Source organism: Phyllobates terribilis, unplaced genomic scaffold (genome assembly GCF_046119375.1).
Source record: "Phyllobates terribilis strain yellow unplaced genomic scaffold, ASM4611937v1 Scaffold_2__4_contigs__length_985480577, whole genome shotgun sequence".
NCBI lineage: Eukaryota > Metazoa > Chordata > Amphibia > Anura > Dendrobatidae > Phyllobates > Phyllobates terribilis.
Window position 1 is genome coordinate 146423771 of NW_027362762.1, and position 144179 is coordinate 146567949.

Genomic DNA, 144179 nt, shown 5'->3' on the forward strand with positions numbered 1-144179 from the left:
ACACTTCCACCCTACCACCTCAGACCAGCAGAGGGAGCCCGTTAGGGATATATAAAGGGAGGGTGGAGCCAGGCAGCTCAGTCAGAAGTTAGTTAGTCTCTCAGACACAGAGAGGGACAGAGCTCAGAGTTGAGCAGAGAGCGTGCTGACGCTCAGAGAGCAGCGAAGAGGCAGCAAGCTGGCTGCTGTGCTTAGGCAAGCCAAGGCCTACAGCACGTGTGAAGGCCTAGTGAGGGCCCTGAGTGTGGCCGAAGGCGAGAGGAGAAGGAAGAAGTAGCGAGGGGGTAGAGGAGCATACCAGACTCACCCTGATATATATACCGGACACCGGGTCCGCGCCTACGGGGACCCTTTATACCAGTAGGGACCACCGGAACCCCTGGAGGACTACAGGTCCCAGGTTCACCAAATGCTGATTGCAGTACTAGGGCTAGGAGTCACGGAGGCCCCAGCGACCAGGGAGAGTGATCTCCAAGAAAAGTCCCTACCACCAAGTCAGCAGGTGCAAAGAGAGACAGTAACCAAGCTAGGCCTAGCTCCAGGCAGGTCAGAAGCTTAGCGAGTAAAGCCACGGATCAGGAGGCCCTATACCCGCTCACTGGGGAGAGTCCAAAAGTGCGCCCTTCGTCCGGAGTACCCTGAACCGTGCCTGAACCATCACCAATAAAGGTACTGAAGCTTAGCCCCGTGTGAGTGTGCGTCTTTCCTCCGGGACCGTCCTGCCGTCTATCCCCTGCATCCACCATCTATCCCTACACTGCCCTGGGGCTAGCTCTACCTGTGGAGAGCCATACTATCCCTGCTGCCGTAACACCAGCTCCAGAGGACTGCTCCGCAGCGGCGGCACCCTTTTGCCGCATTCCACAGGTGGCGTCACGAACTTTCCAAATCCCCTATATATAATTTCCCCTTTATACTGACCGCCCTGGGTCACGGACCGGGCCAGCCACCGTGATATCCCCCACCGGCATACGCAGAGGACCGGCTGCCGAGTACCCCACGGCCCAGGGGGCGCGTTAGCCTTGGCGTCACGAACAGAATTCTGTGCCCGTTGCCACCGGGTGCTGTGCACCTTAAAAGACTGTAATACTCACTGTGGTGAAGGTTTCCCGCCATTCCCGAGATTTCTCGCCATTGTCCGCCATCTTCCTGTCGCCGTGCGGGAAGAAGAGGGGCGTAACCGCAGGAATCGGAGAAGCGTAAACGCTGGAAGTGCGCAAAGCCCAGGACACGCCCCGCCCCTGACGTCGAATCAGAAAGTGTCAGGTCCTGGAAGGAGCCCAGAGGACGCTCTGACGTCAGACGCGAGCAACGCAAGGTCCTGGAAGAAGACCGTCGCCCTCGGAGCTGCGGCCTACCTGATAAGCAGTGAAGAAGGTAGGCTCCAGTTCACTAGGGGGGCGCAACCATGGCCGACGACCAGCGAGCCACCGGAGCACCGGTTAACGCTCCTGATGCCCAACCCGCGCCCGGCGCTGCACAGGCCGGAGCGGTCGCTCCACCAGCAGGGGTCGTGACCCCATTGATACCCATGGCCCTGCCGTATATCCCTGGAGCGAAGTGGCTTCCCCAGTATAATGGCAAACCAGACACCCTGTCTGGATTCAAGAGAAAAATATGTGGTGTGCTAGACATGTATTCTATGACCGGTAAACAGAGAGCTGCTGTTGTGCTGGGACAATTGACTGGTGCTGCAGAGTGGGAAGTTGAAACCTGGCCAGCCGCAGACCAGGAATCAGTATCCATCATCTTTAAGAGACTGCAAACTGTGTTTGAAAACTGCACTGAGACGGATCTCCGGATGAGGTTCTACCACTGTGTCCAGAAACCTGAGGACAGTATCCGGGACTACGCCTGGCGCGTACAGGAAGCCCTGCGGGCCCTGAAACAGGTTAGTCCAGCCAGCATGCAAAATGAAAATAAAATGCTGACGGATCAAGGCCCTGCCTTTGAAGCCGAGCTGTTCAAAGAGTTTTGCCATTTGTACGGGTGTAAGAAGATCCGGACTACACCGTACCACCCCCAAACCAATGGGTTATGTGAAAAGATGAATAATATGGTCATCGACCTGTTGAAGACCTTACCTCTCGAAGAAAGAAACCAATGGCCGGATAAACTACCTGACCTGGTAGACCTGTACAATCACATACCTGTGAGTTCCACCAATTGTACTCCAGCGTACCTCATGAGAGCAAGACCTGGAAAGTTGCCCATGGACCTGGAGCTTGGAGTGGTCGAGCCAGAAGCAGATATGTCAACTGAAGACTGGGATGCGACTTGACAGGAACAGTACAAGAGAGTACAAGCCTGTGTCGAAGACAGTGTAAGTAGGGTGAGAGATAAGCAGGAAGCACAGAACAACAAGAGTGCACCAGCTGAACCCTTGACACCTGGAGAAGTTGTGCTGAAACGAAAGAGAAGAAGCCACAAGCTTGACGACCAGTGGGAAAGGGAACCTTACACTGTGTTGAATTCCAGATTCGACGATAGGAAAATCTGCCTAATTAGCAAAGACGGAGGAAGAACAACTGCAACAGTATCAAGAGACCATCTGAAGTTGTGCCCAAGTCCGCTAAAGCCCCAGGAGGAAGTGCCTCTCACCATACCGGAGGAGCCTAAAGAAGAAGTACTCCATACTGACTTAGGAGATTTCCTGGCAGATTGGCCTCAACTGGATGGAGCGGTAATAATACCTGTGCTACACTTCTACCAACAGCCAGAAGACTCTCCACTGCAAGTAAGACCTGTAAGTGCCCCGGAAGAGCCTGCTCAGGAAGAATCCCCGGAAGAAGGATCACCGGTAGAAGCAGAGCCAGTAGGCCCAGTAACCAGTGTACTTGCCTGTCCCGTAGAGAGGTTAAGGCAGTCTTGCAGTCCATCAACACATAGAGCGGAAAATAGCGCAAGCATCCACACTACATGCATTCCAGTACTAGGTAGGTCATCGCGTAGCACAAAAGGCCAGACCCCTGTCAGGTATAAGGAGTAAGTTAAAAATACCTGCAGTATAAATAGTTACCCAGTAGGGTATTGCATAATGTTTATTGTATAAACTGAAATATATGTGTTTATTTAGTTACCCGTAAGGGTATATACAGTTATATGAAAAAGTTTGGGCACCCCTATTAATCTTAAGCTTAATGTTTTATAAAAATTGGTGTTTTTGCAACAGCTATTTCAGTTTGATATATGTAATAACTGTTGGACACAGTAATGTTTCTGCCTTGAAATGAGGTTTATTGTACTAACAGAAAATGTGCAATCTGCATACAAACAAAATTTGACAGGTGCATAAGTATGGGCACCTCACCAGAAAAGTGACATTAATATTTAGTAGATCCTCCTTTTGCAAAAATAACAGCCTTTAGTCGCTTCCTGTAGCTTTTAATGAGTTCCTGGATCCTGGATGAAGGTATTTTTTTTTTCAAATTCAAGTTTTTTTTATTTTTTGTGTTGAAAAAGTACAAGATAATACAATATACATAGTAAAAGGGGTAGCGTAACTATAAATCTATGCATAACTACAGTACATTGGGGGGATACAGGGAGGGTTTTCCATCAATATCCAGATCAAGCATGTATTTTTCCATATGAAAGATAGAGAGAGGGAGCGGACCATGGCAGACCACCAATCAATAGAGTGTGATTCTGATCATTGTTGTGACGACATCCCGGATAACTTTAGTTGGGGGCTAGATGGTAGGCGTCAGAGTTTTGGAAATCCATCCAATCCCTCCAAATCACACAGTATCTATCAACATCAGCCGGTGAGATGGCAATCAGATGCTCCATCCTATTAAGGAGACAAATCTCCGCAAACCATTCCTCCACAGTGGGTGGGTCTCTGCTTTTCCAGTGTCGTGGAATGACATTCTTAGCCGCCTGTATTAGGTAGCCTATTGATGACCTTTTATAACTACATTTACTTATTGGTAACATTGATAAAAGGAGGGCTTCTGGCGTATTAGGGATAGTCAAACCAGTTATTTTCTCAATCATGGGAACCACCTTTGCCCAAAATGCATTTATTATAGGGCACCCCCACCATATGTGTGACATTGTCCCTTCCCCCTCCCCACATCTCCAACATCTGTCTGAGACCACTGGGTACCATCTATGAAGGACTGCTGGTACCCGGTACCATCTAGAGATAATTTTGAAGGAGGTTTCCTGAGCTTTGGACCCTATTGAGGTTTTATGTGTTAGGAAGAAGGATGAAGGTATTTTTGACCATTCCTCTTTAAAAAACAATTCCAGTTCAGTTAAGTTTGATGGTCGCCGAGCATGGACAGCCCTCTTCAAATGATCCCACAGATGTTCAATGATATTCAGGTCTGGGGACTGGGATGGCCATTCCAGAACATTGTAATTGTTCCTCTGCATGAATGCCTGAGTAGATTTGGAGCGGTGTTTTGGATCATTGTCTTGCTGAAAGATCCATCCCCTGCGTAACTTCAACTTTATCACTGATTTTTGAACATTATTGTCAAGAATCTGCTGATACTGAGTGGAATCCATGAGTCCCTCAACTTTAACAAGATTCCCGATGCCGGCATTGGCCACACAGCCCCAAAGCATGATGGAACCTCCACCAAATTTTACTGTGGGTAGCAAGTGTTTTTCTTGGAATGCTGTGGTTTTTTTGCCGCCATGCATAACGCCTTTTTGTATGACCAAACAACTCAATCTTGGTTTCATCAGTCCACAGGACCTTCTTCGAAAAAGAAATTGGCTTCTCCAAATGTGCTTTTGCATACCTCAGCTGACTCTGTTTGTGGCGTGCTTGCAGAAACGGCTTCTTTCGCATCACTCTCCCATACAGCTTCTCCTTGTGCAAAGTGCGTTGTATAGTTGACCGATGCACAGTGACACCATCGGCAGCAAGTTGATGCTGCAGCTCTCTGGAGGTGGTCTGAGGATTGTCCTTGACTGATCTCACCATTCTTCTTCTCTGCCTTTCTGATGTTTTTCTTGGCCTGCCACTTCTGGCCCTAACAAGAACTGTCCCTGTGTTCTTCCATTTCCTTACTATGTTCCTCACAGTGGAAACTGACGGGTTAAATCTCTGAGACAGCTTTTTGTATCCTTCCCCTGAACAACTATGTTGAATAATCTTTGTTTTCAGATCATTTGACAGTTGTTTTGAGGAGCCCATGATGCCACTCAAACAGATTCAAACAGGAGAACAACTTGCAAGTGGCCACTTTAAGTAGCTTTTCTCATGATTGCATACACCTGGCTCTGAAGTTCAAAGCTCAATGAGGTTACAAAACCAAAAAAAGTGCTTTAGTAAGTCAGTAAAAAGTAGGTAGGAGTATTTAAAACAAGAAAATAAGGGTGCCCATACTTATGCACCTGTCAAATTTTGTTTGAATGCAGATTGCACATTTTCTGTTAGTACAATAAACCTCATTTCAAGGCAGAAACATTACTGTGTCCAACAGTTATTACATATATCAAACTGAAATAGCTGTTGCAAAAACATCAATTTTAAGAAAACATTAAGCTTAAGATTAATAGGGTTGCCCAAACTTTTCATATAACTGTATAAAGGACTCGTAGGCTGAGGACTGTGAGCAGCCCAAGAACTGTTCATGTACATAGTTGCACTCCCTGGAGTGCTCCTTAAGTGACCACTGTACAAAAACCCGTTTGGCGTGGCCGAAGACGTGGTCCAGCACCTAGATCACCTATGCCCTGCAGCCACACCCAAGGTCTACGTTGAGTGTTTTCGGACGGGTCCCTCATGCTGCTCATCTTCACCAGTGAGATGGACACCAGTTAATGGATCTCACTGAGACTTTAAGAGGAGTGTTTTATATAAGAAAATGTATTAATGTTATTATTGTATTATAATGTTACCTGTAACGTTCAAGAAAAGTGCCTCCCATAAAGGGAAGAAATGTTACTGTTTAACCTGTTTTGAGAAAAATGCTTCAGTCCAGGAGTACCGAGTTTTACTAGGGGGGGATGTGGCGCCCTGCTGTGCACTGGTGCCACAGAACCCAGAAGGGTGCATGGATGGACTTCTCCACAAGAGGCCCTCTTGTGCCGGGTGCCAGGGCCCTGAGCAAGCAGGGGGGGGAGCGGGCGCTGACACCGCTCTCCTCCGCTCACGGGTCCCATAGCACGCGGGGTGCCCGGTGGTGAGGGCCCCCGCCTGCTCAGGGCCCCGGCATTTGCCCGGGTGCTGATGCCGGCCCCACGGGGGCCCCATGAGGAGACGCACAAGAGGGGGGCCCAATCGGGGCTCCGAGGGGGCCCTGACCGGCCAGGCCCCATACTGGAGACAGGACAGTCATGCCCTGATGGCCCTGCTGGAGGCTGGAGGGGCCCCCTCTCCCTCGGGGCCCCCATTCAATGAACAGGCTGCACGGGTGGTAGGTCCGCCCCTGATGTCCACCCCTGCACAAAGCAGTGTGACTAATGTAAAAGACTGGAACGATACTAATAAAGGGTAAATGATAACAGAACTGTTAGTTTGTGGATACTAGTCACACCGACCTCCAGAATAAAAATCCTAATGTTGTCCAGCTGCTTTTAGAGGGTACTTCAATGGATCACTTTCTGATTTGAGAATTGTAATTGCTATTAAGAATTTGTTTAGCCTGATTTCATCCCCAAGCTATGCATGTGCATCATTCACAGAAAAGTCCAGCAATACTTTGCATTTCTCAGGAACAGACTGACTATGTAGTGTTTGAATATATATGCAAAGTGCTTTAGTCGGGGGCAATCTCTCCTCAAGCCTCTTGTCACTTAGTTGCAAACAAGTAGAAGATGATGAGTTTACCACTTTGTTGTAAAATCAAATCCTGGAACCACATCAGTGGGTGCTGAATCCTGCTGGTGATCAGCAAACTATGAAATATATATTTTTTTAAGCAAAACTATTAGTAATATCATTAAAAATGTATTAGTAATTTATTAAACAGCATTCTACATGAATAGAGAACTGAGATCACCTTGAGCTCTATTACCTGTCCGGTGATGCTTTCTCCTGCCTGACAGCTTATGTGCCGTGGTGTTGGGGCGAGGCTCTAGCTGCGTTTTAAGATCGTTCTTTAAGCATGCCTAAATAATAAGGTGCTAGTTGCACCCTTGGTATGGCTGGGTAGTTCGGTGCACTTTTCCCACCTACTTGTTTTTCATTTACTCTCCTCTGGCTCCTGTAAAACCAGTAATGTCAATCAAGGAAGAGGAGATTGTAAACAGCCCACATAAAGCATGTTTGTTTTTTGTTTTTTTACACAAACTTTTAGTTCAAAGTAGCCTAACAAAGGCATATTGTTGGTTTTTGGCAAAGTAGTAATTTGGTAAAGTAGCTGACGGTGCCCTTTTAAAGGGAATGTGTCCACCGCGGGCCAATGGTTGAACAGCTGTGTAACAAAGTCATGGGTTTTTAGCCCAAAAGGGAAGACTTTCAGATTGTTGTAACTTATTGTAACGGGTCTGGGAGGCGGAACCTCTGAGCTACTATACAAGGGGGCGGTCCTTGTAAGGGAGCGGGTGGCGACCAGGCAGACAGTCACAGCAGGTGACCGGGACAGTCTCTAGAAGAACGGGCAGGAGGTCACGGCAAGTGACCGGGGCAGTCTCTGGATGAACGGGCAGATGGTCACGGCAAGTGACCGGGGCAGTCTCTGGGTGAACGGGCAGATGGTCACGGCAAGTGACCGGGGCAGTCTCTGGGTAAAGGGTTGGTACGACCTGTGGCGGCTGATGGTAGACGTGAGCTCCCAGGTGAGCAGGCGAGAGTCTCTGGATAAACGGGTGGTCACAGCATGTGACGGCGGAGCCTCCAGGAAGACCAACAGACAGGTGGCAGATGAGCGCTCCCAGGTGAGCGGGCAGAAGTCTCTGGACAGGCGGGTGGTCACAGCACGTGACGGCAGAGCCTCCAGGTAGGCTAGCAGACAGGCAGCAGATGAGCGCTCCCAGGTGAGCGGGCAGGAGTCACTGGACAGGCAGGTGGTCACAGCACGTGACGGCAGAGCCTCCAGGTAGGCTAGCAGGCAGGTAGCAGATGTGCGCTCCCAGGTGAGCGGGCAAGCTGGTCTATAGACAGACTGACAAGAGTTGGAAGGCAGACCGTCGGACCTCAGGCAAGCAGGCAGGTAGTTGATATCAGGCAGGAATTTAGACAGCAGACTGGCAGGAATCTGGCAGGTAACTGGCAACGGGACCTGAGGGCTGAAGCAGAGTAGTGAACAGTGCTACAACATTGCTCGGGCACCTCCATTTTGGAGGAGGTGCCTTTTATATGGGAGGTCCTCCGGCAATTGGCTGGGGACTCCTTAGGACGGCGCGCGCGGTCCCTTTAAGAGAGGGGGAGCGCGCGCGCGCCCTAAGCACACTGCCGGAGAAGGAGCGCGTGCCGGAAGCAGCGGGGAGAGCAGCGCTGGAGGACGCCGCGCCAGGAGCGGGGAGGTGAGAGGGACGGCGTCTCTGCCTAGAACGGGGCAGAGACGCCGATGCTACAGTACCCTCCCCTTTAGGCCCCCTCTTTTTTTGGCCAGAAAGAAATTTCTGAAGGAGAAGCGGGGCGTTGTTGTTCTCCCTGAGTTCCCAAGTTCTCTCCTCAGGACCAAACCCCTTCCAATCTACCAGAAAAAAGGTTTTTCCTCTTACCCTCTTGGAGGCCAGAATACTCTCTACCTCAAAGATGTCATCAGCGGAAACCGGAGCAGGAGGGGCACCTGGATTTTTGGAAAAAAAGTTAAAGACAACGGGTTTGAGGAGAGATACGTGGAAGGAGTTGGGGATCCGTAGGGTGGCCGGGAGTTTTAATTTGTAGGCCACAGGGTTAATTTGCCTGAGGACTTCGAAGGGGCCGATGAATCGAGGACCCAACTTGTAGGAGGGTACTTTGAGCCGCACATGTTTGGATGAGAGCCAAACCTTGTCTCCCGGACGGAATTGGGGCGGATCCAGACGTCTCTTATCAGCATATCTCTTCATCCGCTCAGAGGAGAGAAGAAGAGCGGACCTGGTGCTCTCCCAAATAGTAGAAAATTCGCTGACAAGAGACTCCGCAGCAGGGTTGTCCACAGAAACGGAGACAGGAAGTGGAATCCGGGGATGTTGGCCACCGACTATAAAGAACGGGGATTTGGAAGAGGACTCGCTCTCATGGTTATTATAAGAGAACTCGGCCCATGGTAGGAGATCCACCCAGTCCGAGTGGTGAGCATCAACGAAGTGCCGGAGGTAGCTGGACAAGATCTGATTGATCCGCTCCACTTGACCATTGGACTGAGGGTGGTAAGCAGAGGAGAAATCCAGGGTAATGTCCAGCAGCTTACATGTGGCTCTCCAGAAGCGAGAGGTGAACTGAACCCCACGATCCGACACGATGTGGAGGGGCAGACCATGGAGACGGAAGATGTGGCGGATAAAGTCTTTAGCCAGCTCGGGTGCAGACGGAAGACCAGGCAGGGGAATGAAGTGGGCCATCTTAGAAAAACGGTCAGCGACAACCCAAATGACAGTGCAACCGGCAGAAACTGGAAGGTCGGTGATAAAGTCCATAGCGATGTGTTGCCAAGGAGCAGCAGGTACGGGAAGGGGCAGGAGATGGCCGGCAGGTAGATGTCGGGGAACTTTGTTACGGGCACAGGATGAACAGGCCGCGACGAAGTCTACCACGTCCTTACGCAGGGTAGGCCACCAGTAATGCCGGGTAATAAGTTGGAAGGTCTTCTTTTGGCCAGCATGGCCAGCTAGTTTAGAAGAATGTCCCCAGCGAAGAACCCTCTCCCGATCTGGCACAGCTACGAACGTCTTACCGGGTGGAAGACGAGTCAGATCCAAGGGGGCCACATTCATCACCTTGGAGGAGTCGATGATGTGCGTAGGTTCCTCCTCTTGATCGGAGGACAGGAAGGACCGGGACAAGGCATCAGCTTTGACGTTCTTGTCCGCCGGACGGAAATGAAGAATGAAGTCGAAGCGGGCAAAAAACAACGACCACCGGGCCTGGCGAGGATTGAGTCTCTGGGCATTTTGGAGATATGCCAGGTTTTTGTGATCCGTGTAGATAATTACCGGGTAGAGAGCCCCTTCAAGCAGATAGCGCCACTCTCCCAGTGCCAATTTGATGGCTAGTAATTCCCGGTCTCCAATGGAGTAGTTGCGCTCCGACGAGGAGAAGATTTTGGAGAAGAAGCCGCACGTTACCATTCTCCCAGTAGAAGACTTCTGGGTGAGCACCGCTCCGGCTCCGGAAGAGGAGGCATCAACCTCCAGGTAGAATTGTTTATTACAGTCCGGACGGTGCAGGACGGGAGCAGAGGCGAAGGCTTTCTTTAGGGAAAGGAAGGCCTCCTCGGCTTCAGGCGACCATGTTCTGGGGTTAGCCCCCTTACGAGTAAGTGCAGATATGGGAGCAGTCTGAGACGAGAAGTGTGGGATGAAAAGACGATAATAATTAGCGAAGCCCAGGAATCGCTGTATCGCCTTCAAATCTTCAGGACGAGGCCATTTTAGAACGGAAGAGAGCTTCTCGGGATCCATTTGCAGACCTGTTTGGGAGATGACATAGCCCAAGAACGGAAGGGAGGTCTGATCGAAGAGGCACTTCTCGTATTTGGCGTAAAGGTGGTTCTGCCGAAGCCTAAGCAGGACCTGACGAACATCCCTCCGGTGTGTGGGGAGATCCGGAGAGAAGACCAAGATATCGTCCAGGTATACCACTACGCAGGAGTACAGGAGGTCACGGAAGATGTCGTTGACTAGTTCCTGAAAGACCGCGGGAGCATTACAGAGACCGAAGGGCATCACAAGGTACTCGTAGTGACCGTCCCGGGTATTGAATGCCGTCTTCCACTCGTCTCCTTGACGGATACGGACCAGATTATACGCTCCTCGTAGATCCAGCTTCGAGAAGATCCTGGCGCCCTTGAGACGGTCAAACAATTCGGAGATGAGTGGCAGGGGATATTTGTTTTTTACCGTGATGAGATTGAGTCCTCTGTAGTCAATACAGGGACGTAGCGAGCCGTCTTTCTTTTTGACAAAGAAGAATCCGGCTCCAGCCGGGGAGGTAGATTTTCGGATAAATCCCCTAGCCAGATTCTCTTCAATGTACTCAGACATGGCTCGGGTCTCGGCTGCAGACAACGGGTAGATACGCCCACGGGGAGGAGTGGTGCCAGGTACCAGGTCGATCGGGCAATCGTATGGCCTATGGGGTGGCAACGTCTCAGCTTCCTTCTTACCGAAGACGTCCGCATAGGGCCAGTAGGGAGCCGGGAGACCAGGTAAGTTAGCTGGAGTAGGCTGAGGGCGAAGTGGACGGACCGGGACCAGGCAGGTCCTATGGCAGTCAGGACCCCATCGGAGTACTTCACCGGACCGCCAGTTCAGTACGGGTTCATGTGTCTGGAGCCAAGGTAGACCTAGCAACAGGGAGTGAGAAAGTCCGGACAGCACATGGAATGAGATCTCCTCAGAGTGCAGCATTCCCACCTGCAGGGTTATGGGTTCGGTGACGAGCAGGATGGTCTCCGAGAGAAGTCTTCCATCCACGGAGGCGACTGACAATGGTTCAGCCAGGGACTTGGTGGGAATATGGTATCTCTCTACCAGAGACTGGGAGATGAGGTTTCCAGCAGCTCCAGAATCCAGATGGGCGAGTTCAAAGAGACGGTTTTCTCCCCAAGCAATAGAGACCGGTAAGGTCAGAGACGGAGAGGGCTTACTTTTGTCTAGGACGACATCTCCGAGTGGTCCTAGACACTGGCGTTTCCCGGCTTTTCCGGGCAGGAACGGATGAAGTGCTTCATACTGCCACAATAGAAACAGCTTCCCTCGGCTCGGCGAGATTCTTGGCGAGAACCGACCATCTTGGTCTGGTCGACCTGCATAGGCTCAGGAGAGTGTAGCTGAGGAGAGACGGAGGGAGTGACGGGTTTCTGAAAAGTAGGAGCTAGACGTGGAAACCTCCTCTCACGGGTGACCTCTTTGACACGCTCCTGGAACCGCAGGTCAATCCGGGTGGCAAGAGTTATTAGGTCATCGAGAGTGGTAGGAATATCCTGACCGGCAAGTTCATCTTTTATATGGCCGGACAGACCCTCCCAGAAGACGGAAACCAGAGCGTCATTATCCCAGGCCAGCTCCGAGGCAAGGGTACGGAACCGTATGGCATATTGGCCCACGGTGAGACTTCCCTGACGGAGGCGTAGCAGAGATGATGCGGATGAGGTCTTCCGTCCGGGTTCGTCGAAGACTTTCCGGAAAGCCGTGAGAAAGGCAGGCAAGTCGGACACCAGGGGGTCTCCTCTCTCCCATAGAGGATTTAGCCAGGCCAGGGCCTCTCCGGTGAGATGGGACATGATGAAGGCAATTTTGGCCCTGTCGGAGTTAAACTGGTGAGACAGGAGTTCAAAGTGCAGGGTGCACTGATTTATGAAGCCCCGAGCCTGGGCGGAGTCGCCTCCGAAACGAGGAGGTGCAGAAAGCCGGGGTCCGGGGTAGGATACCATGTTATTAGTGGGCAGTGGAGCTGCCGGATTGCGAGTCATGGCACTGGCGGTGGTTGCAGGCAGAGCATTCAGAGTGTCCAGGCGAGAATTGACATTCCGCAGGTGACCCAGGATGGACTCCTGTTGGGACCTCTGACGGGACAGTTCATGACACAGGTCCGAGAGCGAGGGAGCTTGGGAGCCACCGGGTTCCATGGCCCGAGCAAACTGTAACGGGTCTGGGAGGCGGAACCTCTGAGCTACTATACAAGGGGGCGGTCCTTGTAAGGGAGCGGGTGGCGACCAGGCAGACAGTCACAGCAGGTGACCGGGACAGTCTCTAGAAGAACGGGCAGGAGGTCACGGCAAGTGACCGGGGCAGTCTCTGGATGAACGGGCAGATGGTCACGGCAAGTGACCGGGGAAGTCTCTGGGTGAACGGGCAGATGGTCACGGCAAGTGACCGGGGCAGTCTCTGGGTAAAGGGTTGGTACGACCTGTGGCGGCTGATGGTAGACGTGAGCTCCCAGGTGAGCAGGCGAGAGTCTCTGGATAAACGGGTGGTCACAGCATGTGACGGCGGAGCCTCCAGGAAGACCAACAGACAGGCGGCAGATGAGCGCTCCCAGGTGAGCGGGCAGAAGTCTCTGGACAGGCGGGTGGTCACAGCACGTGACGGCAGAGCCTCCAGGTAGGCTAGCAGACAGGCAGCAGATGAGCGCTCCCAGGTGAGCGGGCAGGAGTCACTGGACAGGCAGGTGGTCACAGCACGTGACGGCAGAGCCTCCAGGTAGGCTAGCAGGCAGGTAGCAGATGTGCGCTCCCAGGTGAGCGGGCAAGCTGGTCCATAGACAGACTGACAAGAGTTGGAAGGCAGACCGTCGGACCTCAGGCAAGCAGGCAGGTAGTTGATATCAGGCAGGAATTTAGACAGCAGACTGGCAGGTATCTGGCAGGTAACTGGCAACGGGACCTGAGGGCTGAAGCAGAGTAGTGAACAGTGCTACAACATTGCTCGGGCACCTCCATTTTGGAGGAGGTGCCTTTTATATGGGAGGTCCTCCGGCAATTGGCCGGGGACTCCTTAGGACGGCGCGCGCGGTCCCTTTAAGAGAGGGGGAGCGCACGCGCGCGCGCCCTAATCACACTGCCGGGGAAGGAGCGCGTGCCGGAAGCAGCGGGGAGAGCAGCGCTGGAGGACGCCGCGCCAGGAGCGGGGAGGTGAGAGGGACGGCGTCTCTGCCTAGAACGGGGCAGAGACGCCGATGCTACACTTATTCTTAGCATAGTGCCCAAAGGCCTGATCATAATGGTTTGCTTAATGAAGTGACTGATTTGGAATCAGAGTAACTATCCAAGATGCTTCATTAAGAGAGTACACTGAAGGAAATGTGCACATGATGTCTTAAAATCGTGATCTTCTAGAAGGACAGGTAAGGGTCTCACTAAATGCTGATATGGCGGCCTGCTGTGCACTGGTGCCACAGAACCCAGAAGGGTGCATGGATGTAGTTCTCCACAAGAGGCCCTCACACATTCACACACTTCCACCCTACCACCTCAGACCAGCAGAGGGAGCCCGTTAGGGATATATAAAGGGAGGGTGGAGCCAGGCAGCTCAGTCAGAAGTTAGTTAGTCTCTCAGACACAGAGAGGGACAGAGCTCAGAGTTGAGCAGAGAGCATGCTGACGCTCAGAGAGCAGCGAAGAGGCAGCAAGCTGGCTGCTGTGCTTAGGCAAGCAAAGGCCTACAGCACGTGTGAGGGCCCTGAGTGTGGCCGAAGGCGAGAGGAGAAGGAAGAAGTAGCGAGGGGGCAGAGGAGCATACCAGGCTCACCCCGATATATATACCGGACACCGGGTCCGCACCTACGGGGACCCTTTATACCTAGTAGGGACCACCGGAACCCCTGGAGGACTACAGGTCCCAGGTTCACCAAATGCTGGGCTAGGAGTCACGGAGGCCCCAGCGACCAGGGAGAGTGATCTCCAAGAAAAGTCCCTACCACCAAGTCAGCAGGTGCAAAGAGAGACAGTAACCAAGCTAGGGCTAGCTCCAGGCAGGTCAGAAGCTTAGCGAGTAAAGCCACGGATCAGGAGTCCTATACCCGCTCACTGGGGAGAGTCCAAAAGTGCACCCTTCGTCCGGAGTACACTGAACCGTGCCTGCACCATCACCAGTAAAGGTACTGAAGCTTAGCCCCGTGTGAGTGTCCGTCTTTCCTCCGGGACCGTCCTGCCGTCTCTCCCCCGCATCCACCATCTACCCCTACACTGCCATGGGGCTAGCTCTACCTGTGGAGAGCCATACTATCCTTGCTGCCGTAACACCGGCTCCAGAGGACTGCTCCGCAGCGGCGGCACCCTTTTGCCGCATGCCACAGGTGGCATCACAAACTTTCCAAATCCCCTATATATAATTTCCCCTTTATACTGACCGCCCTGGGTCACGGACCGGGCCAGCCACCGTGATATCCCCCACCGGCATACGCAGAGGCCTGGCTGCCGAGGACCCCACGGCCCAGGGGTCGCGTCACTGACAGTCGGTTTAAAGGGAACCTGTCACCAGGTTTTTACCATGAGGCAAGACGACCACCTTTCAGGCCTGATATACAGCATTTTTTAATGCTGTATATATGCCCCCAACCCGGCCTACAAGACAATGTTTTATTATACTCGCCTGTGGGGCGGTCTGGTTCAAGGGGTGACGCTAGTCTTTTTCCGGCGCCTACCTTCCTTTGATGCCGTCCGTTTTGCTTCGTGTGGATGACGCGTCCCTATGTCATCCAGTCTCCCCCCGGCATTGCACTCCTGCGCAGGCGAACTTCTCTGCCTTGTCGGGGGCAGAGCAAAGTACTGCAGTACACATGCCCCAGGAAAGGTCAGGTTAAGTGTCATCAGTGTTTGGTCAGTGTCACTTTTTACCATCAGTTTCACATGATAAATGAATGACATGGCTTCTATGCTTTGCAATGTTAATCATGGACAACACACAGTGTACAGTACACTAATATCATGCGTGTGCTGTGATTCTCACAGACCCATACACTTGTACTTTTCCTCTATGAAGCCAGTAAAAAAACAAAAGCACATCACTGATTTTTGCATGGACACAGTCTGCAAAACACAGACATGTGAACAGCTCCATAAACTATAATTCATATGTATTTTATCCATGAAACTCACAGAACAGAGGGATCTGAATGAGGCCTAAAGGATAGTATACTGAAGGTTTATGTCATAACCAGAGACTGGTTTTAATTGGATTTCTACTGTTCTTTGTGCATTATCAGATATCAGATTTAAGAAACTTCACTGTAATATGGAAGGCAATGTGTAAAAAAATACTTCTTTCTGTATATTTTTTTCTATCGAGTACTTCTCAAAGTATCAATATCACAATATTCTTATATAAAAATGTATTGATTTATTCTTGGATTGTCCATTAAAAAGAATTATTGCAGAAGGTACAAAAAATTATTAGTTACAAAGTGATTGTCCATTTGTCCATAATTAGCTTAATAGTTGAGATTCACCCATCTTTTCCTGGGATCCTGGCTGGTAGATTGCGTTTGTCTGTGTGCAGCACGTGTGTCAAGATGACACCATGTGTCCCTTGGGCCTACATCAGCAGCTGGTTTACACACAGGCCCTCGTCCTGTGGAATGGCAAGAGACCCCCCAGTCTCTAACATGGGCTTTTATAGCACCTGTCATTCCGCATATGGTAGTGAACTAAAAATACACACACAAATAGCGCATGTCATCTAGAAACGATGGCTGATGCAATCTGTATGGTACAGAATAAAGAATAAAATGAATATCCATAATTAATATTTAACACAATGAAATGAACATCAAAATCAGGTTTGTCAACAATTTTTTTTTATTTCCTATATTCATTCCTATTACAAAACTTCTGTCCTGTCATAAATGTTCTATTGTACCAACACTGCCCTGAAAAGTGCCGTCAGGATTTGCCTTCTTGGTAAAGTCTCTGTCCCTGCAGACTTGGAGATCTCCAGCATTACTCCATGCAGCCATGAGAAACTTCTCTGTTTACTCCTTGGGTTTCCGTTGTCCTAGCAGGAAGTGGGCGACGTTCTCGTACATCACAAGGGTGGTACAGCAGGCGGGGTCACAAGGAGGATGTTGGGGACAATTCTCTCATAGAAGCTGTGTAAAACATTTTTTTTCCTTTTAAGAAAGAAGAAACACAACTATTAACTCTTGTTTTCATCTACCACTAGGTCGGTGATAACTTGGTGGGGTGAGGGGGGGCACAAGTTTGGGTAAATACGGGCTATACCTATTTCTCAGAAGTTGTAAGGGAAAATATCTTTTTAGGCTTTATCTTGAGTCCATTTTCCTTGTCGCTAATTCTCAGCCACCGAGCCTGGAAAAAATAAAGTTTTAACAAATATAACAAACTTTTAAATTGGTTTTTGAAATTAAAATCTATAGGCGGCCAGCGCAGTGCACTACATTCGTTTGTGGGACAGAACATGTCGCTAAAGGGTCTTTCTCATCAGTGCATTCCCAGTCCATATGCTTTATTAGAGCAGATGTCAGCAGATAATGGACAACCCCCCCCCCCCCCACAGGAATCCCTCCTACCATTTAAGTCATGACTACGTACCATTGCAAACAGCTGAAGAAATCTGAGGCGGACTATATACAAGAAGAGTTTTCTCATACTTTTATGCCATATCCCTAGAAGATTCCATAAGTGTCTGATAGGCGCAGATCCCATTTTTGAGACCCGCATCTGTCTCCAGACCTGGGGAACTATGAATAGAGAGATAGCAATTCTGTTTTGTGGAGGTTCCAAAAACTATCCGACGACTCGGCCTTGTGTTCGGTTATTTTTATAGACCTCGACTAGAGTGGCAGGGTACATACGAAACCAGTGCTCCATCCAATTCCTCTTGAAGCTTTTATGTGGCGGATTCAAGACCCCTGTGCTATTGATTGGAGGGTGTCTACATGGTTGAACACCCATACTAGTCTAATGTGTTTGAGATGGACAATCCTCTTAAGGAAAGGTCAGAGGAGAATACCTACTACAAAACAGCTGGTTGGGTCGGATGTGGTTTTTTGCGCCACTTGGTTTGTTGTCTCATAAGATTATGTTTAAAGTTCTTTATGGTTTGTTCATGTTGAGGCTTTGTGACTTTCGTCTGTACCGTACTGTTCCTTTATCATTTCTTTAGAAAAACATTCCATGCTGTTTGATGCAGAACTGGTGCTACTCCTCTTCATGTTAAGGCATCATTCTACCAATGTGATCGCTGGTCTGATATAACTCGGGATCATTGTTAGGATGCAGGATTTATTTCAGTTAGCTCTCTACTGGGGTCCTACTAGTGCAGGCATTGAGAACGAAGTACTAAATCAGCAGGCAAATGAGTAGTCAGAAACAAGCAGAGGTCAGGGCAGGCGGCAGTGTAAAAACATAGTCAGAAACAAGCAGAGGTCAGGACAGGCGGCAATGCAAAAACATAGTCGGAAACAAGCAGAGGTCAGGGCAGGCGGCAGTACAAAAACATAGTCGGAAACAAGCAGAGGTAACGGCAGGCGGCAGTGAAAAAACATAATCCATTGAGCAAGCCATAGTCAAAACCAGTAAATCTGTCTGATAAGCAGCTGTGCAGAAGATGTTATGGGCACGCTGCAAACAACTTGCCACTGCATTTTCTCCTGGTTAGATATTGTGTCATGGAATCCTCTTCTCAGGAGAATGACATCCCTGATATTTGGAAGTTGGTCCTTCTCTCTCATGTAGAGCCAGCATACTTCATGTGGGCTCAGCATGGCTTGCAAGTTCTTTCTAGCAGCATTGCTGACTGGCATGTATGGTATAGGATTGTAGACTTGTTTAGCAGTCACCTTAATACGCAGTGGATAGGAGTTAGGCATACTGCGGACTTTAGGTGTTTGAGAGGAAGTTGGCATCTTCCAGGTAGATGGGCTCCCGGGCAACGGGGCTGTTGTCTGTACCTCACCTATTATTTTGGTGGGTTCCAGATGTTTCATTATATCCACTGGCTCTGCGCTGATGTTTGCTGCAGGTTGTGGTGGTGGACTTTTCAGTCTCACGTATCGGCCCGTTTTGGGTGATGGACGATATGGTGGTGGACTTTTCAGTCTCAAATATCGGCCAGTTTTTTGTTTTGGTGACCCAAACAGGCATTTAATAAATAGCACGATATGATCAAGTGCTGCCATCAGATATCCAGTAAAGCCAGTTTGCCTTTGGTGGTGTTCAGGCTTCTGGCTGTATGAGGATGTCCTGGCATGTGGGAGATGTCTCCGTGCTTGGATCTTTCCTCCAGATACTGGGGCAGCCATTAGGCTGCCTCCCCCTCCACACACACAAGAGTGTGCGTGGATGGTAGAAAACACTCCCAAAAAAGAAATTAAGTAAAAAAAACACAAAAATATGATACAATTCGCTCTGGATTAGTGTTCAGCTCTCCTCTCTACCTCTGCTTGCCTCGCACTGACCGTTCTTGCTGAACATTCCATGACTCGTGGACAATGGAACTGTGATGTCATAAAGCCGAACATGGCAACGGGGCTAGTATAGGAAAAATAGTTATGTTATCCATGGCAGATAATCCAATATCAGCTCTCACTGCACGGATAGGGGTTAGCTACATTGGGATGAAATATATATAAATTTACTAGAGCACAAGTCTAAAGAAGTATTCCCATCTCCAAGATCCTATCCCAATCTGTAGGTGTAATAATAATAATATTAGCAAATACCTCCAATTAGAAATGTAATATAGTATTTTTCATTCGCTAGGTCTCTTACCCCATGTGCAGGCATTGCAGGACCTTAGGTATCGATGGTTACGACAACTAGCAACTAGCTAACTAGCTGTGACTTTATCAGTGGACATCACCATGGATGCCTAAGGTCCTGCGATGCCTGCACATGTGGAAAGAGACATAGTGAATCAAAAATACTATACTACATTTCTAATTAGAGATATTTGCTAATATTACTATTATTACACCTACTACATATTGGGATAGGATCTTGGAAATAGGAATGCCCCTTTAATATTTTCAAACATGTATACTTATTAGCCTCGTATGTGAGCCAATGGGATCTACAGTGGATTGCAAAAGTATTAACCTCCTTAGTGAAGCAAACAACCAATAAGACAAAATAACGGAAAACTTCAGTGTGCATAACTATTCACCCTCCTAAAGTCAATACTTTGTAGCGCATCCTTTTGCAGAAATTACAGCTGCAAGTCGCTTTGGATAAGTCTCTATGAGCTTTCCACATCTTGCCACTGAAATTTTTTCCATTCCTCAAGGCAAAACTGCTCCAGCTCCTTCAAGTTAGATGATTTCCTCTGGTGAACAACAATCTTTAAATCTAACCACAAATTCTCAATTGGATTAAGGTCTGGGCTTTGACTAGGCCACTCTAAAACATACCTGTGTCCCCTTAAAGCACTGAAGTGTTGCAAATAGCAGTATGCTTTGGTTTATTGTCTTGTTGGAAGGTGAACCTCCATCCCAGTCTCAAATCACTGACATACTGAAACAGTTTTTGCTCAAGAATATCCCTGTATTTAGAACCAGTCATCTTCACCACAACTTGGACCATTTTCCCTGTCCCTGCTGCTGAAAAACATCCCCACAGCATGATGCTGCCACCACCATGTTACACTGTTGGGATGGTGTTTTTGGGGTGATGAGCTTTCTTGGTTTGGTGCAAGACATGGCATTTACCTTGGTGGCCAAAAAGTTCAATCTTGTCTCATCTGACCACAGCACCTTCCTCCATACATTTGGGGAGTCTCCCATATGTCTTTTGGCAAACTCAAAACAAGCCTTACATTTTTTTCTGTAAGTAAAGGCTTTTTTTCTGCCCACTCTTCCATAAAGTCCACCTCTGTGGAGTGTACGTCTTAGGCCAGTTGAGGAACAATCAGAGAAAAGGTATAATAGAAACAAGTGCACCAATTCTGCATTTATCCCCCACTCCTGGTTTTGGCTTCCACTCCTGAGAAAAAATACTGACCAAATACTGCTAGTGGGGTCGTGGCCTTATTGTGGTCGTATAGACTGATACTCCAGTCTCTGCTTGGGAACTCTGCAGCTCCTTCAGGGTTACTTTGGTCTCTGTGCTGCCTCTCTGATTAATGGCCTCCTTGGCCGGGCTGAGAGTTTAGATGGGCGTCCCTCTCTTGGCAGGTTTGTTGTGGTACCATATTCTTTCCATTTGATAATGGATTTGATTGTGCTCTGGATGATCATCAGAGATTGGGATATTTTTTATAACCCAACCCTGACTTGTACTTCTCAACAACTTTGCCCCTGACTTGTTTGGAGGTCTCCTTGGTCTTCATGGTGTTGTTTGGTTAGTGGTACCTCTTGCTTTAGGCTATGTGCCCACGATGCAGAATTGAAGCGGAAAATTTCCGCAGCGTTTCTGCATGTCCTTGCCAGTAAAAACGCATGTGGATTTTACACGCGTTTTTGCAGCGTTTTTACATGTGGATTTGACATTCGATTTTCAAATGCATTGTGAAGTCAAATCTGCGTGCAGAAACGCACAAATAATGGACATGCTGCTGATTTTTCCGCAATGATAATCCGCAGTGGAAATTTCCGCAACATGTGCATAGCACATGCGGTTTATCATTGGGGACCATGGGGCACAGATTACCAGGTGATTTTTAAGCATTTCCGCTGCGGAAATTCCGCATCAAAAACGCTTGAATAACGCATAGTGGGCACGCAGCCTAATGGTGTTGCAGGCTCTGCTCTGTGGCCTTTCAGAAAAGGTAAAGTGTATATACTGACAGACCATGAGACACTTAGACTGCACACAGGTGGACTTCCTTTTACTAAGCATGTGACTTGTGAAGATAATTGCTTGCACCAGGAATTTTTATAGGCTTTATAGGAAAAGGGGTGAATACTTGTGCACATAACAATTTTTAGTTCTTATCCTATAAATTAAATTTTTGCCTATATTCTTCTCAATTAACTTCATCAATTTAGACTATTTAGTGCTGATGCATCACACTCAAATTTAATTACAAAAATATTTAACACAGGTTGTAAGGAATACTATCACAAACCATTGTATATATTGTCAGCTCCTTCCAGGAATGTCACTTCCCGGTAACAAGGATGGCCCATGATGCACACTGTTCAGACCATTGCGGTCTTCTGGATTATTTCATCTAGTTTTAGAATAAATATTGTATTTTGACCTGAACCAATAAATGGAAAATCTGTTTTAATATGTCTGCAATTCCAAAGTAACCATTGGAACATGTTCACACAGCATTTTGAATTCATTTTTAGGATTTCCTTAGAAGATTATAATAGAAAAAAAAAGTTTCAAAAAGTGCACAATTCTGCAGCATCTTTAAATGCACTTTGGACATGAGTAAAATCATATTCACTTTTTCTTAAAATGTTTGAGTAGAAAAACGCTGTGGGAAAAAATGCAGCACTTAGGAAAATGGCCTTGTATAGGCTTGTTTCCTCTATTCGTCATGAAAATTGTATTTATAATAATCATATTCATATCATATTCCGCAGCGCTTTACATACATAATTATTATTGCTAATCTAAATTCCCTATCAGCAGCGTCGGACTGGAGTACCTTGGGCCCACCAGAGAAAAATAATTCTTGGGGCCCACCATGCAGTATATATACACGGGGCACATCCCCTTAGAGGTGTATCCAGGTCTTCTAGCACCCGGGGCAAAAATTCAGTTTTGCGCCCCCCCCCAGCACATATGCGATTTGCACACTAAGGCCACGGCCCCACTATCAGTGTTCGGTCAGTATTTTTTCTCAGGAGTGGGAGCCAAAACCAGGAGTGGGTGATAAATGCAGAATTGACGACTTGTTTCTATTATACCTTTTTTATACCACTTCAGAGAACAATTACTGACTGAACATTGATAGTTGGGAGGATATTACACGCTGTCAGGATTGGCTACAAGGCTTTACTTTTATAATTAATGCGCTCATCCAGGTTTCAGATGAAAGTCTGCAGTCACTGTGTGTGACTGCAGGCTTCTGAATTCTCACAGCGCATGCACTGCACACTTTTAGGATTCTCCCTTGCCGTGGAAACAGTGGACAGTCATGTGAGCACAAGTATGTGATTTGTACACTTCTGGCCACATTCCGACTAGACATGTCCGGCCTCCCTCAATTCATTTTCATTGAGTGAGGCCACACATGTCTAGTCGGCACGTGACTGGATGTATGCAAATCGCTGGCATGAGAGAATCCTGATAGCGTGCAGTGCACACTGTGAGAGTTCAGAAGTCTGCAGTCACATAGAATGACTGCAGACTCATCATAAACGTGGACATCTTTAATGCTCCTAACATAAATAAAAATAAAAAAATGTCAGCATCATAAAAAACATTTACTTCCAGGTACCTGATAGAGAACGACTCCAGAGACAGCGTCATCTTTCTTTTCTTCTTGTCCAGACGCCATGATGACTTTTCTCATCGACAGCTCGTGTCTGCAGACTTCCGTCTTCTCCGGGCTTCTGCAGCACATCCCAACATGATGCCCTGAAAGATAGCAGTGTCATTATAATGCTCCTGAATACAAATATCTGCCCTACGCTGAGCCCATGAATAAATAATTGCCCCTCACTATATTCCCTGCACAAAATATGACCCACACACTGTCCCTCTTATGGTACCTGCTCTCCACACTGCCCTCTTCTTTCCATACTTGGCCCCCTCTTCACACTGTCCTCACACTGTGTCCCCCCTATAGGGCCCAGTCTCTATACTGTGCCCCCTCATCACATTCCCCCTCCTTAGCATACTGTTCCCCTCCTGACTGTGACCCTACACTGTACCCCTATGCCATCGCCCACCCACTACTCAGTCTCTATTCTGTGCCCACTCACACTGGCTCCTCACACTATTCCCCTCAATAGTCTCCTTACACGCCCCCTCCTAGATACGCCCCTGCATCCTCTATATACTACACCGCACTTGACCCATCCTCTATATACTACACCACACAGGACCCATCCTCTATATACTACACCGCATGGGACCCATCCTCTATATACTACACCGCACGGACCCATTCTCTATATACTACACCACACATCCTCGATATACTACACCGCATGGGACCCATCCTCTATATACTATACCGCACGGGACCCATCCTCTATATACTACACCACACATCCTCTATATACTACACTGCATGGGACCCATCCTATATATACTACACCACACATCCTCTATATACTACACTGCACGGGACCCATCCTCTATATACTACACCACACATCCTCTATATACTACACCGCACGGGAGAGCTGACAGATCCTCTTGTTTAAAATTCTACTCCACTTCAGGGTATTTACCTGAGGGACCCTTTGCTCACTGTGTAATCCCTTATTACCTGAGGGGCCTCTCACACTTTGTCACTCTTAATTACCTAGGGGCCCCCTTCCCCACTGTCACCCACTAATATTCTGTGGGCCCCCTTCCCATTGTGTCACCCTCCTAATGCTCTGTAGGCCCCCTTCCCACTGTGTCACTCCCCTAATGCTCTGTGGGCCCCATTCCCCACTGTGTCACCCCACTAATGCTCTGTGGGCCCCCTTCCCCACTGTCACCCCCTAATACTCTGAGGGCCCCCTTCCCCACTGTGTCAGCCCCTACTACTCTGTGGGCCCCCTTACCCACTCTCACCCACTAAAACTCTGTGGGCCCCGTTTCCCACTGTGTCACCCCTTAATACTCTGTGGGCCCCCTTTCCCACTGTGTCACCCCCTAATACACTGTAGGCCCCCTTCACCACTGTCACCCCGTAATGCTCTGTGGATCCCCTTTCCCACTGTGACACCCTCTAATACTCTGAGGGCCCCCTTCCCCACTGTGTCACCCCCTACTACTCTGAGGGCCCCCTTCCCCACTGTCGTGTTACCCCCTAATACACTGAGGGCCCCCTTCCCCACTGTGTCACCCCCTAATAGTCTGAGGGCCCCCTTCCCCACTGTATCACCCCCTAATACTCTAAGGGCCCCCATCTCCACTGTGTCACCCCCTAATACTCTGAGGTCCCCCTTCCCCACTGTGTCACCCCTTACTACTCTGAGGGCCCCCTTCCCCACTGTCACCCACTAATATTCTGTGGGCCCCTTTCCCACTGTGTCATCCCCTAATACACTGAGGGCCCCCTTCCCCACTGTGTCACCCCCTAATTCTCTGAAGGCCCCCTTCCCCATTGTCACCCACTAATTCTATGTGGGCCCCTTTCCCACTGTGTTACCCCCTAATGCTCTGTGGGCCCCCTTCCCCACTGTGTCATCCCCTAATACTCTGAGGACCCCCTTCTCCAGTCACCCACTAACATTCTGTGGGCCCCCTTTCCCATTTTGTCACCCCCTATAATTCTGTGGGCCTCCTTTCCCACTGTGTCACCCCCTACTACTCTGATGGCCCCCTTCCCCACTGTCAACGACTAATATTCTGTGGGCCTCCTTTCCCACTGTGTCACCCCCTAATACTCTGTGGGCCCTCTTTCCCACTGTGTCACCCCCTACTACTCTGTGGGCCCTCTTTCCCACTGTGTCACCCCCTAATGCTCTGAGGGACCCTTTCCCACTGTGTCACCCCCTAATACTCTGTGGGCCTCCTTCCCACTGTGTCACCCCCTAATACTCTGAGGGCCCCTCCCCACTGTGTCACCCCCTACTACTCTGAGGGCCCCCTTCCCCACTGTCGTGTCACCCCCTAATACACTGAGGGCCCCATTCCCCACTGTGTCACCCCCTAATACTCTGTGGGCCCCTTTCCCACTATGTCACCCTCTAATGCTCTGTGGTCCCCCTTCCCCACTGTGTCACCCCCTAATACTCTGAGGGCCCCCTTCCCCAATGTGTCACCCCCTAATACTCTGAGGGCCCCCATCCCCACTGTGTCACCCCCTAATACTCTGAGGGCCCCGATCCCCACTATGTCACCCCCTAATACTCTGAGGGCCCCCTTCCCCACTGTGTCACCCCTTTCTACTCTGGGGGCCCCCTTCCCCACTGTCACCCACTAATATTCTGTGGGCCCCTTTCCCCACTGTGTCACCCACTAATACACTGAGGGCCCCCTTCCCCACTGTGTCACCCTCTAATTCTCTGAGGGCTCCCTTCCCCATTGTCACCCACTAATTCTCTGTGGGCCCCTTTCCCACTGTGTTACCCCCTAATGCTCTGTGGGCCCCCTTTTCCACTGTGTTACCCCCTAATGCTCTGTGGGCCCCCTTCCCCACTGTGTCATTCCCTAATACTCTGAGGACCCCCTTCCCCAGTCACCCACTAATATTCTGTGGGCCCCCTTTCCCACTTTGTCACCCCCTAAAACTCTGTGGGCCCCCTTTCCCACTGTCAACGACTAATATTCTTTGGGCCTCCTTTCCCACTGTGTCACCCCCTAATACTCTGTGGGCCCTCTTTCCCACTGTGTCACCCCCTACTACTCTGTGGGCCCTCTTTCCCACTGTGTCACCCCCTAATGCTCTGAGGGACCCTTTCCCACTGTGTCACCCCCTAATATTCTGTGGGCCCACTTTCCCACTGTGTCACCCCCTAATGCTCTGAGGGACCCTTTCCCACTGTGTCATCCCCTAATACTCTGTGGGCCCCCTTCCCCACTGTGTCATCCCCTAATACTCTGAGGACCCCCTTCCCCAGTCACCCACTAATACTCTGTGGGCCCCCTTCCCCACTGTCACCCCCTAATACTCTGAGGACCCCTTTCCCCACTGTGTCACCCCCTAGTAGCCTGGGGGCCTCCACCCCTAACTGCATGAGACAATTAAATGACAGTGTTGAGGCTGGAGAACTAGTTATAAGAAATGTACTCACACTGACTCACTCCAGGTCTCCAGCAGGAAGCTCTCTCTCTCTCTATCTCTCTCTCTCTCTATCTATCTCTCTCTCTCTCCCCTTCTCCATCACAAAAACATACCGGGCATGGCGCTTGACCAATCAGCACAGCTCTTTTGTGAGGACCCACAAGCAAAACTAATGCTGATTGGCTGCACTGAAACTCTGCAAGCAATCAGTGTTAGATTAAAAAAAAAGGGAAAGGGAAAAAAGGAGAGAAGGTGTGCAATTCAATATATTTTAATCAAGTGATAATATATAATTTTCACAGCATATTTCTGGAGCCAGAAAGATAGATACAAAAAGAGGTCAATGCATGTTACATACAATCATACACTTAATGATATACAGTCATTAGTCCACAGGTTATGGTAGTAAACAAAGTAATATAAATAATGTCAGTCCATATCAATTATGTATTAGAATGATCACAAATGACCATATCTGTCTACAAACCACAGAGATTGTAAAACATGAAACCACAAATTTACATCACATAAGACATAATGGTACACATGCAAAGTGTGGTTTAAGGGTACCCTGCCTAACTTGAGTAAAGTGCAGCGCCATGCATGGACCCCACAGTGGAAGAATCCCCCGCTTACAAACCCCAACGTACGTTTCCTCTTTGAGTTATAGCTTTATCAGGGGGGAATATGATGAGCCCCAAGCCACAGCCTCTTTATATACCTTGTGGCATTGTAAAATGCCATATGCCAGACACTCTATAGCGCTACACCGCTTCCTGTCTCTCACCTCCGAACCGGAAGTACAACTGCGTCACCGCGGCAGGAAGTGCGCGCACGTCCAGGAGCAGGGACGCGTCACCATGAGTTCCGGACATGCGCACTCGCGGTCCTAGACACTGTGTCTCTCTTTTTCAGCCCATGCCAATTTCGTCCGGAGGATGGTGTCCATTCACATCAGATCGTACCAAAGACTAGAGGGGGCTACATCAAAAAAACAACAGATTTAATCCTTTAAAAAAAAATAAAATTCTAAAAAATATATATTTAAAATGTAATGTAGGTACATAACACAGAAGACACTGGGAACGATGTTCACAAAAAAGGGGCAAAACTAAGGGATTCATTCAAACCCCCAAGGGTCATCGTCCCCAGGGTTACAATCCAGCGCGTTTCATGCTGGGCAAGGACCCTTCTAATATTGCCTCCGCGGATCCCACCATGGACGACCTCAATCCCCCTAACCTTAAGGGAAGCAGGGTCGCAATCATGGTGGGTCCTAAAATGGCGGGGCAATGTTTTCAATAAAGAAGGGTCCTCCACGATCCGGGCAGCAGCAATGTCCCTCACATGCTCCCTCACACATCTGCGCAACTCTCTTGATGTCAGACCAACATATATGTGTTGGCACCCGCAGGTGGCATAATACACCACATTGCAGGTGCCACAATTCATATATTCCTTAATAATGTTTTAGTACTGTACGCCGACATGAATGAGGCAATGCGGAGGACATTGCTGCACGCCAGACAATTCCCACACTGAAAGCATTCGCTCAAAGATCGAGTAGATTCAAACAAAGATGGTGTTTAGGGAGCATAATGACTCCGAACAAGTATGTTGTGCAGATTTCTAGATCTGCGAGCTGTCATTAATGGATAATCCACCAGTGAATCCCTTAAATGAGGGTCGGTCTGGAGGACAGGCCAATGACGCTTTAAAATGGACATGATGCTCTCCCACTCATGGTTGTAGGTGGTAATAAATCTGACCTTAGACTGATTAGAGGTCATACCCCTGGTCACCTTAGTACGAAGCAATTCAGTGCGAGAAGTGTGCTTCGCTCTAAGGTACCCTGTCTTGATACTCCGGTTGCTGTAACCTCTCTCTCTGAAGCGCGATGCCAAACACAGACACACAACAGCTGATCGGAAGACAGCAGCGCTCCATCAGCACAGAGTCAGCTGTGACCGTGTTGACTCTGTACCAGTAAGAGTGCACTGCTCTCTGAGGAGCAGTGCGTGCCATAAAGATCAGTATTGAAGCCGGCAGGCCATGAGAAGGAGTTGCACTTCACATTGCTCCGATGAGCAGTGCAGCCGGGTACAGAATGAAATGTTCACCCCTCTCTAAGGAGCGTGCACGTGGACGAGATACAGGAGCAGATAGGCACAGTTAATGTGAAGGCGCTGCACTTGACAAATGAGAAGTGCCGTAGGTGGGCGTGTCCTGGATGGGCGGGCCCACCGGAGGATTCTCCGGTTATCTGGTGGGCCAGTCCAACCCTGCCTATCAGTATGTCTTTGGAGTGTGGGAGGAAACCGGAGAACCCAGAGGAAACCCACGCAAACATGGGGAGAACATACAAACTCCTTGCAGATGTTGTCCTTGGTGCAATTTGAACCCAGGACCACGGGCAGCATTTATACTACTTAGCAACATGACCTTGTTTCCTTTGTTCGTCATGAAAGTTGTATTTAGATTTTTTTTTTCTGCCATCAGAGACCATGATTTTCTGTGATTATGGATGGACGGTCACACCAGAGGAATACTTCCTGGGTTTAATGGGTTGCTAACAAAATCAAAATAAGAACTCCGTTTTCTGTACATACAGAATAAATAATAATCTGTGCCAATACAACCTAGTTCTACATCTGCACTGATTTGCAGCTATCCCCTCCCTAATGATGATCCCACATGACTCTCTTTACCCTACTTATCCATCCTCCAGTAGTTCTAATGCTGTTGGACGATTGTGCTCAGATGCACCTGACTCGCCCCCTGGGCCGTGGGGTACCCGGTGTTATGTTCTGCTACCAGAGCTAAGGAAAGAGAGGAGATCTGTCCCTACGATAGAACTCAGCTTAATCCCTACGATGTAACAGGGGACCTGATCCTGCGATCAGACCTGCTAAAGTCCTAAGCTAGTCTGTACGGAGACCTATAGATGTGGGCAGGGCCGGCTTCAGGTTTTTGTGGGCCCCGGGTGAAAGAGTCTCAGTGGGCCCCTTTAACACATACCACGATTCATGATGCAGAGATACAGCGGAGAAATATATATATAGTACAATGCAAAGATTTCACTTCTTACATTACATGAGTGATATCTATTGTAAATTCCACAATAGCTCAGAAACCAGCGAATCGCTCCACACAGAATACTGGCCCCCATACAAGGCTCCATACGGAATACTGGCCCCCATATAACGCTTCATACAGGATACTGGCCCCCATATAACGCTCCACACAGAATACTGGCCCCCATATAACGCTCCACACAGAATACTGGCCCCCATATAAGGCTCCATACGGAATACTGGCCCCCATATAAGGCTCCATACGGAATACTGGCCCCCATATAACGCTTCATACAGGATACTGGCCCCCATATAACGCTCCACACAGAATACTGGCCCCCATATAACGCTCCATACAGGATACTGGCCCCCATATAACGCTCCACACAGAATACTGGTCCCCATATAAGGCTACATACGGAATACTGGCCCCCATATAACGCTTCATATGGAATACTGGCCCCCATATAAGGCTCCATACGGAATACTGGCCTCCATATAAGGCTCCATATGGAATACTGGCCCCCATATAAGGCTCCATACAGAATACCGGCCCCCATATAACGCTCCATTCAGGATACTGGTCCCCTTATAAAGCTCCATACAGGATACTGGCCCCATATAATGCTCCATACAGGATACTGGTCCCCTAATAAAACTCCATACAGGATACTGGCCCCCATATAACGCTCCATACAGGATACCGGTCCCCTATATAACGCTCCATACAGGATACCGGTCCCCTTATAACGCTCCATACAGGATACCGGTCCCCTTATAACTCTCCATACAGGATACTGGCCCCCATATAATGCTGCATGCAGGCTGTTACCCCCCACATAATGCCCCATACAGGCCCCCCCCTTTTAAAGCTCCATGCAGGCTGTTACCCCCCACATAATGCCCCATACAGGCCCCCCCCTTTTAATGCTCCATGCAGGCTGTTACCCCCCACATAATGCCCCATACAGGCTGCCCCCCCTTATAATGCTCCATGCAGGCTGCCCCCCCCCTTTATAATGCCCCATGCAGGATGTCCCCCCCCTTTATAATGCCCCATGCAGGATGCCCCCCCCTTCTCTTTATAATGCCCCATGCAGGCTGTCCCCCCCCCTCTATATAATGCTCCATGCAGGATGTCCCTCCCCCCCTTTATAATGCCCCATGCAGGATGCCCCCCCCTTCTCTTTATAAAGCCCCATGCAGGCTGTCCCCCCCCTCTATATAATGCACCATGCAGGATGTCCCCCCCCTCTATATAATGCCCCATGCAGGATGCCCCCCCCTTCTCTTTATAATGCCCCATGCAGGCTGTCCCCCCCCTCTATATAATGCCCCATGCAGGATGTCCCCCCCCCCTCTTTATAATGCCCCATGCAGGATGTCCCCCCCCTTCTCTTTATAATGCCCCATGCAGGCTGTCCCCCCCCCCTCTATATAATGCCCCATGCAGGATGTCCCCCCCCTCTATATAATGCCCCATGCAGGATGCCCCCCCCCTTCTCTTTATAATGCCCCATGCAGGCTGTCCCCCCCCCTTCTCTTTATAATGCCCCATGCAGGCTGTCCCCCCCCCTCTATATAATGCCCCATGCAGGATGCCCCCCCCCTCTTTATAATGCCCCATGCCTCCATACATTAAAAAAAAAATCAAATACTCACCTCCCTCCTCCTCACCTGCTACCTGCTACCTGCTGCCCGCTGCCCGCTGCCCGCCGCTCGGCTCCGAACTCCAGCGTTGTCGGTGTCTTCCCGCTCAGCGCTCCCTGTGACGACTCAGGAGAAGGCGCGGTGTAAAGACGTCACCGCGCCCTCTGACCTGAGACGTCACAGGGAGCGCAGAGCAGGAAGACAGCGGATCTGCGGAGGCACGGAGAGAGGTAAGTATCGGGCTGCCGGGGCCCTGAGCAAGCGGGGGGAAGGGCAGGCGCTGACACCGCTCTCCTCCGCCCATAGCCCAGCGGGGTGCGCGACCGCCAATGGGCCCCTCTGCCTGCTCAGGGCCCCGGCATTTGCCCGGGTGCGCCGGGTGCTGACGCCAGCCCTGGATGTGGGGAAGGAATCCCTACAAGTACTAAGGACTGGGAGGAAAATGGGACACCTCCTAACAGAAATAGTAGCAGACAGACGAACATACAAAATATAAAGAACACAGAGGTCCGTAGACCAAGCAAACTAACAGAGTTAGATACAGAGCACAGGCTAGCTAGAAAGTAGTTATACAATGAAGTCCAGCAAAGCCAGAAGGGCAGAGCAGGATTAAATAGGCCAACAAGGTCATGTGACCAGCAAAGGAAAAAACCTAAGAGCAAGGTTCTAACAGTACCCCCCCTTCTAAGAGGATCCTCCGGATCCCCTAGGACCAGGCTTATCAGGAAATCTCCTGTGAAACGCTCTGATAAGTCTGGACGCGGAAACATCATCCGACCTCACCCAAGAGTTATCATCGGGTCCGAAACCTTTCCAGGCCACAAGATACTGCAAACTACCTCTATACCGTCTAGAGTTAAGGATGCGAGAAATTTCATATTCCCCGTCCTCCACCACCGGAGGAACAGAGTCAGATGCGTCACAATCCGATACAACAGCTTTTTTCAACAAAGAGACACATGAAATACCAGATTAATTCTCCAGGAGGTAGGAACCTCCAACCTAACAGCAGATTGGTTGACAACCTGAAGCACCTTAAAGGGCCCTACAAACTTGGGACCCAATTTCTTAGAAGGAATCCTCAACCGCAGATTCCTAGAGGACAACCAAACCATGTCACCAACAGCGAACAAAACCTCCTGTCGTTTCCTATCAAAGTAGTCTTTAGATTTTCTGTTGGCCTCCTGAAGATTACCACGCACATCCGTCCAAACTCTCTCCAAATCACCGGAAAAATTCTCCTCCTCAGGCACGGCAGATCCCAACTTGGAGAACGACCCAAACGACGGATGTCTCCCAGAACAACAAAAAAAAAGGCGAACAACCAGCAGAAGAAGATGTATGATTGTTCAGAGCAAATTCAGCAAGTGGCAGAAACTCAGACCACCCCTCTTGATTGTCTGCCACAAAACAACGCAAGAACTGCTCAACATCCTGGTTTTTCCTTTCTGTCTGGCCATTAGATTCAGGATGATATCCGGACGAGAACGACAAATGAACTCCCAACCTGTCACAAAAGGCACGCCAAAAACGAGCCACGAACTGAGGACCCCTATCAGAAACAATGTCAGTAGGAACGCCATGAAGTCTGACAATTTCCTTGACAAAGGCCTTAGCGAGAGTTTTAGCGCAGGGCAGTTTGATGAAGGGAACCAAGTGACACATCTTGCTAAAACGGTCCACGACCACCCAGATGACAGTAAAACCCTCAGAGGGGGGAAGGTCAGTTATAAAGTCCATAGCCAAATGTGTCCAAGGAGCACTGGGAACCTCCAAAGGACAAAGCAACCCCGCAGCAGGAGTATGTGAGGACTTAGATCTAGCACATATAGTACATTGACGCACCCACTTAATGACTTCCTTCTGCCATCCAGGCCACCAAAAACTGCGACCCACCAGTCTCTTGGTCTCAGAGATTCCGGGATGACCTGCCAACCGAGATTCATGACACTCAACAAACAAATCTCTCCTAAAGGTCCCAGGCACAAACAACCTCCCATGAGGAGTGTTAGATGGGGCATTCTCCTGTGCTTTAAGAATCTCATCTTCCAAAACGGAGTCCAAAGCAGCTATCACAACACCTTCTTGTAAAATGTTCTCCTCTTTCTCAGCACCGACTATGGGAGAAAAACTGCGAGACAAGGCATCCGCCTTAACATTCTTAGTACCAGGGATCTAAGTAACCGAGAAATTAAACCGCGAGAAAAACAGTGCCCACCTAGCCTGACGGGCATTCAGGCGCTTGGCAGCATCAAGATATATCAGATTTTTATGATCCGTAAGAACCTGAACGGGAAATTCCGCACCTTCCAAGAAGTGGCGCCAGTGTTCAAATGCGAGTTTAATAGCCAATAATTCCCGATTACCAATATCGTAATTCAGTTCAGTCTCCGAAAATTTTTTTGAAAAAAAGGCACAGGGATGTAATCCATCCCCGTTATCCTGAGACAATACTGCGCCAACCCCCACAGAGGAAGCATCAACCTCAACCAAAAACGGCTTAGTCACATCAGGCTGCATAAGGATGGGAGCAGAGGTGAACCTCTCCTTGAGATACACAAAAGCTTCAATGGCCTCAGAAGACCACTGAACCGCATCAGCACCTTTCCTGGTGAGATCGGTCAGAGGTTTGACAATACTAGAAAAATTTTTTATGAATTTTCTGTAATAATTGGCGAAACCTAAAAACCTCTGTATCGATTTCAAACCAATAGGCCTAGGCCATTCCTGTACAGCTTGAACTTTAACCGGGTCCATCTCAAAACCTTCGCTGGAGATAATGTAACCCAAAAAATTAATTCTCTGTACAGCGAACTCACATTTCTCCAGCTTAGCAAAAAGCGAATTGTCCATTAATAACTGTAATACCTCACGTACGCTCCGCCAATGAGACTCCAGATCCGGCGAATAAATCAAAATGTCATCCAAATACACAACCACATTTTTGCCGATCAAAGGTCTAAGGATGTCATTAATAAGATTCTGAAAAAATGCAGGAGCATTAGTAAGACCAAAAGGCATAACCAGATTCTCAAAATGACCCACAGGAGTGTTAAAAGCAGTCTTCCATTCGTCACCCTCCTTCATGCGCAACAGATTGTATGCCCCCTTAAGGTCAATTTTAGAGAACCACTTGGCCCCCATTAACTGGTTAAACAGATCAGGAATCAATGGCAGTGGGTAAGGATTGCGTACAGTAATTTTGTTAATCTCACGAAAATCCAGACAAGGACGTAAACCGCCGTCCTTTTTTATTACAAAAAAAAAATCCAACCGCCACAGGAGACTTAGAGGGCCTAATGTGACCGGCGGCCAAACTTGTCTGTATGTATTCCTCCAAAGCCTTCCTCTCAGGAATAGTAAGGTTAAATAAACGACTTTTAGGAAGAGTCGCTCCAGGGACAAATTCAATAGAACAATCATAGTCTCTAAGAGGAGGCAAAACCTGCGATTCCTTCTCAGAAAAAACTCTCCAAAAATCCTGAATAGGAACAGGCAATTCTCCCATATCCAAAGCTGCAATACGCCCGTTACAACACTTGTCATAACATTTATGGCTCCAGGATTTAATTTCACTGGTAGACCAATCCAGTACAGGATTGTGAAATTTTAACCAGGGCAATCCCAATATTACTGGAGAAGGCAAGTTATTCAAAACTACCAAATCCAATTTCTCATGGTGAACACCATTAATAGTGAGAGGAAATTCACAGACCTTGAGAGTAATATTCTTCAAAGGGGAACCATCCACAGAAACCACAGCAATGGGGGATGATAAAGGTTCGGGTTTTAAATTGAGTCTTTCCAAGAATCCCCCATCAATTACATTCAGAGTAGACCCACAATCAACAAACACCCGAAATTCCATTAATTTTTCCTGAGCAATCGTGGAAGCAGCTAAAAATACACCCTTGGAATTTAAACAGGCAATACGGGCATGACTGACCATTTTTTTTCTTTCTTCATACGAAGCTCACAGCCTTTAATCAAATGACCAGATTTTCCGCAATAGAAACACAAGCCTTCAGAAAATCTACGGTCTTTTTCTTGAGAGCGAGGTGCCACCGATCCAATCTCCATCGGTTCACCACTGTTAGTACACACATTCTCATAACCAGAAACTGACATAGCAGAGGATTTGCTCTCATTAACCCTTGCACGCAGTCTCCTATCCACCCGTATAGCTAATTGCATAGCCTGTTGCAAATCTTCAGGTGTAGGATAAGCAATTAGCAGGTCTTTAACCCTTTCATTGAGCCCAGCAAGAAATAGACTTTTCAGAGCAGAATCGTTCCACCCTGTTTGAGTAGACCAACGACGGAAATGAGTACAATATTTTTCCACATTACCTGATCCCTGTCTCAAACGTCTTAACTCAGTCTCAGCTGATGAGACACGGTCAGGATCATCATATAATAGCCCCAAAGCAGAAAAAAAACTATCCACTGATCTGAAGCATGTATCACTAGGTTGCAAAGAAAAGGCCCACTCCTGAGGCTCTTTGCGCAAAAGTGACATTATGAACCCTATGCGCTGGGATTCATCCCCAGAGGACTTGGGTCTCAAACGAAAATACAATAAGCAAGCATTTTTAAATGAAAAAAATTCTCGGTGTTCACCAAAAAATAAATCCGGCAAACATACCTTAGGCTCCAAGAAATGTGCTCCAGGACAGTTACTCACGTGCTGACGGAGCTCGGCCACCTCCAGAGAGAGTCCCTGCAGGCGATGAGCCAAATCCTGAACCGACACCATGATGGAACAGAAAAATCTTTCCTTAGAGAATTTGCAGGCTGGACTTACTGTTATGTTCTGCTACCAGAGCTAAGGAAAGAGAGGAGATCTGTCCCTACGATAGAACTCAGCTTAATCCCTACGATGTAACAGGGGACCTGATCCTGCGATCAGACCTGCTAAAGTCCTAAGCTAGTCTGTACGGAGACCTATAGATGTGGGGAAGGAATCCCTACAAGTACTAAGGACTGGGAGGAAAATGGGACACCTCCTAACAGAAATAGTAGCAGACAGACGAACAAACAAAATATAAAGAACACAGAGGTCCGTAGACCAAGCAAACTAACAGAGTTCGATACAGAGCACAGGCTAGCTAGAAAGTAGTTATACAATGAAGTCCAGCAAAGCCAGAAGGGCGGAGCAGGATTAAATAGGCCAACAAGGTCATGTGACCAGCAAAGGAAAAAACCTAAGAGCAAGGTTCTAACACCCGGGCCCGGGCTTCTGTACGATGCTGGGGGTAGTAGTGGCAACCCGATCCCGTGGCTCAGGGTGGTCAGACCAAATTGTGACAGTCTATTTATAGATTTATGAATGTCCGACTACGCCACCCGTGGATTGCGGTCAGAGATTACCGCCGTTGCGAGGCAGACCGCTGAGGCTGGTGTTGGTGTGCAGCACAGGGGTAGGATAACTCCCCACGGGAAGAGTGTAGCCTCAGGGCAGTGTATATGGATGCTGGGGGTGATAGTGCCGGCCACAATAGTAAAAGTTCAGAGCCTGTTTCCAACAGTTCTGGGTCTTTATTGTAGATATTACTAATGACCCAACAGTAGTACCGGGTAGGAATGGGCCTGGGTATCGGAGAGCATTAGGGGGAGCCCCACCGGTCAGGTTGAGTGTGTAGGCCTACCGTTTTCTGTATGCTCTTGCTGACTATCCCCCTTTTCGTGGTGTAATAGCCCATGTCCCTGAGCTGGCCGTGTACTTCTCGCCTGTATGGCTTGCGACTCGGGCCTTGGGTACCTTTTGCTTTCTCCTGCTGTACTGGTCCCTCTGTGTGGCGGAGCCTCCAGGCTTCTTAGGCCAAGGGACCTGAAATCCCTCGCGGGTTGGTTCTCTGCTGCTGGGCTTGCAACCCTGACAGCCTCGGACCCCAATGTCCGGTTGTGTGCTTCTCTCAGCCAGGACCGGCTCTCGTCACCTCTGTCCCTGGCTTGCAGTTTCTCCTCTGCCTCACGGACTCCTCAGCCGCTGCTGACCTGTCCCTCTTCTCTGAGAACCCTTCTGGACACTTCAGAAGTGGGTTCTGGTCTCTCTAACCCTGCCCCAGTTCTAGCTTTTATAGGGGCTGCCTGCTCCCCCTACTGGCCTGGGAGGTGCTGCATGCTAATTGTCCCTGACCAGGGAACCTCCCTCCTGCTCTCAGACACAGCCTTTAATATTTGTGGCATCCAGGCCTGGGGTGACACACATGTAATGACCCTGTCTAATAAATCATCTGACGGCTGGGTTGTAGCACAGTTCAGCTATGCTATGCTGAAGAACCCACTGATGCCATCTGAATTTGTACCTTATGATGCTGTCTAGTTTATGAAAAACAAGTGCAGATATGACCCTTTCTCATAAAGTATCCCCCAGACCATCTGACGGCATCATCATTGCCTTGAAAGCTGTTCTATGTTCAGCTCTGCTATACATGCAGGGGAGATCATGATCATAGCTCTATAGATCCGCATGAGCCAATTAAATGTTTTGTAAATAGTAATGAATTGGTCAGATAGTGGTCACCTCATCCATATAAATAAAAACTTTACTGGAATCACACATGAAAAGAACAAATACAAGTTTATGGGTCCATGAAAATCACAGAACGCACATGGATGGCATCAGTGTGGAGTCCGTGTTGTGTCTGTGATTAACTTTGGCTGCAGATCCACATGGAGTTGTCCTGCGGTGCAGATTTTAAATGTGCGACATCTGAATTAAACTGCAGCGATTCGCTGTGGATTTCACCCATTGCTTTACATAGGATGAATTCCATTGCAAAATTCTGAGCAAATGTGCATGTTAACCATGTGCTTTTTGCCACACATTTTGCCCAAGATTAGCAGCAGGGATTTTTTTTTAATGCGAAATTTAGCTTTTTTTCACTGATTTGCTACACCTGTAATTTTTCCCCGCTTTCTGGTACACCACATGATAAAATGAAAGGTGTCATTCAAAAGTGCAACTTGTACCACAAAAAAAACAAGTTGTGACACAGCTATATCGATGGAAAAATAAAGTTATGGCTCTTGGAAGCAAAGGAGGTAAAAACAAAAGGGCAAAAATGGAAAATTGCCAAGTCCGGAAGGGGTTAAACGGCACATTTTCACAGTGAATGCAAAAAAACAAAGTAATGCAGCCACATGTACAGCAGCGTGTGACGTCATCCAGTCTACGGAGCATGCAAGTCCCGGTCCTTACGCGTTTCAGAAAACTCGGTTTCCTTTGTCAGAGGAAACTGTTAACAGTTAACTTTTTGCGTTCAGGCACGCCACCGGCTGGAGCTGCCTGTTCCCTACACTGCAGCTCTACGTGCATCTTTTTTTTCGCCGAGGACCTCCGTACACCCACCGAGTGGGGGTCTTCCTGCTCTTCTTTCAAGCGGATGCAACAAAGAACTTTGCTGGACTGCATAGGTAAATAGGGTAATTATCTACTCCATTAGTGTATTGTGCTTATCACTATGTTTCTTCAGTGTTTAACATGTAACTGGATACACATTGATACATATGCTATAATAGCAGGGTGGGCAAATTAGGCTGATCTCCTAACTTCAATTTTTTCCAATTATTTCTAAATGATCTTTTGCAGCCAGGTTAGTCACCTGCCCCAAAGCTTGCTATTCGGTGTACAATGCACATATACAATCTCTTTTCTTGTTTTTACTGTTTTTATTGGTGTTCATTTACATGTATACTTATTGTGCTGTTGATGTATACATGAAGTTTTTTGAAATTTAGCACACTTGTTGTGTGTCCTATGTGCTTATGGTTTCTTAAACACATCGAAAGCAGACAAAACAGGTTTTCTATAAAAACGACACAAAGCAGCCCAGTAAGTGATACTGTTCCCATGCGCTTGATTCTGAACACTACTCTCATCATGGTTCCATGCCTGCGCTGCGTTCAGCACCAGCAGGGACTATGATGAGGGTAGTGGTAGTCTGCTCACGCAGTGTCCTCACCTGTAAAAAAAATAATAAAATAATAAAATCCATGCACTCACTTCTCCTAGGTGTCCCCCACTGTATTCCATGTGACTACTGGACTAGGTGGACCTCCACAATATTAAAGGGGGTTACCCACAAAGTTCATTTTTAATTAATGGATCTTAATTTCTGCTATCTTTTTAAGTTTCCCATGATGATGATATAAATGTTCCCCTGCTGTGACCATGCTGCAGCTGTGATCCCATGCTGTCCTGTACACTTTTTTTTTTAATACATCCAATTGTGGAACATATTGATCCAAGATCTATTAATTGAAATGAGCTTGGTTCATGGGACAATCTCAAGACTTGGGCTGCATGGTGATACTTAACTGTGATCTGGGTCTTGCTGCCAAAAATCTCTGCCAATACTAGCATATTACTACCTTTTTTTTTGTTGTGGCCAAAGTCGCCTTGTAGCCCCAGCAGCCAATTGCTGGCCCATTCACAGGATGCTGGGCCACACAACACCTTACCATATCACAACTTAGTGGCTAAAGTCTTTTAAAATAGTCAGTTATGTACTGTATAATTAGAGCAGGTGTCTGGTAGTTACATGGATGTACAGTGGGTACGGAAAGTGTTCAGACCCCTTTAAATTTTTCACACTTTATTTCATTGCAGCCATTTGGTAAATTCTAAAGAGTTCAGTTTTTTTGCTCTCATTAATGTACACTCTGCACCCTATCTTGACTGAAAAAAAAACCCAGAAATGTAGAAGTTTTTGCAAATTTATTAAAAAAGATAAACTTAAATATCACATGGTCATAAGTATTCAGACCCTTTGCTCAGACACTCATATTTTAGTCACATGCTGTCCATTTCCTTGTGATCCTCCTTGAGATGGTTCTACTCCTTCATTGGAGTCTAGCTGTGTTTAATTAAACTGATAGGACTTGATTTGGAAAGGCACACACCTGTCTATATAAGACCTCACAGCTCACAGTGCATGTCAGACCAAATGAAAATCATGAGCTCAAAAGGAACTGCCCAAGGAGCTCAGAGACAAAATTGTGGCAAGGCACAGATCTGGCCAAGGTTACAAAAGAATTTCTGCTGTACTCAAGGATCCTAAGAGCACAGTGGCCTCCATAATCCTTAAATGGAAGAAGTTTGGGACCACCAGAAGACTTCCTAGACTTCCTAGACCTGGCTGACCAGCCAAACTGAGCAATTGTGGGAGAAGAGCTTTGGTGAGAGGTAAAGAACCCCAAAATCACTGTGGCTGAGCTCCAGAGATGCAGTAGGGAGATGGGAGAAAGTTCCACAAAGTCAACTCTCACTGCAGCCCTCCACCAGTCGGGCCTTTATGGCAGAGTGGCTCGACGGAAGCCTCTCCTCAGTGCAAGACATATGAAAGCCGGCATAGAGTTTGCTTAAAAACACATGAAGGACTCCCAGACTATGAGAAATAAGATTCTCTGGTCTGATGAGATGAAGATAGAACTTTTTGGTGATAATTCTAAGCGGTATGTGTGGAGAAAACCAGCACTGCTCATCACCTGCCAATACAATCCCAACAGTGAAACATGGTGGTGGCAGCATCATGCTATGGGGGGTGTTTTTCAGCTGCAGGGACAGGATGACTGGTTGCAATTGAAAGAAACTTTTTTTTTTTAATGAAGTGACAGCATTTTAACTAAAATTTTGTTTTCCCGCTGTTAAACCGGCTGATACAGATTTTAGTTTCATAAGTTTGTCCTGTTACCTATATAATTTGTTTTTATTTAAGTCACAATGTAGAGAGTGGGGTATTAAAGGCATTTCAATTTAGTTCTGTAATGTCAGGAATTTTTCAGAAAACAAATAAAGATGGACTGAAATCTGGTGTCATTTTTCTTCTATATTGAACACTTGCAATGTTTAATAAGCCCCCACAAAGCCAGGGGCGGACATACCGCTCCGGCCCGAAGGTGGAGAGGGGCCCATGCAGACAGGAGCATGTGAGAGTGTGAAATGTGATAACAGCAGGAGAGCACTAGGATCCTGTGACTTTTGCTTGGCTGAGCTCAGAGGAGGGGCAGTGCAAGAAACTCTATGTGTTCTAAGAGTGTCTGAGGTGTGAGAGGCTAGACAGGAAGTCTGTGAGAACGGAGCTGCAGGAAGATGCTGTCTTTACACACTTCCCTGTGGAGTTTGTTTACCCCTTTCTCTCTTTAAGAACAAGTGCTGAGCTGGGGAAAGCTGTGTGGCTCTGTGGAGTTTTGTCGAAGTCCATGCTGAGTGAATTAGAGACTTTTTGCTGGAGGAGTCACGTGTTGAGTGATAAAAGAAGGGACTGAGGAATCCATTTCTGTGACGGAGCACATGGTTGGTGTACTGAATAAGAGTGAGAGACTTCGGGAGGAAAGAAGGTTTCTGGTGCCATTTCTACTGAGAGGATATTGACAAGCCTTTGTGAAGAGATCTTCCCAGACCTTAATCTGAGGCTACAGGACTAAAGTCCCCGGCGTGTGGGCTCGGCATCGGCCGACAAGACAAGGAATTTTTGCTGTTTTTGTGAACTTTGTTTTTGTTTTGGCGCCAAAGTTTTCCGGGACTAGCTGCAGCCACCGTGATTCACAGGCCTGTGATAGACTGCATCTGAGGTTAACGGTACCATAATTTTAAGATACCTGGGTATCCTGATAATAAGGGTATAAGAGCAATTGATATAGTTTCGTGCATTATTATTGTTAATAGTGGTAGGATTGTATTCAGTGTGCCATCTCAGGGGGTCCCCATATACCGCCCTCACTAGACTGACTTTGTGTTTAGGTAAAATTGTTCCAGATCACTAGAATAATTCACATAAACTGGAAACCTTGAGATTGGCACATTGATTTCAGCTCTTGCTGATTGTGTGTATCTAGTAGAGGTAGTGTCCCAGGCAGAACCTTAGACTGATTCATTCAATACTGAATTTTAGTCTAATCCCTGTTTTAGTAAAGAAAGTGTTGTTTATTTCTGTCTCTGTCTCAGTTTGTGACTCACTGGATCTCTCTCAGACCCCCGGTCATTACAAGCGTACTGCCCATAAGGGCAGACAACGCAGCCATTCAGTCCATATTATGGGCAGAAGAGGGGCCCTATGTCAAGCAGCACCGGGCCCCTTTCACTCCTGCCCCTAATCATTCTGACCCCGAGCCGGGGAGAGAGCGGAGCACACAGCGCAGAGAGCAGGGCTACAAACAGGGGGCGTGTCCTGCAGGGAGAGAGACGCTGGCCAATGAACGCTTTCCTCATCAGACTGAGGAGAGCGCTCATTGGCTGCAGCCTCTGGCTCCTGCACGGCGCCCAATAGTAAGTGTTCACCTCACCTGCAGTCAGGGTCCCCGGGCTGCACAGCACACAGAGGCCATAGTGGAGGAAGAGCAGGAGTGACTGTGCTTCTGCTGCTCCCTCCGGTCCTTCCAGCAGTAGCTGCTGACAGAGAAGAGGTGGGAGATTAGGCTCACTGCACAGGACAGCACAGCAGCAGGGGCTGATGTCAGTATACTGTGTCCCCATCCCCCACAGTGGTGTCTGAAGCCCTCTCCACTTCATCTCTGAGCTATGTGGCAGAACTCATGCACAGCTCACATCTGAACACCTGGTATCATAGATTAGTGCATGTATGTATAGGTGTGTGTGTATACATGTGTGTCTATATCTGTGTCTATATAACTGTGTGTATACGTGTGTGTGTGTATATATATGTGTGTGTATGTACTGTATATGTATATCAATACAGTATATGTATGTACGGTGTATGGTATATGTGTATGTATGGTATATGTGTGTATAGATATATGTATGTACGGTATACGTGTGTGTGTATACATGTGTGTCTATATTACTGTGTGTGTGTGTATATATATATATATATATATATATATATATATGTGTGTGTGTATGTACTATATATGTGTACAGGGTCGGTCTGGCATGGCGGGAAATCGGAAATTTCCCGGTGGGCCCCGACATGAGAGTGAGAGAATTGGTGGCGGGGGCCCTTTAAAAGTGTGAGCCTTTTAAAAGCACGGCTGAATCAAATGTAGCATCGCGCGCACGGCACATTCATTGGTGACAGCGGGCCTGCGGTGACGTGCATGCAGCATACTTACTACGTGACTCTCTGACACTAAGAGGATGGATTCTGTGGCAGACTGTGGTGTCAGGTGACATTGAAGGTGCTCTCGTCTGGCCTCTGATACGCCGCGGCCGCGCTCTGCTTTCTCTCTGCTCCGGGGCCGTCCTCCTATGATACGCCGGAGCCACAGAACCCGACGTCTCGCTCTGCTCTCCCTGCTCCAGGGCTTCTCATACGGTTCCATCCCGGCTCCATATCTGCTCTGGCCTGCTCCCCTGTAGTAATACCGGCTCCCGACCAGGTGGTGGCACCAGAGCACCGCCCCCTTCTCTCCTGCTCTGACTCTGGGCTTTTTAATACCGGCTCCGGATATGTGGAATGTGGCCTGGCCTGGAATTGGAAACAAGGCTGCAGGCCTACAGCTCTCACTGCTTCAATTTCATGTCAAGAGCACCGTGCCAGATTTTTATGGGTGGGTTATATGGCTGTGTGTGTGTGTGTGTGTGTGTGTGTGTGTATACTTATATATGCCTGTGTGTGTGTATATGCATGTGTGTACAGTTTGTGTATATGCCTGCATGTGTGTATATGCCTGCATACATGCGTGTGTGTGTATATGCCTGCATACATGCGTGTGTGTGTGTATATGCCTGCATACATGCGTGTGTGTGTGTATATGCCTGCATACATGCGTGTGTGTGTGTATATGCCTGCATACATGCGTGTGTGTGTGTGTATATGCCTGCATACATGCGCGCGTGTGTGTATATGCCTGCATGCATGTGTGTGTGTGTATATGCCTGCATGTGTGTGTATATATGCATGCATGTGTGTGTGTATATGCATGCATGTGTACAGTGTGTGTGTATATGCATGCATGTGTACAGTGTGTGTGTATATGCATGCATGTGTGTGTACAGTGTGTGTGTATATGCATGCATGTGTGTGTACAGTGTGTGTGTATATGCCTGCATGCGTGTGTGTACTGTATATGCCTGCATGTGTTTGTGTGTATGTATTTGAGTGCCTGCATGTCTACGTGTGTATATGTGTCTTCACACGTGTGTGCGTACTTCCCTGCGTGTCTGCATTTTTGTGTGTGATTGAATGTGTCTGAGCATGACTGTGTGTGCTTGCCTGCGTGTGTACATGTCCCCATTTCTGTGAGTATGTGTATCTGTGTGGGTATATTAGGGCTCTTTCACATGTCCTGATATTTACGGGACTGGAGATATCCGTGTCCACCTGTGTGTCATCCGTGTGACACGTACCGGCGCTTGGGAATCAGTGTACAGTTAGCACTGTTCCCAAGAGCCGGGTGCTGAGTGCTGCCCTCATCATAGATCCCTGCCGGTGCTGCGATCAGCAGCAGCAGGGTCAATGATGAGAGTAGTAGTCTACTCCCTCCGTGTCCAACTGTAAAAATAGGAATAAAATAAAATAATCCTTATACTCACCTCTCGTAAGCGTCACCCGCTGTAATCCGTGTGAGCGCTCACTCCGAGGAGAATGACTCCTGCAGCGAGCGGGCCCCGGAGCTGCGCTCAGTGATTGACAGGGCACCCCTTGTTGAGCGCAGCTCCAGGGCCCACTCGCTGCAGGAGTCGTTCTCCTCGGTGTGAGCGCTTGCACGGATTACAGCGGGTGATGCTTAGGAGAGGTGAGTATAAGGATTTTTTTATTTTATTCCTATTTTTACAGTTCTACACGGCGGGAGTAGACTACTACTCTCATAATTGACTCTGCTGCTGCTGATCACAGCGCCGGCAGGGATCTATGATGAGAGCAGCGTTCAGCACCCGGTGCTTAGGAAGAGCGCTGTCATCAGTATGCAGGACGTTTTGCGGGAGGTGCAGCAGGTAAAAACATTCATTTGAATGGGTCTATGTGTACCAATGTCTCTGGTACGTGTGGAAACTGTCACCGCATGTACTGACGTGTGAAAGAGCCCTTAGTATGTGTCTGTGTGCGCTTGTTTTCGTGTGTGTAAGCGCGCTTCTGCATGTCTGTGTGGTCTTCCGAAGATTTATTATATTTGGGGAGAGAGGGGAGAGAAATTTTAGGAGACAGAATGGGGAGATGTGTGAAAAAACAGTATGGTGAACCAGAGGAGGGGTGGGAATGAGTGCAGGAGCAGAATGGGGAAGGGGGATGTGTGAGGAAACAGTACGAAGAGTGGGGGAATAGTGTGAGTAGACAGTATGGAGGGAGAAAAATGTGAGGTGACACAGCACAGAGACTAGATAGTGTGGGGGAAGGTATAGAGATGCGGCAGTATGGCGGAAACAGTGTGAGGGCACAGAATGGGGGGAACAGTTTGCTGAGGAGGGGGGAGTGTGATGAAGGGGCACAGTATAGAGACTGGGCAGTATAGGGGGGACACAGTGTGAGAGGATAATGTGAAGAGGGGGCCCAGTATGGTAAGGAGAAGACAGTGTGGAGAGCAGGTACCATAAGAGGGGTAGAGTGTATGTCATGTTTTGTGCAGGGAGCATTGTAAGAGTTAGGTTTATTCAGGGGCTCAGTGTAGATATTTTTATTCCGGAGCATTCTAATGACACTGCTATCTTTAAGGGCATCGTGTCGGGATGTGCTGCAGAAGACCGGATAAGATGGAAGTCTGCAGAGACGAGCTGTGGATGAGAAAAGTCATCATGGAGTCTGGACAAGAGGAAGAAAAGAAAGAGAACAACTCTAATCAGAGAAGACGTCTCAGGTAAGATACCTGGATGTAAATGTTCATCTGTGATCCTCCCTGTGTCTCATCAGTACTGTGGTTCCTGTATGGTCCGCAGTCTGATGATGACTGATAACAACTCCCAGTATCTCTATTGTTAATTACATACTGGGAGTTGTAGGTTTATGTGATAGAAAGATATATGGGGCTGACCTGACATTACAGTTGATGGTGGTTCAGATGATGTATTCATGTACTGATGTGTTTGTGCGCGTCTGCGTGTTTGTGCACGTCTGCGTATCTGTAATAATATGTATTTTTGTAAGATGCGTGTATGTAACTGTGCATTGTGGTGTGTATAACATTCATATGCTTGAGGCACCTTTACTAAATCTATTAGGTATCTTTCACATGTGTTAGGGAATTCCATTTGTCTTTCCACATTTAGGAACAGACAAGTGAAATTTGCTAACCTTGTCATAACTGTCACCATTGGGATGTGCTTGTATGGAGCGGGTTCAGGAGCTGAGCCTGCTCCATACCGGGCAGATGTCGGCTGTGTTACATAGCCGGCGTCTGCCTGTAACAGCAGTGATCAGAGCTCGCCTTGATTGCTGCTGTTTTGAGTATTTAAGTGCCCTTGTCAATCACTGACAGCGGCATTTAGATAGCACAATGGCCGGTGCATGCAGTCACCTGTTCCCTTCAGCCCCCTGTGACGCAGTTGCAGGTTGCTGATGGGTTGCCAGTAGTGCTGAGTGAGCGTGGTCGGATAAGAGACATTACAGTCACCGCGAACTACAAAGTGAGCGTGCTGCAATAACTTCCGGCACCTTGATTGTGACACTTCCATGGAGCCCAACCTCAGGCTGAGCTTCATTGAATGACTAACATGGCAGCCGTACCTGGCAACTAGTGCTGAGTGAGTGTGGTCGGATAAGATGTGACCCCAGCATGCTCGGGTGTTATCTGAGTATCTTGTAGTGCTCTGCTAATATGCTCGAGTCCCTGCGGTAACATGTTTTGCGGCGGTAGACAGAAGCAACACATGCAGGGATTACCTAACAAACCGGCAATTCCTGCATGTGTTGCGTCTGTCTACCGCCGCAAAACATGCTACCCTGGGGATTCAAGCATAGTAGCACTACAAGATACTGGGATAACACCCGAGCATGCTGGGATCACACCTTATCCAACCACGCTCGCTCAGCACTAGTTGCCAGGTGCTGCTGCCATGTTAGTCATTCAATGAAGCTCAGCCTGAGGTTGGGCTCCATGGAAGTGTCACAATCAAGGTGCCGGACGTTATTGCAGCACGCTCACTTTGTAGTTTGCGGTGACTGTAATGTCTCCCTCCTTGCACCGATCCTATGACAGGAAGCGAGTGGCAGTAGGGAGAATAAAATGTAATTTTCTCCGTGTAGCCAATGCTTTTCCAATAAGCCGTCTAACCAGGCTTTAAACCCTATTTACCTGCAGATTACCTATATCTGCAGATAAATAGCGTTTTTCAAGGTGACAAGTTACCATTAAAGGGACTCTGGCAGTACGGAATGACTGTCCGAAGAAAGTCCTGCTGCTCAGTGCTTCACAGTGCAGCCAATCATGTAACTATAGTGCATTATAGAAATGCATAACAAGTAATAAAACCGTTTATGGTGGGCTGTAGTGTGGGCCCCTAGAGTCAGTTCTCCTGGTGGGCCCTAGGCACCCCAGTCCGACCCTGTATGTGTATCAATACAGTATATGTATGTACGGTGTATGGTATATGTGTGTATAGATATATGTATGTACGGTATACGTGTGTGTGTATGTACAGTATATGTATGTGTGTGTTTATGTATATGTTTGTGTGTGTGAACATATTTGTTTTCAGTTCATGTATTATACTGTGATTGTAAAGAATAGAAGAATAAACCTGGCTCTTTAAAGGGTTATTCACCAAATAATCAAGGTATCCTCAATCCATCGGATCGGGAATAACTTGCTGGTCACTGGGGATTGGACCACTGGGCCCCCCAGAGATTCTGGGAACAGAGCTCTGCAGTGTCGTCCTGAATGGAGCAGAGTTGTGCCTGTTTGGCCTCTGCTCTATTCATTATCTATGAGCTGCTGAGCGCTGCGCTCGGTTATTTCCATCAGCTCCATAGACAATGAATAAAGTAGATACCAGATGATACAGATACCAGACATATAATATATACATGGTTGGAATTTGCCGGTTCCAGCCATTATCACGTAACCATGAGGATGCGCTTTTCACACTTGCTGTCATGTGTCAACTAGAGAGTCTCAGCCATATCTTGCAATGTTCTATTCACCAACATAGCTGACACTCTAGTTGTCACCTGACTGCAAGTCTGACTGTGCTGGAACCAGCAGAACCGAATCTTTATCTTTACTGATATATATATATATATATATATATAATTTGTCTCCATGTCAGTGAAAATATATATTTTTAGAGGTGTGGAGGGGCCCATTTACTATGGAGCCCTGTGATTTCTATGCACACCCCTGCTTACAGGGCGGCAATAATGACGGTATCCTGGCTTGTTGCTCGGAGCCCCAGGCTTCGGGGGTCTCACGGCCAGATTTCCCTGATCATAAGCGGCATGCTAGGCAGCGAGGGGGACCCAGGCACATTTCTTGCACAGGGGCCCCAAGCTGTCAATGTCCACCAGGGGCGGACTCAGACTGTAGTGGGCCCCTGTGCAAGAAATTTTTTGCTCCCCCCCCTGCCCTTCATAGGGCAACAAAGTTATGTAAACATAACCCCCCCATGTGCTCTCTCACACCCACATGTGCATCTCTCATCCCCCCATGTGCAGCTCTCATCCCCCCCATGCATCTCTCATCCCCCCATGTGCATCTCATCCCCCCATGCATCTTTCACGCATCTTTCATCCCCCCCATGTGCAGCTCTCATCCCCCCATGTGCAGCTCTCATCCCCCCATGTGCAGCTCTCATCCCCTCCCCCGTGCATCTCATCCCGCCCCGTGCATCTCATCCCGCCCCGTGCATCTCGCATCCCCCCCGTGCATCTCGCATCCCCCCCGTGCATCTCGCATCCCCCCCGTGCATCTCGCATCCCCCCCGTGCATCTCTCATCCCCCATGTGCATCTTATCCCCCCCGTGCATCTCTCATTCCCCCATGCATCTCTGATTCCCCCCCACTCCTAGTTAATTAAATGTATTTAAAAAAAATAAATAAAACTTGTTATACTTACCCCCATGGATCCCTGCAGAATCCTGGCGCTCATCCACGTCGCTGCCACCAGGTTCACCTGACTTCCAGCGCCGTCACATGACCGGAAGTCAGGGGAATCATGAAGGTGCTGACGCAGCAGCGCTGCACTGCTACACAGAGGAAAGCAGCGCTGAGATGTCCCGGCGCTTAACGCTCAGCATGGGGCCGGGGGCCCAGGGCCGGCTCCAGGTTTTTATGGGCCCCGGGTGAAAGAGTCTCAGTGGGCCCCTTTAACACATACCACGATTCATGATGCATAGATACCGCAGAGAAATATATGTATAGTACAATGCAAAGATTTCACTTCTTACATAGTGATATCTATTGTAAATTCCACAATAGCTCAGAAACCAGCGAATCGCTCCACACAGTATACTGGCCCCCATAAAATGCTCCATACAGGAGACTGGCCCCCATAAAATGCTCCATACAGGATACTGGTCCCCATATAATACCTTATACAGAATACTGGCCCCCATATAACGCTCCATACAGAATACTGGCCCCCATATAACGCTCGATACAGAATACTGGCCCCCATATAATGCTCCATACAGAGTACTGGCCCCCATAAAATGCCCCATACAGAATACTGGCCCCCACAAAATGCTCCATACAGAATACTGACCCCCATATAACGCTCCATAAGGAATACTGGCCCCCATATAACACTCCATACAGGATTTTGGCCCCCATATAACGCTCCATACGGAATACTGGCCCCCATATAACGCTCCATACAGAATACTGCCCGCCATATAACGCTCTATGCAGCATACTGGCCCCAATATAACACTCCATGCAGGATACTGGCCCCCATATAACGCTCCATGCAGGATACTGGCCCCCATAAAATGCTCCATACAGAATACTGGCCCCCATAAAATGCTCCATACAGGATACTGGTCCCCATATAACGCTCCATACAGAATACTGGCTCCCATATAACGCTCCATACAGAATACTGGCTCCCATATAACGCTCCATACAGGATACTGGCCCCCATATAATACCCTATACAGAATATTGGCCCCCATATAACGCTCCATACAGAATACTGGCCCCCATAATATGATCCATACAGAATACTGGCCCCCATAAAATGCTCCATACAGAATACTGGCCCCCATATAACGCTCCATATGGAATACTGGCCCCCATATAACGCTCCATGCAGGATACTGACCCCCATATAACGCTCCATACAGAATACTGGCCCCCATATAAAGCTCCATGCAGGCAGTTCCCCCCACATAATGCCCCACGCAGGCTGATCCCCCCCACATAATGCCCCATGCAGGCTGTCCCCCCCCCCCCCCATGCAGGATGACACCCCCTCTTCCTTATAATGCCACATTCAGGATGTCACACATACCCCCTCCCTTATAATGCCCCATGCAGGATGACACACACCCCCCCCTCCCTTATAATGCCCCATGCAGGATGTCACACCCCCCTTATAATGCCCCATGCAGGATGTCACACTCCCCCTCCCTTATAATGCCCCATGCAGGATGTCACCCCCCCCTTATGATGCCCCATGCAGGACTTCACCCCCCCCCCCTTATAATGCCCCATGCAGGATTTCACACACCCCCACTTCACCCCCCCTCCATTATACTGCCACAGGCCTCCATACAATAAAAAAAGAAATCCAATACTCACCTCACGTCTCACCTGCTGCCGCTGCTCCGGACTCATCAGCGTCGCCGGCCTCATCCCGCTCTGCGCTGTGACTGCTCAGGAGAGAGTGCGGTGTAAAGACGTCACCGCGCCCTCTAACCCGAGACGTCACAGTGCAGCAGCCGCGGCGGATGCAGGAGCTGCTGCGGAGGCACGGGGAAGGGGAAGTATTGTGCCGGGTGCCAGGGCCCTGAGCAAGCGGGGGGGGGGGAGCGGGGGCTGACACCGCTCTCCTCCGCTCACGGGTCCCATAGCACGCGGTGAGGGCCCCCGCCTGCTCAGGGCCCCGGCATTTGCCCGGGTGCTGACGCCGGCCCTACGGGGGCCCCATGAGGAGACTCACAAGAGGGGGGCCCCAACGGGGCTCCGAGGGGGCCCCGACCGGCCAGGCCCCATACTGGAGTCAGGACAGTCATGCCCTGATGGAGGCTGGAGGGGCCCCCTCTCCCTCCAGAAGGGTGCATGGATGGACTTCTCCACAAGAGGCCCTCTTGTGCCGGGTGCCAGGGCCCTGAGCAAGCGGGGGGGGGAACGGGCGCTGACACCGCTGTACTCCGCTCACGGGTCCCATAGCACGCGGGATGCCCGATGGTGAGGGCGCCGCCTGCTCAGGGCCCCGGCATTTGCCCGGGTGCTGACGCCGGCCCTACGGGGGTCCCAAGAGGAGACGCACAAGAGGGGGGCCCCAACGGGGCTCCGAGGGGGCCCCGACCGGCCGGGCCCCATACTGGAGTCAGGACAGTCATGCCCTGATGGCGGCCCTGCTGGAGGCTGGAGGGGCCCCCTCTCCCTCGGGGCCCCCATTCAATGAACAGGCTGCACGGGCGGTAGGTCCGCCCCTGATGTCCACCCCTGCACAAAGCAGTGTGACTAATGTAAAAGACTGGAACGATACTAATAAAGGGTAAATGATAACAGAACTGTTAGTTTGTGGATACTAGTCACACCGACCTCCAGAATAAAAATCCTAATGTTGTCCAGCTGCTTTTTAGAGGGTACTTCAATGGATCACTTTCTGATTTGAGAATTGTAATTGCTATTAAGAATTTGTTTAGCCGGATTTCATCCCCAAGCTATGCATGTGCATCATTCACAGAAAAGTCCAGCAATACTTTGCACTTCTCAGGAACAGACTGACTATGTAGTGTTTGAATATATATGCAAAGTGCTTTAGTCGGGGGCAATCTCTCCTCAAGCCTCTTGTCACTTAGTTGCAAACAAGTAGAAGATGATGAGTTTACCACTTTGTTGTAAAATCAAATCCTGGAACTACATCAGTGGGTGCTGAATCCTGCTGGTGATCAGCAAACTATGAAATATATATATTTTTTTAAGCAAAACTATTAGTAATATAATTAAAAATGTATTAGTAATTCATTAAACAGCATTCTACATGAATAGAGAACTGAGATCACCTTGAGCTCTATTACCTGTCCGGTGATGCTTTCTCCTGCCTGACAGCTTATGTGCCGTGGTGTTGGGGCGAGGCTCTAGCTGCGTTTTAAGATCGTTCTTTAAGCATGCCTAAATAATAAGGTGCTAGTTGCACCCTTGGTATGGCTGGGTAGTTCGGTGCACTTTTCCCACCTACTTGTTTTTCATTTACTCTCCTCTGGCTCCTGTAAAACCAGTAATGTCAATCAAGGAAGAGGAGATTGTAAACAGCCCACATAAAGCATGTTTGTTTTTTGTTTTTTTACACAAGCTTTTAGTTCAAAGTAGCCTAACAAAGGCATATTGTTGGGTTTTGGTAAAGTAGCTGACTGTGCCCTTTTAAAGGGAATGTGTCCACCCTCCTGGGCGATATCAGACCTCTCCTATGGACATACAGGTGATAGAAAAGTAAATCTATACTTACCTGTATGGCCATAGTAGGGGTCTGATTGCAGAGAAATCTGGTTTTATAAAGTCTGCTTTCCAGAGGCTTGGCGTCCGTGCGACACCAAGCAAACCCCTCCAATCTGCTTACTATTCCCCTAAATCGCCGCCTCTGTGCTAAATTACCATATCCCTCCCCCTCCCCTGCACGGCACAGGGTCCTGTGACTGCCCTGTGACAGGCCCTGCTCTGCCTACCCTGTATGGCCATAGTAGAGGTCTGATATAGAGATTCCCTTCAACCTCCACCCACAGCGGGCCAATGGTTGAACAGCTGTGTAACAAAGTCATGGGTTTTTAGCCCAAAAGGGAAGACTTTCAGATTGTTGTAACTTATTCTTAGCATAGTGCCCAAAGGCCTGATCATAATGGTTTGCTTAATGAAGTGACTGATTTGGAATCAGAGTAACTATCCAAGATGCTTCATTAAGAGAGTACACTGAAGGAAATGTGCACATGATGTCTTAAAATTGTGATCTTCTAGAAGGACAGGTAAGGGTCTCACTAAATGCTGATATGGCGGCCTGCTGTGCACTGGTGGCACAGAACCCAGAAGGGTGCATGGATGTAGTTCTCCACAAGAGGCCCTCACACATTCACACACCTCCACCCTACCACCTCAGACCAGCAGAGGGAGACCGTTAGGGATATATAAAGGGAGGGTGGAGCCAGGCAGCTCAGTCAGAAGTTAGTTAGTCTCTCAGACACAGAGAGGGACAGAGCTCAGAGTTGAGCAGAGAGCGTGCTGACGCTCAGAGAGCAGCGAAGAGGCAGCAAGCTGGCTGCTGTGCTTAGGCAAGCCAAGGCCTACACAACGTGTGAGGGCCCTGAGTGTGGCCGAAGGCGAGAGGAGAAGGAAGAAGTAGCGAGGGGGCAGAGGAGCATACCAGGCTCACCCCGATATATATACCGGACACCGGGTCCGCACCTACGGGGACCCTTTATACCCAGTAGGGACCACCGGAACCCCTGGAGGACTACAGGTCCCAGGTTCACCAAATGCTGGGCTAGGAGTCACGGAGGCCCCAGCGACCAGGGAGAGTGATCTCCAAGAAAAGTCCCTACCACCAAGTCAGCAGGTGCAAAGAAAGACAGTAACCAAGCTAGGCCTAGCTCCAGGCAGGTCAGAAGCTTAGCGAGTAAAGCCACGGATCAGGAGTCCTATACACGCTCACTGGGGAGAGTTCAAAAGTGCACCCTTCGTCCGGAGTACCCTGAACCGTGCCTGCACCATCACCAGTAAAGGTACTGAAGCTTACCCCCGTGTGAGTGTCCGTCTTTCCTCCGGGACCGTCCTGCCGTCTCTCCCCTGCATCCACCATCTACCCCTACACTGCCATGGGGCTAGCTCTACCTGTGGAGAGCCATACTATCCTTGCTGCCGTAACACCGGCTCCAGAGGACTGCTCCGCAGCGGCGGCACCCTTTTGCCGCATTCCACAGGTGGCGTCACAAACTTTCCAAATCCCCTATATATAATTTCCCCTTTATACTGACCGCCCTGGGTCACCGTCTGGGCCAGCCACCGTGATATCCCCCACCGGCATACGCAGAGGTCTGGCTGCCGAGGACCCCACGGCCCAGGGGTCGGGTCACTGACAGTCGGCTTAAAGGGAACCTGTCACCAGGTTTTTACCATGAGGCAAAACCACCACCTTTCAGGCCTGATATACAGCATTTTTTAATGCTGTATATATGCCCCCAACCCGGCCTACAAGACAATGTTTTATTATACTCGCCTGTGGGGCGGTCTGGTTCAAGGGGTGACGCTAGTCTTTTTCCGGCGCCTACCTTCCTTTGATGCCGTCCTTTTTGCTTCGTGTGGATGACGCGTCCCTATGTCATCCAGTCTCCCCCCGGCATTGCACTCCTGCGCAGGCGAACTTCTCTGCCTTGTCGGGGCAGAGCAAAGTACTGCAGTACACATGCCCCAGGAAAGGTCAGGTTAAGTGTCATCAGTGTTTGGTCAGTGTCACTTTTCACCATCAGTTTCACATGATAAATGAATGACATGGCTTCTATGCTTTGCAATGTTAATCATGGACAACACACAGTGTACAGTACACTAATATCATGCGTGTGCTGTGATTCTCACAGACCCATACACTTGTACTTTTCCTCTATGAAGCCAGTAAAAAAACAAAAGCACATCACTGATTTTTGCATGGACGCAGTCTGCAAAACACAGACATGTGAACAGCTCCATAAACTATAATTCATATGTATTTTATCCATGAAACTCACAGAACAGAGGGATCTGAATGAGGCCTAAAGGATAGTATACTGAAGGTTTATGTCATAACCAGAGACTGGTTTTAATTGGATTTCTACTGTTCTTTGTGCATTATCAGATACCAGATTTAAGAAACTTCACTGTAATATGGAAGGCAATGTGTAAAAAAATACTTCTTTCTGTATATTTTTTTCTATCGAGTACTTCTCAAAGTATCAATATCACAATATTCTTATATAAAAAATGTATTGATTTATTCTTGGATTGTCCATTAAAAAGAATTATTGCAGAAGGTACAAAAAATTATTAGTTACAAAGTGATTGTCCATTTGTTCATAATTAGCTTAATAGTTGAGATTCACCCATCTTTTCCTGGGATCCTGGCTGGTAGATTGCGTTTGTCTGTGTGCAGCACGTGTGTCAAGATGACACCATGTGTCCGTTGGGCCTACATCAGCAGCTGGTTTACACACAGACCTCGTCGTGTGGAATGGCAAGAGACCCCCCAGTCTCTAACATGGGCTTTTATAGCACCTGTCATTCCGCATATGGTAGTGAACTAAAAATACACACACAAATAGCGCATGTCATCTAGAAACGATGGCTGATGCAATCTGTATGGTACAGAATAAAGAATAAAATTAATATCCATAATTAATATTTAACACAATGAAATGAACATCAAAATCAGGTTTGTCAACAATTTTTTTTTATTTCCTATATTCATTCCTATTACAAAACTTCTGTCCTGTCATAAATGTTCTATTGTACCAACACTGCCCTGAAAAGTGCCGGCAGGATTTGCCTTCTTGGTAAAGTCTCTGTCCCTGCAGACTTGGAGATCTCCAGCATTACTCCATGCAGCCATGAGGAACTTTTCTCTTTACTCCTTGGGTTTCCGTTGTCCTAGCAGGAAGTGGGCGACGTTCTCGTACATCACAAGGGTGGTACAGCAGGCGGGGTCACAAGGAGGATGTTGGGGACAATTCTCTCATAGAAGCTGTGTAAAACATTTTTTTTCCTTTTAAGAAAGAAGAAACACAACTATTAACTCTTGTTTTCATCTACCACTAGGTCGGTGATAACTTGGTGGGGTGAGGGGGGGCACAAGTTTGGGTAAATACGGGCTATACCTATTTCTCAGAAGTTGTAAGGGAATATATCTTTCTAGGCTTTATCTTGAGTCCATTTTCCTTGTCGCTAATTCTCAGCCACCGAGCCTGGAAAAAATAAAGTTTTAACAAATATAACAAACTTTTAAATTGGTTTTTGAAATTAAAATCTATAGGCGGCCAGCGCAGTGCACTACATTCGTTTGTGGGACAGAACATGTCGTTAAAGGGTCTTTCTCATCAGTGCATTCCCAGTCCATATGCTTTATTAGAGCAGATGTCAGCAGATAATGGACACCCCCCCCCCCCCCCACAGGAATCCCTCCTACCATTTAAGTCATGACTACGTACCATTGCAAACAGCTGAAGAAATCTGAGGCGGACTATATACAAGAAGAGTTTTCTCATACTTTTATGCCATATCCCTAGAAGATTCCATAAGTGTCTGATAGGCGCAGATCCCAGATTTGAGACCCGCATCTGTCTCCAGACCTGGGGAACTATGAATAGAGAGATAGCAATTCTGTTTTGTGGAGGTTCCAAAAACTATCCGACGACTCGGCCTTGTGTTCGGTTATTTTTATAGACCTCGACTAGAGCGGCAGGGTACATACGAAACCAGTGCTCCATCCAATTCCTCTTGAAGCTTTTATGTGGCGGATTCAAGACCCCTGTGCTATTGATTGGAGGGTGTCTACATGGTTGAACACCCATACTAGTCTAATGTGTTTGAGATGGACAATACTCTTAAGGAAAGTTCAGAGGAGAATACCTACTACAAAACAGCTGGTTGGGTCAGATGTGGTTTTTTGCGCCACTTGGTTTGTTGTCTCATAAGATTATGTTTAAAGTTCTTTATGGTTTGTTCATGTTGAGGCTTTGTGACTTTCGTCTGTACCGTACTGTTCCTTTATCATTTCTTTAGAAAAACATTCCATGCTGTTTGATGCAGAACTGGTGCTACTCCTCTTCATGTTAAGGCATCATTCTACCAATGTGATCGCTGGTCTGATAAAACGCGGGATCATTGTTAGGATGCAGGATTTATTTCAGTTAGCTCTCTACTGGGGTCCTACTAGTGCAGGCATTGAGAACGAAGTACAAAATCAGCAGGCAAATGAGTAGTCAGAAACAAGCAGAGGTCAGGGCAGGCGGCAGTGTAAAAACATAGTCAGAAACAAGCAGAGGTCAGGACAGGCGGCAATGCAAAAACATAGTCGGAAACAAGCAGAGGTCAGGGCAGGCGGCAGTACAAAAACATAGTCGGAAACAAGCAGAGGTAACGGCAGGCGGCAGTGAAAAAACATAATCCATTGAGCAAGCCATAGTCAAAACCAGTAAATCTGTCTGAGAAGCAGCTGTGCAGAAGATGTTATGGGCACGCTGCAAACAACTTGCCACTGCATTTTCTCCTGGTTAGATATTGTGTCATGGAATCCTCTTCTCAGGAGAATGACATCCCTGATATTTGGAAGTTGGCCCTTCTCTGTCACGTAGAGCCAGCATACTTCATGTGGGCTCAGCATGGCTTGCAAGTTCTTTCTAGCAGCATTGCTGACTGGCATGTATGGTATAGGATTGTAGACTTGTTTAACAGTCACCTTAATACGCGGTGGATAGGAGTAAGGCATACTGCGGACTTTAGGTGTTTGAGAGGAAGTTGGCATCTTCCAGGTAGATGGGCTCCCGGGCAGCGGGGCTGTTGTCTGTACCTCACCTATTATTTTGGTGGGTTCCTGATGTTTCTTTATATCCACTGGCTCTGCGCTGATGTTTGCTGCAGGTTGTGGTGGTGGACTTTTCAGTCTCACGTATCTGCCCGTTTTGGGTGATGGACGATGTGGTGGACTTTTCAGTCTCAAATATCGGCCAGTTTTTTGTTTTGGTGACCCAAACAGGCATTTAATAAATAGCACGATATGATCAAGTGCTGCCATCAGATATCCAGTAAAGCCAGTTTGCCTTTGGTGGTGTTCAGGCTTCTGGCTGTATGAGGATGTCCTGGCATGTGGGAGATGTCTCCGTGCTTGGATCTTTCCTCCAGCTACTGGGGCAGCCATTAGGCTGCCTCCCCCTCCACACACACAAAAGTGTGCGTGGATGGTAGAAAACACTCCCAAAAAAGAAATTAAGTAAAAAAAACACAAAAATATGATACAATTCGCTCTGGATTAGTGTTCAGCTCTCCTCTCTACCTCTGCTTGCCTCGCACTGACCGTTCTTGCTGAACATTCCATGACTCGTGGACAACGGAACTGTGATGTCATAAAGCCGAACATGGCAACGGGGCTAGTATAGGAAAAATAGTTATGTTATCCATGGCAGATAATCCAATATCAGCTCTCACTGCACGGATAGGGGTTAGCTACATTGGGATGAAATATATATAAATTTACTAGAGCACAAGTCTAAAGAAGTATTCCCATCTCCAAGATCCTATCCCAATCTGTAGGTGTAATAATAATAATATTAGCAAATACCTCCAATTAGAAATGTAATATAGTATTTTTCATTCGCTAGGTCTCTTACCCCATGTGCAGGCATTGCAGGACCTTAGGTATCCATGGTTACGACAACTAGCAACTAGCTAACTAACTGTGACTTTATCAGTGGACATCACCATGGATGCCTAAGGTCCTGCGATGCCTGCACATGTGGAAAGAGACATAGTGAATCAAAAATACTATACTACATTTCTAATTAGAGATATTTGCTAATATTACTATTATTACACCTACTACATATTGGGATAGGATCTTGGAAATAGGAATACCCCTTTAATATTTTCAAACATGTATACTTATTAGCCTCGTATGTGAGCCAATGGGATCTACAGTGGATTGCAAAAGTATTAACCTCCTTAGTGAAGCAAACAACCAATAAGACAAAATAACGGAAAACTTCAGTGTGCATAACTATTCACCCTCCTAAAGTAAATACTTTGTAGCGCATCCTTTTGCAGAAATTACAGCTGCAAGTCGCTTTGGATAAGTCTCTATGAGCTTTCCACATCTTGCCACTGAAATTTTTTCCATTCCTCAAGGCAAAACTGCTCCAGCTCCTTCAAGTTAGATGATTTCCTCTGGTGAACAACAATCTTTAAATCTAACCACAAATTCTCAATTGGATTAAGGTCTGGGCTTTGACTAGGCCACTCTAAAACATACCCGTGTCCCCTTAAAGCACTGAAGTGTTGCAAATAGCAGTATGCTTTGGTTTATTGTCTTGTTGGAAGGTAAACCTCCATCCCAGTCTCAAATCACTGACATACTGAAACAGTTTTTGCTCAAGAATATCCCTGTATTTCGAACCAGTCATCTTCACCACAACTTGGACCATTTTCTCTGTCCCTCCTGCTGAAAAACATCCCCAAAGCATGATGCTGCCACCACCATGTTACACTGTTGGGATGGTGTTTTTGGGGTGATGAGCTTTGTTGGTTTGGTGCCAGACATGGCATTTACCTTGGTGGCCAAAAAGTTCAATCTTGTCTCATCTGACCACAGCACCTTCCTCCATACATTTGGGGAGTCTCCCATATGTCTTTTGACAAACTCAAAACAAGCCTTACATTTTTTTCTGTAAGTAAAGGCTTTTTTTCTGCCCACTCTTCCATAAAGTCCACCTCTGTGGAGTGTACGGCTTAGGCCAGTTGAGGAACAATCAGAGAAAAGGTATAATAGAAACAAGTGCACCAATTCTGCATTTATCCCCCACTCCTGGTTTTGGCTCCCACTCCTGAGAAAAAATACTGACCAAATACTGATAGTGGGGTCGTGGCCTTATTGTGGTCGTATAGACTGATACTCCAGTCTCTGCTTGGGAACTCTGCAGCTCCTTCAGGGTTACTTTGGTCTCTGTGCTGCCTCTCTGATTAATGGCCTCCTTGGCCGGGCAGAGAGTTTAGATGGGCGTCCCTCTCTTGGCAGGTTTGTTGTGGTACCATATTCTTTCCATTTGATAATGGATTTGATTGTGCTCTGGATGATCATCAGAGATTGGGATATTTTTTATAACCCAACCCTGACTTGTACTTCTCAACAACTTTGCCCCTGACTTGTTTGGAGATCTCCTTGGTCTTCATGGTGTTGTTTGGTTAGTGGTACCTCTTGCTTTAGGCTATGTGCCCACGATGCAGAATTGAAGCGGAAAATTTCCGCAGCGTTTCTGCATGTCCTTGCCAGTAAAAACGCATGTGGATTTTACACGCGTTTTTGCAGCGTTTTTACATGTGGATTTGACATGCGATTTTCAAATGCATTGTGAAGTCAAATCTGCATGTGGAAACGCACAAATAATGGACATGCTGCTGATTTTTCCGCAATGATAATCCGCAGTGGAAATGTCCGCAACATGTGCATAGTACATGCGGTTTATCATTGGGGACCATGGGGCACAGATTACCAGGTGATTTTTAAGCATTTCCGCTGTGGAAATTCCGCATCAAAAACGCTTGAATAACGCATAGTGGGCACGCAGCCTAATGGTGTTGCAGGCTCTGCTCTGTGGCCTTTTAGAAAAGGTAAAGTGTATATACTGACAGTGTAAAATAATACTCTTTTCTGTATTATTTTTCTCTACTGAGGACTTCGCAAAGTATCAATATCACGATATTCTTATAAAAAAAGTATCGATTTATTCTTGGATTGTCCATTAAAAAGAATCAGATTGCAGCAGGTACATACAATAATTAGTTATAAAGTAATTGTCCATTTGTCCATAATTAGCTTAATTGTTGAGATTCACCCATCTTTCCTTGGATCCTGGCTGGTAAATCATGTCTTTGTCCAGCACGTGTCCAGGCCTACATGTCATCTGTTTCTCAGCATGAAGATTCTTCTTCTTCTGTGTCTTTGGGGTGGGCAGAGCTAGAGAGAGCCCCCCCCTTTCTGTACCATGGGCTTTTATAGCTAGTCGTATGGCACACCTGTTCTACATATGGTAGTGAACTAAAAATACACACACAAATAGCGCATGTCAACTAGACACGATGGCTGAGGCATAGAACTCAGATTTAAGAAAAATGATTATCGATTATTAATTATTTAACATTCCAAATGAATTTCCATAATTAACCATTTAACATTTCCCCCTTTTTTTGAGAATAAAAGGACTTTAACTGAAAATTCTCAAAAGAAGATACATTCATCAATCATTTTTTCCTTTCCTTCTTCCTTGGCAATATCATTAAATTTCCATAATAATAATAATAATAATAATAATACTAATAATAATAATATCAATATCTGATTATTGTTATATAATGATGTGAATTCATGTTATGGTAAGCCGTGACTAATATTCATTTAATATGTATAATTATACTTCCCTATATCTAAATTGAAGCAATCGCGGGTCCAATCGTCATCATCTGATGTCATCGGGTCGTCGTCTCGTCTTCTTCTTGGTTCTTTTATAACACAGTCTTTAGATGAAAACTCCTTTGAAATAAATGACAGCGTGTAGATATTGTACAGTCCATAATTGTATTCATTATTGTGCAGTCCATAAACTATACTCTTTATTAGAAAGATCATGTGTGTCAATTGATAAGAAAACAAAGTCCATGGATGAAATGTAGCTTTAATATCTGTGCGATGTCACCTGGACTTACGTTGGATCGTCTTTGGAATCTTCCGTGTGTCCGCACTGGTCTAGTGTCACTTTTGGAACAGATGTGACTTCTTTGGTCAGTGAAGCAAGGGTTAACTTGATACTTCCCTGCTTTATATAGCACCATAACCAGTACTCAGTCCTTTATATACAGGACACATATGCCAGGTATTACCTGTTCACCAGCTTTCATTGAAGCGTTGCAGGTGATAAGAAAACACTGGAACGTGATGAAACTTGAACACAACACAGTTCATATAGGATCATCGTCCTCTGCCGTCCTGGTGATCAGTGGTGTGAATTGTATCTGACACAGTCTATTATAACACTCAGCATTCACACCTGTTACCTTCTGAGACGTCCGGATATCGGTTGCTTCTTCTTGTAACCTTTTAGGAATCTCTTTGATTTATAAATATGAAAAGTCTTTATTAAGATAGAATTCATAATTGCGATGTCTTGATTGAAGTCTTCATTCCCTAATCTGATACCAAATCTGGCAATTTTTCCTAACCTATAATATCACAGCGTACCATAGCAATCAATAATATCCATCTAATTATTATCAAAATATTAAAATAAATTATGTTTGGAATAATAAACAATAATAGATAATAATTCATTATCAATCAAGTTCTCCATATGATAGAACATTTTTATGTCATAGGTGTAATTACCTTTTCCAACCCATAGGTGTCAGTGTGTTTTGAAACAACAAGTGTTTATATCTTTATTAAACCAATAATACCAAAGAATGTATACTCATGGACCAAAATGAATAAATATATGAATGTATGAATGAATGAATAAATGAATGAATGAATTGTTGTGTTTACTCAGAAAATGTAAACATTTTTTTCCTTAACAATATATATTTAATGAAGCAATACTCTTGTATTAGACATTACTTTATTAAATATTAATGTGTTTTCTCAATTGAAATATTGAACTGAATTAAAATCAAAAATTGAGAATTAAAAATGAAAAATGGAAAAATAAGAAAATAAGTAAGAATAAAATTTTAAAAATGAAAAATAAAATTAAGAGTAAAAATAAGAATAAAAACAAAAATAAGGCCTTTAAATTTTAATGACAAATGCAGAGTAATTATATTCTCCATAAAAAATACCCTTATATCTCCATTATCTGGATGATTTCATATTTGTCATAACCTTGTATCACCAAAAAATTATTAAACTATGCAACTTTGCATGTAACACCCTTCTAAATTATATCATTGTACCTTATTATTGTTTCTTCTTTATTAAAATGTGTGGAAAATAAGTATTGATCAAAAGTGATTATGTAATCAGGATCAAAAACACATTTTCCCCCTTAATACCAAAAAATATTATTTTATAAAATAATTTATATATCAGAACCAAATTAAAAATAATTATTCTTCTAGAAATATTTTGCATAAATGTCATATCGATGAGTAGCATAGATTTGTCTAAAGAGAGGTGTGTACCTATTTAGGTAACCATTAAAAATAATATCATAGTTATTCAAGAATATTATCATGTGGAAAAATTATTCTAAATGTAAATTTGCTTTGTAAACCATTTTGATGTGTGGTTGCCCTTATCCACTATTAGTTAAATCAAGAAATAATAATTATTAAAGAAATATAGAAGTATATATATATTTAGATAATACCTAATTATGTATTATAATTTTTCTCAGAATTAAATATATTTTAGTACCTTCACATAAAGAAACATTTTTTTTTTCCAAACATACAAACGTACGAGGCCTCTGTCACATCAATCACACTTAGCAGCTGCTGATTTACTCATCTGTCACCTTCACTCTGACATTCACAGATCTGTTCAACTCAAACATTCCACATATGAAGTTTTAGATATATATATATTTAACCCAAAATTGTTGTATCCCAATTTATTAATGCGCATTTAATATCTTAATATTTCTTTGAATATTCCCCAAATACATATTATATAATATGAGAGTAAGTCACTTAAATTTCAGACACTTAAAAAAAACCTCTTGTTATAGATTCTTTTTTCACTGGCTGCCCGGTCTTAAGTTACATCAGCTGGAAATAGAATGAATGGGATCCTATACTATTAGCTCAAAATTCAAAGGCCGCAGCTGTCACACGTCATGCTGTAAAGCTACAGGTTAAAACGAACACTTCATGCACAGAAAATATTAATTCATAAGTGCTACACATAATAATCCAACTAGTTATATTGTTATTATTTTAAAATGTTATATTCATAAAATCATGCAATTTTTCCACTTCCTGTGTGAATAAAGAAATAAATCCATTTTAGAGTTGTTTGATCAAATCCTGCTTTGGAATGAAAACTCTAAGGAAATATAAGAAAACAAAATTAAATATCAAATTCATACAGAAACAGAATTATTTAAATATCTTATACATATATTGGTTGGTTCTAATGTAATTCAAAATATTGCTACTTAAATTTATATATGAAGTTCTAATTTATTAATTAATATATAGATATATTTTTTATAAATATATATATAAATACAATTATACACAATCTCTACTTAGACAAGTGTATATATATATATATATATATATGAACTATTAGAAACTATGTAGCTACAATTTTACTGTATAAGATTATAAATAAATATTGAGACATTGTAACACTTCTATGCTACATTATAATTACAGTTTTTCCTTAGCCACTCCCTAAACCAAATCTTCTGTCTCTCTCAAATATCTCCAGGAACGCCCTATTTAGGAAAGACATTTTTCTATCCTTCAAACCCTCAGAGAACTGTCTGTCCTTCAGTCCACATTCCATGACGTCACTGTGAGCTGGTCGTCTCACCTGACTCTGTTCATCAGTTTCGGCCATTTTCCTTTTTAGAGAATCACAGTTCTGACTGAGAATTAACTCATTCTGTGAAGAGATGGACCTTTGCACTGGCTGATATGGCTTATAACAGATATGAAATCTTCTGCGTATTTGATAGAGTTCACTATGGGGATGACTCAGTCTAGGAGAGTTTGATATTGGCTTTTGGTAAGATTGTACCTTTCCTGGTTTTATAAAATTAACTTGATTTATTTTCTTTGCACGATTCTCATGTTTTCTAACAGAATCCAGCAACTGCACACATTTGAATAGGGATTCTTTTTGTGACGCTATAACTCTAGATACTGGATCTAGGAATTTGAATTTTTGTACAAAAGTTGTTATCATTTGTTGTACTTTTCCATTTTTGATGAGAGCTTTGTACAACCGTTCAAATATGGACATGAATGTATATGTACATACCTTCCTACCAATCCTTAGTTTCTGCAGATCTTCTATGTTAGGAAAATCCTTTGTGACACAATAAATCAAATATCTTAATCTGTCCGAATCATTTTCCCATCCATTAGGAGAGTCATTTTCACAGGGCATTAAATGTAAACGTCTGGACAATGTCACAGGAATCCATATTTTAAATAATTGATTCCTCTCCTCATTGGATAAATCAAACTTATCAGAGAAGCTCTCAAATGTCTCTGAATTTCTACAGGCATGGATTTTGACATCATATTTTGGCATGATTTTGTATAATTTCAGCAAATTTTTCCTCATTTTAATTAGTAGTTGAGCCTGGGTAATTCCTGAATTCTCTGATATTTTTAGTGGCTCTTGTACGTCCGTTCCTCCTACGTCACTCACGTCTCCTCCCACATCACCTAGTATGTCGGTTTCTCGTATGTCAGTCATGTCTCCTCCCATGTCAGGTTTCTGTATGTCCGTCTCTTGGTCAGACCCAAGGTCACCTTCAGTTACAGACACGTGTCTTACTTCTTGCTCATTTTCCACATTACAGTCAGAATCAGTATCACCGTCTGACACTTCTACACTATTTTCCTGCTTAGAAATCTCTAACACAAGACTATGAAAAAAATCTACCAAATGTAGAATAGTTCTCAATTTCTGTTTGTCTCTATTTACCAATTTAGAAGTTAACTGTAAATTCTGCAATTCACATTCTTTGTATAAACTGAGCCACAAAACTTCTATATCATCTCCTACATTAACTTTGAAATTAATATTACTTTGTTTAGCAAAAGAAGAAATTATATACATATTTTGCTTGCCTTAAGATTCCTTAGCTTCTCTTTATCAGCACGTCCTGTCTTCAGTTCGTCTGATTCTTTTCCTGTGTGATTCTGTTCCTTGTTAGTACCTCAGTCTATAGATTCTTTCTGCTTCTCGTGACAAATTAGTGAATTTACTGACACGTGAACAACAGCTGTTCAGCTCGTCAGGACTCCCCCCCCCTTGTTCACGGAAGAAATTCACTTAATTTAAAAAAAAATGAAAAAACAGGACTGGCTGGCTCACCATTGTAAAATAATACTCTTTTCTGTATTATTTTTCTCTACTGAGGACTTCGCAAAGTATCAATATCACGATATTCTTATAAAAAAATGTATCGATTTATTCTTGGATTGTCCATTAAAAAGAATCAGATTGCAGCAGGTACATACAATAATTAGTTATAAAGTAATTGTCCATTTGTCCATAATTAGCTTAATTGTTGAGATTCACCCATCTTTCCTTGGATCCTGGCTGGTAAATCATGTCTTTGTCCAGCACGTGTCCAGGCCTACATGTCATCTGTTTCTCAGCATGAAGATTCTTCTTCTTCTGTGTCTTGTGGGGTGGGCAGAGCAAGAGAGAGCCCCCCCCTTTCTGTACCATGGGCTTTTATAGCTAGTCGTATGGCACACCTGTTCTACATATGGTAGTGAACTAAAAATACACACACAAATAGCACATGTCAACTAGACACGATGGCTGAGGCATAGAACTCAGATTTAAGAAAAATGATTATCGATTATTAATTATTTAACATTCCAAATGAATTTCCATAATTAACCATTTAACAGACAGACCATGAGACACTTAGACTGCACACAGGTGGACTTCCTTTTACTAAGCATGTGACTTGTGAAGATAATTGCTTGCACCAGGAATTTTTATAGGCTTTATAGGAAAAGGGGTGAATACTTGTGCACATAACAATTTTTAGTTCTTATCCCATAAATTAAATTTTTGCCTATATTCTTCTCAATTAACTTCACCAATTTAGACTATTTAGTGCTGATGCATCACACTCAAATTTAATTACAAAAATATTTAACACAGGTTGTAAGGAATACTTTCAAAAACCATTGTATATATTGTCAGCTCCTTCCAGGAATGTCACTTCCTGGAAACAAGGATGGCCCATGATGCACACTGTCCAGACCATTGCGGTCTTCTGGATTATTTCACCTAGTTTTAGAATAAATATTGTATTTTGACCTGAACCAATAAATGGAAAATCTGTTTTAATATGTCTGCAATTCCAAAGTAACCATTGGAACATGTTCACACAGCATTTTGAATGCATTTTTAGGATTTCCTTAGAAGATTATAATAGAAAAAAAAAGTTTCAAAAAGTGCACAATTCTGCAGCATCTTTAAATGCACTTTGGACATGAGTAAAATCATATTCACTTTTTCTTAAAATGTTTGAGTAGAAAAACGCTGTGGGAAAAAATGCAGCACTTAGGAAAATGGCCTTGTATAGGCTTGTTTCCTCTCTTCGTCATGAAAATTGTATTTATAATAATCATATTCATATCATATTCCGCAACGCTTTACATACATAATTATTATTGCTAATCTAAATTCCCTATCAGCAGCGTCGGACTGGAGTACCTTGGGCCCACCAGAGAAAAATAATTCTTGGGGCCCACCATGCAGTATATATACACGGGGCACATCCCCTTAGAGGTGTATCCAGGTCTTCTAGCACCCGGGGCAAAAATTCAGTTTTGCGCCCCCCCCAGCACATATGCGATTTGCACACTAAGGCCACGGCCCCACTATCAGTGTTCGGTCAGTATTTTTTCTCAGGAGTGGGAGCCAAAACCAAGAGTGGGTGATAAATGCAGAATTGGTGACTTGTTTCTATTATACCTTTTTTATACCACTTCAGAGAAAAATTACTGACTGAACATTGATAGTTGGGAGGATATTACACGCTGTCAGGATTGGCTACAAGGCTTTACTTTTATAGTTAATGCGCTCGTCCAGGTTTCAGATGAAAGTCTGCAGTCACTGTGTGTGACTGCAGGCTTCTGAATTCTCACAGCGCATGCACTGCACACTTTTAGGATTCTCCCTTGCCGTGGAAACAGTGGACAGTCATGTGAGCACAAGTATGTGATTTGTACACTTCTGGCCACATTCCAACTAGACATGTCCGGCCTCCCTCAATTCATTTTCATTGAGTGAGGCCACACATGTCTAGTCGGCACGTGACTGGATGTATGCAAATCGCCGGCATCAGAGAATCCTGATAGCATGCAGTGCATACTGTGAGAGTTCAGAAGTCTGCAGTCACATAGAATGACTGCAGACTCATCATAAACGTGGACATCTTTAACCCCTTTACAACCCAAGGTGGTTTGCATGTTAATGACCAGGCCAATTTTTACAATTCTGACCACTGTCACTTTATGAGGTAATTACTCTGGAACGCTTCAACGGATCCCCCTGATTCTGAGATTGTTTTTTTGTCACATATTGTACTTCATGATTGTGATAAAATTTCTTCGATATCACTTACGTTTATTTGTGAAAAAAACTGAAATTTGGCGAAAATTTTGAAAATTTTGCAATTTTCAAAATTTGAATTTTTATGCCCTTAAATCAGAGAGTTATGTCACACAAAATAGTTAATAAATAACATTTCACACATGTCTACTTTACATCAGCACAATTTTGGAACCCAATTTTTTTTTTGTTAGGGAGCTATAAGGCTTAAAATTTGACCAGCGATTTCTCATTTTTCCAACAAAATTTACAAAACCATTTTTTTAGGGACCACATCACATTTGAAGTCACTTTGAGAGGTCTTTATGACAGAAAATACCCAAAATTGACACCATTCTAAAAACTGCACCCCCCAAGGTGCTCAAAACCACATTCAAGAACTTTATTAACCCTTCAGGTGCTTCACAGGAATTTTTGGAATGTGGAAGAAAAAAATGAACATTTAACTTTTTTCACAAAAATGTTACTTTAGACCCAATATTTTTTATTTTCACAGGGGTAACAGGAAAAAATGGACCACAAAATTTGTTGTGCAATTTCCCCTGGGCACGCAGATACCCCATATGTGGGGAAAAACCAATGTTTGGGCGCACGGCAGGGCTCGGAAGGGAAGGAGCGCCATTTGACTTTTTGATTGTAAAATTTGCTTGAATAATTAGCGGACGCCATGTTGCGTTTGGAGAGCCCCTGATGTGCCTAAACAGTGGAAACCCCCCACAAGTGACCCCATTTTGGAAACTAGACCCCCCAAGGCACCTATCTAGATGCATAGTGAGAACTTGGAACCCCTAGGTGCTTCACAAATTGATTCGTAAAAATGAAAAAGTTTTTTTTTTTCCACTTTTTCATTTTTGCGAATCAATTTTTGAAGCACCTGAGGGTTCCAAGTGCTCACTATGCATCTAGATAGGTGTCTTGGGGGGTCTAGTTTCCAAAATGGGGTCACTTGTGGGGGAGCTCCACTGTTTAGGCACATCAGGGGCTCTCCAAACGCAACATGGTGTCCGCTAACAAATTGAATGGAAAATTGGCTCAAATTGTTAGCGGGCACCATGTTGCGTTTGGAGAGCCCCTGATGTGCCTAAACAGTGGAGCTCCCCCACAAGTGACCCCATTTTGGAAACTAGACCCCCCAAGGCACCTATCTAGATGCATAGTGAGCACTTGGAACCCTCAGGTGCTTCACAAATTGATTCGTAAAAATGAAAAAGTGGAAAAAAAATACTTTTTCATTTTTACGAATCAATTTGTGAAGCACCTAGGGGTTCCAAGTTCTCACTATGCATCTAGATAGGTGCCTTGGGGGGTCTAGTTTCCAAAATGGGGTCATTTGTGGTGGAGCTCCACTGTTTAGGCACATCAGGGGCTCTCCAAACGCAACATGGTGTCCGCTAACAAATTGAGCAGATTTTCCATTCAATTTGTTAGCGGACACCATGTCGCGTTTGGAGAGCCCCTGATGTGCCTAAACAGTGGAGCTCCCCCACAAGTGACCCCATTTTGGAAACTATACCCCTCAAGGATTTTATTAAGGGGTATAGCGAACATTTTGAACCCAGAGGAACGACACAGAATTTGATAAGATTAGGTCATCATATCGAATAAGTTGTCATTACTCTTGAGCGCAAGTGTTCGCTACTTGAGTTTGCATCGGGTACTCAGGTATGCACCATGTATCATGGGTGCTCAAGTGAAATGCTCGAGTCCCCGCCCGCATGTTTCACGGTTATTAGACACCCCCAAAAAAACATGCGGGGATCGCTCGTGCATGGCAGGCAATCCCCGCGAGGTTTTTTTGGCCGCGAAGCATTTGGGGCGGAGACTCGAGCACCCCCGATACTCAGTGCATACCCGAGCACCCGATACTCAGTGCATACCCGAGCACCCGATACTCAGTGCATACCCGAGCACCCGATACTCAGTGCATACCCGAGCACCCGATGCAAACTCAAGTAGCGAGCACTTGCGCTCAACACTAGTCGCCATATCGTCATTTTTTTTTTTTACATTGGAAAAAAAAACAACCCCAACCCTAACATTAGCATAACCCCAACCTCAGCCCTAGCGTTTATTTTTTACAGCGTTCCTCATGCGGTATAAGTGATGAGATTACTTTATTATTTGGGTTGGTGCGATTACAGCGATACCAGAATCATATCGGGTTTTTATGATTGACCGCTGTCACACACTAAAAGACACATATTTTGTAAAATCTAGTTTTTGCATCGCCATATTTTGGCCGACAGAGTCATGTGACGGCTTGTTTTTTGCGGGATGAGTTGACGTTTTTATTGGTGCCATTTTCAGGCACGTGACATTTTTTGATCGCTTTCTGTTCCTATTTTTGGGAGGCAGAATAAACAAAAACCAACAATTCAGAAATTGTGTTTTTTTACATTTTTTTATTCTGTTCCGCTTGTAGTAAAATTGATAAGGCAGCTTTATTCTTCGGGTCAGTACGTTTACAGCGGTACCACATTTATATCGTTTTTCTATGTTTTGGCGCTTTTACACAGTAAAAGCTATTTTATAGAAAAAAATATTTTTTTCCATCGCTTTATTCTGAGAGCTCTAACTTTTTGATTTTTCGGATGATGGAGCTGTATGGCGGCTTGTTTTTTGCGGGATGAGATGACGTTTTCAGCGGTACCATTTTTATTTATATTCGTCTTTAAGATCGCGTGTTATTCCATTTTTTGTTTGGCGGTATGATGATAAAGCATTGTTTTGTGCTTTGTTTTTTTTTTTCTTTTACCGTGTTCACTGAAGGGGTTAACTAGTGGAACAGTTTTCTAGGTCAGGTCGTTACGGATGCGGCAATACCAAATATGTGTACTTTTATTGTTTGTTTGTTTTTTTTTCATAATAATATTTATTGATGGGTACACTATATTTTTATTTTTAGTGGATTATTTTTTTTAAAAATATTTTTACAATTTTTTTTTCATTTTTTTTTTCACTTTCAGACATTTTTTTTTACTTTTTTACTTTGTCCCACTATGGGACTTCCACTTTTTTTGTTCTGATCGCCTGCATGGCACAGAAATGCAGCACCATCAATGTGCCATGCAGGCTGTCAGCGCTGGACAGGGAGAAGATTGTTTGGAGATGCACTGCGCATGTCCAAGCAATCTTCCTGCTGCCTGGTGACCCGGATGTTGTCATGACGACATCGGGTCGTCATGGCAACACCCGGGAAGCCGCTTCAGACAGCGCTGGAAGCAGGAAGAGGAGGTGAGTATCGCCGATCACCTCCCCTTGCCCCCGCAATGCCGCGATCGACTTCGATCGCAGCATCGCGGGGGTTAATGTGCTGGGAGCGGTGCAGGACCGCTCCCTGCACATAGTATCGGGTGTCAGCTGTGACAATCAGCTGACACCCGGCGGCGATCGCGCCCGCACAACCTGTGTGCGCGCGCGATTGCCATGACGTACTAATACGGGTCAGGCTCTTAAAGTCCAGGGCACTGACGCGTATTAGTACGTCATGGGCTTTAAAGGGGTTAATGCTCCTAATATAAATAAAAATAAAAAAATGTCAGCATCATAAAAAACATTTACCTCCAGGTACCTGATAGAGAACGACTCCAGAGACAGCGTCATCTTTCTTTTCTTCCTATTGTCCAGACGCCATGATGACTTTTCTCATCGACAGCTCGTGTCTGCAGACTTCGGTCTTCTCCGGGCTTCTGCAGCACATCCCCACACGATGCCCTGAAAGATAGCAGTGTCATTATAATGCTCCTGAATACAAATATCTGCCCTATGCTGAGCCCATGAATAAATAATTGCCCCTCACTATATTCCCTGCACAAAATATGACCCACACACTGTCCCTCTTATGGTACCTGCTCTCCACACTGCCCTCTTCTTTCCATACTTGGCCCCCTCTTCACACTGTCCTCACACTGTGTCCCCCCTATAGGGCCCAGTCTCTATACTGTGCCCCCTCATCACATTCCCCCTCCTTAGCATACTGTTCCCCTCCTGACTGTGACCTTACACTGTACCCCTATGCCAACGCCCACCCACTACCCAGTCTCTATTCTGTGCCCACTCACACTGGCTCCTCACACTATTCCACTCAATAGTCTCCTTACACGCCCCCTCCTAGATACGCCCCTGCATCCTTTATATACCACACCGCACTTGACCCATCCTCTATATACTACACCACAAAGGACACATCCTCTATATACTACACCGCATGGGACCCATCCTCTATATACTACACCGCATGGGACTCATCCTCTATATACTACACCGCAGGGGACCCATCCTCTATATACTACACCACAAAGGACACATCCTCTATATACTACACCGCATGGGACCCATCCTCTATATACTACACCGCACGGGACCCATCCTCTATATACTACACCGCACGGGACTCATCTATATACTACACCACACAGGACCCATCCTCTATATACTACACCGCATGGGACTCATCCTCTATATACTACACCACACATCCTCTATATACTACACCGCAGGGGACCCATCCTCTATATACTACACCGCACTTGACCCATCCTCTATATACTACACCGCATGGGACCCATCCTCAATATACTACACCGCACGGGACCCATCCTCAATATACTACACCGCACGGGACCCATCCTCAATATACTACACCGCACGGGACCCATCCTCTATATACTACACCACACATCCTCTATATACTACACCGCACGGGACCCATCCTCTGTATACTACCCCACACATCCTCTATATACTACACCGCACGGGACCCATCCTCTATATACTACACCACACATCCTCTATATACTACACCGCACGGGACCCATCCATGGGCGTACCCAGGATCAAGACTAGGGGGGGCAAGCCATGGTCGTTCAGGTTGTAAAATTTTAGAACGAAAAAGGTGAATGAAATTAAAATTTTAAGAAAATTATATGTAATTGTAGAAGTGCTTTATTAGTCATTACAATTATTTGCTTGCAAAAATTTTGATTTTTATTCTAATTACATGTCTTATACTAATATCATTTTTCTTGGGTTTGAAGAAAACTTGTTCAAAACTTTAGTTTCAATCCAGTCCTGATTTTCCTTGAAGAATTTCCGATGGACGCTCATCAAACACAATCCAGTCAGTCTGTCCTCTCCCATTGTACTTCTGAGCCAGGTCTTTACCCTTCGAAGGGTACTGAAAGATCTTTCAACAATAGCTGTGGTGGACGGGAAAGCACTTAAAATGAAGAGTGCGTGCCTTGTTGCAGGGAAAAAAATATTAGCCTCCTCAAAAAGTGCAGCCACTTCAATGTCTTTAACCATCTGTCCTTTCTCCAGGTCCGGACCGGTTCCTACTCCCAAGGCCAAGGCCCTTCGAAATTTCAATAATTACACAGTGAGTGAGTGTATTGTGTAATTTACACTGGCTGGCTGCCACAGTCACTGGCAGCCGGCCCACAGTAACAGGACAAGTGCTCCACTCCGGCGGGATTCTCAGAGACAGGAAACAGGGGAGGCAGGCAGCGTGCTACGTCAGCATGCCTCAGGAGTCAGGACCCTGATCAGGTGACATGCGGTGTGCTGTGTCACTCAGCGTGCGTTAAAGGTAATCCTGGCTGGACCCCATGCAGTGACACTACGCAGTTCCGGCCGCCGGGTGCAGAGCAGGGCAGTCACCTGCGGCCGGCCGCAGAGGGAACTTTCGCTGGCCGCGACCGCCAGTGTTCTAAGTGTGTGTGCAGCAGGGCCGGCTCCAGGTTTTTGTGGGCACCGGGAGAAAGAGTGTCAGTGGGCCCCTTTAACACATACCACGATTCATGAAGCACAGATACCGAAGAGAAATATATATATATAGTACAATGCAAATATTTCACTTCTTACATTCATGAGTGATATCTATTGTAAATTCGACAATAGCTCAGAAACCAGCGAATCGCTCCACACAGTATACTGGCACCCATAAAATGCTCCATACTGGACACTGGTCCCCATATAACTCTCCATACAGGATACTGGCCCCCATATAACGCTCCATACAGAATACTGGCCCCCATAAAATAATAATAATCTTTATTTTTTATATAGCGCTAACATATTCTGCAGCGCTTTACATACATTATCGTCGCTGTCCCCATCGGGGCTCACAATCTAGATTCCCTATCAGTATGTATTTGGAGTGTGGGAGGAAACTGGAGAACCTGGAGGAGACCCACACAAACACGGGGGAACATAAAAACTCCTTGCAGATATTGTCCTTGGTGGGATTTGAACCCAGGACCCCAGTGCTACAAGGCTGCAGTGCTAACCACTGCGCCACCATGCCACCCTAAATGCTCCATACCGGATACTGGTCCCCATATAACGCTCCATACAGGATACTGGCCCCCATACAACGCTCCATACAGGATACTGGCCCCCATACAACGCTCCATACAGGATATTGGCCCCCATATAACGCTCCAAACCGGATACTGGCCCCCATATAACGCTCCATACAGAATACTGGCCCCCATATAACGCTCCATACAGGATACTGGCCCCCATATAACGCTCCATACAGGATACTGGCCCCCATAAAATGCTCCATACAGAATACTGGCCCCCATATAACGCTCCATACGGAATACTGGCCCCCATATAACACTCCATACAGGATACTGGCCCCCATATAACGCTCCATACAGGATATTGGCCCCCGTATAACGCTCCATAGAGAATACTGGCCCCCATATAACGCTCCATACAGGATACTGGCCCTCATATAACGCTCCATACAGAATACTGGCCCCCATATAACGCTCCATACAGGATACTGGCCCCCATATAACGCTCCATACAGAATACTGGCCCCCATATAACGCTCCATACAGGATACTGGCCCCCATATAACGCTCCATACAGGATACTGGCCCCCATAAAATGCTCCATACAGAATACTGGCCCCCCATATAATGCTCCATATGGAATACTGGCCCCCATATAACACTCCATACAGGATCCTAGCCCCCATATAACGCTCCATACGGAATACTGGCCCCCATATAACAATCCATACAGGATACTGGCCCCCATATAACGCTCCATGCTGGATACTGGCCCCCATATAACACTCCATGCAGGATACTGGCCCCCATATAATGCTCCATACATAATACTGGCCCCCATATAACGCTTCATGCAGGCTGTTCCCCTCACATAATGCCCCACGCAGGCTGTTCCCCCCACATAATGCCCCACGCAGGCTGTTCCCCCCACATAATGCCCCACGCAGGTTGTTCCCCCCCATATAATGGCCCATGTAGGATGTCACCCCACCTTACAATGCCCCATGCAGGATGTCACCCCCCCTTATAATGCCCTATGCAGGATGTCACACACACCCCCCTCCTTATAATGCCCCATGCAGGATGTCACACCCCCGCCCTTATAATGCCCCATGCAGGATGTCACACCCCCCTTCCCTTATAATGCCCCATGCAGGATGTCACCCTCCCTTATAATGCCCCATGCAGGATGTACACCCCCCTTATAATGCCCCATGCAGGATGTCACACACACACCCTCACTTATAATGCCCCATGCAGGAAGTCACACAACCACCCCATATAATGCCCCATGCAGGATGTCACACACCCCCCTCCCTTATACTGCCCCATGCAGAATATCGCACACCTCCCCTCCCATATAATGCCCCATGCAGGATGTCGCACACCTCTCCTCCCATATAATGCCCCATGCAGGATGTCACACCCCCCCTCCCTTATAATGCCACATGCAGGATGTCACACCCCCCCTCCCTTATAATGCCCCATGCAGGATGTCACACACACCCCCCTCCCTTATAATGCCCCATGCAGGATGTCACCTCCCCCTCCCCGTTATAATGCCCCATGCAGGATGTCACTCCCCCTTATAATGCCCCATACAGGATGTCACACCCCCCCTCCCTTATAACGCCCCATGCAGGACGTAACCCCCCCCCTGTTATAATGCCCCATGCAGGATGTCACACCCCCCCTCCTTATAATGCCCCATGCAGGATGTCACACACATCCCTCCCTTATAATGCCCCATGCAGGGTCTCACGCACCCACCTCACCCCCCTCCCTTATACTGCCACATGCCTCCATACAATAAATATAACTAAATCAAATACTCACCTCACGTCCCACCTGCTGCCGCTGCTCCTGACTCCAGCGTCGCCGGCCTCATCCCGCTCTGCGCTGTGACTGCTCAGGAGAGAGCGCGGTGTAAAGACGTCACCACGCCCTCTGACCTGAGACGTCACAGTGCAGCAGCCGAGGAGGATGCAGGAGCTGCTGCGGAGGCACGGGGAGAGGTAAGTATTGTGCCAGCTGCCGGGCCCTGAGCAAGCGGGGGAGAGTGGGCGCTGACACTGCTCTCCTCCGCTCACGGGTCCCATAGCGCGCGGTGAGGGCCCCCCCGCCTGCTGAGGGCCCCGGCATTTTCCCGCGTGCTGATGCTGGCCCTGGAGTGCGGCGTGCGTCCCTGCTTCTAGGGGGGGCAGCTGCCCCCCCTGCCCCACGGTGGGTACGCCCATGAACCCATCCTCTATATACTACACCACACAGGACCCATCCTCTATATACTGCAACGAATGGGACCCATCCTCTATATACTACACCGCACGGGACCCATTCTCTATATACTACACCGCACGGGACCCATTCTCTATATACTACACCACACATCCTCTATATACTACACCGCATGGGACCCATCCTCTATATACTATACCGCACGGTACCCATCCTCTATATACTACACCACACATCCTCTATATACTACACCGCACGGGACCCATCCTCTATATACTACACCACACATCCTCTATATACTACACCGCACGGGAGAGCTGACGGATCCTCATGTTTAAAATACTACTCCACTTCAGGGTATTTACCTGAGGGGCACTTTGCACACTGTGTAATCCCTTATTACCTGAGGGGCCTCTCACACTTTGTCACTCTTAATTACCTAGGGGCCCCCTTCCCCACTGTCACCCACTAATATTCTGTGGGCCCCCTTCCCATTGTGTCACCCCCCCTAATGCTCTGTGGGCCCCCTTCCCACTGTGTCACTCCCCTAATTCTCTGTGGGCCCCCTTCCCCACTGTGTCACCCCACTAATGCTCTATGGGCCCCCTTCCCCACTGTCACCCCCTAATACTCTGAGGGCCCCCTTCCCCACTGTGTCAGCCCCTACTACTCTGTGGGACCCCTTACCCACTCTCACCCACTAATTCTCTGTGGGCCCCGTTTCCCACTGTGTCACCCCCTAATACTCTGTGGGCCACCTTTCCCACTGTGTCACCCCCTAATACACTGTGATGGCCCCCTTCACCACTGTCACCTCGTAATGCTCTGTGGGCCCCCTTTCCCACTGTGTCACCCCCAATACACTGAGGGCCCCCTTCCCCACTATGTCATCCCCTAATACTCTGAGGACTCACTTCCCCACTGTTTCACCCCCTACTACTCTGAGGGCCCCCTTCCCCACAGCCACCCACTAATATTCTGTGAGCCCCCTTTCCCACTGTGTCACCCCCTAATACACTGAGGGCCCCCTTCCCCACTGTCACACACTAATACTATGTGGGCCCCCTTTCCCACTGTGTCACCCCCTAATACTCTGTGGGCCCCCTTCACCACTGTCACCCCGTAATGCTCTGTGGGCCCCCTTCCCCACTGTGTCACCCCCTAATACTCTGAAGGCCCCCTTCCCCACTGTGTCACCCCCTAATACTCTGAGGGCCCCCTTCCCCACTGTGTCACCCCCTACTACTCTGAGGGCCCTCTTCCCCACTAATACTCTGTGGGCTCTTTTCCCACTATGTCACCCCCTAATGCTCTGTGGGCTCCCTTCCCCACTGTGTCACCCCCTAATACTCTGAGGGTCCCCTTCCCCACTGTGTCACCCCCTAATACTCTGAGGGCCCCCCATCCCCACTGTGTCACTCCCTAATACTCTAAGGGCCCCTTCCCCACTATGTCACCCCCTAATACTCTGAGGGCCCCCTTCCCCACTGTGTCACCCGTTATTACTCTGAGGGCCCCCTTCCCCACTGTCACCCACTAATATTCTGTGGGCCCCTTTCCCACTGTGTCACCCCCTAATACACTGAGGGCCCCCTTCCCCACTGTCACACACTAATACTATGTGGGTCCCCTTTCCCACTGTGTCACCCCCTAATACTCTGTGGGCGCCCTTCACCACTGTCACCCCGTAATGTTCTGTGGGCCCTCTTCCCCACTGTGTCACCCCCTAATACTCTGAAGGCCCCCTTCCCCACTGTGTCACCCCCTAATACTCTGAGGGCCCCCTTCCCCACTGTCACCCCCTAATACTCTGAGGGCCCCCTTCCCCACTGTGTCACCCCCTACTACTCTGAGGGCCCCCTTCCCCACTGTCACCCACTAATATTCTGTGGGCCCCCTTTCCCACTGTGTCATCCCCTAATACACTGATGGCCCCCTTCCCCACTGTCCCCACTAATACTCTGTGGGCTCTTTTCCCACTATGCCACCCCCTAATGCTCTGTGGGCCCCCTTCCCCACTGTGTTACCCCCTAATACTCTGAGGGCCCCATTCCACACTGTGTCACCCCCTAATACTCTGAGGGCCCCCATCCCCACTGTCACCCCCTAATACTCTGAGGGCCCCCTTCCCCACTGTGTCACCCCTTATTACTCTGAGGGCCCCCTTCCCAACTGTCACCCACTAATACTCTGTGGGCCCCTTCCCCACTGTGTCACCCCCTAATACTCTGTGGGCCCCCTTCCCAACTGTCACCCACTAATTCTCTGAGGGCCCCCTTCCCCACTGTGTCACCCCTTATTACTCTGAGGGCCCCCTTCCCAACTGTCACCCACTAATACTCTGTGGGCCCCCTTCCCCACTGTGTCACCCCCTAATACTCTGAGGGCCCCCTTCCCAACTGTCACCCACTAATTCTCTGAGGGCCCCCTTCCCCACTGTGTCACGCCTTACTACTCTGAGGGCCCCCTTCCCCAATGTGTCACCCCCTAATACTCTGAGGGCCCCCTTCCCAACTGTCACCCACTAATACTTTGTGGGCCCCTTTCCCACTGTGTCACTCCCTAATACTCTGTGGGCCCCCTTCCCCACTGTGTCATCCCCTAATACTCTGAGGACCCCCTTCCCCAGTCACCCACTAATACTCTGTGGGCCCCCTTCCCCACTGTCACCCCCTAATACTCTGAGGACCCCTTTCCCCACTGTGTCACCCACTAGTAGCCTCGGGGCCTCCACCCCTAACTGCATGAGACAATTAAATGACAGTGTTGAGGCTGGAGAACTAGTTATAAGAAATGTACTCACACTGACTCACTCCAGGTCTCCAGCAGGAAGCTCTCTCTCTCCCTCTCTCTCTCTCTTTCTCCCTCCATCTCCATCTCCATCTCCATCTCCATCTCCATCTCCATCTCCATCTCCATCTCCATCTCCATCTCCATCTCCATCTCCATCTCCATCTCCATCTCCATCTCCATCTCCATCATCTCCATCTCCATCTCCATCTCCAACCGGGCATGGCGCTTGACCAATCAGTACAACTCTTTTGTGAGGACCCACAAGCAAAACTAATGCTGATTGGCTGCACTGAAACTCTGCAAGCAATCAGTGTTAGATTAAAAAAAAGGGAAAGGGAAAAAAGGAGAGAAGGTGTGCAATTCAATATATTTTAATCAAGTGATAATATATAATTTTCACAGCATATTTCTGGAGTCAGAAAGATAGATACAAAAAGAGGTCAATGCATGTTACATACAATCATACACTTAATGATATACAGTCATTAGTCCACAGGTTATGGTAGTAAACAAAGTAATATAAATAATGTCAGTCCATATCAATTATGTATTAGAATGATCACAAATGACCATATCTGTCTACAAACCACAGAGATTGTAAAACATGAAACCACAAATTTACATCACATAAGACATAATGGTACACATGCAAAGTGTGGTTTAAGGGTACCCTGCCTAACTTGAGTAAAGTGCAGCGCCATGCATGGACCCCACAGTGGAAGAATCCCCCGCTTACAAACCCCAACGTACGTTTCCTCTTTGAGTTATAGCTTTATCAGGGGGGAATATGATGAGCCCCAAGCCACAGCCTCTTTATATACCTTGTGGCATTGTAAAATGCCATATGCCAGACTCTCTATAGCGCTACACCGCTTCCTGTCTCTCACCTCCGAACCGGAAGTACAACTGCGTCACCGCGGCAGGAAGTGCGCGCACGTCCAGGAGCAGGGACGCGTCACCATGACTCCCGGACATGCGCACTCGCGGTCCTAGACGCTGTGTCTCTCAGAGGAGGGAGGGGGAATAGAGGGAGCGCAAGTGACGGCAGATCATTAGAACAGGGGTAGGTATTAACTCCTAATGGGCCAAAGTGGACATATGAGCACAGAAGGAAAATCATTAACAATGCAAAGCTATACCACATATATCAACCCAGAAAACCTTTTACAAGAATAATTAATATGTGAAAGTGCGGCCACAATTACAATTATCCTGACTGTAATAAAAGTCACACTTTTTCAGCCCATGCCAATTTCGTCCGGAGGATGGTGTCCATTCACATCAGATCGTACTGAAGACTAGAGGGGGCTACATCAAAAAAAACAACAGATTTAATTCTTTAAAAAAAAAAAAAAAATCTAAAAAATATATATTTAAAATGTAATGTAGGTACATAACACAGAAGACACTGGGAACGATGTTCACAAAAAAGGGGCAAAACTAAGGGATTCATTCAAACCCCCAAGGGTCATCGTCCCCAGGGTTACAATCCAGCGCGTTTCACGCTGGGCAAGGACTCTTCTAATATTGCCTCCGCGGATCCCACCATGGACGACCTCAATCCCCCTAACCTTAAGGGAAGCAGGGTCGCAATCATGGTGGGTCCTAAAATGGCGGGGCAATGTTTTCAATAAAGAAGGGTCCTCCACCATCCGGGCAGCAGCAATGTCCCTCACATGCTCCCTCACACATCTGCGCAACTCTCTTGATGTCAGACCAACATATATGAGTTGGCACCCGCAGGTGGCATAATACACCACATTGCAGGTGCCACAATTTACATATTCCTTAATAATGTTTTAGTACTGTACGCCGACATGAATGAGGCAATGCGGAGGACATTGCTGCACGCCAGACAATTCCCACACTGAAAGCATTTGCTCAAAGATCGAGTAGATTCAAACTAAGATGGTGTTTAGGGAGCATAATGACTCCGAACAAGTATGTTGCGCAGATTTCTAGATCTGCGAGCTGTCATTAATGGATAATCCACCAGTGAATCCCTTAAATGAGGGTCGGTCTGGAGGACAGGCCAATCACGCTTTAAAATGGACATGATGCTCTCCCACTCATGGTTGTAGGTGGTAATAAATCTGACCTTAGACTGATTAGAGGTCATACCCCTGGTCACCTTAGTACGAAGCAATTCAGTGCGAGAAGTGTGCTTCGCTCTAAGGTACCCTGTCTTGATACTCAGGTTGCTGTAACCTCTCTCTCTGAAGCGCGATGCCAAACACAGACACACAACAGCTGATCAGAAGACAGCAGCGCTCCATCAGCACAGAGTCAGCTGTGACCATGTTGACTCTGTACCAGTAAGAGTGCACTGCTCTCTGAGGAGCAGTGCGTGCCATAAAGATCAGTATTGAAGCCGGCAGGCCATGAGAAGGAGTTGCACTTCACATTGCTCCGATGAGCAGTGCAGCCGGGTACAGAATGAAATGTTCACCCCTCTCTAAGGAGCGTGCACGTGGACGAGATACAGGAGCAGATAGGCACAGTTAATGTGAAGGCGCTGCGCTTGACAAATGAGAAGTGCCGTAGGTGGGCGTGTCCTGGATGGGCGGGCCCACCGGAGGATTCTTAGGTTATCCGGTGGGCCAGTCCAACCCTGCCTATCAGTATGTCTTTGGAGTGTGGGAGGAAACCGGAGAACCCAGAGGAAACCCACGCAAACATGGGGAGAACATACAAACTCCTTGCAGATGTTGTCCTTGGTGCAATTTGAACCCAGGACCACGGGCAGCATTTATACTACTTAGCAACATGACCTTGTTTCCTTTGTTCGTCATGAAAATTGTATTTAGATTTTTTTTTTCTGCCATCAGAGACCATGATTTTCTGTGATTATGGATGGACGGTCACACCATAGGAATACTTCCTTGGTTTAATGGGTTACTAACAAAATCAAAATAAGAACTCCGTTTTCTGTACATACAAAATTAATAATAATCTGTGCCAATACAACCTAGTTCTACATCTGCACTGATTTGCAGCTATCCCCTCCCTAATGATGATCCCACATGACTCTCTTTACCCTACTTATCCATCCTCCAGTAGTTCTAATGCTGTTGGACGATTGTGCTCAGATGCACCTGACTCGCCCCCTGGGCCGTGGGGTACCCGGGACCGGGCTTCTGTATGATGCTGGGGGTAGTAGTGGCAACCCGATCCCGTGGCTCAGGGTGGTCAGACCAAATTGTGACAGTCTATTTATAGATTTATGAATGTCCGACTACGCCACCCGTGGATTGCGGTCAGAGATAACCGCTGTTGCGAGGCAGACCGCTGAGGCTGGTATTGGTGTGCAGCACAGGGGTAGGATAACTCCCCACGGGAAGAGTGTAGCCTCAGGGCAGTATATATGGATGCTGGGGGTGATAGTGCCGGCCACAATAGTAAAAGTTCAGAGCCTGTTTCCAACAGTTCTGGGTCTTTATTGTAGATGTTACTAATGACCCAACAGTAGTACCAGGTAGGAATGGGCCTGGGTATCGGAGAGCATTCGGGGGAGCCCCACTGGTCAGGGTGAGTGTGTAGGCCTACCGTTTTCTGTATGCTCTTGCTGACTATCCCCCTTTTCGTGGTGTAATAGCCCATGTCCCTGAGCTGGCCGTGTACTTCTCGCCTGTATGGCTTGCGACTCGGGCCTTGGGTACCTTTTGCTTTCTCCTGCTGTACTGGTCCCTCTGTGTGGCGGAGCCTCCAGGCTTCTTAGGCCAAGGGACCTGAAATCCCTCGCGGGTTGGTTCTCTGCTGCTGGGCTTGCAACCCTGACAGCCTCGGACCCCAATGTCCGGTTGTGTGCTTCTCTCAGCCAGGACCGGCTCTCGTCGCCTCTGTCCCTGGCTTGCAGTTTCTCCTCTGCCTCACGGACTCCTCAGCCGCTGCTGACCTGTCCCTCTTCTCTGAGAACCCTTCTGGACACTTCAGAAGTGGGTTCTGGTCTCTCTAACCCTGCCCCAGTTCCAGCTTTTATAGGGGCTGCCTGCTCCCCCTACTGGCCTGGGACAGGAGGTGCTGCATGCTAATTGTCCCTGACCAGGGAACCTCCCTCCTGCTCTCAGACACAGCCTTTAATATTTGTGGCATCCAGGCCTGGGGTGACACACATCTAATGACCCTGTCTAATAAATCATCTGACGGCTGGGTTGTAGCACAGTTCAGCTATGCTATGCTGAAGAACCCACTGATGCCATCTGAATTTGTACCTTATGATGCTGTCTAGTTTATGAAAAACAAGTGCAGATATGACCCTTTCTCATAAAGTATCCCTCAGACCATCTGACGGCATCATCATTGCCCTGAAAGCTGTGTTGTAGCACAGCTCAGCTGTTCTATGTTCAGCTCTGCTATACATGCAAGGGAGATCATGATCATAGCTCTATAGATCCGCATGAACCAATTAAATGTTTTGTAAATAGTAATGAATTGGTCAGATAGTGGTCACCTCATCCATATAAATAAAAACTTTACTGGAATCACACATGAAAAGAACAAATACAAGTTTATGGGTCCATGAAAATCACAGAACGCACATGGATGGCATCAGTGTGGAGTCCGTGTTGTGTCTGTGATTAACTTTGGCTGCAGAATCCACATGGAGTTGTCCTGCGGTGCAGATTTTAAATGTGCGACATCTGAATTAAACTGCAGCGTTTCGCTGTGGATTTCACCCATTGCTTTACATAGGATGAATTCCATTGCAAAATTCTGAGCAAATGTGCATGTTAACTATGTGCTTTTTGCCACACATTTTGCCCAAGATTAGCAGCAGGGATTTTTTTTAATGCGAAATTTAGCTTTTTTTCACTGATTTGCTACACCTGTAATTTTTCCCCGCTTTCTAGTACACCATATGATAAAATGAAAGGTGTCATTCAAAAGTGCAACTTGTACCACAAAAAAAACAAGTTGTGACACAGCTATATCGATGGAAAAATAAAGTTATGGCTCTTGGAAGCAAAGGAGGGAAAAACAAAAGGGCAAAAATGGAAAATTGCCAAGTCCGGAAGGGGTTAAACGGCACATTTTCACAGTGAATGCAAAAAAACAAAGTAATGCAGCCACATGTACAGCAGCGTGTGACGTCATCCAGTCTACGGAGCATGCAAGTCCCGGTCCTTACGCGTTTCAGAAAACTCGGTTTCCTTCATCAGAGGAAACTGTTAACAGTTAACTTTTTGCGTTCAGGCACGCCACCGGCTGGAGCTGCCTGTTCCCTACACTGCAGCTCTACGTGCATCTTTTTTTTCGCCGAGGACCTCCGTACACCCACCGAGTGGGGGTCTTCCTGCTCTTCTTTCAAGCGGATGCAACAAAGAACTTTGCTGGACTGCATAGGTAAATAGGGTAATTATCTACTCCATTAGTGTATTGTGCTTATCACTATGTTTCTTCAGTGTTTAACATGTAACTGGATACACATTGATACATATGCTATAATAGCAGGGTGGGCAAATTAGGCTGATCTCCTAACTTCAATTTTTTCCAATTTTTTCTAAATGATCTTTTGCAGCCAGGTTAGTCACCTGCCCCAAAGCTTGCTATTCGGTGTACAATGCACATATACAATCTCTTTTCTTGCTTTTACTGTTTTTATTGGTGTTCATTTACATGTATACTTATTGTGCTGTTGATGTATACATGAAGTTTTTTGAAATTTAGCACACTTGTTGTGTGTCCTATGTGCTTATGGTTTCTTAAACACATCGAAAGCAGACAAAACAGGTTTTCTATAAAAACGACACAAAGCAGCCCAGTAAGTGATACTGTTCCCATGCGCTTGGTTCTGAACACTACTCTCATCATGGTTCCATGCCTGCGCTGCGTTCAGCACCAGCAGGGACTATGATGAGGGTAGTGGTAGTCTGCACACACAGTGTCCTCACTGTAAAAAAAAATAATAAAATAATAAAATCCATGCACTCACTTCTCCTAGGTGTCCCCCACTGTATTCCATGTGACTACTGGACTAGGTGGACCTCCACAATATTAAAGGGGGTTACCCACAAAGTTCATTTTTAATTAATGGATCTTAATTTCTGCTATCTTTTTAAGTTTCCCATGATGATGATATAAATGTTCCCCTACTGTGACCATGCAGCAGCTGTGATCCCATGCTGTCCTGTACACTTTTTTTTTTAATACATCCAATTGTGGAACATATTGATCCAAGATCTATTAATTGAAATGAGCTTGGTTCATGGGACAATCTCAAGACTTGGGCTGCATGGTGATACTTAACTGTGATCTGTGTCTTGCTGCCAAAAATATCTGCCAATACTAGCATATTACTACCTTTTTTTTTTGTTGTGGCCAAAGTCGCCTTGTAGCCCCAGCAGCCAATTGCTGGCCCATTCACAGGATGCTGGGCCACACAACACCTTACCATATCACAACTTAGTGGCTAAAGTCTTTTAAAATAGTCGGTTATGTACTGTACAATTAGAGCAGGTGTCTGGTAGTTACATGGATGTACAGTGGGTACGGAAAGTATTCAGACCCCTTTAAATTTTTCACACTTTATTTCATTGCAGCCATTTGGTAAATTCTAAAGAGTTCAGTTTTTTTGCTCTCATTAATGTACACTCTGCATCCTATCTTGACTGAAAAAAAAAAAGAGAAATGTAGAAGTTTTTGCAAATTTATTAAAAAAGATAAACTTAAATATCACATGGTCATAAGTATTCAGACCCTTTGCTCAGTGTGATGAAAGCCGGCCGGTGGGTGCAGCTCTCTGGCGCCCCCTTACCTCTCAGGTCAGTCAAGGTACTGCACCTAGAGAAAGTAGTGCCAGGAAGCTGCAACCAGCGCAGGCAACACGGTAGAGTGTTCCCCTTCAACGTCACTAAACCGTAACGTCACTACACAGCACAACTCGCTAGCGCCCTCTTAGCCTCAGGTCAGTCAAGGAACTGCACCTAGGATAAGCGGTCGCCAGGGAGACTGTCCTGTAACCTACTGGGTATCGGGGCCCTCTGTAGTGAGGGCGGTATATATATCTTCCTTGGCCGCGCCAGGAATATATATATCTGAACCTCCGACCGTCACTACCAGCCTTCCCCAATCCCCAGTTGGTATGCTGCCACCAGTCCCTATTTTAGATATACGCCCAGTCCGTGAATGGGCCTATATCGGGTCAGGAACCAACCCTGGGTAGCGTTTTTGGCTTGAGCCGAGCTCACACGGACGTGCGTTCGTTATGCAGAATAAAAGGCAGGCCCACAATTACTTGAGGTAATTGATTATAATAATACACTAGATACACGATATACAACTAAATATACACAGGTATAAGGTCAGGCTAAACTATACAACAATGGAATACAACACACAGAATCACCACAGCATATCAGTTACCGGTTTCTTGATTTTCTTGTGACGCAGGGAGAGGATTCTGCGGTCGCAGGCACGGTTCTTTGTTACAGGCTGAGGCCTACCACCGCATGGTCAAACTGCTCCTCCCCTTGGTGGCCTCAGCTGGTGCTCAGATGTTCAGCACCCCACTCTTGGGTCAAGACTGACTTGTCTCTTGTCTGTCCTGCTGTCTTACCTGCCCTGTCCCGCCCACTGCTGGTGAGGTCAGCTGACTCAGTCTCCACCCTCAGGTCTAACTTCGATTAGAAGCCCAAATTCTATGGAACCCAATAACTTCTTCTGGGATGGTCTCATGATACCCCCAGGGGTTCCCATGAATTCGGGCCGCCGTAACCGACCTTTTGATATCAATTATGATACCATACGGTCCTCAGGAATGGCTCAGCGCTATATCTTGGCTTCCAGAGCACGTACAAACGTCTACCGCGGAGGCTTGGGTGCGCAATGGCTCCGGGACGCCGTGATATTTTTTTATTGGCCCATCCCACGCAACATGCGTGTACTTTTCATGTTTCTATATCTTATGCCTCCATGCTTGTGACAGACAAAGAAACTAGTCCTATGGGACAAATGGTCAGGTACAGATAGACGAAGCACCCCCCCCCCTGCTGGCTGTGTTTCCTCTCGAAGTCTTTGAAGCTCCTAGCATTCAAGTGTTAAGTAGGCCCCGGGGCTTCTTATCTCACAGGAGCCTGGATGGGGGAAACTTATCTAGTTGACTTTTTAACAGAAGGTCCCAAGGGTGGGGGCTGCTGAAGTGTGGCCATCCCTGGATATGATTTATCATTACCAAGATGGCGGCTACAGGTTCATCACACCTCCCCCTATACGAGGGCGCGAGGGGGTAGCACATTCCTGTGTTCCCCCGTGCGTCCTTCTGCACCCTCCCCTTGCCGGGGTAACCCGTCAGCGTTACCGTGGTCACGGCCTCTTCTGTGGCGAATGGAGAAGTGGTACTGCTGGAGAGCGAGGCTCCAGCGTAGCAACCTGCCATTCGACCCAGAGACCGTGTGTAACCAGCTGAGGGGGTTGTGGTCCGTCTCCACGGTGAAATGGCTCCCGTACAAGTAGGGCTGCAGACGCTGCAGGGCCCATACAATTGCCAGGCATTCTTTTTCCACCGTGGAGTAAGCCACCTCCCGGGGCAGTAGCTTCCTGCTCAGGTACAAGACAGGATGTTCCTGGCCTGTCGTGTTGACCTGACTTAGCACAGCACCGAGGCCAAAGTCACTGGCGTCGGTCTGTACCACAAACGGCCGGTCGAAGTCGGCAGCTTGCAGTACAGGGGAGCTACTTAGGGCGGCCTTGAGTGCCCCGAAAGCTGTCTCGCAGGCGACTGTCCAGTCGACTGCGACGGGCAGCTTCTTCTTGGTGAGGTCCGTCAGGGGCTTGGCCAGGGTGCTATAGTGTGGGACGAACCTCCTATAGTACCCGGCGGTCCCCAAGAAGGACATCACCTGCTTTTTGGTCCTAGGAGTGGGCCAGGATGCGATGGCATCCACTTTCCCCGGTTCTGGCTTCAGAACCCCCCCGCCTACCCGGTGACCCAGGTAGAGGACCTCACTCATGCCCAGCTGGCACTTTTCCGGCTTGATGGTCAAGCCTGCCCGGTGGATCCGACCGAGCACCTGCCGCAGGTGCTCTAGGTGATCCTCCCAAGTGGGACTGAAGACTGCAATATCGTCCAAGTACGCAGCCGCGTACCCTTCAAGTCCCTCAAGCAGCGTATTGACCATCCGCTGAAAAGTGGCAGGGGCATTCTTCATGCCGAATGGCATCACTGTGGACTCGTACAGTCCAAAAGGGGTGATAAAGGCAGAGCGTTCCCTTGCCGCGGGGGTCAGAGGAATCTGCCAGTACCCCCGGCTCAGATCCATGATGGTCAGGTACTTAGCCCCGGCCATCCGATCGAGCAGGTCATCGATGCGTGGTATGGGGAACGCATCGGTGGCCGTTACAGCGTTGAGCCCCCGGTAGTCCACGCAGAACCGTGTAGTTCGGTCCTTCTTTGGTACGAGGACTACAGGCGAGGCCCACGCGCTGCTGGATGCCTGGATCACCCCCAGCTTCAGCATCTCGTCTATCTCTTGGCGCATGTTTCCCTGCACCTCGAAAGAGACCCGATATGCTGAACGCCGGATCGGCGGGTGATCGCCAGTGTCCACGTCGTGGACAGCCATCTCAGTCCTTCCGGGCAGGCTGCTGAACAGCCCCCGGAAGGGGTGCAGGGTGGTCCCCAGCTGGGACCGTTGGTCCTCCGTGAGCTGGTGGCCAACCCCCACATCCTCGATGGACCCACCCGCCTTGGCTTGGGTGAGCAGATCCAGGAGGGTTTCTACCTCTCCTTCCTCGGGAAGGTTGCACACTGGGTGGGCAGTCGCTTCCCGCTCATGATGAGCCTTCATCATGTTCACGTGGAAGGCCTTCCTCCTTCCACGGGCGTGATCCAGGGTGACCAGATAGGTGACGGCATTGAGTTTCTGGTGCACGAAGTAGGGACCTTCCCAGGCTGCCTGAAGCTTGTTCTGTGGTACGGGGACCAGTACCCACACCTTTTGACCCACCTGGTAGGTCCTCTCACAAGCATTCTGGTCGTACCACCGCTTCTGGTCGGCCTGGGCCTGGGCCATATTGTCCTGCACCAGCTTTGCCAAGGCCATCATCCTGTCCCGGTGGCGCACGACATACTCGATGACCGACACCTCGGGGGTGGCCAAATCCCCTTCCCATGCTTCCTTCACCAGAGCCAGGGGGCCCCGTACCCGTCGCCCGTACAGGAGCTCAAAGGGGGAGAACCCCGTTGAGGCCTGCGGAACCTCCCGGTAAGCAAATAGGAGGTGTGGGAGGTAACGCTCCCAGTCTCTCCCGTGGGAGTCGACCAACATCTTAAGCATCTGCTTTAAGGTGCCATTGAACCGCTCACACAGGCCATTAGTCTGTGGGTGATACGGGCTGGCCACCAGATGTTGCACCTGCATTTGCTTACAGAGGGACTCCATCAGCCGCGACATGAACTGGGTCCCTCGGTCGGTGAGCATTTCTTGGGGGAAACCCACTCTGGAGAAGATCTCCAGTAAGGCGGTAGCCACCTTGTCGGCCCGAATGGACGACAAAGCTACCGCTTCCGGGTACCGGGTGGCATAGTCCACTACCGTGAGTATGAAGCATTTCCCGGAGTGGCTGGGAGTGGACAGAGGTCCAATAAGATCCACAGCGACCCTCGAGAAAGGCTCTTCGATGATTGGCAGAGTTACCAGTGGGGCTTTGGGGCGCGGCCCCGCCTTCCCCACCCTCTGACAGGTGTCACACGAACGGCAGTAGGCACCCACCGCGGCTCCCATCCCAGGCCAGTAGAAATGCTGAGCTATCCTGGCCTTGGTTTTAGCGATCCCTAGGTGTCCGGCCATCGGAATCTCGTGTGCGATCCGCAACAATTCCGCCCTGAACGGATAGGGTACCACTAACTGTCGGTCCCTGGGCCACGCCTCCGGTGAACCCTGCTGGACCGTTACCCGGTACAGCCGTCCCTGGTCCCAGACCACACGCTCGCAGTCTGACTCCATGGGAGGCTGTGCCGCCTGTTCCTTGAGAGCTTTCAGGCTGTCGTCTGCTTCCAACGCAGCCTGAAATTCCTGACTTGATGTGGCCAGAATCGACGAAACTGCCACATCCTCCGTCAGCCCCTCCGGGCATGTCACCTGGCCGCTGTCTGACCCGGCAGACACTTGGTCAGAAGTGGGGAAGCCGTCGGACCTCTGCAAGGCTCCTTGGGCTCCGGCGCTCCCACTCCTGGTGACAGCGGCTATGACCGCTGTGACCGTGGGTAGTGCCTGCTTCCCCTCTGTTTCTGACCAAGCCGCCCGATCAGGCAGGCTTCCTAGGCCTTTGGACATCTCGGATGTGGGGAACTCCTGCCCTGGGGTCTTACCTGGCGGCTCCTCTCTTGGGACACCCCCACCCCCCATGGCCTGTTCCTCCCCCTGCAGTGGGCCTATACTCAGCAGCCTGGATACCCCTGGGAGCCCTACACTGCCGGTAGCTGCCCCCCTCTCCATCCCTGAGCTTCCCTCTACAGAATCCTGCCCGCCCCCTCCCTCACCGGAGGACAAGAGGTCACGGCACGCCGGCTGAGCACCTCTGCGGGCATCCCCACACTCCCCACCTGCTTTCACTAACCCTGTTTGTGTTGTGTCTGTGCAGGTGTTACCCTCAGGTTTCACTCCCTCCTCCTCAGCAGGACACACACTACATACAACATGGTTGGCATTAGCAGCAGACAAATCAATACACTCTTGGGGGGCCGAACTTGGGGGTTCAGAGGGTACATACTGCGATACTAGACGCCCCAAGTCGGTCCCTAATAAAACATTTGCGGGAATATTTGGCGTTACTCCCACCTCCCGCATCCCCCTTCCGGCACCCCAGTCCAAATACACCATGGCAACGGGAAGTGCCGGCTCCACGCCTCCAACCCCGGAGACGGAAAGAGTCTTTCCTGGTACCAAGTCCTGGGGGGACACCACCTCAGGCCGTACCAGTGTTCGTTCAGCGCCAGTGTCCCGCAGTCCCATGACCGCAGAACGGCCTATGGTGACGGGTTGGATGTTGTCCAGGGACCTACCACCACCCCCTCCCACACACAAAACATTGGGCGCTCTCTGGGACTGGGATGGGGTCTTTTGGCGCTGGGGACACTCAGCCCTAAAGTGTCCTGGTTTGTTGCATAGATGACAACGTCTTACGTCTGGTCCTTGCCTGGAGAGGGCAACAGGGGGATACACCCCTTGTGTTCTAGGGGCCGGGGAAACAGGGGCATGACTGGGCTTACCCCCTCTCCAGGTGCTGCTGGCAGACTTCTTCAGCTCAGGCGCCCTGTTATTGGCATACTCGTCTGCCAGGGCGGCTGTAGCAGAAGCCCCTGTTGGTTTTCGGTCACGGAGGAACTGTCGGAGGTCCTCTGGGCAGTTCCACAAGAACTGCTCCGTGACGAACAGTTCCTGGACCTCCTGGCGGGTAGTAAGCGCTAGACCCGAGGTCCAGTGCTCTGCGGCTCTCAACAGCGCCCGCATATGATCGGTCCAGGTGTCCTTGGGGCCACGCAGCAGGCTCCGGAACTTCTGGCGGTACGACTCGGGAGTGAGGTTGTACTGCCGGATCAGGGCCCGCTTGATGCAGTCGTAGTTCTGTACCTCCCCGGCAGGTAAGTCCCCCAAGGCATCCAGGGACTTACCCCTCAAACGGGGGGTCAGGTATCTGGCCCACTGATCCCGGGCCAGATGGTGCTGAAGACAGGTCCGTTCAAATGCCACCAGAAAGGAGTCCAGGTCCCCATCCTTCTCCAGTAGAGGGAAGTCCTCAGCTCGGACTTTGGACGACTTGGTCTCCTGATGGGTTGGTTGCTCTAGCGGAAGCCCCCGCTGGGCCAGGTCCAGTTGGTGCTGGCGCTCCGCAGCTCGCTCTGCACGCTCCGCAGCCTCCCGGCGCTCTGCAGCTTCACGCTCCGCAGCCTGCTCCGCAGCCCGCTCCGCAGCCCGCTCTGCACGCTCCTCCTCCGCTGCCTTCTCTGATGCTGCCAGGAGGGTTTTGTAGACGGCATCGCCATGAGACTGGAGACTTGCCATAGCCGCTTGTAAAAGGGCTTGTGATCTGGACAGGCTGGGCTGGGTAGGTGGTGGGCAGCCCACTGCGGGACCGTATACTGGGGACTGGCTCCCTGAGGTGCCCGGGCTGGACTCCTCCTCGCCATGAGTAACAATGTCCTCCCCTCCTGCCACACGGACCGTAGCATTAGCCTCTTGCAGGGTCTTGCTCCTGGTGCCGTCTGCCATCTTGGTAACCGACACCGCTGCAACCCTGAGTTTGCACACACCTTGTTATACTTTTAGCCTGACCGTCTAACGTTGGGCTGACCTTAAGACTCCAGCAGTGGAAGTTACCACTGGCAGTCTTTAGTGCCTGGGAGTAGGGGTCCCACAACACTATTATTCTGCAATCCCACCGCTCTGCCACCAATGTGATGAAAGCCGGCCGGTGGGTGCAGCTCTCTGGCGCCCCCTTACCTCTCAGGTCAGTCAAGGTACTGCACCTAGAGAAAGTAGTGCCAGGAAGCTGCAACCAGCGCAGGCAACACGGTAGAGTGTTCCCCTTCAACGTCACTAAACCGTAACGTCACTACACAGCACAACTCGCTAGCGCCCTCTTAGCCTCAGGTCAGTCAAGGAACTGCACCTAGGATAAGCGGTCGCCAGGGAGACTGTCCTGTAACCTACTGGGTATCGGGGCCCTCTGTAGTGAGGGCGGTATATATATCTTCCTTGGCCGCGCCAGGAATATATATATCTGAACCTCCGACCGTCACTACCAGCCTTCCCCAATCCCCAGTTGGTATGCTGCCACCAGTCCCTATTTTAGATATACGCCCAGTCCGTGAATGGGCCTATATCGGGTCAGGAACCAACCCTGGGTAGCGTTTTTGGCTTGAGCCGAGCTCACACGGACGTGCGTTCGTTATGCAGAATAAAAGGCAGGCCCACAATTACTTGAGGTAATTGATTATAATAATACACTAGATACACGATATACAACTAAATATACACAGGTATAAGGTCAGGCTAAACTATACAACAATGGAATACAACACACAGAATCACCACAGCATATCAGTTACCGGTTTCTTGATTTTCTTGTGACGCAGGGAGAGGATTCTGCGGTCGCAGGCACGGTTCTTTGTTACAGGCTGAGGCCTACCACCGCATGGTCAAACTGCTCCTCCCCTTGGTGGCCTCAGCTGGTGCTCAGATGTTCAGCACCCCACTCTTGGGTCAAGACTGACTTGTCTCTTGTCTGTCCTGCTGTCTTACCTGCCCTGTCCCGCCCACTGCTGGTGAGGTCAGCTGACTCAGTCTCCACCCTCAGGTCTAACTTCGATCAGAAGCCCAAATTCTATGGAACCCAATAACTTCTTCTGGGATGGTCTCATGATACCCCCAGGGGTTCCCATGAATTCGGGCCGCCGTAACCGACCTTTTGATATCAATTATGATACCATACGGTCCTCAGGAATGGCTCAGCGCTATATCTTGGCTTCCAGAGCACGTACAAACGTCTACCGCGGAGGCTTGTGTGCGCAATGGCTCCGGGACGCCGTGATATTTTTTTATTGGCCCATCCCACGCAACATGCGTGTACTTTTCATGTTTCTATATCTTATGCCTCCATGCTTGTGACAGACAAAGAAACTAGTCCTATGGGACAAATGGTCAGGTACAGATAGACGAAGCACCCCCCCCCCTGCTGGCTGTGTTTCCTCTCGAAGTCTTTGAAGCTCCTAGCATTCAAGTGTTAAGTAGGCCCCGGGGCTTCTTATCTCACAGGAGCCTGGATGGGGGAAACTTATCTAGTTGACTTTTTAACAGAAGGTCCCAAGGGTGGGGGCTGCTGAAGTGTGGCCATCCCTGGATATGATTTATCATTACCAAGATGGCGGCTACAGGTTCATCACACTCAGACACTCATATTTTAGTCACATGCTGTCCATTTCCTTGTGATCCTCCTTGAGATGGTTCTACTCCTTCATTGGAGTCTAGCTGTGTTTAATTAAACTGATAGGACTTGATTTGGAAAGGCACACACCTGTCTATATAAGACCTCACAGCTTACAGTGCATGTCAGACCAAATGAGAATCATGAGCTCAAAAGGAACTGCCCAAGGAGCTCAGAGACAAAATTGTGGCAAGGCACAGATCTGGCCAAGGTTACAAAAGAATTTCTGCTGTACTCAAGGATCCTAAGAGCACAGTGGCCTCCATAATCCTTAAATGGAAGAAGTTTGGGACCACCAGAAGACTTCCTAGACCTGGCTGACCTGCCAAACTGAGCAATTGTGGGAGAAGAGCTTTGGTGAGAGGTAAAGAACCCCAAAATCACTGTGGCTGAGCTCCAGAGATGCAGTAGGGAGATGGGAGAAAGTTCCACAAAGTCAACTCTCACTGCAGCCCTCCACCAGTCGGGCCTTTATGGCAGAGTAGCTCGACAGAAGCCTCTCTTCAGTGCAAGACATATGAAAGCCAGCATAGAGTTTGCTCAAAAACACATGAAGGACTCCAAGACTATGAGAAATAAGATTCTCTGGTCTGATGAGATGAAGATAGAACTTTTTGGTGACAATTCTAAGCGGTATGTGTGGAGAAAACCAGCACTGCTCATCACCTGCCAATACAATCCCAACAGTGAAACATGGTGGTGGCAGCATCATGCTATGGGGGGTGTTTTTCAGCTGCAGGGACAGGATGACTGGTTGCAATTGAAAGAAACCTTTTTTTTTTTAATGAAGTGACAGCATTTTAACTAAAATTTTGTTTTACCGCTGTTAAACCTGCTGATACAGATTTTAGTTTCATAAGTTTGTCCTGTTACCGATATATTTTGTTTTTATTTAAGTCACAATGTAGAGAGTGGGGTATTAAAGGCATTTGAATTTAGTTCTGTAATGTCAGGAATTTTTCAGAAAACAAATAAAGATGGAGTGAAATCTGGTGTCATTTTTCTTCTATATTGAACACTTGCAATGTTTAATAAGCCCCCACAAAGCCAGGGGCGGACATACCGCTCCGGCCCGAAGGTGGAGAGGGGCCCATGCAGACAGGAGCATGTGAGAGTGTGAAATGTGATAACAGCAGGAGAGCACTAGGATCCTGTGACTTTTGCTTGGCTGAGCTCAGAGGAGGGGCAGTGCAAGAAACTCTATGTGTTCTAAGAGTGTCTGAGGTGTGAGAGGCTAGACAGGAAGTCTGTGAGAACGGAGCTGCAGGAAGATGCTGTCTTTACACACTTCCCTGTGGAGTTTGTTTACCCCTTTCTCTCTTTAAGAACAAGTGCTGAGCTGGGGAAAGCTGTGTGGCTCTGTGGAGTTTTGTCAAAGTCCATGCTGAGTGAATTAGAGACTTTGTGCTGGAGGAGTCACGTGTCGAGTGATAAAGGAAGGGACTGAGGAATCCATTTCTGTGACGGAGCACATGGTTGGTGTACTGAATAAGAGTGAGAGACTTCGGGAGGAAAGAAGGTTTCTGGTGCCATTTCTACTGAGAGGATATTGACAAGCCTTTGTGAAGAGATCTTCCCAGACCTTAATCTGAGGCTACAGGACTAAAGTCCCCGGCGTGTGGGCTCGGCATCGGCCGACAAGACAAGGAATTTTTGCTGTTTTTGTGAACTTTGTTTTTGTTTTGGCGCCAAAGTTTTCCGGGACTAGCTGCAGCCACCGTGATTCACAGGCCTGTGATAGACTGCATCTGCGGTTAACGGTACCATAATTTTAAGATACCTGGGTATCCTGATAATAAGGGTATAAGAACAATTGATATAGTTTCGTGCATTATTATTGTTAATAGTGGTAGGATTGTATTCAGTGTGCCATCTCAGGGGGTCCCCATATACCGCCCTCACTAGACTGACTTTGTGTTTAGGTAAAATTGTTCCAGATCACTAGAATAATTCACATAAACTGGAAACCTTGAGATTGGCACATTGATTTCAGCTCTTGCTGATTGTGTGTATCTAGTAGAGACAGTGTCCCAGGCTGAACCTTAGACTGATTCATTCAATACTGAATTTTAGTCTAATCCCTGTTTTAGTAAAGAAAGTGTTGTTTATTTCTGTTTCTGTCTCAGTTTGTGACTCACTGGATCTCTCTCAGACCCCCGGTCATTACAAGCGTACTGCCCATAAGGGCAGACAACGCAGCCATTCAGTCCATATTATGGGCAGAAGAGGGGCCCTATGTCAAGCAGCACCGGGCCCCTTTCACTCCTGCCCCTAATCATTCTGATCCCGAGCCGGGGAGAGAGCGGAGCACACAGCGCAGAGAGCAGGGCTACAAACAGGGGGCGTGTCCTGCAGGGAGAGAGACGCTGGCCAATGAACGCTTTCCTCATCAGACTGAGGAGAGCGCTCATTGGCTGCAGCCTCTGGCTCCTGCACGGCGCCCAATAGTAAGTGTTCACCTCACCTGCAGTCAGGGTCCCCGGGCTGCACAGCACACAGAGGCCATAGTGGAGGAAGAGCAGGAGTGACTGTGCTTCTGCTGCTCCCTCCGGTCCTTCCAGCAGTAGCTGCTGACAGAGAAGAGGTGGGAGATTAGGCTCACTGCACAGGACAGCACAGCAGCAGGGGCTGATGTCAGTATACTGTGTCCCCATCCCCCACAGTGGTGTCTGAAGCCCTCTCCACTTCATCTCTGAGCTATGTGGCAGAACTCATGCACAGCTCACATCTGAACACCTGGTATCATAGATTAGTGCATGTATGTATAGGTGTGTGTGTATACATGTGTGTCTATATCTGTGTCTATATTACTGTGTGTATACATGTGTGTCTATATAACTGTGTGTATACGTGTGTGTGTGTGTGTATATATATGTGTGTGTATGTACTGTATATGTATATATGTGTATCAATACAGTATATGTATGTACGGTGTATGGTATATGTATGTACGGTATACGTGTGTGTGTATGTACAGTGTGTGTGTATGTACAGTATATGTATGTGTGTGTTTATGTATATGTTTGTGTGTGTGAACATATTTGTTTTCAGTTCATGTATTATACTGTGATTGTAAAGAATAGAAGAATAAACCTGGCTCTTTAAAGGGTTATTCACCAAATAATCAAGGTATCCTCAATCCATCGCATCGGGAATAACTTGCTGGTCACTGGGGATTGGACCACTGGGCCCCCCAGAGATTCTGGGAACAGAGCTCTGCAGTGTCGTCCTGAATGGAGCAGAGTTGTGCCTGTTTGGCCTCTGCTCTATTCATTATCTATGAGCTGCTGAGCGCTGCGCTCGGTTATTTCCATCAGCTCCATAGACAATGAATAAAGTAGATACCAGATGATACAGATACCAGACATATAATATATACATGGTTGGAATTTGCCGGTTCCAGCCATTATCACGTAACCATGAGGATGCGCTTTTCACACTTGCTGTCATGTGTCAACTAGAGAGTCTCAGCCATATCTTGCAATGTTCTATTCACCAACATAGCTGACACTCTAGTTGTCACCTGACTGCAAGTCTGACTGTGCTGGAACCAGCAGAACCGAATCTTTATCTTTACTGATATATATATATATATATATATAAAATTTGTCTCCATGTCAGTGAAAATATATATTTTTAGAGGTGTGGAGGGGCCCATTTACTATGGAGCCCTGTGATTTCTATGCACACCCCTGCTTACAGGGCGGCAATAATGACGGTATCCTGGCTTGTTGCTCGGAGCCCCAGGCTTCGGGGGTCTCACGGCCAGATTTCCCTGATCATAAGCGGCATGCTAGGCAGCGAGGGGGACCCAGGCACATTTCTTGCACAGGGGCCCCAAGCTGTCAATGTCCATCAGGGGCGGACTCAGACTGTAGTGGGCCCCTGTGCAAGAAATTTTTGCCCCCCCCCCCCCCCCCCGCCCTTCATCGGGCAACAAAGTTATGTAAACATGACCCCCCCCATGTGCATCTCTCATCCCCCCATGTGCAGCTCTCATCCCCCCCATGCATCTCTCATCCCCCCATGTGCATCTCATCCCCCCATGCATCTTTCATGCATCTTTCATCCCCCCCATGTGCAGCTCTCATCCCCCATGTGCAGCTCTCATCCCCCCCATGTGCAGCTCTCATCCCCTCCCCCGTGCAACTCATCCCCCCGTGCATCTCATCCCGCCCCGTGCATCTCATCCCGCCCCGTGCATCTCATTCCCCCCCGTGCATCTCGCATCCCCCCGTGCATCTCGCATCCCCCCGTGCATCTCTCATCCCCCCCGTGCATCTCTCATCCCCCCCGTGCATCTCTCATCCCCCATGTGCATCTTATCCCCCCCGTGCATCTCTCATTCCCCCATGCATCTCTGATTCCCCCCCACTCCTAGTTAATTAATTGTATTTAAAAAAAATAAATAAAACTTGTTATACTTACCCCCATGGATCCCTGTAGAATCCTGGCTCTCATCCACGTCGCTGCCACCAGGTTCACCTGACTTCCAGCGCCGTCACATGACCGGAAGTCAGGGGAATCATGAAGGTGCTGACGCAGCAGCGCTGCACTGCTACACAGAGGAAAGCAGCGCTGAGATGTCCCGGCGCTTAACGCTCAGCATGGGGCCGGGGGCCCAGGGCCGGCTCCAGGTTTTTGTGGGCCCCGGGTGAAAGAGTCTCAGTGGGCCCCTTTAACACATACCACGATTCATGATGCACAGATACCGCAGAGAAATATATGTATAGTACAATGCAAAGATTTCACTTCTTACATAGTGGTATCTATTGTAAATTCCACAATAGCTCAGAAACCAGCGAATCGCTCCACACAGTATACTGGCCCCCATAAAATGCTCCATACAGGAGACTGGCCCCCATAAAATGCTCCATACAGAATACTGGCCCCCATAAAATGCTCCATACAGGATACTGATCCTCATATAATACCTTATACAGAATACTGGCCCCCATATAACGCTCCATACAGAATACTGGTCCCCATATAACGCTCCATACAGAATACTGGCCCCCATATAACGCTCCATACAGAATACTGGCCCCCCATAAAATGCTCCATACAGAATACTGGCCCCCACAAAATGCTCCATACAGAATACTGGCCCCCATATAACGCTCCATAAGGAATACTGGCCCCCATATAACACTCCATACAGGATTTTGGCCCCCATATAACGCTCCATACGGAATACTGGCCCCCATATAACGCGCCATACGGAATACTGGCCCCCATATAACGCTCCATACGGGATACTGGCCCCCATATAACGCTCCATACAGAATACTGGCCGCCATATAACGCTCCATGCAGGATACTGGCCCCAATATAACACTCCATGCAGGATACTGGCCCCCATAAAATGCTCCATACAGAATACTGGCCCCCATAAAATGCTCCATACAGAATACTGGCTCCCATATAACGCTCCATACAGGATACTGGCCCCCATATAATACCCTATACAGAATATTGGCCCCCATATAAAGCTCCATACAGAATACTGGCCCCCATATAACGCTCCATATGGAATACTGGCCCCCATATAACGCTCCATATGGAATACTGGCCCCCATATAACACTCCATACAGGATACTGGCCCCCATATAATGCTCCATACGGAATACTGGCCCCCATATAACGCTCCATACGGAATACTGGCCCCCATATAACGCTCCATACAGAATACTGGCCCCCATATAACGCTCCATGCAGGATACTGGCCCCCATATAACGCTCCATGCAGGATACTGACCCCCATATAACGCTCCATACAAAATACTGGCCCCCATATAACGCTCCATGCAGGCTGTTCCCCCCACATAATGCCCCACGCAGGCTGTTCCCCCACATAATGCCCCACGCAGGCTGATCCCCCCACATAATGCCCCATGCAGGCTGTTCCCCCCCCATATAGGATGTCACCCCCCTTATAATGCCCCATGCAGGATGACACCCCCCCTTCCTTATAATGCCACATTCAGGATGTCACACACCCCCACTCCCTTATAATGCCCCATGCAGGATGTCACACACACCCCCCTCCCTTATAATGCCCCATGCAGGATGTCACACCCCCCTTATAATGCCCCATGCAGGATGTCACACTCCCCCTCCCTTATAATGCTCCATGCAGGATGTCACCCCCCCCCCGTTATTATGTCCCATGCAGGATGTCACCCCCCCCTTATAATGCCCCATGCAGAACTTCACCCCCCCCCTTATAATGCCCCATGCAGGATTTCACACACCCCCACCTCACCCCCCCTCCCTTATACTGCCACAGGCCTCCATACAATAAAAAAAGAAATCCAATACTCACCTCACGTCTCACCTGCTGCCGCTGCTCCGGACTCATCAGCGTCGCCGGCCTCATCCCGCTCTGCGCTGTGACTGCTGAGGAGAGAGTGCGGTGTAAAGACGTCACCGCGCCCTCTGACCTGAGACGTCACAGTGCAGCAGCCGCGGCGGATGCAGGAGCTGCTGCGGAGGCACAGGGAAGGGTAAGTATTGTGCCGGGTGCCAGGTCCCTGAGCAAGTGGGGGGGGATAGCGGGCGCTGACACCGCTCTCCTCCGCTCACGGGTCCCATAGCACGCGGGGTGCCCGATGGTGAGGGCCCCCGCCTGCTCAGGGTCCCGGCATTTGCCCGGGTGCTGACGCCGGCCCTACGGGGGCCCCATGAGGAGATGCACAAGAGGGGGGCCCCAACGGGGCTCCGAGAGGGCCCCGACCGGCCAGGCCCCATACTGGAGTCAGGACAGTCATGCCCTGATGGAGGCTGGAGGGGCCCCCTCTCCCTCGGGGCCCCCATTCAATGAACAGGCTGCACGGGCGGTAGGTCCGCCCCTGATGTCCACCCCTGCACAAAGCAGTGTGACTAATGTAAAAGACTGGAACGATACTAATAAAGGGTAAATGATAACAGAACTGTTAGTTTGTGGATACTAGTCACTCCGACCTCCAGAATAAAAATCCTAATGTTGTCCAGCTGCTTTTTAGAGGGTACTTCAATGGATCACTTTCTGATTTGAGAATTGTAATTGCTATTAAGAATTTGTTTAGCCGGATTTCATCCCCAAGCTATGCATGTGCATCATTCACAGAAAAGTCCAGCAATACTTTGCATTTCTCAGGAACAGACTGACTATGTAGTGTTTGAATATATATGCAAAGTGCTTTAGTCGGGGGCAATCTCTCCTCAAGCCTCTTGTCACTTAGTTGCAAACAAGTAGAAGATGATGAGTTTACCACTTTGTTGTAAAATCAAATCCTGGAACCACATCAGTGGGTGCTGAGTCCTGCTGGTGATCAGCAAACTATGAAATATATATATTTTTTAAGCAAAACTATTAGTAATATCATTAAAAATGTATTAGTAATTCATTAAACAGCATTCTACATGAATAGAGAACTGAGATCACCTTGAGCTCTATTACCTGTCCGGTGATGCTTTCTCCTGCCTGACAGCTTATGTGCCGTGGTGTTGGGGCGAGGCTCTAGCTGCGTTTTAAGATCGTTCTTTAAGCATGCCTAAATAATAAGGTGCTAGTTGCACCCTTGGTATGGCTGGGTAGTTCGGTGCACTTTTCCCACCTACTTGTTTTTCATTTACTCTCCCCTGGCTCCTGTAAAACCAGTAATGTCAATCAAGGAAGAGGAGATTGTAAACAGCCCACATAAAGCATGTTTGTTTTTTGTTTTTTTACACAAGCTTTTAGTTCAAAGTAGCCTAACAAAGGCATATTGTTGGTTTTTGGCAAAGTAGTAATTTGGTAAAGTAGCTGACGGTGCCCTTTTAAAGGGAATGTGTCCACCCCCCTGGGCGATATCAGACCTCTCCTATGGACATACAGGTGATAGAAAAGTAAATCTATACTTACCTGTATGGCCATAGTAGGGGTCTGATTGCAGAGAAATCTGGTTTTATAAAGTCTGCTTTCCAGAGGCTTGGCGCCCGTGCGACGCCAAGCAAACCCCTCCAATCTGCTTACTATTCCCCTAAATCGCCGCCTCTGTGCTAAATTACCATATCCCTCCCCCTCCCCTGCACGGCACAGGGTCCTGTGACTGCCCTGTGACAGGCCCTGCTCTGCCTACCCTGTATGGCCATAGTAGAGGTCTGATATAGAGATTCCCTTCAACCTCCACCCACAGCGGGCCAATAGTTGAACAGCTGTGTAACAAAGTCATGGGTTTTTAGCCCAAAAGGGAAGACTTTCAGATTGTTGTAACTTATTCTTAGCATAGTGCCCAAAGGCCTGATCATAATGGTTTGCTTAATGAAGTGACTGATTTGGAATCAGAGTAACTATCCAAGATGCTTCATTAAGAGAGTACACTGAAGGAAATGTGCACATGATGTCTTAAAATCGTGATCTTCTAGAAGGACAGGTAAGGGTCTCACTAAATGCTGATATGGCGGCCTGCTGTGCACTGGTGCCACAGAACCCAGAAGGGTGCATGGATGTAGTTCTCCACAAGAGGCCCTCACACATTCACACACCTCCACCCTACCACCTCAGACCAGCAGAGGGAGCCCGTTAGGGATATATAAAGGGAGGGTGGAGCCAGGCAGCTCAGTCAGAAGTTAGTTAGTCTCTCAGACACAGAGAGGGACAGAGCTCAGAGTTGAGCAGAGAGCATGCTGACGCTCAGAGAGCAGCAAGCTGGCTGCTGTGCTTAGTCGAGCCTAGGCCTACAGCACGTGTGAAGGCCTAGTGAGGGCCCTGAGTGTGGCCGAAGGCGAGAGGAGAAGGAAGAAGTAGAGAGGGGGTAGAGGAGCATACCAGGCTCAACCTGATATATATACCGGACACCGGGTCCGCGCCTACGGGGACCCTTTATACCAGTAGGGACCACCGGAACCCCTGGAGGACTACAGGTCCCAGGTTCACCAAATGCTGATTGCAGTACTAGGGCTAGGAGTCACGGAGGCCCCAGCGACCAGGGAGAGTGATCTCCAAGAAAAGTCCCTACCACCAAGTCAGCAGGTGCAAAGAGAGACAGTAACCAAGCTAGGCCTAGCTCCAGGCAGGTCAGAAGCTTAGCGAGTAAAGCCACGGATCAGGAGGCCCTATACCCGCTCACTGGGGAGAGTCCAAAAGTGCGCCCTTCGTCCGGAGTACCCTGAACCGTGCCTGCACCATCACCAATAAAGGTACTGAAGCTTAGCCCCGTGTGAGTGTGCGTCTTTTTTCCGGGACCGTCCTGTCGTCTCTCCCCCGCATCCACCATCTATCCCTACACTGCCCTAGGGCTAGCTCTACCTGTGGAGAGCCATACTATCCCTGCTGCCGTAACACCAGCTCCAGAGGACTGCTCCGCAGCGGCGGCACCCTTTTGCCGCATTCCACAGGTGGCGTCACGAACTTTCCAAATCCCCAATAGATAATTTCCCCTTTATACTGACCGCCCTGGGTCACGGACCGGGCCAGCCACCGTGATATCCCCCACCGGCATATGCAGAGGCCCGGCTGCCGAGTACCCCACGGCCCAGGGGGCGCGTTAGCCTTGGCGTCATGAACAGAATTCTGTGCCCGTTGCCACTGGGTACTGTGCGCCTTAAAAGACTGTAATACTCACTGTGGTGAAGGTTTTCCGCCATTCCCGAGATTTCTCGCCATTGTCCGCCATCTTCCTGTCACCGTGCGGGAAGAAGAGGGGCGTAACCGCGGGAATCGGAGAGGCGTAAACGCTGGAAGCGCGCAAAGCCCAGGACACGCCCCGCCCCTGACGTCGAATCAGAAAGTGTCAGGTCCTGGAAGGAGCCCAGAGGACGCTCTGACGTCAGACACGAGCGACGCAAGGTCCTGGAAGAAGACCGTCGCCCGCGGAGCTGCGGCCTACCTGATAAGCAGTGAAGAAGGAAGGCTCCAGTTCACTAGGGGGGCGCAACCATGGCCGACGACCAGCGAGCCACCGGAGCACCGGCTAACGCTCCTGATGCCCAACCCGCGCCCGGCGCTGCACAGGCCGGAGCGGTTTCTCCACCAGCAGGGGTCGTGACCCCATTGATACCCATGGCCCTGCAGTATATCCCTGGAGCGAAGTGGCTTCCCCAGTAAAATGGCAAACCAGACACCCTGTCTGGATTCAAGAGAAAAATATGTGGTGTGCTAGACATGTATTCTATGACCGGTAAACAGAGAGCTGCTGTTGTGCTGGGACAATTGACTGGTGCTGCAGAGTGGGAAGTTGAAACCTGGCCAGCCGCAGACCAGGAATCAGTATCCATCATCTTTAAGAGACTGCAAACTGTGTTTGAAAACTGCACTGAGACGGATCTCCGGATGAGGTTCTACCACTGTGTCCAGAAACCTGAGGACAGTATCCGGGACTACGCCTGGCGCGTACAGCAAGCCGTGCGGGCCCTGAAACAGGTTAGTCCAGCCAGCATGCAAAATGAAAATAAAATGCTGACGGATCAAGGCCCTGCCTTTGAAACCGAGCTGTTCAAAGAGTTTTGCCATTTGTACGGGTGTAAGAAGATCCGGACTACACCGTACCACCCCCAAACCAATGGGTTATGTGAAAAGATGAATAACATAGTCATCGACCTGTTGAAGACCTTACCTCTCGAAGAAAGAAACCAATGGCCGGACAAACTACCTGACCTGGTAGATCTGTACAATCACATACCTGTGAGTTCCACCAATTGTACTCCAGCGTACCTCATGAGAGCAAGACCTGGAAAGTTGCCCATGGACCTGGAGCTTGGAGTGGTCGAGCCAGAAGCAGATATGTCCACTGAAGACTGGGATGCGACTTGACAGGAACAGTACAAGAGAGTACAAGCCTGTGTCGAAGACAGTCTAAGTAGGGTGAGAGATAAGCAGGAAGCACAGAACAACAAGAGTGCACCAGCTGAACCCTTGACACCTGGAGAAGTTGTGCTGAAACGAAAGAGAAGAAGCCACAAGCTTGACGACCAGTGGGAAAGGGAACCTTACACTGTGTTGAATTCCAGATTCGACGATAGGAAAATCTGCCTAATTAGCAAAGACGGAGGAAGAACAACTGCAACAGTATCAAGAGACCATCTGAAGTTGTGCCCAAGTCCGCTAAAACCCCAGGAGGAAGTGCCTCTCACCGTACCGGAGGAGCCTAAAGAAGAAGTACTCCATACTGACTTAGGAGATTTCCCGGCAGATTGGCCTCAACTGGATGGAGCGGTAACAATACCTGTGCTACACTTCTACCAACAGCCAGAAGACTCTCCACTGCAATTAAGACCTGTAAGTGCCCCGGAAGAGCCTGCTCAGGAAGAAGGATCACCGGTAGAAGCAGAGCCAGTAGGCCCAGTAACTAGTGTACTTGCCTGTCCCGTAGAGAGGTTAAGGCAGTCTTGCAGTCCATCAACACATAGAGCGGAAAATAGCGCAAGCATCCACACTACATGCATTCCAGTACTACGTAGGTCATCGCGTAGCACAAAAGGCCAGACCCCTGTCAGGTATAAGGAGTAAGTTAAAAATACCTGCAGTATAAATAGTTACCCAGTAGGGTATTGCATAATGTTTATTGTATAAACTGAAATATATGTGTTTATTTAGTTACCCGTAAGGGTATATACAGTTATATGAAAAAGTTTGGGCACCCCTATTAATCTTAAGCTTAATGTTTTATAAAAATTGGTGTTTTTGCAACAGCTATTTCAGTTTGATATATGTAATAACTGTTGGACACAGTAATGTTTCTGCCTTGAAATGAGGTTTATTGTACTAACAGAAAATGTGCAATCTGCATACAAACAAAATTTGACAGGTGGGCACCTCACCAGAAAAGTGACATTAATATTTAGTAGATCCTCCTTTTGCAAAAATAACAGCCTCTAGTCGCTTCCTGTAGCTTTTAATGAGTTCCTGGATCCTGGATGAAGGTATTTTTTTTTTTTCAAATTCAAGTTTTTTCTATTTTTTGTGCTGAAAAAGTACAAGATAATACAATATACATAGTAAAAGGGGTAGCGTAACTATAAATCTATGCATAACTACAGTACATTGGGGGGATACAGGGAGGGTTTTCCATCAATATCCAGATCAAGCATGTATTTTTCCATATGAAAGATAGAGAAAGAGGGAGCGGACCACGGCAGACCACCAATCAATAGAGTGTGATTATGATCATTGTTGTGACGACATCCCGGATAACTTTAGTTGGGGGCTAGATGGTAGGCGTCAGAGTTTTGGAAATCCATCCAATCCCTCCAAATCACACAGTATCTATCAACATCAGCCGGTGAGATAGAAATCAGATGCTCCATCCTATTAAGGAGAGAAATCTCCGCAAACCATTCCTCCACAGTGGGTGGGTCTCTGCTTTTCCAGTGTCGTGGAATGACATTGTTAGCCGCCTGTATTAGGTAGCCTATTGATGACCTTTTATAACTACGTTTACTTATTGGTAACATTGATAAAAGGAGGGCATCTGGCGTATTAGGGATAGTCAAACCAGTTATTTTCTCAATCATGGGAACCACCTTTGCCAAAAATGCATTTATTATAGGGCACCCCCACCATATGTGTGACATTGTCCCTTCCCCCTCCCCACATCTCCAACATCTGTCTGAGACCACTGGGTACCATCTATGAAGGACTGCTGGTACCCGGTACCATCTAGAGATAATTTTGAAGGAGGTTTCCTGAGCTTTGGACCCTATTGAGGTTTATGTGTTAGGAAGAAGGATGAAGGTATTTTTGACCATTCCTCTTTAAAAAACAATTCCAGTTCAGTTAAGTTTGATGGTCGCCGAGCATGGACAGCCCTCTTCAAATGATCCCACAGATGTTCAATGATATTCAGGTCTGGGGACTGGGATGGCCATTCCAGAACATTGTAATTGTTCCTCTGCACGAATGCCTGAGTAGATTTGGAGCGGTGTTTTGGATCATTGTCTTGCTGAAAGATCCATCCCCTGCGTAACTTCAACTTTATCACTGATTTTTGAACATTATTGTCAAGAATCTGCTGATACTGAGTGGAATCCATGAGTCCCTCAACTTTAACAAGATTCCCGATGCCGGCATTGGCCACACAGCCCCAAAGCATGATGGAACCTCCACCAAATTTTACTGTGGGTAGCAAGTGTTTTTCTTGGAATGCTGTGGTTTTTTTGCCGCCATGCATAACGCCTTTTTGTATGACCAAACAACTCAATCTTGGTTTCATCAGTCCACAGGACCTTCTTGGAAAAAGAAATTGGCTTCTCCAAATGTGCTTTTGCATACCTCAGCCGACTCTGTTTGTGGCGTGCTTGCAGAAACGGCTTCTTTCGCATCACTCTCCCATACAGCTTCTCCTTGTGCAAAGTGCGTTGTATAGTTGACCGATGCACAGTGACACCATCTGCTGCAAGTTGATGCTGCAGCTCTCTGGAGGTGGTCTGAGGATTGTCCTTGACTGATCTCACCATTCTTCTTCTCTGCCTTTCTGATGTTTTTCTTGGCCTGCCACTTCTGGCCTTAACAAGATCTGTCCCTGTGTTCTTCCATTTCCTTACTATGTTCCTCACAGTGGAAACTGACAGGTTAAATCTCTGAGACAGCTTTTTGTATCCTTCCCCTGAACAACTATGTTGAATAATCTTTGTTTTCAGATCATTTGACAGTTGTTTTGAGGAGCCCATGATGCCACTCTTCAGAGGAGATTCAAACAGGAGAACAACTTGCAAGTGGCCACTTTAAGTAGCTTTTCTCATGATTGCATACACCTGGCTCTGAAGTTTAAAGTTCAATGAGGTTACAAAACCAAAAAAAGTGCTTTAGTAAGTCAGTAAAAAGTAGGTAGGAGTATTTAAAACAAGAAAATAAGGGTGCCCATACTTATGCACCTGTCAAATTTTGTTTGAATGCAGATTGCACATTTTCTGTTAGTACAATAAACCTCATTTCAAGGCAGAAACATTACTGTGTCCAACAGTTATTACATATATCAAACTGAAATAGCTGTTGCAAAAACACCAATTTTAAGAAAACATTAAGCTTAAGATTAATAGGGGTGCCCAAACTTTTTCATATAACTGTATAAAGGACTCGTAGGCTGAGGACTGTGAGCAGCCCAAGAACTGTTCATGTACATAGTTGCACTCCCTGGAGTGCTCCTTAAGTGACCACTGAACAAAAACCCGTTTGGCGTGGCCGAAGACGTGGTCCAGCACCTAGATCACCTATGCCCTGCAGCCACACCCAGGGCCTACGTTGAGGGTTTTCGGACGGGTCCTTCATGCTGCTCATCTTCGCCAGTGAGATGGACACCAGTTAATGGATCTCACTGAGACTTTAAGAGGAGTGTTTTATATAAGAAAATGTATTAATGTTATTATTGTATTATAATGTTACCTGTAACGTTCAAGAAAAGTGCCTCCCATAAAGGGAAGAAATGTTACTGTTTAACCTGTTTTGAGAAAAATGCTTCAGTCCAGGAGTACCGAGTTTTACTAGGGGGGGATGTGGCGCCCTGCTGTGCACTGGTGCCACAGAACCCAGAAGGGTGCATGGATGGACTTCTCCACAAGAGGCCCTCTTGTGCCGGGTGCCAGGGCCCTGAGCAAGCGGGGGGGGAGCGGGCGCTGACACCGCTCTACTCCGCTCACGGGTCCCATAGCACGCGGGGTGCCCAATGGTGAGGGCCCCCGCCTGCTCAGGGCCCCGGCATTTGCCCGGGTGCTGACGCTGGCCCTACGGGGGCCCCAAGAGGAGACGCACAAGAGGGGGGCCCCAACGGGGCTCCAAGGGGGCCCCGACCGGCCGGGCCCCATACTGGAGTCAGGACAGTCATGCCCTGATAGCGGCCCTGCTGGAGGCTGGAGGGGCCCCCTCTCCCTCGGGGCACCCATTCACTGAACAGGCTGCACGGGCGGTAGGTCCGCCCCTGATGTCCACCCCTGCACAAAGCAGTGTGACTAATGTAAAAGACTGGAACGATACTAATAAAGGGTAAATGATAACAGAACTGTTAGTTTGTGGATACTAGTCACACCGACCTCCAGAATAAAAATCCTAATGTTGTCCAGCTGCTTTTTAGAGGGTACTTCAATGGATCACTTTCTGATTTGAGAATTGTAATTGCTATTAAGAATTTGTTTAGCCGGATTTCATCCCCAAGCTATGCATGTGCATCATTCACAGAAAAGTCCAGCAATACTTTGCACTTCTCAGGAACAGACTGACTATGTAGTGTTTGAATATATATGCAAAGTGCTTTAGTCGGGGGCAATCTCTCCTCAAGCCTCTTGTCACTTAGTTGCAAACAAGTAGAATGTAACATACCTGGCGGCGTCCTTGCATGGTGGTCCATCTCCCACTGTGCAAGAGGGCGCACTTGATCTCCTGTCCAGAATGTCTCTCTGGCTTCCCTCCATGCTGTCTGTTTGTGTCTGTTTCTGCTGCTTAAGGGCGGCGCCCGATCACTTCCTGCCCTTTGTACCTGCTGTGGGTCACACCCCTTGTGCGTCCTCAGCCTATTGCTGTCTGTCATTTGGTATATAGCTCAGCAGCTCCCTTCTTTCCCTGCCTGAGCATAGTGTTTCCTTCAGTGTGTGCTTGCACTCTGAAGGTGCCAGGTCCCGTCTCTTGTCTCCTGCTTTTTGTATCAGTTCCCGTGTCTGAACTGAGTCCTGTATGTCTCCTGCTTTGCGGTATCAGCTCCCGTGTCTGAACTGAGTCCTTTCTGTGTTCTCTTGTCTGTCCTGTCTGAACACGCTCCTAGCCTGTTCCTCCTGCCTTCTAGGGGCCGATTACCTAGACCTGTTCCTGTATCTTGTCTGACCTGTCTGAACTCGCTCCTAGCCTGTTCCTCCTGCCTTCTAGGGGCCGATTACCTAGACCCGTTCCTGTATCTTGTCTGTCCTGTCTGAACACGCTCCTTGCCTGTTCGTTCCGCCTTTTAGTGGCCGATTTCCTAGACCCGCTCCTGTGTCTGGTCTGTCCTGTCTGAACACGCTCCTTGCCTGTTCGTTCCGCCTTCTAGTGGCCGATTTCCTAGACCCGCTCCTGTGTCTGGTCTGTCCTGTCTGAACACGCTCCTTGCCTGTTCGTTCCGCCTCTCTGGGGGCCGTATTCCCAGACCCGCTCCTGTATCCCTCTGCAGTGTCGGTCTCCTCCGTACACTCAGTTCCAGTCTGAACTCTCTCCTGTCCTTTACCTGTTTTGCCTCTATGTCCGTTCCCTTCCTTTTTCTGCAGAGTCTGAACTCGTACCTAACTCCTGCTTGTTGTCTCTGCAAGTACTGTGTGAGTATCTGGCTCTGTCTTTCCCTTCCTGTCTGTTCCGTGTGAACAGAGCCCTGTCCTCCCTGCTCAGCCTTGTCTGCACTCTAGCTGTGCTTGCCTGTAACCCTCTGCCTGTATTGTTCCTGAGTCCCGGTGTGTACTGGGTCCTATCCCGCCTGTGTTCCTACCTGCTAGTGCCTCCCTGTCTGCACTCTAGCTGTGCTTGCCTTTACCCTCCTGCCTGCATACCCGCCTGCCTGCATACCAGTCGTGCCTGCCTATACCCACCAGTCTGTGTGCCAGCCTACCAGCCTGTTCCTGTATTCCCCTGTGTGGGTCAACAGCCGTGTCCGGGGTCTGTCCTGGAGTAGCACCTGGTCCCTCTGCTCGGTTCCTCCTTGGTGCACTGGCGTCGTATGCCGTCGTGCGACCCTGGTCGGATCGGGTGAATACTTAGTCACGCCCCTCCAGGCATTCACTCTCCGGCACGATCCAGTGGAATCACTACCAATCACACGCACACGCCGCTTAGCCCGGGCGTGTGCATAACAGCATGCTCAGGCCATGGTTCCCGTTGAGCCCCACGGCCTTCGCTCTTTGAGAAGTTTTTCCAGCGAATACATGCATTAAAATAAAATAAATAAATTTTTTTCCCCCTTTAGCTGAGTTCCAGGCGAGTTACGCACCCGTCCAGATGGATCTATCAGCCCTCGTTCCTGCGGATCCGCCACGTTACTATGGGGATCCAAGACAGTGTCGTGCATTTGTGGAGCAATGCATGCTACACTTTAAGGCCTACCCTCTCTATTTTCCTTCCGATTGGGCTAAAGTGGCCTTTATGATTGACTACCTAGCGGGTGATGCCTTGAAATGGGTCACCCCCCTATGGGAAGCATGGGATCCTGTCATCCTTGACCTGCAGGCCTTCCTGGTGGCCTTTCGTATGGTCTTTGAGGACCCTAACTCTGAAGCCCCTGCTGAAGCTTCACTTCCCAATATCCCGGAGCAGCCCCGACGGGTAATGTGTGTGGGTAGCGCAATAGTCCTCCAGCCCAATGAGACTACTGCCCACCCAGAATCCTCACAGGGTGACTACGCTTTCCGGAATACTTCTCTCAACCTCAAGAGGCAGTCCAGACGTGCTAGACTTAGAGGCAAGCCGTCACGCCAGGGTCTGTCCTCCCTGAGACCTCCTGACCCCAACCTTGAAGTCCCTACTGAAGCTTCATCTCCCTGTATCCCGGAGAAACCCCAATGGGTAATGTGCGTGGGTAGTGCACCAGTTCTCCTGGCCGAAGAGACTTCTGCCCATCCAGACTCCACACAGGAGAACTTCCTGCACCCGGCATCAGATGCTTCTTTCTCTTTAACCGGTGTGCATGTCCAAGGATGCTCCAAAGCTGTGGTTACCTCAGAGTCTGTGCACCTCTACTACCTGGCGGAGGATCCCCTGTTGCCTCCTGAACCCTCCGGGATACCACTCGATGACAAATGGAGAGAGACTTCTCTACACCCGGTACTCAATACTTTGTCCGCTTCGTCCTGTGAGCCTGACAATGGGTACCCCAAAGTGGTAGTTACCTCCGAGTCTCTACACCCCTCCGACCAGGCGGAGGATCTCCAGTTGTCTCCTGAACCCTTCGGGGTGCTACCTGGTAGCGAAAGGACAGAGACTCTCCTATACTCTGTACCTGATACCTCGCTCGCTTCGTCCAGTGAGTCCAACTTAGTGTACTCCGAAGCAGAGGTTACTCCTGAGTCTCTACACCCCTCCGACCAGGCGGAGGACCTCCAGTTGTGTTCAGAATCCTTCGGGGTGCCACCTGGTGGTGAATGGACAGAGACTTTCCTATATCCTGGATCTGATACCTCGCTTGCTTCGTCCAGTGAGTCCGACCTAGTGTACTCTGAAGCAGAGGTTACCCGTGAGTCTCTACACCCCTCTGACCAGGCGGAGGACCGCCAGCTGTCTCCAGAACCCTTCGGGGTGCCACCTGGTGGTGAATGGACAGAGACTTTCCTATACTCGGTACCCGATACCTCGCCTGCTTCCTCCAGTGAGTCCGACCTAGTGTACTCTGAAGCAGAGGTTACCCGTGAGTCTCTACACCCCTCTGACCAGGCGGAGGACCGCCAGCTGTCTCCAGAACCCTTCGGGGTGCCACCTGGTGGTGAATGGACAGAGACTTTCCTATACTCGGTACCCGATACCTCGCCTGCTTCCTCCAGTGAGTCCGACCTAGTGTACTCTGAAGCAGTTGTTTTCTCTGAGCCTCTGCACTCTTCTGACCCGGCGGAGGACCTCCAGTTGTTTCCTGAATCCTCCGGGATACCACCAGATAACAAAGAGACAGTGACTTTTCCTCATTATGTACCTGATAACCCGTCTATTTCTTCCTGTGAGCTTGACAAGATGTACCTCGAAGCAGAGATTACCCTTAAGTCTCTGTCCCCCTCCAACCCAGTGAACGACTGGCCCTCGAATTCCCTGCGGAAGATTCTGGCAGGCCTGAAGAAGAGGGGGCGTAAGGGGGGAGGTACTGTAACATACCTGGCGGCGTCCTTGCATGGTGGTCCATCTCCCACTGTGCAAGAGGGCGCACTTGATCTCCTGTCCAGAATGTCTCTCTGGCTTCCCTCCATGCTGTCTGTTTGTGTCTGTTTCTGCTGCTTAAGGGCGGCGCCCGATCACTTCCTGCCCTTTGTACCTGCTGTGGGTCACACCCCTTGTGCGTCCTCAGCCTATTGCTGTCTGTCACTTGGTATATAGCTCAGCAGCTCCCTTCTTTCCCTGCCTGAGCATAGTGTTTCCTTCAGTGTGTGCTTGCACTCTGAAGGTGCCAGGTCCCGTCTCTTGTCTCCTGCTTTTTGTATCAGTTCCCGTGTCTGAACTGAGTCCTGTATGTCTCCTGCTTTGCGGTATCAGCTCCCGTGTCTGAACTGAGTCCTTTCTGTGTTCTCTTGTCTGTCCTGTCTGAACACGCTCCTAGCCTGTTCCTCCTGCCTTCTAGGGGCCGATTACCTAGACCTGTTCCTGTATCTTGTCTGACCTGTCTGAACTCGCTCCTAGCCTGTTCCTCCTGCCTTCTAGGGGCCGATTACCTAGACCCGTTCCTGTATCTTGTCTGTCCTGTCTGAACACGCTCCTTGCCTGTTCGTTCCGCCTTTTAGTGGCCGATTTCCTAGACCCGCTCCTGTGTCTGGTCTGTCCTGTCTGAACACGCTCCTTGCCTGTTCGTTCCGCCTTCTAGTGGCCGATTTCCTAGACCCGCTCCTGTGTCTGGTCTGTCCTGTCTGAACACGCTCCTTGCCTGTTCGTTCCGCCTCTCTGGGGGCCGTATTCCCAGACCCGCTCCTGTATCCCTCTGCAGTGTCGGTCTCCTCCGTACACTCAGTTCCAGTCTGAACTCTCTCCTGTCCTTTACCTGTTTTGCCTCTATGTCCGTTCCCTTCCTTTTTCTGCAGAGTCTGAACTCGTACCTAACTCCTGCTTGTTGTCTCTGCAAGTACTGTGTGAGTATCTGGCTCTGTCTTTCCCTTCCTGTCTGTTCCGTGTGAACAGAGCCCTGTCCTCCCTGCTCAGCCTTGTCTGCACTCTAGCTGTGCTTGCCTGTAACCCTCTGCCTGTATTGTTCCTGAGTCCCGGTGTGTACTGGGTCCTATCCCGCCTGTGTTCCTACCTGCTAGTGCCTCCCTGTCTGCACTCTAGCTGTGCTTGCCTTTACCCCCCTGCCTGCATACCCGCCTGCCTGCATACCAGTCGTGCCTGCCTATACCCACCAGTCTGTGTGCCAGCCTACCAGCCTGTTCCTGTATTCCCCTGTGTGGGTCAACAGCCGTGTCCGGGGTCTGTCCTGGAGTAGCACCTGGTCCCTCTGCTCGGTTCCTCCTTGGTGCACTGGCGTCGTATGCCGTCGTGCGACCCTGGTCGGATCGGGTGAATACTTAGTCACGCCCCTCCAGGCATTCACTCTCCGGCACGATCCAGTGGAATCACTACCAATCACACGCACACGCCGCTTAGCCCGGGCGTGTGCATAACATAGAAGATGATGAGTTTACCACTTTGTTGTAAAATCAAATCCTGGAACCACATCAGTGGGTGCTGAATCCTGCTGGTGATCAGCAAACTATGAAATATATATATTTTTTTAAGCAAAACTATTAGTAATATCATTAAAAATGTATTAGTAATTCATTAAACAGCATTCTACATGAATAGAGAACTGAGATCACCTTGAGCTCTATTACCTGTCCGGTGATGCTTTCTCCTGCCTGACAGCTTATGTGCCGTGGTGTTGGGGCGAGGCTCTAGCTGCGTTTTAAGATCGTTCTTTAAGCATGCCTAAATAATAAGGTGCTAGTTGCACCCTTGGTATGGCTGGGTAGTTCGGTGCACTTTTCCCACCTACTTGTTTTTCATTTACTCTCCTCTGGCTCCTGTAAAACCAGTAATGTCAATCAAGGAAGAGGAGATTGTAAACAGCCCACATAAAGCATGTTTGTTTTTTGTTTTTTTACACAAGCTTTTAGTTCAAAGTAGCCTAACAAAGGCATATTGTTGGTTTTTGGCAAAGTAGTAATTTGGTAAAGTAGCTGACGGTGCCCTTTTAAAGGGAATGTGTCCACCCCCCCTGGGCGATATCAGACCTCTCCTATGGACATACAGGTGATAGAAAAGTAAATCTATACTTACCTGTATGGCCATAGTAGGGGTCTGATTGCAGAGAAATCTGGTTTTATAAAGTCTGCTTTCCAGAGGCTTGGCGTCCGTGCAACGCCAAGCAAACCCCTCCAATCTGCTTACTATTCCCCTAAATCGCCGCCTCTGTGCTAAATTACCATATCCCCTCCCCTGCACGGCACAGGGTCCTGTGACTGCCCTGTGACAGGCCCTGCTCTGCCTACCCTGTATGGCCATAGTAGAGGTCTGATTCAGGCTGAGTTCACACGATGCGTTTTTCATGCGTTTCCGCGACGTTTTTGCAGTTGCGTAAACGCATTAAAAACGCATGGTAGAAGGGCAGCAATGTTCCACAATTGAAATCCGCATGTGCTGCGCCCATGATGCGGATTTTTCCGCAGCGTAAACACTGCGGTCAAAAATCCGCAGCATGTCAATTAATTTTGCGGAAACGCTGCTCTTTTGCCGCCATTGACTTGCATTAGACCGCATGGAATCCGCATCACTGTATATGTTGATGCGCTTTTCATGCGGTCTAATGTGCGGATGGAACCCGGGTGTGGATGAGAGGACTCTCATCCAGACCCAGGTACCATTAAAAAAAAAAGAATAAAATAAAAAATATATATATTCTCACCTTCTGACGGCCCGCGCTGCGTCCTGCTGGCTTCCCGGGCACTTCGCGGTTGAATGAAGGACCTTCGCTGACGTCAGAGTCATGTGACGGGTCACGTGACGCTGACGTCGGAAGGTCCTAAAGTCTTCACTGCCGGCAGCCGGGACCGAGCGAAGCCGGACACCGGGGGCCATCAGAGGGTAAAGTATAGATTTATTTTTTGACATTCACACACTATATAAATCCATGCCGTTTGCATGGATTTATATAGTGTAAAGTTGACAAGCACTTTCCAAGTGATGCTAAAATCGCTTGGGAAGCGCTTGTCAACCTGCATGCGGAAATGAAAGTGAAGACCGCTTCATTTCCGCATGTCCCTGGCAGGAAACCGCATGTACAATCCGCATGCGTTTTTTCCTGCCAGAGAGATGCAGAAACGCTCAGGAAAAAATCCTGAGCATTTCTGCATCGTGTGCACATACCCATAGAGATTCCCTTCAACCTCCACCCACAGCGGGCCAATGGTTGAACAGCTGTGTAACAAAGTCATGGGTTTTTAGCCCAAAAGGGAAGACTTTCAGATTGTTGTAACTTATTCTTAGCATAGTGCCCAAAGGCCTGATCATAATGGTTTGCTTAATGAAGTGACTGATTTGGAATCAGAGTAACTATCCAAGATGCTTCATTAAGAGAGTACACTGAAGGAAATGTGCACATGATGTCTTAAAATCGTGATCTTCTAGAAGGACAGGTAAGGGTCTCACTAAATGCTGATATGGCGGCCTGCTGTGCACTGGTGCCACAGAACCCAGAAGGGTGCATGGATGTAGTTCTCCACAAGAGGCCCTCACACATTCACACACCTCCACCCTACCACCTCAGACCAGCAGAGGGAGCCCGTTAGGGATATATAAAGGGAGGGTGGAGCCAGGCAGCTCAGTCAGAAGTTAGTTAGTCTCTCAGACACAGAGAGGGACAGAGCTCAGAGTTGAGCAGAGAGCGTGCTGACGCTCAGAGAGCAGCGAAGAGGCAGCAAGCTGGCTGCTGTGCTTAGGCAAGCCAAGGCCTACAGCACGTGTGAGGGCCCTGAGTGTGGCCGAAGGCGAGAGGAGAAGGAAGAAGTAGCGAGGGGGCAGAGGAGCATACCAGGCTCACCCCGATATATATACCGGACACCGGGTCCGCACCTACGAGGACCCTTTATACCCAGTAGGGACCACCGGAACCCCTGGAGGACTACAGGTCCCAGGTTCACCAAATGCTGGGCTAGGAGTCACGGAGGCCCCAGCGACCAGGGAGAGTGATCTCCAAGAAAAGTCCCTACCACCAAGTCAGCAGGTGCAAAGAAAGACAGTAACCAAGCTAGGCCTAGCTCCAGGCAGGTCAGAAGCTTAGCGAGTAAAGCCACGGATCAGGAGTCCTATACCCGCTCACTGGGGAGAGTTCAAAAGTGCACCCTTCGTCCGGAGTACCCTGAACCGTGCCTGCACCATCACCAGTAAAGGTACTGAAGCTTACCCCCGTGTGAGTGTCCGTCTTTCCTCCGGGACCGTCCTGCCGTCTCTCCCCTGCATCCACCATCTACCCCTACACTGCCATGGGGCTAGCTCTACCTGCGGAGAGCCATACTATCCTTGCTGCCGTAACACCGGCTCCAGAGGACTGCTCCGCAGCGGCGGCACCCTTTTGCCGCATTCCACAGGTGGCGTCACAAACTTTCCAAATCCCCTATATATAATTTCCCCTTTATACTGACCGCCCTGGGTCACGGACTGGGCCAGCCACCGTGATATCCCCCACTGGCATACGCAGAGGTCTGGCCCAGGGGTCGGGTCACTGACAGTCGGCTTAAAGGGAACCTGTCACCAGGTTTTTACCATGAGGCAAAACCACCACCTTTCAGGCCTGATATACAGCATTTTTTAATGCTGTATATATGCCCCCAACCCGGCCTACAAGACAATGTTTTATTATACTCGCCTGTGGGGCGGTCTGGTTCAAGGGGTGACGCTAGTCTTTTTCCGGCGCCTACCTTACTTTGATGCCGTCCTTTTTGCTTCGTGTGGATGACGCGTCCCTATGTCATCCAGTCTCCCCCCGGCATTGCACTCCTGCGCAGGCGAACTTCTCTGCCTTGTCGGGGCAAAGCAAAGTACTGCAGTACACATGCCCCAGGAAAGGTCAGGTTAAGTGTCATCAGTGTTTGGTCAGTGTAACTTTTCACCATCAGTTTCACATGATAAATGAATGACATGGCTTCTATGCTTTGCAATGTTAATCATGGACAACACACAGTGTACAGTACACTAATATCATGCGTGTGCTGTGATTCTCACAGACCCATACACTTGTACTTTTCCTCTATGAAGCCAGTAAAAAAACAAAAGCACATCACTGATTTTTGCATGGACACAGTCTGCAAAACACAGACATGTGAACAGCTCCATAAACTATAATTCATATGTATTTTATCCATGAAACTCACAGAACAGAGGGATCTGAATGAGGCCTAAAGGATAGTATACTGAAGGTTTATGTCATAACCAGAGACTGGTTTTAATTGGATTTCTACTGTTCTTTGTGCATTATCAGATACCAGATTTAAGAAACTTCACTGTAATATGGAAGGCAATGTGTAAAAAAATACTTCTTTCTGTATATTTTTTTCTATCGAGTACTTCTCAAAGTATCAATATCACAATATTCTTATATAAAAAATGTATTGATTTATTCTTGGATTGTCCATTAAAAAGAATTATTGCAGAAGGTACAAAAAATTATTAGTTACAAAGTGATTGTGCATTTGTCCATAATTAGCTTAATAGTTGAGATTCACCCATCTTTTCCTGGGATCCTGGCTGGTAGATTGCGTTTGTCTGTGTGCAGCACGTGTGTCAAGATGACACCATGTGTCCGTTGGGCCTATATCAGCAGCTGGTTTACACACAGACCTCGTCCTGTGGAATGGCAAGAGACCCCCCAGTCTCTAACATGGGCTTTTATAGCACCTGTCATTCCGCATATGGTAGTGAACTAAAAATACACACACAAATAGCGCATGTCATCTAGAAACGATGGCTGATGCAATCTGTATGGTACAGAATAAAGAATAAAATGAATATCCATAATTAATATTTAACACAATGAAATGAACATCAAAATCAGGTTTGTCAACAATTTTTTTTTATTTCCTATATTCATTCCTATTACAAAACTTCTGTCCTGTCATAAATGTTCTATTGTACCAACACTGCCCTGAAAAGTGCCAGCAGGATTTGCCTTCTTGGTAAAGTCTCTGTCCCTGCAGACTTGGAGATCTCCAGCATTACTCCATGCAGCCATGAGGAACTTCTCTCTTTACTCCTTGGGTTTCCGTTGTCCTAGCAGGAAGTGGGCGACGTTCTCGTACATCACAAGGGTGGTACAGCAGGCGGGGTCACAAGGAGGATGTTGGGGACAATTCTCTCATAGAAGCTGTGTAAAACATTTTCCTTTTAAGAAAGAAGAAACACAACTATTAACTCTTGTTTTCATCTACCACTAGGTCGGTGATAACTTGGTGGGGTGAGGGGGGGGCACAAGTTTGGGCAAATACGGGCTATACCTATTTCTCAGAAGTTGTAAGGGAATATATCTTTCTAGGCTTTATCTTGAGTCCATTTTCCTTGTCGCTAATTCTCAGCCACCGAGCCTGGAAAAAATAAAGTTTTAACAAATATAACAAACTTTTAAATTGGTTTTTGAAATTAAAATCTATAGGCGGCCAGCGCAGTGCACTACATTCGTTTGTGGGACAGAACATGTCGTTAAAGGGTCTTTCTCATCAGTGCATTCCCAGTCCATATGCTTTATTAGAGCAGATGTCAGCAGATAATGGACAACCCCCCCCACAGGAATCCCTCCTACCATTTAAGTCATGACTACGTACCATTGCAAACAGCTGAAGAAATCTGAGGCGGACTATATACAAGAAGAGTTTTCTCATACTTTTATGCCATATCCCTAGAAGATTCCATAAGTGTCTGATAGGCGCAGATCCCAGATTTGAGACCCGCATCTGTCTCCAGACCTGGGGAACTATGAATAGAGAGATAGCAATTCTGTTTTGTGGAGGTTCCAAAAACTATCCGACGACTCGGCCTTGTGTTCGGTTATTTTTATAGACCTTGACTAGAGTGGCAGGGTATATACGAAACCAGTGTTCCATCCAATTCCTCTTGAAGCTTTTATGTGGCGGATTCAAGACCCCTGTGCTATTGATTGGAGGGTGTCTACATGGTTGAACACCCATACTAGTCTAATGTGTTTGAGATGGACAATCCTCTTAAGGAAAGTTCAGAGGAGAATACCTACTACAAAACAGCTGGTTGGGTCAGATGTGGTTTTTTGCGCCACTTGGTTTGTTGTCTCATAAGATTATGTTTAAAGTTCTTTATGGTTTGTTCATGTTGAGGCTTTGTGACTTTCGTCTGTACCGTACTGTTCCTTTATCATTTCTTTAGAAAAACATTCCATGCTGTTTGATGCAGAACTGGTGCTACTCCTCTTCATGTTAAGGCATCATTCTACCAATGTGATCGCTGGTCTGATATAACGCGGGATCATTGTTAGGATGCAGGATTTATTTCAGTTAGCTCTCTACTGGGGTCCTACTAGTGCAGGCATTGAGAACGAAGTACAAAATCAGCAGGCAAATGAGTAGTCAGAAACAAGCAGAGGTCAGGGCAGGCGGCAGTGTAAAAACATAGTCAGAAACAAGCAGAGGTCAGGGCAGGCGGCAGTGTAAAAACATAGTCAGAAACAAGCAGAGGTCAGGACAGGCGGCAATGCAAAAACATAGTCGGAAACAAGCAGAGGTAACGGCAGGCGGCAGTGAAAAAACATAATCCATTGAGCAAGCCATAGTCAAAACCAGTAAATCTGTCTGAGAAGCAGCTGTGCAGAAGATGTTATGGGCACGCTGCAAACAACTTGCCACTGCATTTTCTCCTGGTTAGATATTGTGTCATGGAATCCTCTTCTCAGGAGAATGACATCCCTGATATTTGGAAGTTGGTCCTTCTCTCTCATATAGAGCCAGCATACTTCATGTGGGCTCAGCATGGCTTGCAAGTTCTTTCTAGCAGCATTGCTGACTGGCATGTATGGTATAGGATTGTAGACTTGTTTAGCAGTCACCTTAATACGTGGTGGATAGGAGTAAGGCATACTGCGGACTTTAGGTGTTTGAGAGGAAGTTGGCATCTTCCAGGTAGATGGGCTCCCGGGCAACGGGGCTGTTGTCTGTACCTCACCTATTATTTTGGTGGGTTCCTGATGTTTCTTTATATCCACTGGCTCTGCGCTGATGTTTGCTGCAGGTTGTGGTGGTGGACATTTCAGTCTCACGTATCGGCCCGTTTTGGGTGATGGACGATATGGTGGTGGACTTTTCAGTCTCAAATATCGGCCAGTTTTTTGTTTTGGTGACCAAAACAGGCATTTAATAAATAGCACGATATGATCAAGTGCTGCCATCAGATATCCAGTAAAGCCAGTTTGCCTTTGGTGGTGTTCAGGCTTCTGGCTGTATGAGGATGTCCTGGCATGTGGGAGATGTCTCCGTGCTTGGATCTTTCCTCCAGCTACTGGGGCAGCCATTAGGCTGCCTCCCCCTCCACACACACAAAAGTGTGCGTGGATGGTAGAAAACACTCCCAAAAAAGAAATTAAGTAAAAAAAACACAAAAATATGATACAATTCGCTCTGGATTAGTGTTCAGCTCTCCTCTCTACCTCTGCTTGCCTCGCACTGACCGTTCTTGCTGAACATTCCATGACTCGTGGACAACGGAACTGTGATGTCATAAAGCCGAACATGGCAACGGGGCTAGTATAGGAAAAATAGTTATGTTATCCATGGCAGATAATCCAATATCAGCTCTCACTGCACGGATAGGGGTTAGCTACATTGGGATGAAATATATATAGATTTAATAGAGCACAAGTCTAAAGAAGTATTCCCATCTCCAAGATCCTATCCCAATCTGTAGGTGTAATAATAATAATATTAGCAAATACCTCCAATTAGAAATGTAATATAGTATTTTTCATTCGCTAGGTCTCTTACCCCATGTGCAGGCATTGCAGGACCTTAGGTATCCATGGTTACGACAACTAGCAACTAGCTAACTAACTGTGACTTTATCAGTGGACATCACCATGGATGCCTAAGGTCCTGCGATGCCTGCACATGTGGAAAGAGACATAGTGAATCAAAAATACTATACTACATTTCTAATTAGAGATATTTGCTAATATTACTATTATTACACCTACTACATATTGGGATAGGATCTTGGAAATAGGAATACCCCTTTAATATTTTCAAACATGTATACTTATTAGCCTCGTATGTGAGCCAATGGGATCTACAGTGGATTGCAAAAGTATTAACCTCCTTAGTGAAGCAAACAACCAATAAGACAAAATAACGGAAAACTTCAGTGTGCATAACTATTCACCCTCCTAAAGTCAATACTTTGTAGCGCATCCTTTTGCAGAAATTACAGCTGCAAGTCGCTTTGGATAAGTCTCTATGAGCTTTCCACATCTTGCCACTGAAATTTTTTCCATTCCTCAAGGCAAAACTGCTCCAGCTCCTTCAAGTTAGATGATTTCCTCTGGTGAACAACAATCTTTAAATCTAACCACAAATTCTCAATTGGATTAAGGTCTGGGCTTTGACTAGGCCACTCTAAAACATACCTGTCTCCCCTTAAAGCACTGAAGTGTTGCAAATAGCAGTATGCTTTGGTTTATTGTCTTGTTGGAAGGTGAACCTCCATCCCAGTCTCAAATCACTGACATACTGAAACAGTTTTTGCTCAAGAATATCCCTGTATTTCGAACCAGTCATCTTCACCACAACTTGGACCATTTTCCCTGTCCCTCCTGCTGAAAAACATCCCCACAGCATGATGCGGCCACCACCATGTTACACTGTTGGGATGGTGTTTTTGGGGTGATGAGCTTTGTTGGTTTGGTGCCAGACATGGCATTTACCTTGGTGGTCAAAAAGTTCAATCTTGTCTCATCTGACCACAGCACCTTCCTCCATACATTTGGGGAGTCTCCCATATGTCTTTTGGCAAACTCAAAACAAGCCTTACATTTTTTTCTGTAAGTAAAGGCTTTTTTTCTGCCCACTCTTCCATAAAGTCCACCTCTGTGGAGTGTACGGCTTAGGCCAGTTGAGGAACAATCAGAGAAAAGGTATAATAGAAACAAGTGCACCAATTCTGCATTTATCCCCCACTCCTGGTTTTGGCTCCCACTCCTGAGAAAAAATACTGACCAAATACTGATAGTGGGGTCGTGGCCTTATTGTGGTCGTATAGACTGATACTCCAGTCTCTGCTTGGGAACTCTGCAGCTCCTTCAGGATTACTTTGGTCTCTGTGCTGCCTCTCTGATTAATGGCCTCCTTGGCCGGGCTGAGAGTTTAGATGGGCGTCCCTCTCTTGGCAGGTTTGTTGTGGTACCATATTCTTTCCATTTGATAATGGATTTGATTGTGCTCTGGATGATCATCAGAGATTGGGATATTTTTTATAACCCAACCCTGACTTGTACTTCTCAACAACTTTGCCCCTGACTTGTTTGGAGATCTCCTTGGTCTTCATGGTGTTGTTTGGTTAGTGGTACCTCTTGCTTTAGGCTATGTGCCCACGATGCAGAATTGAAGCGGAAAATTTCCGCAGCGTTTCTGCATGTCCTTGCCAGTAAAAACGCATGTGGATTTTACACGCGTTTTTGCAGCGTTTTTACATGTGGATTTGACATGCGATTTTCAAATGCATTGTGAAGTCAAATCTGCATGCGGAAACGCACAAATAATGGACATGCTGCTGATTTTTCCGCAATGATAATCCGCAGTGGAAATTTCCGCAACATGTGCATAGCACATGCGGTTTATCATTGGGGACCATGGGGCACAGATTACCAGGTGATTTTTAAGCATTTCCGCTGCGGAAATTCCGCATCAAAAACGCTTGAATAACGCATAGTGGGCACGCAGCCTAATGGTGTTGCAGGCTCTGCTCTGTGGCCTTTCAGAAAAGGTAAAGTGTATATACTGACAGACCATGAGACACTTAGACTGCACACAGGTGGACTTCCTTTTACTAAGCATGTGACTTGTGAAGATAATTGCTTGCACCAGGAATTTTTATAGGCTTTATAGGAAAAGGGGTGAATACTTGTGCACATAACAATTTTTAGTTCTTATCCCATAAATTAAATTTTTGCCTTTATTCTTCTCAATTAACTTCACCAATTTAGACTATTTAGTGCTGATGCATCACACTCAAATTTAATTACAAAAATATTTAACACAGGTTGTAATGAATACTTTCACAAACCATTGTATATATTGTCAGCTCCTTCCAGGAATGTCACTTCCCGGGAACAAGGATGGCCCATGATGCACACTGTTCAGACCATTGCGGTCTTCTGGATTATTTCATCTAGTTTTAGAATAAATATTGTATTTTGACCTGAACCAATAAATGGAAAATCTGTTTTAATATGTCTGCAATTCCAAAGTAACCATTGGAACATGTTCACACAGCATTTTGAATGCATTTTTAGGATTTCCTTAGAAGATTATAATAGAAAAAAAAAAGTTTCAAAAAGTCCACAATTCTGCAGCATCTTTAAATGCACTTTGGACATGAGTAAAATCATATTCACTTTTTCTTAAACTGTTTGAGTAGAAAAACGCTGAGGAAAAAATGCAGCACTTAGGAAAATGGCCTTGTATAGGCTTGTTTCCTCTGTTCGTCATGAAAATTGTATTTATAATAATAATCTTTAATTAATCTTATATAGCGCTATCATATTCCGCAGCGCTTTACATACATAATTATTATTGCTAATCTAAATTCCCTATCAGCAGCGTCGGACTGGAGTACCTTGGGCCCACCAGAGAAAAATAATTCTTGGGGCCCACCATGCAGTATATATTCACGGGGCACATCCCCTTAGAGGTGTATCCAGGTCTTCTAGCACCCGGGGCAAAAATTCAGTTTTGCGCCCCCCCACCCCAGCACATATGCGATTTGCACACTAAGGCCACGGCCCCACTATCAGTGTTCGGTCAGTATTTTTTCTCAGGAGTGGGAGCCAAAACCAGGAGTGGGTGATAAATGCAGAATTGGTGACTTGTTTCTATTATACCTTTTTTATACCACTTCAGAGAACAATTACTGACTGAACATTGATAGTTGGGAGGATATTACACGCTGTCAGGATTGGCTACAAGGCTTTACTTTTATAATTAATGCGCTCGTCCAGGTTTCAGATGAAAGTCTGCAGTCACTGTGTGTGACTGCAGGCTTCTGAATTCTCACAGCGCATGCACTGCACACTTTTAGGATTCTCCCTTGCCGTGGAAACAGTGGACAGTCATGTGAGCACAAGTATGTGATTTGTACACTTCTGGCCACATTCCAACTAGACATGTCCGGCCTCCCCCAATTCATTTTCATTGAGTGAGGCCACACATGTCTAGTCGGCACGTGACTGGATGTATGCAAATCGCCGGCATGAGAGAATCCTGATAGCGTGCAGTGCACACTGTGAGAGTTCAGAAGTCTGCAGTCACATAGAATGACTGCAGACTCATCATAAACGTGGACATCTTTAATGCTCCTAACATAAATAAAAATAAAAAAATGTCAGCATCATAAAAAACATTTACCTCCAGGTACCTGATAGAGAACGACTCCAGAGACAGCGTCATCTTTCTTTTCTTCCTCTTGTCCAGACGCCATGATGACTTTTCTCATCGACAGCTCATGTCTGCAGACTTCCGTCTTCTCCGGGCTTCTGCAGCACATCCCAACATGATGCCCTGAAAGATAGCAGTGTCATTATAATGCTCCTGAATACAAATATCTGCCCTATGTTGAGCCCATGAATAAATAATTGCCCCTCACTATATTCCCTGCACAAAATATGACCCACACACTGTCCCTCTTATGGTACCTGTGACTCGCCCCCTGGGCCTGTGCTGTGTTCTGCTGTGCAGGGGGAATACCCGGAGCCGGATCGCTGGGGGTTGTAGTTCTCCGTGGCGGTGACCCGGTCCGTGCCCAGGGTGGTCAAACCAGTGGCAGTCTATTTGTATTGTAATAAGTGTCCGACTACGCCACCCGTGGATTGCGGTCAGTGGGGACCGCCGCTGCGCTGCCGACCGCTGAGGCTGATGTTGGTTGCGCAGCTGAGTATGGGATAACTCCCCACGGGAGGAGTATGGCCTCAGGGCAGCTGATGTGGATGATGGTGGTAGAATGATGGTGCGAGTGTCCCAGTACTGATGGTGCTGGTGCGGCGATGAAACACAGAGACTTGTGGTGCAGTTTCCAAAGCTTTACTCACTGTTGTTGTTCAGATCACTTCGTCCACCAGGTGAGGGACTCGGTCAACTCCCAGGCAATTCCAGAGTGCGGTTCAGAGCTCCCCTCTCTTCCTTTCTACTGGCCGTCCTCACCAGTGACCCACCTTTGTCCAGCTTCCTCAGGCCTTCTGTTGGTGAAACCTCTCTCCGGTTTCCCTGACCCTATGCGGTATGCCTTTCTGGTGGATGTAGTGAGGGGTCGCACCAAGATGTGGTGACAACCTCCGGTTTTGGCTGAGGATTAGTCGCCTCCACCAATTTGGGTTCCGGTACCCTATTCTGCCAACCCTTCACCCAGTATCTCCTCTGGGAATATGGGGTTCCTTCTGCCTTCGTGTCTCTGGGCCTTTCTCTGTGTTCCTCGCCTCCTTTCTCCTCTGTTTCAGTTCCTTTCTTACTCTCCTTGCTGTTCCTTCTCTTCTCTCCCTCTCTGCTGTCTCAGGCCTCTACTCCAGGCCTGGCTCTGGGGCTGGGCCCAGACTGAGCCACAGCTCCCTGTCAGCCCTCTCTGGCTGAGCTCCTCTCTGAACTGACCACTGACCTAAGATGGTGCCCACCTTATATACCTCCTTCTGACACCCGAGCCCAGGTGACTAGCAACCAATGGGCTCCTACCTATGCCCAGAATCCCACCCCTATCTGCTCATACACCACTGGGTTTTCCACCCCCCTCCCCACTCCAGCCAGGAACAGAAGCTGTCGTGCCTGCACTCTGTCTAGTGGGAGCACCGTTGGACTGTTCCTCGGAAATGGGGTGTGTGTGGTGCATGCAGCCTACTGAGCCCCGGTCCACACTCCATCCTTACCCGGGAGTGGAATATCACACCTCTGGTTTGAGGTGCAATACCCATGTAGCAGCCGAGCCCTCGGGGTGCTACACCTGCTCTCCACACTGCCCTCTTCTTTCCATACTTGGCCCCCTCTTCACACTGTCCTCACACTGTGTCCCCCCTATAGGGCCCAGTCTCTATACTGTGCCCCCTCATCACATTCCCCCTCCTTAGCATACTGTTCCCCTCCTGACTGTGACCTTACACTGTACCCCTTTGCCATCGCCCACCCACTACTCAGTCTCTATTCTGTGCCCACTCACACTGTCTCCTCACACTATTCCCCTCAATAGTCTCCTTACACGCCCCCTCCTAGATACGCCCCTGCATCCTCTATATACTACACCGCACTTGACCCATCCTCTATATACTACACCACAAAGGACACATCCTCTATATACTACACCGCAGGGGACCCATCCTCTATATACTACACCGCACGGGACCCATCTTCTATATACTACACCACACAGGACCCATCCTCTATATACTACACCGCATGGGACCCATCCTCTATATACTACACCACACATCCTCTATATACTACACCGCAGGGGACCCATCCTCTATATACTACACCGCACTTGACCCATCCTCTATATACTACACCGCATGGGACCCATCCTCAATATACTACACCGCACGGGACCCATCCTCTATATACTACACCGCACGGGACCCATCCATGGGCGTACCCAGGATCAAAACTAGGGGGGGGCAAGCCATGGTCGTTCAGGTTGTAAAATTTTAAAACGAAAAAGGTGAATGAAATTAAAATTTTAAGAAAATTATATGTAATTATAGAAGTGCTTTATTAGTTATCACAATTATTTGCTTGCAAAAAATTTTGATTTTTATTCTAATTACATGTCTTATACTAATATCATTTTTCTTGGGTTTGAAGAAAACTTTTTCAAAACTTTAGTTTCAATCCAGTCCTGATTTTCCTTGAAGAATTTCCGATGGACGCTCATCAAACACAATCCAGTCAGTCTGTCCTCTCCCATTGTACTTCTGAGCCAGGTCTTTACCCTTCGAAGGGTACTGAAAGATCTTTCAACAATAGCTGTGGTGGACGGGAAGGCACTTAAAATGAAGAGTGCGTGCCTTGTTGCAGGGAAAAAAATATTAGCCTCCTCAAAAAGTGCAGCCACTTCAATGTCTTTAACCATCTGTCCTTTCTCCAGGTCCGGACTGGTTCCTACTCCCAAGGCCCAGGCCCTTCCAAATTTCAATAATTACACAGTGAGTGAGTGTATTGTGTAATTTACACTGGCTGGCTGCCACAGTCACTGGCAGCCGGCCCACAGTAACAGGACAAGTGCTCCACTCCGGCGGGATTCTCAGAGACAGGAAACAGGGGAGGCCGGCAGCGTGCTACGTCAGCATGCCTCAGGAGTCAGGACCCTGATCAGGTGACATGCGGTGTGCTGTGTGAGTCAGCGTGCGTTAAAGGTAATCCCGGCCGGACCCCATGCAGTGACACTGCGCAGTTCCGGCCGCCGGGTGCAGAGCAGGGCAGTCACCTGCCGCCGGCCGCAGGGGGAACTTTCGCTGGCCGCGACCGCCAGTGTTCTGAGTGTGTGTGTGGCAGGGCCGGCTCCAGGTTTTTGTGGGCCCCAGGCGAAAGAGTGTCAGTGGGCCCCTTTAACACATACCACGATTCATGATGCACAGATACCGAAGAGAAATATATATATATATATATATAGTACAATGGAAATATTTCACTTCTTACATTCATGAGTGATATCTATTGTAAATTCCACAATAGCTCAGAAACCAGCGAATCACTCCACACAGTATACTGGCACCCATAAAATAATAATAATAATCTTTATTTTTTATATAGCGCTAACATATTCCCCAGCGCTTTACATACATTATCGTTGCTGTCCCCATCGGGGCTCACAATCTAGATTTCCTATCAGTATGTCTTTGGAGTGTGGGAGGAAACCGGAGAACCTGGAGGAAACCCACGCAAACACAGGGAGAACATACAAACTCCTTGCAGATGTTGTCCTTGGTGGGATTTGAACCCAGGATCCCAGCGCTGCAAGGCTGCAGTGCTAACCACTGCGCCACCGTGCCACTCTAAATGCTCCATACCGGATACTGGTCCCCATATAACGCTCCATACAGGATACTGACCCCCATATAACGCTCCATACAGAATACTGGCCCCCATATAACGCTCCATACAGAATACTGGCCCCCATATAACGCTCCATACAGAATACTGGCCCCCATATAACGCTCCATACAGAATACTGGCCCCCATATAACGCTCCATACAGGATACTGATCCCCATATAACGCTCCATACAGAATACTGGCCCCCATATAATGCTCCATACAGAATACTGGCCCCCATATAACGCTCCATACAGAATACTGGCCCCCATATAACGCTCCATACAGGATTATGGCCCCCATATAATGCTCCATACAGAATACTGGCCCCCATATAATGCTCCATACAGAATACTGGCCCCCATATAACGATCCATACAGGATACTGGCCCCCATATAATGCTCCATACAGAATACTGGCCCCCATAAAATGCTCCATACAGAATACTGGCCCCCGTATAACGCTCCATACGGAATACTGGCCCCCATGTAACACTCCATACAGGATACTGGCCCCCATATAACGCTCCATACGGAATACTGGCCCCCATATAACGCTCCATACAGGATACTGGCCCCCATATAACGCTCCATAGAGAAAACTGGCCCCCATATAACGCTCCATACAGGATACTGGCCCCCATATAACGCTACATACAGAATACTGGCCCCCATATAACGCTCCATGCAGGATACTTGGCCCCATATAACACTCCATGTAGGATACTGGCCCCCATATAACGCTCCATACAGAATACTGGCCCACATATAATGCTCCATGCAGGCTATTCCCCACACATAATGCCTCATACAGGCTGTTCCCCTCACATAATGCCCCACGCCGGCTGTTCCCCCCACATACTGCCCCACGCAGGCTGTTCCCCCCACATAATGCCCCACGCAGGATGTCACCCCCCCTTATAATGCCCCATGCAGGATGTCACACACCCCACCTCCCTTATAATGCCCCATGCAGGATGTCACCCCCCCTTATAATGCCCCATGCAGGATGTCACCCCCTCCTTATAATGCCCCATTCAGGATGTCACACCCCCCTCCCTTATAATGCCCATGCAGGATGTCACCCCCCCGTTATAATGCCCCATGCAGGATGTCACCCCCCCTTATAATGCCCCATGCAGGATGTCACACACCCCTCCTCCCTTATAATGCCCCATGCAGGATGTCACCCCCCCTTATAATGCCCCATGCAGCATGTCACACACCCCCCCTCTCTTATAATGCCCAATGCAGGATGTCACCCCCCCCCTTATAATGCCCCATGCAGGATGTCACCCCTACCCTTATAATGCCCCATTCAGGATGTCACACCCCCCTCCCTTATAATGTCCCATGCAGGATGTCACCCCCCCGTTTTAATGCCCCATGCAGGATGTCACCCCCCCTATGATGCCCCATGCAGGATGTCACCCCCCCTCCCTTATAATGCCCCATGCAGGATGTCACACCCCCTTTCCCTTATAATGCCCCATGCAGGATGTCACACACACCCCCCTCCCTTATAACACCCCATGCAGGATGTCACCCCCCCGTTATAATGCCCCATGCAGGATGTCACCCCCCCTTATAATGCCCCATACAGGATGTCACACACCCCCTCCCTTATAACGCCCCATGCAGGACGTAACCCCCCCGTTATAATGCCCCATGCTGGATGTCACACCCCCCCTCCTTATAATGCCCCATGCAGGATGTCACACACACCCCTCTCTTATAATGCCCCATGCAGGATGTCCCCCCCCATATAATGCCCCATGCAGGATGTCACACACACCCCATATAATGCCCCATGCAGGATGTCACACACCTCCCCTCCCATATAATGCCCCATGCAGGATGTCACACACCCCCACCTCACCCCCCTCCCTTATACTGCCACAGGCCTCCATACAATAAAAATAATTAAATCAAATACTCATCTCACGTCTCACCTGCTGCCCTGCTCCGGACGCCAGCGTCGCCGGCCTCATCCCGCTCTGCGCTGTGACTGCTCAGGAGAGACCGCGGTGTAAAGACGTCACTGCGCCCTCTGACCTGAGACGTCACAGTGCAGCAGCCGCGGAGGAGGCAGGAGCTCCTGCGGAGGCACGGGGAGAGGTAAGTATTGTGCCGGCTGCCGGGCCCTGAGCAAGTGGGGGGGGCGGGCGCTGACACCGCTCTCCTCCGCTCATGGGTCCCATAGCGCCTGCTCAGGGCCCTGGCATTTGCTCGGGTGCTGATGCTGGCCCTGGAGTGCGGCGTGCGTCACTGCTTCTAGGGGGGGGGGCAGCTGCCCCCCCCGCCCCACGGTGGGTACGCCCATGGACCCATCCTCTATATACTACACCACACAGGACCCATCCTCTATATACTACACCGCATGGGACCCATCCTCTATATACTACACCGCACGGGACCCATTCTCTATATACTACACCACACATCCTCGAAATACTACACCGCATGGGACCCATCCTCTATATACTATACCGCACGGGACCCATCCTCTATATACTACACCACACATCCTCTATATACTACACTGCATGGGACCCATCCTCTATATACTACACCACACATCCTCTATATACTACACCGCACGGGAGAGCTGACAGATCCTCTTGTTTAAAATTCTACTCCACTTCAGGGTATTTACCTGAGGGGCCCTTTGCACACTGTGTAATCCCTTATTACCTGAGGGGCCTCTCACACTTTGTCATTCTTAATTACCTAGGGGCCCCCTTCCCCACTGTCACCCACTAATATTCTGTGGGCCCCCTTCCCATTGTGTCACCCTCCTAATGCTCTGTAGGCCCCCTTCCCACTGTGTCACTCCCCTAATGCTCTGTGGGCCCCATTCCCCACTCTGTCACCCCCTAATGCTCTGTGGGCCCCCTTCCCCACTGTGTCACCCCACTAATGCTCTGTGGGCCCCCTTCCCCACTGTCACCCCCTAATACTCTGAGGGCCCCCTTCCCCACTGTGTCAGCCCCTACTACTCTGTGGGCCCCCTCACCCACTCTCACCCACTAAAACTCTGTGGGCCCCGTTTCCCACTGTGTCACCCCTTAATACTCTGTGGGCCCCCTTTCCCACTGTGTCACCCCCTAATACACTGTAGGCCCCCTTCACCACTGTCACCCCGTAATGCTCTGTGGATCCCCTTTCCCACTGTGACACCCTCTAATACTCTGAGGGCCCCCTTCCCCACTGTGTCACCCCCTACTACTCTGAGGGCCCCCTTCCCCACTGTCACCCCCTACTACTCTGAGGGCCCCCTTCCCCACTGTCATGTTACCCCCTAATACACTGAGGGCCCCCTTCCCCACTGTGTCACCCCCTAATACTCTGAGGGCCCCCTTCCCCACTGTGTCACCCCCTAATACTGTGAGGGCCCCCATCTCCACTGTGTCACCCCCTAATACTCTGAGGGTCCCCTTCCCCACTATGTCACCTCCTAATACTCTGAGGGCCCCCTTCCCCACTGTGTCACCCCTTACTACTCTGAGGGCCCCCTTCCCCACTGTCACCCACTAATATTCTGTGGGCCCCTTTCCCACTGTATCACCCCCTAATACACTGAGGGCCCCCTTCCCCACTGTGTCACCCCCTAATTCTCTGAGGGCCCCCTTCCCCATTGTCACCCACTAATTCTCTGTGGGCCCCTTTCCCACTGTGTTACCCCCTAATGCTCTGTGGGCCCCCTTCCCCACTGTGTCATCCCCTAATACTCTGAGGACCCCCTTCTCCAGTCACCCACTAACATTCTGTGGGCCCCCTTTCCCATTTTGTCACCCCCTAAAATTCTGTGGGCCTCCTTTCCCACTGTGTCACCCCCTACTACTCTGATGGCCCTCTTCCCCACTGTCAACGACTAATATTCTGTGGGCCTCCTTTCCCACTGTGTCACCCCCTAATACTTTGTGGGCCCTCTTTCCCACTGTGTCACCCCCTAATACTCTGTGGGCCCCCTTTCCCACTGTGTCACCCCCTAATACTCTGAGGGCCCCCTCCCCACTGTGTCACCCCCTACTACTCTGAGGGCCCCCTTCCCCACTGTGTCATCCCCTACTACTCTGAGGGCCCCCTTCCCCACTGTCGTGTCACCCCCTAATACACTGAGGGCCCCCTTCCCAACTGTGTCACCCCCTAATACTCTGTGGGCCCCTTTCCCACTATGTCACCCTCTAATGCTCTGTGGTCCCCCTTCCCCACTGTGTCACCCCCTAATACTCTGAGGGCCCCCTTCCCCAATGTGTCACCCCCTAATACTCTGAGGGCCCCCATCCCCACTGTGTCACCCCCTAATACTCTGAGGGCCCCCTTCCCCACTATGTCACCCCCTAATACTCTGAGGGCCCCCTTCCCCACTGTGTCACCCCTTACTACTCTGGGGGCCCCCTTCCCCACTGTCGCCCACTAATATTCTGTGGGCCCCTTTCCAACTGTGTCACCCACTAATACACTGAGGGCCCCCTTCCCCACTGTGTCACCCCCTAATTCTCTGAGGGCCCCCTTCCCCATTGTCACCCACTAATTCTCTGTGGACCCCTTTCCCACTGTGTTACCCCCTAATGCTCTGTGGGCCCCCTTCCCCACTGTGTCATTCCCTAATACTATGAGGACCCCCTTCCCCAGTCACCCACTAATATTCTGTGGGCCCCCTTTCCCACTTTGTCACCCCCTAAAACTCTGTGGGCCCCCTTTCCCACTGTCAACGACTAATATTCTTTGGGCCTCCTTTCCCACTGTGTCACCCCCTAATACTCTGTGGGCCCTCTTTCCCACTGTGTCACCCCCTACTACTCTGTGGGCCCTCTTTCCCACTGTGTCACCCCCTAATGCTCTGAGGGACCCTTTCCCACTGTGTCACCCCCTAATACTCTGTGGGCCCACTTTCCCACTGTGTCACCCCCTAATACTCTGAGGGCCCCCTCCCCACTGTGTCACCCCCTACTACTCTGAGGGCCCCCTTCCCCACTGTGTCACCCCCTACTATTCTGAGGGCCCCCTTCCCCACTGTCGTGTCACCCCCTAATACAATGAGGGCCCCCTTCCCCACTGTGTCACCCCCTAATACTCTGTGGGCCCCTTTCCCACTATGTCACCCTCTAATGCTCTGTGGTCCCCCTTCCCCACTGTGTCACCCCCTAATACTCTGAGGGCCCCCTTCCCCAATGTGTCACCCCCTAATACTCTGAGGGCCCCCATCCCCACTGTGTCACCCCCTAATACTCTGTGGGCCCCTTTCCCACTGTGTCACTCCCTAATACTCTGTGGGCCCCCTTCCCCACTGTGTCATCCCCTAATACTCTGAGGACCCCCTTCCCCAGTCACCCACTAATACTCTGTGGGCCCCCTTCCCCACTGTCACCCCCTAATACTCTGAGGACCCCTTTCCCCACTGTGTCACCCCCTAGTAGCCTGGGGGCCTCCACCCCTAACTGCATGAGACAATTAAATGACAGTGTTGAGGCTGGAGAACTAGTTATAAGAAATGTACTCACACTGACTCACTCCAGGTCTCCAGCAGGAAGCCCTCTCTCTCTCTGTCTCTCTATCTCTATCTCTCTCTATCTCTCTCTCTCTCTCTATCTCTCTCTCTATCTCTATCTCTCTCTCCTTCTCCATCACAAAAACATACCGGGCATGGCGCTTGACCAATCAGCACAGCTCTTTTGTGAGGACCCACAAGCAAAACTAATGCTGATTGGCTGCACTGAAACTCTGCAAGCAATCAGTGTTAGATTTAAAAAAGGGAAAGGGAAAAAAGGAGAGAAGGCGTGCAATTCAATATATTTTAATCAAGTGATAATATATAATTTTCACAGCATATTTCTGGAGCCAGAAAGATAGATACAAAAAGAGGTCAATGCATGTTACATACAATCATACACTTAATGATATACAGTCATTAGTCCACAGGTTATGGTAGTAAACAAAGTAATATAAATAATGTCAGTCCATATCAATTATGTATTAGAATGATCACAAATGACCATATCTGTCTACAAACCACAGAGATTGTAAAACATGAAACCACAAATTTACATCACATAAGACATGATGGTACACATGCAAAGTGTGGTTTAAGGGTACCCTGCCTAACTTGAGTAAAGTGCAGCGCCATGCATGGACCCCACAGTGGAAGAATCCCCCGCTTACAAACCCCAACGTACGTTTCCTCTTTGAGTTATAGCTTTATCAGGGGGGAATATGATGAGCCCCAAGCCACAGCCTCTTTATATACCTTGTGGCATTGTAAAATGCCATATGCCAGACTCTCTATAGCGCTACACCGCTTCCTGTCTCTCACCTCCGAACCGGAAGTACAACTGCGTCACCGCGGCAGGAAGTGCGCGCACGTCCAGGAGCAGGGACGCGTCACCATGACTCCCGGACATGCGCACTCGCGGTCCTAGACGCTGTGTCTCTCAGAGGAGGGAGGGGGAATAGAGGGAGCGCAAGTGACGGCAGATCATTAGAACAGGGGTAGGTATTAACTCCTAATGGGCCAAAGTGGACATATGAGCACAGAAGGAAAATCATTAACAATGCAAAGCTATACCACATATATCAACCCAGAAAACCTTTTACAAGAATAATTAATATGTGAAAGTGCGGCCACAATTACAATTATCCTGACTGTAATAAAAGTCACACTTTTTCAACCCATGCCAATTTCGTCCGGAGGATGGTGTCCATTCACATCAGATCGTACCGAAGACTAGAGGGGGCTACATCAAAAAAACAACAGATTTAATTCTTTAAAAAAGAAAAAAATTCTAAAAAATATATATTTAAAATGTAATGTAGGTACATAACACAGAAGACACTGGGAACGATGTTCACAAAAAAGGGGCAAAACTAAGGGATTCATTCAAACCCCCAAGGGTCATCGTCCCCAGGGTTACAATCCAGCGCGTTTCACGCTGGGCAAGGACCCTTCTAATATTGCCTCCGCGGATCCCACCATGGACGACCTCAATCCCCCTAACCTTAAGGGAAGCAGGGTCGCAATCATGGTGGGTCCTAAAATGGCGGGGCAATGTTTTCAATAAAGAAGGGTCCTCCACCATCCGGGCAGCAGCAATGTCCCTCACATGCTCCCTCACACATCTGCGCAACTCTCTTGATGTCAGACCAACATATATGAGTTGGCACCCGCAGGTGGCATAATACACCACATTGCAGGTGCCACAATTCACATATTCCTTAATAATATTTTAGTACTGTACGCCGACATGAATGAGGCAATGCGGAGGACATTGCTGCACGCCAGACAATTCCCACACTGAAAGCATTCGCTCAAAGATCGAGTAGATTCAAACAAAGATGGTGTTTAGGGAGCATAATGACTCCAAACAAGTATGTTGCGCAGATTTCTAGATCTGCGAGCTGTCATTAATGGATAATCCACCAGTGAATCCCTTAAATGAGGGTCGGTCTGGAGGACAGGCCAATGACGCTTTAAAATGGACATGATGCTCTCCCACTCATGGTTGTAGGTGGTAATAAATCTGACCTTAGACTGATTAGAGGTCATACCCCTGGTCACCTTAGTACGAAGCAATTCAGTGCGAGAAGTGTGCTTCGCTCTAAGGTACCCTGTCTTGATACTCCGGTTGCTGTAACCTCTCTCTCTGAAGCGCGATGCCAAACACAGACACACAACAGCTGATCGGAAGACAGCAGCGCTCCATCAGCACAGAATCAGCTGTGACCGTGTTGACTCTGTACCAGTAAGAGTGCACTGCTCTCTGAGGAGCAGTGCGTGCCATAAAGATCAGTATTGAAGCCGGCAGGCCATGAGAAGGAGTTGCACTTCACATTGCTCCGATGAGCAGTGCAGCCGGGTACAGAATGAAATGTTCACCCCTCTCTAAGGAGCGTGCACGTGGACGAGATACAGGAGCAGATAGGCACAGTTAATGTGAAGGCGCTGCGCTTGACAAATGAGAAGTGCCGTAGGTGGGCGTGTCCTGGATGGGCGGGCCCACCGGAGGATTCTCCGGTTATCTGGTGGGCCAGTCCAACCCTGCCTATCAGTATGTCTTTGGAGTGTGGGAGGAAACCGGAGAACCAGAGGAAACCCACGCAAACATGGGGAGAACATACAAACTCCTTGCAGATGTTGTCCTTGGTGCAATTTGAACCCAGGACCACGGGCAGCATTTATACTACTTAGCAACATGACCTTGTTTCCTTTGTTCGTCATGAAAGTTGTATTTAGATTTTTTTTTTCTGCCATCAGACACCATGATTTTCTGTGATTATGGATGGACAGTCACACCAGAGGAATACTTCCTGGGTTTAATGGGTTACTAACAAAATCAAAATAAGAAGTCTGTTTTCTGTACATACAGAATAAATAATAATCTGTGCCAATACAGCCTAGTTCTACATCTGCACTGATTTGCAGCTATCCCCTCCCTAATGATGATCCCACATGACTCTCTTTACCCTACTTATCCATCCTCCAGTAGTTCTAATGCTGTTGGACGATTGTGCTCAGATGCACCTGACTCGCCCCCTGGGCCGTGGGGTACCCGGGACCGGGCTTCTGTACGATGCTGGGGGTAGTAGTGGCAACCCGATCCCGTGGCTCAGGGTGGTCAGACCAAATTGTGACAGTCTATTTATAGATTTATGAATGTCCGACTACGCCACCCGTGGATTGCGGTCAGAGATAACCGCCGTTGCGAGGCAGACCGCTGAGGCTGGTGTTGGTGTGCAGCACAGGGGTAGGATAACTCCCCACGGGAAGAGTGTAGCCTCAGGGCAGTGTATATGGATGCTGGGGGTGATAGTGCCGGCCACAATAGTAAAAGTTCAGAGCCTGTTTCCAACAGTTCTGGGTCTTTATTGTAGATGTTACTAATGACCCAACAGTAGTACCGGGTAGGAATGGGCCTGGGTATTGGAGAGTATTCGGGGGAGCCCCACCGGTCATGGTGAGTGTGTAGGCCTACCGTTTTCTGTATGCTCTTGCTGACTATCCCCCTTTTCGTGGTGTAATAGTCCATGTCCCTGAGCTGGTCGTGTACTTCTCGCCTGTATGGCTTGCGACTCGGGCCTTGGGTACCTTTTGCTTTCTCCTGCTGTACTGGTCCCTCTGTGTGGCGGAGCCTCCAGGCTTCTTAGGCCAAGGGACCTGAAATCCCTCGCGGGTTGGTTCTCTGCTGCTGGGCTTGCAACCCTGACAGCCTCGGACCCCAATGTCCGGTTGTGTGCTTCTCTCATCCAGGACCGGCTCTCGTCGCCTCTGTCCCTGGCTTGCAGTTTCTCCTCTGCCTCACGGACTCCTCAGCCGCTGCTGACCTGTCCCTCTTCTCTGAGAACCCTTCTGGACACTTCAGAAGTGGGTTCTGGTCTCTCTAACCCTGCCCCAGTTCTAGCTTTTATAGGGGCTGCCTGTTCCCCCTACTGTCCTGGGAGGTGCTGCATGCTAATTGTCCCTGACCAGGGAACCTCCCTCCTGCTCTCAGACACAGCCTTTAATATTTGTGGCATCCAGGCCTGGGGTGACACACATCTAATGACCCTGTCTAATAAATCATCTGACGGCTGGGTTGTAGCACAGTTCAGCTATGCTATGCTGAAGAACTCACTGATGCCATCCGAATTTGTACCTTATGATGCTGTCTAGTTTATGAAAAACAAGTGCAGATATGACCCTTTCTCATAAAGTATCCCCCAGACCATCTGACGGCATCATCATTGCCCTGAAAGCTGTGTTGTAGCACAGCTCAGCTGTTCTATGCTCAGCTCTGCTATACATGCAGGGGAGATCATGATCATAGCTCTATAGATCTGCATGAGCCAATTAAATGTTTTGTAAATAGTAATGAATTGGTCAGATAGTGGTCACCTCATCCATATAAAGAAAAACTTTACTGGAATCACACATGAAAAGAACAAATACAAGTTTATGGGTCCATGAAAATCACAGAACGCACATGGATGGCATCAGTGTGGAGTCCGTGTTGTGTCTGTGATTAACTTTGGCTGCAGATCCACATGGAGTTGTCCTGCGGTGCAGATTTTAAATGTGCGACATCTGAATTAAACTGCAGCGTTTCGCTGTGGATTTCACCCATTGCTTTACATAGGATGAATTCCATTGCAAAATTCTGAGCAAATGTGCATGTTAACCATGTGCTTTTTGCCACACATTTTGCCCAAGATTAGCAGCAGGGATTTTTTTTTTAATGCAAAATTTAGCTTTTTTTCACTGATTTGCTACACCTGTAATTTTTCCCCGCTTTCTAGTACACCATATGATAAAATGAAAGGTGTCATTCAAAAGTGCAACTTGTACCACAAAAAAAACAAGTTGTGACACAGCTATATCGATGGAAAAATAAAGTTATGGCTCTTGGAAGCAAAGGAGGTAAAAACAAAAGGGCAAAAATGGAAAATTGCCAAGTCCGGAAGGGGTTAAACGGCACATTTTCACAGTGAATGCAAAAAAACAAAGTAATGCAGCCACATGTACAGCAGCGTGTGACGTCATCCAGTCTACGGAGCATGCAAGTCCCGGTCCTTACGCGTTTCAGAAAACTCGGTTTCCTTTGTCAGAGGAAACTGTTAACAGTTAACTTTTTGCGTTCAGGCACGCCACCGGCTGGAGCTGCCTGTTCCCTACACTGCAGCTCTACGTGCATCTTTTTTTTCGCCGAGGACCTCCGTACACCCACCGAGTGGGGGTCTTCCTGCTCTTCTTTCAAGCGGATGCAACAAAGAACTTTGCTGGACTGCATAGGTAAATAGGGTAATTATCTACTCCATTAGTGTATTGTGCTTATCACTATGTTTCTTCAGTGTTTAACATGTAACTGGATACACATTGATACATATGCTATAATAGCAGGGTGGGCAAATTAGGCTGATCTCCTAACTTCAATTTTTTCCAATTTTTTCTAAATGATCTTTTGCAGCCAGGTTAGTCACCTGCCCCAATGCTTGCTATTCGGTGTACAATGCACATATACAATCTCTTTTCTTGTTTTTACTGTTTTTATTGGTGTTCATTTACATGTATACTTATTGTGCTGTTGATGTATACATGAAGTTTTTTGAAATTTAGCACACTTGTTGTGTGTCCTATGTGCTTATGGTTTCTTAAACACATCGAAAGCAGACAAAACAGGTTTTCTATAAAAACGACACAAAGCAGCCCAGTAAGTGATACTGTTCCCATGCGCTTGGTTCTGAACACTACTCTCATCATGGTTCCATGCCTGCGCTGCGTTCAGCACCAGCAGGGACTATGATGAGGGTAGTGGTAGTCTGCTCACGCAGTGTCCTCACCTGTAAAAAAAAATAATAAAATAATAAAATCCATGCACTCACTTCTCCTAGGTGTCCCCCACTGTATTCCATGTGACTACTGGACTAGGTGGACCTCCACAATATTAAAGGGGGTTACCCACAAAGTTCATTTTTAATTAATGGATCTTAATTTCTGCTATCTTTTTAAGTTTCCCATGATGATGATATAAATGTTCCCCTGCTGTGACCATGCAGCAGCTGTGATCCCATGCTGTCCTGTACACTTTTTTTTTATATACATCCAATTGTGGAACATATTGATCCAAGATCTATTAATTGAAATGAGCTTGGTTCATGGGACAATCTCAAGACTTGGGCTGCATGGTGATACTTAACTGTGATCTGGGTCTTGCTGCCAAAAATCTCTGCCAATACTAGCATATTACTACCTTTTTTTTGTTGTGGCCAAAGTCGCCTTGTAGCCCCAGCAGCCAATTGCTGGCCACACAACACCTTACCATATCACAACTTAGTGGCTAAAGTCTTTTAAAATAGTCGGTTATGTACTGTGCAATTAGAGCAGGTGTCTGGTAGTTACATGGATGTACAGTGGGTACGGAAAGTGTTCAGACCCCTTTAAATTTTTCACACTTTATTTCATTGCAGCCATTTGGTAAATTCTAAAGAGTTCAGTTTTTTTGCTCTCATTAATGTACACTCTGCACCCTATCTTGACTGAAAAAAAACCCAGAAATGTAGAAGTTTTTGCAAATTTATTAACCCCTTAAGCCCCGCGGGTGGTTTGCACGTTAATGACCGGGCCAATTTTTACAATTCTGACCACTGTCACTTTATGAGGTAATTACTCTGGAACGCTTCAACGGATCCCCCTGATTCTGAGATTATTTTTTCGTGACATATTGTACTTCATGATTGTGGAAAAATTTCTTCGATATTACTTGCGTTTATTTGTGAAAAAAACGGAAATTTGGCGAAAATTTTGAAAATTTTGCGATTTTCAAAATTTGAATTTTTAAGCCCTGAAATCAGAGCGATATGTCACACAAAAGAGTTAATAAATAACATTTCCCACATGTCTACTTTACATCAGCACAATTTTGGAACCAAAATTTCTTTTTTGTTTGGGAGCTATAAGGGTTAAAAGTTGACCAGCGATTTCTCATTTTTCCAACAAAATTTATAAAACCATTTTTTTAGGGACCACATCACATTTGAAGTCACTTTGAGAGGTCTTTATGACAGAAAATACCCAAAAGTGACACCATTCTAAAAACTGCACCCCTCAAGGTGCTCAAAACCACATTCAAGAACTTTATTAACCCTTCAGGTGCTTCACAGGAATTTTTTGAATGTGGAAGAAAAAAATGAACATTTAACTTTTTTCACAAAAATGTTACTTTAGACCCATTTTTTTTTATTTTCACAGGGGTAACAAGAAAAAATGGACCCCAAAATTTGTTGTGCAATTTCCCCTGGGCACGCAGATACCCAATATTTGGGGAAGAAACACTGTTTGGGCGCACGGCAGGGCTCGGAAGGGAAGGAGCGCCATTTGACTTTTTGATTGTAAAATTTGCTTGAATAATTAGCGGACACCATGTTCTGTTTGGAGAGCCCCTGTGTGCCCAAACTTTGGAGCTCCCCCACAAGTGACCCCATTTTGGAAACTATACCCCCCAAGGCACCTTTCTAGATGCATAGTGAGCACTTGGAACCCCCAGGTGCTTCACAAATTGATTCGAAAAAGTGAAAAAAAAAACACTTTTTCATTTTTACGAATCAATTTGTGAAGCACCTAGGGGTTCCAAGTGCTCACTATGCATCTAGATAGGTGCCTTGGGGGTCTAGTTTCCAAAATGGGGTCACTTGTGGGGGAGCTCCAATGTTTGGGCACACAGGGACTCTCTAAATGCAACATGGTATCCGCTAACAAATTGAATGGAAAATCGGCTCAAATTGTTAGCGGACACCACATTGCGTTTGGAGAGCCCCTCTGTGCCCAAACTTTGGAGCTCCCCCACAAGTGACCCCATTTTGGAAACTAGACCCCCCAAGGCACCTTTCTAGATGCATAGTGAGCACTTGGAACCCCCAGGTGCTTCACAAATTGATTCGTAATAATGAAAAAGTGAAAAAAAAAACACTTTTTCATTTTTATGAATCAATTTGTGAAGCACCTGGGGTTCCAAGTGCTCACTATGCATCTAGATAGGTGCCTTGGGGGGTCTAGTTTCCAAAATGGGGTCACTTGTGGGGGAGCTCCAATGTTTGGGCACACAGGGACTCTCCAAATGCAATATGATATCTGCTAACAATTTGAGCCGACAATTTGTTAGCGGATATCATGTTGCATTTGGAGAGTCCCTGTGTGCCCAAACATTGGAGCTCCCCCACAAGTGACCCCATTTTGGAAACTAGACCCCCCAAGGCACCTTTCTAGATGCATAGTGAGCACTTGGAACCCCAGGTGCTTCACAAATTGATTCATAAAAATGAAAAAGTGTTTTTTTTTTTTCACTTTTTCATTTTTACGAATCAATTTGTGAAGCACCTGGGGGTTCCAAGTGCTTACTATGCATCTAGATAGGTGCCTTGGGGGGTCTAGTTTCCAAAATGGGGTCACTTGTGGGGGAGCTCCAAAGTTTGGGCACAGAGGGGCTCTCCAAACGCAATGTGGTGTCCGCTAACAATTTGAGCCGATTTTCCATTCAATTTGTTAGCGGATACCATGTTGCATTTAGAGAGTCCCTGTGTGCCCAAACATTGGAGCTCCCCCACAAGTGACCCCATTTTGGAAACTAGACCCCCCAAGGCACCTTTCTAGATGCATAGTGAGCACTTGGAACCCCAGGTGCTTCACAAATTGATTCATAAAAATGAAAAAGTGTTTTTTTTTTCACTTTTTCATTTTTACGAATCAATTTGTGAAGCACCTGGGGGTTCCAAGTGCTTACTATGCATCTAGATAGGTGCCTTGGGGGGTCTAGTTTCCAAAATGGGGTCACTTGTGGGGGAGCTCCAATGTTTGGGCACACAGGGGCTCTCCAAACGCAACATGGCGTCCGCTAACAATTTGAGGCGATTTTCCATTCAATTTGTTAGCGGACACCATGTCGCGTTTGGAGAGCCCGTGATGTGCCTAAACAGTGGAGCTCCCCCACAAGTGTCCCCATTTTGGAAACTATACCCCTCAAGGATTTTATTAAGGTGTATAGTGAACATTTTGAACCCAGAGGTACGGCACAGAATTTGTTTACATTAGGTCATCATATTGAATAAGTTGTCATTATTCTTGAGCGCAAGTGCTCGCTACTTGAGTTTGCATCGGGTACTCAGGTATGCACCATGTACAGCGTGTGCTTGAGTGACATGCTCGAGTCCCTGCTCCGCATGTTTCACGGTTATTAGGCACCCAAAAAAAAACATGCGGGGATCGCTCGTGCATGGCAGGCAATCCCCGTAAAGTTTTTTGGCCGCGAAGCATATGGGGCAGAGACTCGAGCATGTCACTCAAATACCCACGATACTC

General features: G+C 47.9%; 2 long non-coding RNA genes across 2 annotated transcripts; one reads left to right on the top strand and one right to left on the bottom strand.

Moving 5' to 3' along the window:
• Nucleotides 1-27238: 27238 nt before the first annotated feature.
• LOC141250442 (uncharacterized) lies at nucleotides 27239-43407 on the bottom strand. Its single transcript, XR_012312674.1, has 3 exons — nucleotides 43157-43407; nucleotides 42371-42473; nucleotides 27239-27339 (listed from the first exon to the last, which is right to left on the bottom strand). It is a non-coding gene; the product is annotated as an uncharacterized lncRNA (long non-coding RNA).
• Nucleotides 43119-96234, top strand: LOC141250435 (uncharacterized). The gene is made up of 3 exons (XR_012312669.1): nucleotides 43119-43594; nucleotides 45697-45838; nucleotides 95765-96234. It is a non-coding gene; the product is annotated as an uncharacterized lncRNA (long non-coding RNA).
• The last annotated feature ends 47945 nt before the right edge of the window (nucleotides 96235-144179 follow it).